Consider the following 144,179-nt stretch of genomic DNA (forward strand, 5'->3'; position numbering starts at 1 on the left):
CAGTTATAAGGTAGATAGATAGCACATCTTTATAATGGGCTTAAGAAGAAGAAATTGGCCCAGGTCAGTTTTTCAATGAAAACTGAAGTTAAATTGGTTTAACCAATTCATCTACATTACACCCTTTTTTCCCCTGATTAATTTCACTTCCACCCCTCAAGCATCATTAATTTTTGTCTACAGAGCATTTGAAGATTTTGTGGTAGTAGCAAAGTTATCGACATTCACGCAAAAAGACTCAAATCAATTACCCAGGAAATTGGCTGGCACGAGGGAAGATTGAAGTGACAGGTTGCCCTTCTACCTGGAGAGGGAGGCAAGGCACTGCAGTCCCTCCCTCCCACACTGGACTGTCTGCAGTCAGTGCCTGCCCAGACATGTTAAACTACAAGCAGAAAGTAGTGGGCACTTCAGCCACAGACTCTTTAAGTTTTCCAACACATGTTTCAGACACAAAAAAAACCCCAACAAAACAAACCCACATAAAAACCAATCCTGATTTACATGTAAAGAGCTGATGTATAATCAAAATACGCAGATTACTCAAAAAAAAATGTTTATTGGACAAACCTCACTTCGGTTTTGGAGAATTTTAAAAGTCCAAGAAATAGAGCTGAAAAAAGTCTCTTGTGTACCAGAAAAAAACCCAAACCATAGAAAACCAGTCAGCCATGGACTGCAGCTATTGAGAAAACTTGAATATTAGGCTAGTTCCCTATCTTCTTGCTCCATACTTGGAGAATTGTTCAAGGATGATCATAATGGGAGGTAAAAATAACTGATTATTTTCTGCAAAGCAAAATGGGCTATTTGTTTTAATTGCTTAGTAATTGTATCATCTCGATATGAGATATGAATGTACTCATAAGCTTAAAACAACTTCTATGGATAATATACATACTTTAAGTACTTTGACTTAAAACTTGAACGCAAGTCTTTTTAAAATTAAAGGTAGAAGTGTACATATAAAAATTATTTAAAACTAAAAGTATATTCTTAAGCAGTATGTATAAATATAACAGATTTCTTTTCTATTATCTAGTAACAAATGTGAAAGTGTTGCAGTAATTTATAAACTGAATGCTGACACAGAATACGTGCCTTTCATTAGATTCTATATTGTATATACATATTTTGCTAAGAAAACAGACATTCTAAATAAATCACATAATTAGCAAAGGTGCCTGAAAGGAATCGGTTCTAAAGTCTTTATTGAACATGTGTGTTTATATACAAATAATGAACCTGAACTGCACAAATGCAGAAACAAAATTAAGGAACAAAATACCATGATTGAATTAAAGTGCAGGAAAAATTCAAGTTTAAAAATTCAGGTAAGATCAGTGCCATTAATTAAGCAAAAAAAAAAAAAAAAAAGAAAAAAGAAACAGAACCAACCAAACAAACCAAAACACCACCAAAACAAACCAAATTAAAAAAAAAACCAAAAAGAAAACATAGAAAGGAAAATAAAAGGAAAACCAAAAGGAAAAAAAAAGAAAATGAACTTGCTTCCAAAAATCCTCCTTTGGATGTAGCTTTCCAATCACCTGCCATGCAAGTACCACCTCAGGCACAAAAACTTTGCATAAAGACAGACAAAGAACACAGCTATATATTACTCTACTTTATAACTGACTGCTGAAGAACAAATCACTGGAGATGCCTGTGGTGTAACATTTTCAGACTGATTTGGAATACACACATATTTACACATACCAGGATTCAAAAGTTACGATTTGGCAGGACTAAGGTGAAGAAAAGCTTCTTCAGTTTACAGTTCCTAATAAGACACACTACATATAAACAGATAGGTAGCAGCAGGTAGTTTCTTACTTTCATTAAAAAAAAAGTAAAATCTCAATTGTATTTTATGGTTTTCCGAACACTCTAAAAAAATATCGCACAACTAAAATGCTAGTGAAAAAACCAGGGGTGCTTCCCTGCAAGGAATTCAATACACTTTGCTGTACAAAAGGTGCACCACCAATAGCACAATAAGATGCAATGATGTGTGTGTGATCACCTTCCTTCGACCGGGAAGGAAAAAGTAACATTTTAGACTAAAATTGTACATAGCCCCTTTTATTGACCAAGAACCATTTCTGTATTTATCTCATGAGCAACCATGTCATTATTCTTCCTATCTAGAAGCATGCCCTGAACATAAGCACCAGAAGAGATACAACTACAATAGATTCTGTAACACCAAATAAGCCACTACTCCTCTGGTACTGCCAGATGGTCTCTCATTGCGTCTTATTATTTTGCTTGCTGGTGGTTGTCAAGTGCATCTTGATGAGAAAGTTAAGTATGCTTTCCTTTCAAGCCAAGGTCATCTTCCATTGAATGATACCATAATTTGTTGAAGAATACTTTTGCAATCCTCTCCCCCAGAGCCTGACCAGGATTCTGTTGCCCTGAAATGTACTTTATCTCCAGCAGGTCACATAATAATGAGTCAACTCAATTTATAAATGTGAGACAAGGTAGGGGACAAGTGTCAGCTAGGGTGGGTTTTTTTGGATGTGGGATGGGAAGTGGTTTATCTCATTTTCTTCTAACTGGATGTCTCACAAAATGGTGCTAAATAGGCATTAATTAGACACTAAAAAAATAAATTAACATGCAAGGCAAATATTGCATGGCAAACTGAGTTAAGTAACTTAAGTAAACATTGCCTCAGTAGCTATGGGACAGAGCTATCAAGAAATCATAATACTGCTTGTTTGAATTGTCACATTCTCATTTTTTAAGTTCTTTGAGCAGAGGGCATAGTAGGGCATGCCCTTTTACTGGCAACACAATTCAATTGTCTTTTAAAAATGTTCCTTTACCTAAAGTGAGAAAAATTATCAGTTTGTGCTTCAAAGCCTGAACATATTTTCCTCTCATTTGAAAAGTGATTTAAGGAACCATAAATGACTTCAATATTTTGCATCCTTGAGGTGTTTTGTAAGGTTGCCTTATCTGTGTACCTGCAACATCACTTCACAATACAAATATAACCAAAGTTTTGCTTTGGGAACATTCAGGAAGTTTGTGAAAAAAGTACACAAAATGCTATGCTTGGAGAAGCAAACCTAAGTGATTAATTTCAGACCTATCAGCTTCTAAGTACTCCCTTTTATAAAACAAAACCAGTGAACAACTATTCCTGATTTGAGGAAAAAGGTCTAAATGAATTTTGAAATGCAAGCATTTATTTTAAGGAATCCTCTCTTTTAAAAAGAGCCCTGGTTATTCACACTGATACAGCTTTAGTGCAGTAGCCACTAACCAGTTAGCTCAGCTGTATTATTTACCTCACCCAAATGGAACATTATTTCAGCAATTCCTAAAGTTTTTATGCACACTTTATCACTGCTTACAATGCAAACACTGCTTTAGAGATTAAATCCAAACTTTAGGACAAGTGTCTTTGGTGCTGCATGGGGTTGAGACAGGTATATGTAAAATAGCACTACTGGCAGAACTTAGAGATTGGCTAAACAACATACTGACAATTATCAAGTATTAGATGCTTGCTTGCCGTTATTCATGGTGGTGGTGTGTAAAAGTCTGAAAACCTGAGTCCAAGGTTATCTAATTTCATAGTAAAGGACTAAAGGGGCATCTAGAACTTAAGTCTTGGCAAAACTATCTCAGCTATTTCAATTAATGGCTGTAAAGATACATTCTGTCGAACATTTATAAAAACTCACATCATGAATGGAACCCACAGCCAATTCTAAATGTTACACAACCTGAACCAATAACTATTTTTTGGCAAAAATAATATTTAACTGAACAGAAGTTGAAGAATTCTTACCACAAGGAAGATGTTACCACATTTCACATTGCACGGCCATAACACAAACGAAAACTCCCAGCATGACACATTCCAGTCATATTATTCACTTGACTTTTTAATGCAAAAAAATACGTATTCTTTTGTTTTGCACGTCACAGAATATGATGTGAATACAAGAGTACTAGATCAGGGGTCCAAGAAAAGACTACGCACAGGTCAACTATGTATACAATTTTCAATAAGAAATCTTCCAAGCTTCCAGCTTTTTAAATGTAAGAAGTGACAGGAAACTTCAACTCTTCTTCAACAATAATGGTCAATATAGCGAGTCCTAGAGAGGGTAATTGTAAGTCAGCTACTGTCCAGCAAGACAAACAGCTCGATTCCAGCTCTTAGACCCCTGATTTATTGCCTCTCCTTACAGGAGGGTATAACACTGGCAGCAATTACAAGAGCACAAAAACTTTTGGCATATGAAATATTAACACAGGATTGACCCTGCATTGCCCCTGCCCATCTCACCACGATTTCCCTTTACTCTCTTTTCCACATGTTCCAGCTACCTTCTCTGTTCCAACTTTATGCTAACCAACAGCTAAGAAACACTCAAGTTTCTTTTTTTTTTGTGTGTGTGTGTTTCTTAGATATAAAGCTCCTCAGTTAAAGCCAGGACTGAGGTAAAACAGTGTGTCATTTGTGCTAGGAAACAACAGTATCCGATGGTGAATACTCCTTTAAATTTCAGTGGTCCTGCCAAAATTAATGAAAAAACAAGATTTTTTCACCAGGACAAAATTAAACAGATGTGATTGATGAGAGTCATCAGAACTGGTACCACTTCTTGTCTTTGTACTTCAACATCATCTAAAAACAAAAAAAAAAAATCTAATTACTGTTTCTGTAATGTACCAAAATGTACAATGACACAAACAAATAATATGCTTTACAAAGCAGCATGAGAAAGAAGGCTTTTAGCCAGGCTTCTCAAAGTTGCAAACACATCTCTGAACACTGAGAGTTTAGCATGATGAATTTTCTAATGCTAACATCATTGCTGGTGAGCTAGCCTCAGAAAGAGACATTTTTGGGAGAATGGGGAGGTTGCACAGGAGTTTAGGGTGTGGAAAGAAATTGGCATGAAAATGAATGAGAACAGCCATTCTGTGGAAGTCACTGAGGAAAAAAACGAAGTTGCACTCAGAGGGTTTGCATACAACAGGATCTTTCTTAAGGACAGCAGGGATCTGACATAAAACAATTACTCTTCTTATTAATTCAGTGACAATAAGTGATTTTTTCAGTAATGGGGATTGAGTTGCGCATTTAGAAGCTTACATGCCACTCCAGCAGACTGCATGCTCTAGAGCAAAGTGCCAGGAGACAGGGCTGTTTACAATGAGTACTTAATTGTTAGAAGTGACAAGTGATGGATGAAAGGGAAGCATCCTTTATCAATGATACTGCATGCCCTTCAGATACCGCTAATGTGCCTTTGGCAGAACTCAGTCACTTGCAGAATTTGCATTTATTTGACAATCAGTTTAAGGTTCAGTTTAACAGACTCACCTCATGAGCATGTTTTGAGAAAGAATCAGCACTGTAAAGCATAGCTGCAGTTTTTTCTTCCAGTTCTCCCAGTTTCTGTCCTCTTTCATCCAGTGCCAACCGTGCTCGTGCCAGTTCACCAACTACACCAGATGCTGCTCCTTTGACACCTTCGATACCCCCAGGTCCTGGAATATGCTGGGCAAGACTCCTTGATGCCTTCCCAGATGCTGATTCTCCAACTGGAAGCATTTGCAAAAGAAGAAAATACAGAAGAGTAAGTTTTTCTATCATTGTGACATAAATATCACTGAAACTAGTTTATGTAGAGGTGTAATTTCTTTGCATGGAGACCAAACAGCTTATTGTAGGTATGACTATGAGCAACACTCACTGCTCTATGTTAGTAGATGTTTCTACATTAGAACTGAGGCATTCAAACATATTTCCAAGTTTCCCGGTAGGTTATAAAACTGTAAGCTCCTCACAGCTCAAGAGTGAAATTAAAATTCTGATGTTCATCAATAGAATTGTTAAAGAAACACATCACCAGCACAATATAGCTTATTCATGAGGAATGTGTTTTGAGTTCAACAGACAAAGCAGGGTATTGAAATATTGAAAAGTTGTGGTCAGTTCTGGAAGTGCTTTGCTGGTATGTAAGCCAGCCAGTGTGATTCCATCAGCAAAAGTTTTTTTTGATGGAAGCACGCAGACACCTGAAGATTAGGTGTCAGTGCTACCATTACTGTAAAAATATTGCAAAAATTAAAAAAAAAGAAAAAGAAAAGGAATGTAAAGGGACAGCACAGCTGTAAGAACAAATCAGCACAAAAGGTCAGCTGAACAGCTCCAGACTCCAGTGACAGCACTGACTACATTGACTTTGCTCTTAATGGCACATCAGTCACCCAGTTCAATCTAGACACTTGATGTGCCAATCTCAAGCAGAATTATAAAGACCACAGAAATATGAGTATTTGTTTTAAACAGTGAAATACTGTTTGAATATTTTCTTTTTTTTTACCTCTAGGAAAAATAATTTTAACTGGTTAAATACATTTTGATGCATTATTTCAAGACTCTCTGATTTGATTTTTTGCTACTATTAAGAATAATTTACATTTAAATTAGTACCATAAACATCTTTCTGTGAATTCCCAAAATAAGAGAAATAATTTCACTTATTACAGATTCTGCTGTGACCCTCATAGTAAATATGGCTACTTTAAAGATATTCTCAAATGTCTTTTGAATTGTTATTGAAGTCTCTGTCAGGCTTTTTTTCATTCATTAGGATTTTTTTCTTCCATTCAATACTATTTTCCTTCTAAAGATCCAAGCCAAAACTTAATAGTGGAAACTTGACATGGTATAAAGAGATAGCTTCTAAAGTTACATGGTATTTTTCCTCTTTCTCATTCTTATTAAATTATAATTTGTGCACATAAATTTCTCTACTGGAATACTTCACCAACCTTCCATAGTATTACATATACATATATGTATATAGAAACACACAAAAAAGAAACCTTTGACACAAAAAGAGACCTCTAAATATCTGATAGTTGTTCAAAATGTACAGGCACAAGTAATGAAGTCTCATTTTTATTCTGCAGAGATTAAAAAACCACCATAAAAGAAAGGATTTGTAGGGCACCTTGTCCATTTTGACAGATACATTTCACATGAGTAAGAAGAAGGTTCTTAAAAAGAAGCTTGCATAATATGGTGTGGCATCTAGCAAATATCTACATAAATAAATGGAAGATATTTTCCATAAATATATTAAAGTGCTTAATGCCACCACAGTAAAAAAAATAGTAAAAAAAAAAAGGGAGAAAATTATAAAGAAATGAAAGTTTTGCTAAATCTGAATTTTACTATTCTATAAACAAAGGACTGAATTGAATATATCATACAGTTCTGCCCTTGCTGTCATTTCATAAGGCATCTCTGCATAAGTAAAACAAGGAAAATCTGGCAAATAACTGACGTAGAGTGAAATTTTAATTTTCTCACTGTCTAGAATAGAATTCTCCAAAAGCAGTGCCTTTCAGTTTGCCAGCATAGATAGAATCATGGTCAGTACTACATGCTTCATAAAGATGAATAAAAGTAAGGTTATAAAACAAGAAATTATTATAAAACAAAACCCAAAATGTTATAAAATAAAACTCATCTACTGTGAATAAATGAGCTAAAAGAACCTGTGAAAAAAATAATTCAAGCTTTTCTGATCTTCTTGGTAGGTTGTACAACACAAAATCTATGAAAAAAATATTTGTCACTCCCTATTTTACTCTCCTCTCCACAAAAGTAATGTTCTATGAACACAGATAATACATTTACCAAGGATCACTAGTTCCCTGGGAAGCAATACCAGAAAAATAACAATTAATAATAACTTACAGAGTTCTTCTCTGTCAAGTGACTGTGCCCCACCACCGAACAGGCCTTTGAAGAACCCCCTGTTTGGTGCTTCTGGTGTTTCTACGAGAGTGAAGAGCTCACCCAACATTTCCTTTGCAATGAAAAAGAGACATAACAAGGCATAAATTATTAAGAATAATGGAATATTCTTTCACTTTCAGAATCTGAATTTCAAAAGAAATATGCTTTAATGAGCATCTGTCTTTGCAAGGTGATGTAGGAAATAGAAAAATAAAAAACATATTAAGAAATTTGTCCAAACTATCTGCTTCCAATGGTTACAAGCTTAGAGCTCAAAGAATTCAGAAGCAAAGAAATGCATTCAAGTAAAGCTTATTTGCCCCTCTACAACTTGGGCAAGACTCCTGACTTTGTTCTATTGAAACTGCATCTACAAATACTTACACCCACATAGCAGTATGAAGGTAGAGCCTGCAACTCTGCTTTTTCAATATTCTATACAACTACCGAAGCATGACTGAGAATTTTTCAAGCTGTTAATACCCCTGAAACATAATAGCTTCCTTCAAATATCCTGAGTTGGCATTCCCCACTTGTATCAGCACACACCTCCCCCAGCATCAACTGATCAAGGGAATTTTAACTGCATGTTAAAGGAAGAAATTTCCTGTTGATCAAAATTAAATTAGGCAAGAAACTGATTCAGCTACAATAGGATGATGAAACAAAAATTTAAGCTAGAAGTGATTCATTCAGAATCACTCTCTACAGTGAAGGAAAACAAAAGGGAAAAACAAAAATCAAAGCACAAAAGCCTAAAGGCTCAGCTCAGAATGTATCTAAGAAAATAGTGATTTTTTTAAACAGAGTTCCTTACCTGAAGATTTTCACATGTTTCTTGGCTGTAGGTGAGCCTCTGTATTTCAGTTGGTGAGACAAGATAGAGTGCTTGTCCATTATCAGTGAAGCAGAACGTTCTGGCTATCCGCATGTTGGTGAGTGGCAGGTAATACACATCCAACAATGGCCTTAAACTTGGCAAACTTAAAGAAAAGAATTAAACCCCCATAATTATAGAAGAAGTGTCTCTTATTGATTAAATGGCTGATTTTTAAACTGTAATACATAATCTTTTCTCTTCACCATCTGCAGGATTCCACATAAACAGTCATTATTCAATGACGTTACAGAATCTCAAAACATCAGATTTTTCAAGGAAGCACCTCAAAAGTGAAATAAAACATCTGCACCACAGATGCATTTAAAAGCATTTTTAAAATGATAGTCTGAGCATGTAAATCACAAATTCAGTATTTAACAAATTAGGCATTACTTAATAATTACCAAGGTATTTTGATAAGTATCTACCAAGAGTTTACAATTAAACATCCCGTCTCTTCTCTCAGGTTAATAATTTCTCCTTGACCAAAAATACAAGTCTAAAAGATCTCTCCTCAAGAAAATTTAGAAATATAACATGAGTATGCTGTCAAAGGAAAGCAGAATGCAGTAGCTTCAAGCAATCTTAATAATTAAGTCCCCCTTTTTTCTCTGACTAGATGTTGAAGAGTAAGTCCTCTTAGAGCAAAGTTTGCTTACCTTGTATTTTCCGATTCTATACATGGAACTGCAGAACTTACTGTACTAATCTACTGAAGAAGAGACAGCACACTTGGGCTAGAGCAATATTCCCCTACCAAACATTCCTCTCCCTTAAAGTGATAATAAGTGCAAGGGACAAAACACCTAATTTCTTGACAAGTGGAACCCAAAATAAAACACTGTCTCAAACATAACCTGTGAAGTTCTTCTAAAAAAAATTACAAAAGTTGTTGGCTGCCAATGTGCCAATAATACAGTAAACAGCTGCTGCTGCTGCAGACACCATCCACATAAGGTTATTAATTCTAGACACTAAAAAAGCAGCCAATTAGGAAAACTGAAGTTAAAACCAAAAAAAAAAAAAAAAATGTAGTAACCACAACAGTGTCAGGCTGCCTTGTTCTGTTTTTTTGATTTTTCTTTTTTTAGCATGATGCTGAGATTGCCTTTGGAGGCAAGTTTCAAAAGTGAGAAATAAAAAGCAATATTGTCTTGTAAGCATATCACTCAGATATGACACCTCTGCCATGCATGTCTAAAATAAGAATATTCCTAAGAGTAACAGGGAAGTGTTTTGCTTCAGATCAATGGGAGCATAAAACATTCTTACAGCTTCAAAACACAAAAACATTAGATCAGATAGGACAAGCATGATATCCATGAAAGCATTTTCATCATTTCTGTTAGGTTTGTTTGTTATTAGTCCTATCTGAATTTACATCAGTAGTTTAGTACTGGGCATCTTGGTTATGATACAGTGCTCTGACAACTTTACAAGAACTGCACATAAGGTCCATCCCCAGCAGCAATTAATGCTTATGAAATGGAGCTCAGCATTGGAGTCCAACCTCCCCACACAAGGAAACAATTCAGCATTTATAATTTACCACATATGTAAAGTTCATTAGAAAAGAACGTGAATCCTGAAGAAGACAGGATTTGTTTCAATATATGGTATCTGAACATAAGTTTAGTTTTAGGTAGGAAAAACAATACTGGGTTGCCCTGCAAGGTGAGCAGCTTTTTTTAGAGATGTTTAGATAAAACATGGGATATACACCAATGGAGTTACAGACTTACATACTACAATTAAAAAACAAGTTTTGATTGTATCAGTTTTAGTTTTACTCCTAACAACTTCCTAAAGAAGTATTTTTTTACAGAGTTTTCCAAGCTGAAAGCTTCTTTTGGCAACCTTAAAATAATGTTTTAGGAACTTTACTGGCATAATTTTATAGGGCCATGTTCTACATTCATCTTATCATCAGGCCACAACTAAACTGCAGGTGCAAAGGTTTAAGTATATAAACACTGCTGGTTCAGAATAAAATAGCACTTAGATACATTTAAGATAAAGGACATGAAAATTACATCGGTGACCTGTAAGTATATTTAAACACTTCTACTACTACAACACATGTTTAAACTCATAACTTAAACCCCTTACTTTAGATGACTTATTACTATACAACTGACAGTTAATCTTGCCTTCATAGCCTGGGTTTAAGCCTTTAAGGCATAAACAAGCTACACAAGAAAATATTGAGGCATGAGTGTGATGCAAACCGCAGCACAAAACCAGGCAGAGTTCTGGTCAGGTGCAAGCTGAAGGTCTGACTCAAGGCACTTTTCTCCATCAGGAAGTAAATTCAAGTTTTAGACCAACTTAAAGTCATGGACCTATATCACCTGTTTGGAACTATGTGTTGAATCAGTGTAGCTTGAGCTAAAGTGGTAAACTTTTTCATGTGTTAAAGACAAAACTAAAAGGAATGTACAATGAAAATCATTCAGGTTCAAGTATTAGAGAATCATCAGCACTGAGTAAATGTAATTTTTAAAAAACTCATCATCCTGTGGAAAAGGAACCTTTCTGTGTAGCAGAGGACTATTTCTGTTTGCATTTAAGTTACTATCAAACCGGTCTTACCTAAAAGTCATAATATGTCCATTGGCACAAAAACATGCAAGGCAGATACTGTTACTCAACGACACTATGTCTCCACGAAGAACAAAAGAAGTCTCTGTTATATTTTGCTTATAAATACAGTTCTGGGATGGCAGTGAGATAACTTTTGCTTGCTTTTCTGAACATATCACTGCATATTGGTTTTCACTGATTTCCTGAGAGGAAGAAGGGGATACAGAGACAGGTCGTCGCTTTTTTGCTTTTTCTTTTTCATCTTTATCTTCATGGTGTTCTCTCCAGGTCTCATGTGCTGGTGGGACCAAAGATCCTGTGGTGTCCAAAAAAGCCATTCTCAGGATTGCCCCTTTTAGCCTCAGGATGGTTCCTAGGAAAGAGTAGTTGAACACATTTCTAAAACAGTTCTCCTAAATTGCTTTCCATGTTAAAAAATATTCCTTTAAGAAGATAGGAGAATGAAAAGAAAAAAAGAACATCAGTTTGCCCCCCTAGCAAAACAGATGTACACAAACCTTGGGCATTTATCTAAAAACTAATGAAGCACAAATGTAATCAGGAAAATGTTAAACCAGTTTTAAAGGGTAAAGTGGGTGCATACTCTTTCATTAACTTCAAGGGAAATGTATTTGTATTTAAGTTCAGTGTCATAAATGCAACTCATTTAATTCTCTCCTGATGAGTACACAGTATATTTAATATTAACAATAAATGTTATTAGTCAAAGGTGAGCACCACCTTTTCCTTCAGTTGGTTCAGAGACAAGCATGTGCAGGTTTTTTATTTCTCCCCTGCAGTTCACTTTTGAATCCACTTCTCTAGCTTGAAATGAAAAAGTTTTCCCTCCTTACAGTTCAAACCACTGTCTCTGTAGGCCAGACCTTTAGCAAATCAATTTTATTTTACTTTAATTCATTTACATGTAAGTAACAACATGAACATTTGCTAAGTCCAAAATATAAAGCAATGTCTTTTAAGGATTATGCTGCAGATCCAAAGGGGAAACACACTGCCTAGCCTGCAGCATTGCTTTTATGACCAAAAGTTAGAAAATCTGACCACTGCTGTCAACCCCTCACTCAATGGACACAAATCCCGTATATGGTCTAGATGTCCACTCCTCATCATTCTTTAAATCAAATGGCATTGCAATTTGTAGGCTTGATACCATCTGCGTAGAAAAATGGACTAGAGCAGCATGTTCTGCATGAGACAGTGGTAGCAGGAAAGCTAAATCTATGACTAACAGTCTATCCAATAAACCATTAATACATAATTACAACCAAATCAGTGCATCAGAAAAACAAGATCCAAGACGTTTCACAGCAATCCAAAGGAATATAATTATCACTAATAATTCAAGCTAGCTGTTCAATTTACAGCCTTAGTTTGCACTCCCTTTTTTTTTGCTGCAGGAAAACTGATTGACTCTTACCTCATGACTAAAAAAACAGTAATAAATTGAGCATTTGATACTATTCATCTCTTCTGCTATCTCTGTTTAACAACTACAAATGGTTTCTCAGCAACTAAACACTGAAGTGATACTTTTTTATTTTATGAAACTGTACTTTCCACTTTTCTAATTTGAGAAGCTTTGGTAACAAAGTAATCACTCTAGCTTGATAAACTTACCAGCAAAAGCAGTGTAATACATGTTTAAAATTAATCATTTATTGAAAAGAAAACTCCAAACTGTTTCTTAAAAAATAGGAAGAACGACAACAATACTTTATCAAAGTGTACTTTAGCCTGTCTGCTTTGTACATACCACTAGGAGAAACAATTACTGGCTGAAGAAGTCTTTGCTCTCCTCCTGGGGGTAAGTTCAGTACAATGACAAGCACTGTACCCAGCGTGGTCCCAACCCACAGGCATGGGGAAGGTGATGTATCAGCCTTTCTTGTGAAAGTCTCACAAAAATGAAGAGCTGAAATTGCCTCCCGTGACTCTTTATCAATGCTAGTTACACTAGAACTCCGGGATCGACTGAAAGAGTTGTCTTTGACATCTGAAAATAAACCAGTATTAATTAAAAAGAATGGCAAATTGGAGGAAATAAGATAATTAAATTTTTTTTTGTTCTTTAGCATCACCTGTATACTAGCTATAATGCCATTGATTTTTGTACCCCTATCCTTCATCAGTCCTATCTCCTTGTTCCCCAATTTCCAGCTGTTTCTTGAGCAAAGCACTCAATATTTGTTGCAGAGGTTGCCATTAGGTAATTACAATGAACAATTTGAAGGCATATTTTTGTCTTCTAAAGCCAGAGAATAATAGTTATCAAGTGGTACTCCTTAAAAAAGCTGAATGACAAACCTCTCTGTCAATTAGTTCACTGAGCAGATGAAAAAAATATTGTTTTTTTTCAACACAGTTAACTAATCTTAAGAAGATACAACTATTTTACTTTAGGAAATGCAGTGACATCTGCACAGCATGATAGCATGGAACCTGTAATGATTCACAATATTGTTCCACTTTAGGAAACTCTGTGCAGGAGATCTAAAAAGCTACTTAAACACCCCCAAACTTAGTAAGAGGAAAACAAATGCTACCAAATGCCACCTGGAACTGCTATGCAAAGCTGAAGATTTCCACTGGGAATGCTGTAGCATAGTGCCAGTAATAGCACTAAAGCCCTTCCAGATGCCTTGCTCACTGTTTAGCAACAAGTCAATTCTAATGTTAACAAAAGTAAATTGCTGCTCCCCTCTTGCTGTATGCTATCTGTAGGTGTGGCAATATCTGATACATCAGCAGACACTGAATTTGTCTATGCATCCACAAATTAATGATGTACCTTCTTTTTTCGTAATTGTAAAGTTTTAGCACAAGACAGCTCTCACCAACAAATGTTGGATGCAATTTATGTTATGCTTTAAAAAAAAATAAATCAAAAAATCTTTTGAGTAGGGTATAGATGCAATTGTCATTTTAAAGCAGGATTAAGGGCTAAAGAACAACATTCAAGCATGTACTTTTTGGAACTACTACTATGTTAGTTTCATTAAATTATTGAAAAACTTTCTACAAAGAATATCTAACATGCATTTGGAAAGCATACATACAGATTTCAACTGACTAAACACACACATCTACTTAACACAAACAGTGAATCTTCTGAGGAATTGCCTCATTCCAACAAGGATTGAAAAAAACCATTGTCTTGTTGAATTTTAGCTGTCAAATATAAAACATGGATTATAGGAACTAACTCAATCAGATGCTGACATACTAAGTTTTCACATTAAAAACAATAAATTCAGTGTAAAACAATGAAAACAATAATTTGTTTTTAGAAGTCTTCTAATGACCACCACCTCTTATGATGCTTGTTTTTTTCAGGCTTGAGTATTTACTAATTTAATGGGGTTTTTTTCAATTTTAACATGGATTAATCAGTCTGCAATAAGCATAGCTTTACATGTCCATTTGTGTGTTCTAGCTATTCGATTTGAACAACATTTGTAAAAATTCCAGAAGCACTGGAATGGACAGGAGAAAACCAAGGAAAACTAACTTGTCAGAGATATGGGCAATTTTGAGAGTGGATAATCCATTCAGAAGAGAGAACAGAGGGCTAAAAGTTTAACTGCTTTAGTGCATTCTACTGATCCTGAAGTCAAGGAAGAAGTTTTTAAATGGATTAGATTTAGATGAAGAGGAAGGAACAGCAGTGTGATGAATTGCTATGCACCACCAGAAGGATGGAAAGATGAGGCTTGTGTGAGGAAGTAAAGCAAGGAATAGCACCTAGTGGCAGTAGCATCTTAATCACTGGATTAGAACATTGAAAAGCAATGGTATAATGCAGACAAGGGTATGATCAAGATAACTTGTTTTAGAAAGCAGAGAATAAGTACAGAAACACATAGTTTAGATTTTATCTGTTCAGAGAGGAAGAGGAGCCAGTTAAAGATCTCCAGACAGAAAATTAATTTGCAAGAACAAGATCATGAAAGAGTAGGTTTCAAGAAGCCATGGAAAGATACAAGAGACAATGATAAGGATAATGAATTTAGGAGCAAGACATTTCAGTTGTCTCCTACAGCCCATAGATATGGCCACATAAGTGACAAAAATACAAGCAAGCCAACACTGAAGAACACTATACAAAAACAGCATCACTACAAGAAAAGATAGAAGCAAAACTAAATGTAACAGCTTAAGAAAGTGATTTACAGACCTGAAAACCTAGCATAATTTTACACAGAGCAAAATGAGGTTTCTAAGCACAGATATTCACATACATGCAAAGTCAAAACCAGTCAAAGGCTATTGCAATTCAGAAGGTACAAACCATTTTATGAGTTTATCAGAAACGATGTGACGAAAAACCCCTTCCATTATTTCAGTAGAAGGAAGAGCAAATATTAAGTGATGTAGAAGACACTGTAACTCTTTCAAGATTGGAAAGTGCTGAAAAAAATTCAGCATTCACTTTTCATCAGTCTTCATTAGGAAAAAGTAACACTTCCAAGTAATTATTGCCATCAAAGAAACGTGAGTAAAACAGCAGAATTACAATTGGTTGATACTTAAGTATAAATGTGTTCCAGTTTGCCAAGTATGAAATTCACCCTGTACCCAAAATTATCCCTAAACCATTAGTTAACATAGCATGGAACAACAGAAACATATTGAAAAGAGTCATCAAATTCTTCAGCTCTTCTGTGCCAACATGGCCACAGTCAAATTGCTCTAGTTCCAGACACTGAGCTTAGAAAGATGAGGAAAAATTCCAATTCCAGAGGAGATTAACAGAAGCCACCCCAGGTTTAGATAACATAACCTAAAGAAGAAGGAACTGAATTCTGTAAAGAAAAAAAATTCTGTAAAAATGAAATTAGAGATATGACGACAGATTTCAACAGCATAAAAAAATTACTAACGAAGATAGGGAGTAAATGTTATCCCTGTTTATTGTGCAAAGGACAAAAAAAAGTTAATATGGAAGCAAGGAAGGTGGATTAAATAACAGAAAATCTATCTAATTAGACTACACAACATTGAAACTTTGTCTGATATATTTCTAAAAAACTTTTTTATTGGAGGTTCATGAATAGATCAGATGTTAAATTGTCAAAATATCTGTTTCCCTGCCAAATGATCCTTGCCAGTCCTTGGATAAAGAATCTGTAAGAATTGCTTCCAACTTAACATTTCTCTGAGAGGGGCAAGCTGTGACTGTAAATCAGGGTGGTCCAGCTCAGTTTGAGAATATCCCAGTGCCACAGACTTTTCCCCTTGTTGACAGCAGCAGCACCTGGCAAACACACAGTGCTACAGCTCCCATCTGATCCCGGCTGTCTTCTGCTGGGCTGGTGGTAGCAATTCTGCTGCAGATGGAGGAGCAAGCTGTGGCAGGCAGAAGGCAGCTGCATTTATTACTGTAGGTCTACAGTTGTCCCCCATCATCTTTAGAGAACAAGTCAGAGGAGCTGGATCTGATCTAACAGCTGGCAGTCAAAGTATTTAAAAAACCCCCAGCCGACTCATTTGTACATCCTTTTAGGCAATGCAATGACCTTTAGTACCACAGACCTCATAACTGAGCTGATCCTCACTTAAAAAGTTACGATGCAATTTCAAGAAAAATAAATTCTCAGACTGGTCATCCATCCAAACAGCTGAATATTGCTTTACTTTAGAGAGAGTGGTCACAAGACAAGTAACATCTATAAAACTATGCCCAACTATTTGTTGAGAGCACCTCAACATATCCAGTTAAGATATTTCATTTTTCAATTTAAAGTGTATCAGGTGGTCCTAAGCAGGCAGCAGCAGTTTTCCTAATGCTGTCTGCTTATTCATGTTTTGCTATCACAGCACTACTGATAAAGTGAGTGACAGATACCTAAAAATTATGATGAAAGTATGATAAGCCATATACAGGAATTGCAGGCTTACCTTATGATGATAGCAATGACATTTTGTGCCTGAGAGTCCCCAAAAAGAGTGGAATTAAAATTTTATTTTTACACTTCAGATAAATGCAGCATAAAGTCATGATAGCTTACATAATTTAGGCCTCTTACTTTAACATACTCACATTCAGATTTAGTAAAAAAAAAATCAACTATACAAACTTACCTAAATCAGGCTTTAACTCAGTTGGCAAACTTAGCTTCCTGGACATCTTTGCTGAAAAGTGAAGTATATCTTTTTTTTAAAAAGAATAAACATAATTTTGCTGGTCCTTATTTGCTTCTTTTGCAATATTTAATACATAATTATTTATTACATTCATTGAGGTACTTTAAAGGATTTCCACTAAAGCAGAGCCTCACTTCCTCAAGTGAGTGGTACAAACTAAATCTTGGAAGACAGCAAAATCCCTAAATACAGCATCTTATGACTTTTGCTGAGCTTGATTTCTCTTCAGGCAGGACTTAATGGATTGGATGAACTTGGCTTTGCTTCAACCTCAAGTTTTAAATCCTCAGGTGAGAGGTCTGAATTGCAAGGATATGCACTGATTCTTATAAAAAGTTAAGATCCCATCCCCCTTTCTTATGTCAACTTTCTGATCAAACCTGAGACATTTAAAATAGAAAAAAAAAAAAAAAGAACTTGAAATTACACTAAAATTAATGCACATGTGTAAAAGCTAATCACCTGAGAGAAACCTGAGAACAATGAAGACATTACAGAGAATAATCATAAAATCAGCAGTGCACAAACACTTGCAACACATTCAAAAAACCAGAAAGATTTTGATAATACTGCTCAAGTGAAAAACAGCACTTCAACTCATTCCTGACTTAGAAATAATTTTTATAGTATTGGAAATCTTGCAGTCTATTTAAACTGCAGTACAATACAAACAAATGCTGCTACAAAAACCATCACAAATAAACTAGTAGGCATATATACCACTTCCATCTTACTTTCAGTAATTACTGGAGAAAGAATTATTTTGATATAGTCTATCTGCTAGACCAGGACTAGACTCTAAATTTATTTCTCAGTCACATGCTTCTGCTTTGATGTATCATTTTTATGATCTTGCATGGGTAATACTTTTTTTCCTAAAGTAGATATTGAGCTTAGCCTCATAATTCTAGGAGTACATTGTAATGGATACCTCTCAAAGCAGCCTGAATCCTCCTGCTTATTTCTGTTAAAATTGGGAGTTACCTCATTCTAATTATCGCTTTAACAGAAATCATTCCAATTTCTACATACCCTGAAGAACAGCATGTGACTTAAAGTTAGTTCCACTCCTCCAAAAGTGAAATACTTCACTGTATCATCAATTATGCTCATCAATATTGCAAATTCTAGTTATCTGAATAGTTGAACAGTTTTATTCCTGTCATACATCATAAAAATTTGAGAACAAGACTCCAGAAATAATCTTCTAATTTCCTTTATGTGTCAATGTTAAAAGTATGCCTGAATTAAATTGAAATTACTTACTCTCAGGCAGAAGTGCTAATCACCTATTTTAGTGCAGGCTGAAACTGAAAAGGGCAGCCTGGGTGTTTTCTACTCTCATCCTTGCTTTAGCACTAGCAAATACCTAACCTAATGGTGAGGACAAAACTCATCTAAATGAGATTTCTGCCAAGGGTTGCTTCCAAACAAGATCAACTCCTATTTCACATCAGAGCTCAGAGATAGGAACAGAAAACCAGGGTACACAACAGCAGTAGTGACAAGGAGCCATCTTTGTGCTGTCAGCTTGAACTTAAATCAGCTTCTGGAGACATCATGAAATCTTATCTGGAATAGTGAATTTCAGGATGGGCAGTCCTCATAACACTTTCTTCTTCTGTTGGACATTTAAATAACAAGAGCTGAGGTACTGAACAAAACCTGGAGTATGTACACAGAAAATAACTGGAGCTATTTTTGGCTTTTAACAGCTTTCACCACGTGTAAATAACCTATTTAACTAATTGAAGACCACTACAGCCACTCTTGGCTTTTCAAATAGAAACATTTGGCAAGATCTTAACAACTGGGAGAAAATTGACAAAAAAAAAAAAAGAAATTGCGAAGTTACAGATAATATGACATGTAATAGCAAGTATAGGCAAATGTGTTGGATTCTGAGAGCCAATCCAGTTTTAGCTTTTTGTTCCTTAGTGAAAGGCCAGCTGTGTGAACTAGGCTGATAAGATACAACAAATTTGTCAGACAATTTTCAACACATGCTGAACTATGCCTCATTAATAGGACAAGAGGATACAAGATTTGTTAAAAAGGATATCATTACTGGAAATTGTGAATTACTGTGCTATGCAAAAACCCCCCAACATTTCAAAACATATGTTAATGTGTCAGAAACCTCAATAATTCAAATGTAAATGAGAAATAAGAACCTATTCCAACAGCAATGGTGCCATCTTGTGTTTAAACAAAAAACTGCCTAATCATGCAGTAAGAAAATAGGAGTATTTCACCAGCTAAGTCCTTTTTCACTAACATTACTCAGTATAAAAAAAAAACCCCTTGCATTAATAATTTTTAATTTTTACAATTTTTGATAAATTCAGGTTTTTTATGCCTCAGATGAAAACCAGCAACATGCTAGATCCCTTGAACAAAGCAAAAGATATAAATCAGAAAAATGGAAGATACAGGATGGAGATCTACAGAGAGAGCATTCAGTGCCAGGCTTTTCACTCCAGCTGTACAACAGGGCAGAGGTGATGCTGACTGCTCCTGCTGCACGTGGCTGACTTCAAGAAGTAGCTGTCATATCAGATTTCAGTATCTCCCTTGTTGCAGCAGCATTTACAGCCCAGAGAGAGCTCTGGGAGCAGCTGTGCTCCTCCTGGCATATTGCTGCTCAAGGCAACAGTGACTGTTTTGCCTGGGTTTAGTCCTACATTTAATATTTCTCTATATTAAAAAACTTAGAGTAATTCACAGGTGCACACCCATGTTCTGTCAATATATATAATTAGGCATCATATTACAGAACTGTTCAAACCCAGGGATTCTTGGAGATTTCTCACAGGTCAGGCCTGGGAAGGTTGGTGTTAAAATATGAAAGACTGCCTATCCATAAGATGTTGTGTGTCAGTCTAGCAGGAACAATCTTCAATTCAATGAAGAAAACCTGAAGTGTGGGAAAGCTTCTCCCTAGGAAGCTGTGCCTTAGAAGCAGCAGTTACATTTCATTTGCAGTGGGTTATCCTGAGCTGATGCTTTAAATGTATAGCACATCAGTTTGAAAGCTATACAGTGACTTCTCCTCCATTACTTTTATTTTAAAATAAAATTCTAAAGATTATAAAAGAGAGGTGTCTCAGAGCTTTGACAACCAAGAGCACAACTTATGAAGCCTATTTCATATACCACCATATGAGAAATAACTAAGCAGCTTAGAATTTATTAGAGACACCAAAGCTCCCTAATTATTCTATATTTGACAACTACGCAAAGTGAAATATTTACATTACCAATTAACTAATGTTGAAATTTCTAAAATTTACATGAGAACAATAAAACCATTTTGCAAAAAACTGTAAGAAAACATGTGCTTGAATGCATCAAAAATTAGATCAAAGTATTAAAACCACATTGAAAGAATTGGTTTTTGACATTAGGGCAGATAAGAACTTATTATGAACATCCTAAAATTTGGTTCTATGAAAACAGCTGTAATGGTCAATTATTATTGCAAAGTTTGAAAAACTTAGGTATATGCTTCAAATGTAAGAAATGTGAGAAACCTCTGTCAGTACTTACAGCAGGGATTACAAAAGTTTGGAACTAAATCTACTCTGCTTAAGTTCATCTACTAATACTCTTTCCAATTTTTTTTTTAAATTTGTAAAGTGAAGGAAATAAATAAGACCAATTTTCCTAAGAATTGTTTGACACAGGCTACTAGAACAGTTAAAAGTTTTAAAATCTACCATATTTTGCAGGCACCTTTACTAGGTATTTCCAGAAATGGTTGTTATATCTTAACTTTCAACACAATTTGTAGCTATAATATTTAATCATCTGTATCTCTTCATGGCAAATACTTAATTAACCAAATTATGAGTTAAAAAGCTGAAGGTTTTGCTTCCACTGAAGCTGGATCCCAAAGTCTTTCTATAAAAATGTAATAGTCTTAGAAAATAAGTACTTCCTACCAATTCTTCTTCTTGCAAATTAATTTATATTTAGTTTATTCCTTCATATTACTTCATAGGATATTGTTTATACCTTAAAATAAGTGACATTTGTAAGAGATGTGTTGGATTCAGTAATGGCCACAGTACTTTCTAAAATTTCTAGAAATGCTTAGTTAAAATAAGTATCTCAATATCTCCAAGAAAACAATTAACTATGATTTTTCCAAGGTTCATCTTTGATGCAAATTAAAGGGAAGCATGACCCAAAGGCAACACATTCACAACAGGTCTTTAACTTGACTTACTATCCATTCTTTAGCACAGAGCATTCACAGTTGTGTATTTAGAAGAAGATAACAAACAGACCAACTGATCAAAATATTGGTGCATGAAGCATTTGCATATTGTTTTACAGAAATCTGTAGAAATGACAATGCTTTACATGAGCTGCAATAAAGTGATAAATTGACAATGGCTTCCGTGTTTACAGCTGTGAGTATGACGTTACCACCTTGCAGCCCTACCACTGAAATGAAATTACTTCACACTTTGCTAGCAGCATTCCCTTGCTTCTTGCTCCCATGGGGCATACACAGGCGGGATATTAACAGCAACTGAAGTTACCAATGGAAATGATTTTAATTCTGTTTTGCACCACATTTAGCAGGTTGTATTTTACACATTGACAAGGAATTGAAAGAACTTGAGCTGACTGCTTTGTGTGCCAGTGCAGAGAGCTGTGAGCATGCCATATACATCAAATACATCTAATTCATCCCTGAGAATACAGTTGATGGCAAACAATTTGTTTCATACAACATGGTGATGTTGATGACAGTGACATATTTTACAAAACTCATTGTCCATGCACATTTTGTTCAACAGTTGTCAATTCAGTTTAAAACAATGAAAAGCAAAACCATGCAACTATTAACACAGGAAAGGTGTTTTATTTACATGAAAGAGCTTAGAAGTAAGTTCAGAAAGAGCTAGAATAAGCATGCCAGATAAGCTATAGAAAACATGGTAGCGAAACAACCACATTCAGTGCACAGCAAACCACTCAAAACCGTGAAAATGCAAAATAAATAATTATCTTTAAGCTTCCAATAAACTGTGTGAATTACACAAATCACAGTATAACTTACACCCTGAAGAATGCATTGCTTATAAATAAATGTTTTGCTTTTTTTAGCTGTGAAAAACATTTCAAATACTTTCAGTTGAAAGGCTTCCAGCTGAAACAGATGTGAATGGCTCTATAAAATCCTCATTAGCATACTTTATTAATGCTGTAACATAACTCTTTGAAAAGAAGTGAAAAAAATAAAAAAAGTGGTCACAGTCAGTCAAATTTTCCATGTGTTTTGCACAAGACAGTGTGTCTTATTTTCAAAAGAGACAAAAGGGAAACATTACCTCAAAGGACATTGATATAATAAGCACAAGATTAGGTGTTGTTTTTTTAATGTTTTTCTCAACCTGAACATTAGGTTCTAGTTACCCTGAAATTCCTTTAGGGGAACATACTAATGCTCATGTAAAAGACACTAATTTCTTTTTTAATTAAAGATGAATTCACTTAATGTATTATTGACAGCCATTTGCTTTCTTGACTTATATTCAGACTTTTGCTGCCCCAAAATTAATTTTCCCTGTCATTTCTCATGTCATTGCAAGAAGGTCCAACATAGAGCAAAAAATATGCCCTTTGTACAGTACTTTCTCATTCTGTACCTCAGATTTCAAGGATTACCTTGCCATACTCCTGTTTGTCTCCCTGAATTCTGAATTATTCTTTGCAGCAAATACTGAATTATGATGAAAGGGATTAATATTTTACCATAAAATTTAAATTGCCAAACAGAAAAACAAAGGGGAGACTTCAGGAAAAGAAATATCTTCCTCCTTGGTCTCAAGCTATGCTTCCACACAACCCATGATATAGTAGCTTAGCAACTAGTTTTACTCTATAATTTCAACCTAAACTGACTGAGGAGAAAAAATGAAATTATCCTACAATGATATACTGATTTGCTAAATGAAAACAAAATTAACATTAGCAAAGTGATTTGGCAATCAAAGTAGCCATATCCCAGTTAAGGAAGAAGGTCCCTTTCCCAAAGCTAAATCATACAGCCTCTTGCTTTCATTTATTTAATGAGCCAGTTGTCAGAAGCAGAGTTATTTCCATCCCAGCCATGAAAGGGTTCAATCTACCTGCATACAACACGTCCCAAGGCAATTTTGTTGCCAAATTAAGACACAAGTCTAGAGCTCCTAGGGTATTGTGTCACTGTTGGATGCAGAAAAGTAGAGAGTTCTGGAACAGCAGTAGGGAATACTTATATATATATACAAGCCAGTCCTCTTCCAAATGAATAAATGAAACCATGATAGTACCTCTTTCCTGACCACATCCATATAAAAATCTGACCATATGGCTATGAATACAACACATAAAAATATAAAAATATATGTTCCCAAAACCGGCACATCTTCACAAAAGTGGAATCACGTTGTGACTTGTGTAGACTGAACTCTTACTGTGTATTAGAATTTCACCCATCCAGAAAAAGAGAAGTGCAACTGCAAAATCAGAGAATTTAAATCACCAATATCTTTGATTTTTTTAGATTATTGTGCCCAGTGTATTTAGTACAGAAGCAGCCCATAGAATTACCAAGTAGCGTAAAGAATGAAAAAATTAATACCAGAATGCATTGAAATTTGAATGTTATTTTGTCTTTTTTTTTTGCTGCTGGGTTAGTGCTGCATAGAGTAAGGCACTGAATTAGAAAGGGTAGATTTTTTTCTAGTTCCTACCTATGTCATTGGTTACCATCTTGGAAAACTTTCTGCTTTTGGTCTTCACTGTAAATAATATTATAATAAAAAAAAAATCAATCTAAGTGAATAAAAAGGTGAACTAAAGAAAAATTAAGACTAAAGAACAGAAAAATACTGTACCCTTTTCTATAAAATTATTCATTTTTTGTTCATCATCAGAATTGTTTGGTGAACCAGAACCTACAAGTGGAGACAGAATGAAATGGATATACATTTGACATGAATGAAGGGGATTTAGTTTTGACACAAAAATCAATGTATATTAATACACTTAAGATATACATATATTATACAATATATGTATACATTTAATATACAAAATTATATTCAAGATCTGAGTTTGACAAAGATACAAGAAAATATCAAATACTGATATTGGTATTCTCTGTAGCTGTATTAGATATTATAAAATACAAATTACTTTGGCATGACACAATTCTGGCATATTGGAATTAGCCACAGAAATTACAATGCAAGGTACAATGCTGCACATTGAGTTTATTTCTAGAAATAATGCCCTCATTGAACAAATGTTTACACTGAATAACTAATGGCTCTACTAATCATTGCTCCAGACACAGAGATTAGCCTAAGTTATGATTCACAAAACACAGCTGTAACAACAAAAACAAGTTCTATAAATCTGTTTGAGTTTATTTTTTTCCAGTGAAGTAAATTACTGTTGAACCACAGTTCTTCAACTGCTCTGCAGACAACTCTAGGCCAATAGTGCCACCTGTATTTTTCTTTATCCCAACCCTGAAAAACTGATCTTAGCAACAGACCACAACTTCAGGCTTACTAGTGTCATGAAAATAAAAGACTGCCAGGAAATTAGTACAATTTGTCTAAAAATTTTAAAATTTAATTGGATTTTATATTGTGGAAGTGTGAAACGAGACTGGAACAAGAATTTTGGCACTTCTGAAGACAAAAACTTGACAGTTTAAGTGCTGTACAATCTTTTAGAACAGATAAATGCTCCCAGAGTCTAAGCCTACTGCTGCTTGACATCTATAGAAAAAGCAGGAGGTAAGATTATTCCTCCTGCATTTCCACAGTATTTCTACAGTTCTGTGTTACTGAAACTGTAGGATACTCTCCTAATTTGCACAGGCAGGCAAGTCCCTTTTGCAGTCCTCTCATCTATATAATCACCCACTGGAGGAATCCTAATGGAAGTTACCTTCCACTTCACTTGGACATGGAAAGGTGGATTTGAGATTTCAATCCAGACAGTGACTGGTCTCTTTTACAGATCACATTGTAAGAGTGAATGCCAATAAGGCATTCAATTGCCAATCTCATGCTCAAATCTTAGAGCTAGTAGCACACAAACATTTGTGTTTGTGTATTTTCCTCTTAACTAGAAAGCCTCTACACTGCAAAAAGTTTCCTTAAATTTAGCCTCCATCCTTCTTCTCAAGCATGCCAATACTCTGCAGCAAATTTCTCAAAAAGGTCCTCTATGGCTTGAAATGCCACTTTCAAGCTTGTTTTCAGTCTTGAGCTTTTGCCCAGAAGAGATATAAAACTCAAACCAAACCTAAGGAATTACAGTTCTTTTCTCTTCAAAAACATCAACAAATTATTTCCATACAAGGGTGGTGCATCCAAGATTTTTTTCAAAGGAAAAGTTGAGAAATCTACCATAAGTTTATTCTCATTCACGGAGAGCAGACAACAGAATCAAGGGAGGTAAGGCACAGTCCAACCTTGCTACTAGAAGTTGCTATTTTATAGGAGAATGCAAGAGCTACATTCCCCCTCCATCTTTTGTCCATTCACTATTTTTGGTACTTTAGACGTTATTTTTTAACTCATTATTTCTTCAGCTCATACTCAACTCAAACATGCAGGAGGAAGGTAGGGGAAACCAATTTTAAATTTAGGAGTTTTCAATAACCTTAATTTTCATCTTTGGAGTTGCCTTCATTGCACTGTTGCAGAAGTGCTGAATTTAGTTTTATTCTACTTCAACACCCAGTTATGAAAGAACCCTCTTATTGAAACTACATAGTGTTTTAAGTGGTATAAGTTAAGAGCTGGTTGGGCTAACATTTGGGAGATTCTGGAGCAGGGGGAAAAAAGGATACACATTAAAGGTTATAATCCATTAGCTGCTCATTGCAGACATTTTATAGCAGTGTTCCAGAACCTAGATTTAGCCGAGACTTTTAAAGTGGGTCAAATTCAAATACCATAGTGAGCTGATAACTATGCTCAACCTTGACAGACAAAGGATTTCCTGCAACTGCAGCAATGTATAGCAAATTTTTTACAGGCATTGCTCTCAATATGTAAAAATGAAATAGGAAACATGCTCTTTATTCTCAACACCACAAAAAAAGGTTTCATTGTAAACTATTCTGAAGTTGATGACTTCAGCATGCCAATACTTAGCAACACAGATTTGTCATGAAATGATATCTTCAGGCAAGACTTTTAACTAAAACTCACAGCTAGGTTTTACTTTAATTATAAACAAATCAAATTTACTCTAAGAAAGCTAGCAAAAATGAAAATTATATTGATTGATCTAGAGGAGGGTCGTTCAATTTATAATGAACATCAAAAAACAATTGTCTAATCAGAAAATAAAATTTATGTTAAAATTTCTACTAGTGCTAAAAACACAATATTTTGATTTGTTATGTTTTCAATTTGGCTTTGAAAGATACAGGCCACAATAGAAAAAGAACCTATCTTTAGATTCCCATCTCAATTAGCATTTTACACTACATACTACTTTATGTGCTTCATTTAAATCTGCAGTTGAGTCCTTTAACCTTGAGTAGTTTTGAATGAAACAAAATGACATCTTCAAGAGTTTTCAGAGCAATAAGTAAAGAGAAGGGACAATTTTTAGCTACTACAAAAACTATTCAATCTATACATTGACATGCATTATTAATTATTTACATGGTTATAGCCTCAACTAGACAATATGAAAAAAATAAATCTTGAAGGTTTCATTTAAAATATTCACATACAGCAGTGGCAACTGGAAAAACTGAAAAAAAAAAGGGTGCAGGAGGAGGAGTATCAAATAGGAAACTCCTACTACTTTCTTAGGGTGCTAGTTTCTGAAGACCTCTGATTCTACAGAAAAATAGTAATCTGCCACTTATGAGGAAGCAGAAGTAAACTTGTTCAGAAATAATTTCTACCACTTTTGAGGAATACAAAACACAACCATATGAATTATTACAGGAATTTGTGCATCTCTTGTCAATGTTTCAAAATTCCATTGTGAAGCATGTTCCCTGAGGCATAAATATTTCAGCTTATTCTCTCTTCAATCATCTTTATAACATACTCCTATTGCATCTCTTAAGTCAGCCTTGTTTTAAAAATGCAGTTGTGCAAGATGGCAAAATTTATGACAGTTCCAAAAGTTTATGACAGGACAACAGGTTTTACATAATTACTGAACTAGTAAGTGTTAATGTATGCCATCTTCTGGGAAAATAAGAAGCTGAAGATGAGGGAAAGTTATGATTACCTGACGTGGGTGACTTGCAGCGATCTTCTGGCACCACCATACCTTCATTTATATCACAAAGACCTGCTGAAACACAGAACCAGTGTATTATAAACACAGCTCCCATTTTATTTTAACTTCCACCGCAGTCAGGAACTTCATTTCTTATTAGAGACAAACAAGCCAGTTGTGATAGAATTTCTGTTACATACTACTCTGTTTGACATTACCCACAGTAACTGTAGAGTCACTTCTTCCTACTAAAGTTTTCTTTGCAAAATACGCTCTTTCAATAAATTTCAGTGAAAACCATTATATTTTTATCTAGACATACTTATCAGAACAGTTAATTATTTACATAAACATAATTTGCTTTGAAAAAAATCAGTCATATTAAAAATGTAATTGCAAAAGAAAATCATATAAAAGAGGGTCCTGAAGACTGCAAACATGATGTGTGAAATTACAGTGCCTTTTTTCAAACTACTTTTCCACTTTTACCGTGATATGCCTTCTATTTGCCAATTTGTATTGCCAAGTTAATTTTCCAGAAAAACTCCTTACTGGTGTCACTTAGAGAACTCAGGTGTTAGGGTGTTGATAGGTTTTCTCCCTTGCATGGAATAATTTCACTTAATTTCTTAGATTATCAAATCTGATAAATTTGAATAACTGCAGTATGTTAACATCTGAAAACTAATTCCTTTCATTTCAGTGAAGGAAATAAAAACCCAGTCATACACAATCAGATGCAAAAGATGGAAGCTGCCTCAAAATGGTCCTAAATATTATTTCATTGCATAAATAAAAAGTATAGAAGAAATTTTCTATTTTCCTTTTTGACAAGAAATTGCTGTCAAGACTGCCCAAAATTAGGAGAAGTGCATTTTGTTGATATTTTAAAGTTAGTAATGCATCTTCAGGTTTATAACATGAAGCCTTCCTATAGAAATTTCATTATGTGATACTAAGGCAAACAAGCATGTAATATTGAACAGTAATAGCTAAGAAATATTTGCTAAAATTACAGAGTTTTGTATGCACACAAATATTTCCAATACTCAAAAAGTTTGATTGTTAATGGTAATGGCTAAGGCAAGAAAGGTATCACATGGAAAGGCTGTCTAAACAACTGCACACTACATATTCACAAGTGCATCTGTACATATCTGTTAACAAACAAAAACACAATGGCTCTACTCCAAGTGTTTTAAAATTCCCAAACACTTAACCAGAATTTAATAGTTTAAAGGGAAAAAGATTCTCCTGAAATACATTAACAGTTCCATTTATCCAAAATAATCTTTTTTAAGATTACTAAGAGCATGTATAGCTTAAACCCCAAAACTCAATGACTAGACCTGTCAAATGACCTTATGGCTTTGTTAATCCTACATTTAACAGTCCTGGAACCAACTGAAATTCTAAAATGTCAAATGAAATTCCAGGTGGAAGCTATATATTTCCAATACATAGGAGAAAGAAAAGAGCAATTTATTTAGTCATCTGTCAGTAAATTGATGAACACTATGGGATAATCAGAGGTTTACACCAGAGTTTTAAACAGGCTAAATGTTTTGAACTAGACAGGATTGTGTAAAAAGATTTTTGAAAAATCCTAAAGTTGCTTTCACAACAAGCAATACAAGTTTTAGATGATAGCTGTGCTGGGAGAATAAACCCATACTGTCCTCTTAGAAGTAGTTGCACCCTCAGGAGCCAAACCAAACAAATTCATACATGCAGTTCAGGAACACAGTTTCCTCCTTTCCAATAAAGATTACTTCTTTACCTTCAAAGGAAGAGCTTAACTTCTTGTACAAGTTCTCCTATGAAAATTCATTAATTGATAGAAATAGTCTTTAGCCAAGAATGAAGACACCTGCACACTTGAATTCTTTGTAGGAACTCTCAAGGCTATAATTTGATTAATATACATCTTAATTATGAATAAGTGTGCATTATGGTAATCATTATGGCATAGAAATCTTGGATATCTCTTCATAGCCATTATTGCTATCACTTAGGAGAGAAAAGGAACAGGAATAGATGAAAAGTGATTTTAACTGTGATTGTATTTGTAACTAAACTAAACAGAATATAACAAGAGTGATCTAAGTTTGTGAACTAGGAGGGTCTGCCCATGACCAAGCTGAAGAAACTTGCAAGATAATATCTTCCTATTCATCTTAAAACCCCAGGTATCCTGATAGAAGCACTGGGAGCAAGACAGCGCTCCTGGAAAAATTCTCTGGTTTCAGGTTTATAGTATCCATGCAAATTGCTATGAATTACAAAAGAAAATTGATCCAAGAGTTTCTGTTTCAGAAACACAATCTATATCCTTCTATAACACCAGTGTATGTGTAAGTGACCTTCTAATAAGCTTTTAGTTTATCTCTGTAAACTCCAGAAGCAAGAAAATTAGAAACTCTCCAAATTATCAAAAATTAAATAATGTCATTGAAGACATTACCATACTGCATTAAAAACTTCACAGAATTACAGCTGAAATTAACTGATATTTAAAGCTTCATGAGACTTAGTTTTTTTCACAAGCTTTAAGCAGACATATCTCAGAAGAACCTACAACTTGACTGAAAACAGTGCAATTAAAAATTACAACTAAAACTAACTTGATATGATGTAAAAGTTAGAATTAAAAACAGCCTGAAAAACAGGGTCCAAAAAAAACCCCCAAGCCCAACAATAAAACTTTTTGATACAGTTTTGGCCTTGGCTGATGTCAGCCACAGCTGATGTTGGTCTGATGACATTGAAGTTAAAAATTCAAATAGGTCAAGTGGGGGGGTGGGATAGGAAAAAGTAGATGACCAAGCAATTCCAGAAGAATTCCAGGTATGTATTTTCTTCCAGTTTGTCTCCTCCCCACTTTTTGAATCACTCATAGATTACTGTCTAAAAGCTTTTTGATTTAAAATAAAAATTTTAAAAAGTCACATGCATGTAAGAACTGTTTCATTTTTGTCAAAAACCTAAACTGCCTCAGGTAGAACTAAGAAATCATAACTTTTAAAAAGTTGCATTAATTAAAGAGTCACATCAAATCTTGTAACTCTCACCAACAGTAATTTGCAAAAAAAGAGTTATGATTCCTGTTCTCTGTGAACTTATGGAACTAAGCAGGAAAAAAGAACAGCTATATAAGTTTTGGTGTTTCATCATGAAATTATGACCTGTCTCATTTTTTTATCAGTAGTGATTTAATGACTCCTGTCTTAGCAAAGAGTACATCAAGCAATGGTAGCCTAACAACGTAAGCCTCCATCGTGTATAGTTTTCATCACACTATAAACTTTTACTTACACATTTCATGTCTTTGGGCACATGGCCAAAGCTGATTTTCTACACCCTCCCCCCTCACTATTAGACTCTGAAGGCAAAATTTGATTCTGTTTTTAACCCTGACAAGCAACTGATGACACTGTCTGGCAGGCCTAAGCAAAACACATGTACTGCATGCTTCACAAACTATAAATTGCCACCCAAAACATGTGAGTAGTATACCTGGTACGAATCACTGATAAATTCCAAAACACGATCCCAACTGGGAGCTTGTATCTGTAGAGCTAGCCTGAAATGACATTTTACAGTCTAGCTAGTGTAGAGAGCCTTGTCTCTAAATAGATGCTGCTTTAAGACGGGAATCTGAATTTCTTTTCTGAGTAGAAAAAATAAGATGACAGAGAAATACATCATATTCTTGCAACACAAGGGAAGGAAAAAAAGCTCGCATTTCCATTCATATTTTAGAAGATACTTAACTCTTACTCCGTGTAATTTTTTAAAAGATGCCTTTGTAAATTTTAATTGATTAAGGACATACCATTTACTAGATCTTAAGTGTGCTGGCAGGTACCGATAATCTATTGAATTGACATTTTATGCTGAAACATACAGAATATCTGGTTTTTATTAGGAAGGACCAACTCTTCCTGCCTTTTCTGGACATGGTTGAATGCACAAAAGCAATATGCTGTTCTGTTGCAGGCTGTCTGAATGCATATGTAAGCTAGTATGATTTTTTTTTCCTTAAATACACTCTTGTTGTATGATTTTTTTTCCTTAAATACACTCAAAAAATAGGAATTTCTAAACCAACCACATTAGCTAGAAAAGCACTTTTTCTAGGAAGATTTAAATATTAAGTACTAGTACTCGCTGAAGATTATTAGTTCTATAGCCACTGAAAATATCTTATTCATAGATAAAAATAATTTTGAAGTATTGAAATAGAAATCTTTTCAAGATAGAGATTCAATGAAGGCACATCTTTCAAAGCAAAAACAAGAAAGCACAAGCTCCTTGTATTTTTGAAAACACTAAATGCAGATAGTGAATGTCCAAGAAAGGGAGAACGCAAAATCCAAAAGCATTCTGACTATCTCATATAGTTCCAATCCCATAAATAAATCAAAGGGTAGTACTTAAATGTAACACACTCATTATTTGTGGAAAAATATTGAAGCAATTATTGAAGTCTGGGCAACATATACGCTGAAAGAACTACAAATAATGGAAAATGTTAAATGATAACTAAATAAATTATTTTCAGTTTTTAAACCAATGTAGCTCCTGTTAACCCAGATACTGTCAGGATGGTAAACAGAAAGAGAACTACATGGTTATGAAGTTAACTCTTGGGTACAAAACTTGTTTAAACTTATTCCTAAATGAAATAGTCTAAGTAAATTCAGCTTTGGGATTTCTACCCATTTTTTCTTTTTTTTTTTTTTCAAAACAATTATCAATCAGTGCCAGATCCTGGTTTTCAGTTCTGTATCATCTTAAGGTGGAGGTATTTCTTTTATGCCTAGCCCCCTTTCTGCCATGGCAGTAGAGAAGGAAACACTATAGAGAAAGCAGTATTTGGCATTTGAGACTATCCTCTGAGATGTATTTCTTTTTTTCTTGTTGGGGGAAAAGAAATGGCAGAACTAAGACAATTTCAAGTTTTTTTTTGCAGTTTTGCTTGTTTGTTGTCTTTCTTTTTAAACTCCATTTTTACAGTAGCTTAATCTCTACTTCATTTAAAAAAAAGGCTGAGATTACCTACCTCTGCCTGAGGGCTGGAGAAAATTGGCATCTTAAGAAAAGGAACAATGCTATGCTTTTAAAAAAATAAGCTTTACATTCTCCAGATCCTTGGATGCTGTGAATGATGTCGTAAGTCAGACTCTTGGGTAATTCATGGTTCTGATGGCTTACCTTCCTCACACAGATACCTGAACTTCAAAACTGCTTGGAAACTGAACAGGGCCGTTCACAAACACCTCTTAATCCCTATAAACAGCATTTTTGTAGAAGCAACTTTTCACTTTTAGAAGAAGAATCTCTCTGTAATCACAATGTTTATTCTTATCATTGCTACTAATACTCTAACTCTGGACTTCTGAAGCTTTTTTTGCCAAAAAGGGAACCAAGCAAGGAAAATTTCTAGTAAAATAACACTAAATTTTTGAGTAAGCTCTTAGCTCTATAAACATTAGTAAATTCTGAGATAAGATCTCCTTTTGATTTTGAGATTTATTTATTCAAAACCACAAAACACCGAGACTATTTATGGTTGCTTTATTCCTTTATATTTATTTTAAAGATATCATGAACAAGAAATACAATGGATGCAGGGTGGATTGAAATCAGTTTCTATAAATAAAACAATTAATTTAAAAAGAACTAAAGAAAGTAATTATGGTGAGTGAAAAAAACAAAAAAAAATCCAGTTCAGATGTTCAAAAAATATTTGAATGCCATGAAATGACTTACTTATATAAGAGGTGCGAAGCTTTTTCACAGACTCTGAATATAAGTTAGAAAGGCCGCACATGCAAGAAGCCACAGTCAGCATACCTTCATGAAGCAATGAGAAAAGGAAAGACGGAGACACTAACAGTACATTTGAGACAGAAAAGCCAGCCAAGTAACTTGTACAACCAGGTTATTAAAATGCCATTGCCATGCAGATTGTTAGTATCAGAAGTTAGGATGAAAAAAATATGACTTCATATAAAAGCTACATTAATGAGCAAAAAGGGCTTCCATCACGAACATCTTAGAGACACAGTTGAAACACAGAGTTATGTGAATCCAATTTATTGGATTAAAATAAAAACAGTTAAGAAAACAAAGGCAAGTGATGTTTAAAGCTCCAAAAGGCAGTTTATAATCTATATGCATGAGGCAGAATTTAAGCCCTTTACGCCCAGGACAAATTAACACAGTCAAACAGTAAAGCTATTTCTTTCTCTCACAGTTTATATAGCACAAGAAAATATTTTATCTGTCAGGATATCAGCGGTGTATGCTTTTCTCTATATGAATGATTTTTAGATCCAGTTCCTCAGCTGAAATAAGCTGACTGGTGTTAACTGGATCTTTTTCAAACCATCGATTTACTAAAACACCTCCTAGAACATTCATTTCAATTTGAATAAAATATTACCTGAAGAACTTACAAGGAATTAACTCTGGATCTCTTAAAAAAATTAACACTCAATCATGAGGAAGGGTTTTGTTGAACAGTTTATTATTATGTCTTGCACCGTTTTCTGAAAAATCTTGCGAGTATCCATGACACATCGGGAAGAAGAAAATTTTAAAATACTAAATTTTCTTTTTGGTTACAATAAGCTTTGCATTTTGATTGAAAAGTCACTTTCCATTTTAGCTGAAAGGGAATACTCTTCAGCATATTTTAAAATCAAAGTCCCTTTTTTTCTATTTCAAAGAGATTTATTTTACTAGTTTGTGTGTAGAAGTTTATTTTGTTCATTTCAATCAAAGGTTTCCTCTCAAGTATAACATAACAGTATTAACAACATAACATGATTTAGCTCATCAGGGACATTTCTGTTCAAATTTTAAAATAGGAGCCAAAAGATCTCAGCAAACACTCAGGCTATCTGCAAACATTAATGGATTTATACAAACATGTAATATGGGTACTAGCTGCATCAGAAATATCAGGATACTTCCTCATGCTGGGTAAATCCTTGTAAACTGCATAAATCCATGGTAAATTTTTATTTTTTCTTAAAATACACATTACACTGAAGTAATGGTATGATGCATCTGTACATTCCACTAAGCAACAGTTTTTATGGAAAGATGAATTAACAAAGCTGCAATAGTGACAATAGCAACATATTAAGAAGAAGGAAAACCACAGTGAAGAAAGACTAGATGACCAATTGGGCCTTTCTTCTGAGCTTAAAATATGTTTTGGTTTACTCACCTCCGGATGGTTGCCGAGTTTTGCGGGGAGATCGTGGCTCCCTGCGGTAGGGATCATTGGAGCCATACAGTTCAATAGTTCCTAGATTCAAGAGCACTGTCTTCTGGAGGTAATCAACCATGGCAATACCATTACAGTTTCCAAAAACTACTCTGGAAAAAGAGAAGTTAAAGGAAAGACAATGCTAATTAAATGTTGGTAATGTTTCACACAAATATTTTCTGCAGTTCAGCATTTAACACTTCCTAATTTTTAGGAATTTTCTTAGATTGCACTTATTTATAAATTTTTAATTTAGAGTGCAGTATTGATTAATTGTTCTCTTGTAAAAACATGGTGCCAAGTAGAACAGATCACTGTCAATACCCTTGCCAACCTATTTGACACAGGGCCTTAAGTGACACTTACTCTTGGCTGTACAGTGCCAGGTGAGGAAGAATGATGATTGCCTCTGCTGTTAGCATTGTCAGTATCTGCCATGACCCAAGAGGAATTCTCTCAGAAGCACAAGAAACTGATTACCTCTATGTTGCTGTGCAGCTCATGTGAACACACACAGACTTAATTTTAATGGATAGTTTTAAACCACTGTGACGGAATAAATGAAGGAACTGTGTAGAATATACTTACAGGCCATATGCTGAGTTGATGGCTAAGCTGGTTATCTGTTGGGGAGGTTCTCCACTCACCCACACCAGCTGGATGACAAGCTCGATTTGGTAGCCTGGAGACTGCTTGAGAGGAGAGTTTTTCACTCTGCAAAGTAAACAAAACATGGCATTCCCAGTATCTCTATTTTTTCCTTATGAGATCAGAGTTCATTAAATTCTACACCATGCTGGACTTTAAAATGTTGGAAAATGGTAAAAACTATTATCAAAAGCAAACAAAAGCAATCAGAAGAAAAAGCCACAGTGAAACTAGGAATTCACTTATTTTGATTCACTACCTAATTGAAATTAAACTTAATTGAATAATGATCACATATTTTTCCTTTTTTGCAACCTCAGAACAAGGCATAACAGTGCTATTATGCTGTATTTCCTTTAAAAGATACAGGTGCTCAGTTAGTGCCTAAAAAAGGCGTTACACATTTTTTCAGAGTTTCCAAAAGAACTCTGATTTTGAGAACAGAAGGGGGTAAGAGGTGTACATGGAATAAGCACAAAGAAAAGGGAAACAGAAGCACAATGTAATGAGATAAATGCAAATAAAAAGCTGACGATACGGCAAAACCAAAATGAAAACAAGTAAATTATTGTAATGGACCAATTGTATGCAATGAAGGTGGGACTGGGGAAATTGAAACTCCTGTAAATATTTTGTTTGCATGCTGACAAGCTTACACAGAAAAGATTAGGTCTTGCATTTTTTACACGAAAAAAGTTTTGTAGAACAAGCTCTTGCCTCCTCAATTCCCATTTATTTTACCCATTTATTCTCACTAATCCATATTTGAAATTGATACTTGAAAAATTATTTGAAAATATTTTACATAAGTTTAGAATTTTTCAATTTTTCTACTTAGATAAGTTTCCTTCAGAAATACACCTCTCCAACTCAGTACAATCAAATACAGTTTGAAAACTCTTACCCAAATAAAGCAACCCTAACAGTACTGTTTTCTGGATGGATACAATCAAAGAATTAAAATCCAAGTTGGGATCTTAAACTTCAGAAACCAAGTATATACTTATCTTTATATCTCTAGATATGTATTACATATTTCTCACATTTTTGTTAGAAAAAGTCATGGCTCATAAGTCACATAACGCACTCTTGTGGGAGAGTAAAAAAAGACTTTTTCAACTCTAATTTCTCTATTTGGGTAAAAGCTCACAGGAAGCTTGCAGAAAAAGCTCACAATTTAAAAAGATCAAAAAACTTGTCAAAGACCTACAATGAGAGCACTATTAAGCATCATGCAAAGTGAAGATGCATGAAAAAGCGACTTTTAATTAATTCTGTTTCCAAAACGCGAAGTTGCTCCCTTGCAAAACTTTCAAAAAAGAAATACATTTATAAGCCTAAAGAGTTAGCACTCAGCTAGCTATCTGTAAGAATTTTCACTTCTGATTTGCTTCTAAAACTTAAGGCTCTGCAAAACTAAGAGATGAACATTTTCAGACATACTTGGTCTAAAGTTAAGGAGAGCCACAAAACATCAACTTTCCTACTCATTTCAAGGACAATAAGATTTCAAAGTGACTTAACTGCTGCTAATAAAAACTGTTTGCTCTAAGGCATGATCATCTATAGCTATACTAACATCTATGTCAAATTTTCCTAAAGTCAGGTAGACCAAAAGGCAAGGATTTTTTTTTAAAGTCAGCTTAAGAAGTTTAAAAAATTAACATCTCAATATTTATTTCTTAAAGCAGAGCTCAAATTTCAGATAAAATTGAAAAACTTTGCTTTACAAAATAAAACATTTTCACCAGCAATGACCTATCTATAACGATATCAAAGTACACACACTCTCATATATTCTTGCAATGTTTCAGACTCACTGAAAGTTAACAGAATAAACTTACTTTAAACATGGGACATTATCACGAAGTCCATCAGATGAACTGCTACTAGTAGATGGATGAGACTGGGGAACAATGGATTGGGGATTGGAACCTGTGCCTGGAGTTGGTACAGGTGGGACCTGCTCACCGTCTGGAGTTTCAACGTCATTTATTTCATATAGGAGACGTACTTCCAGCATCTGTTAATTAAAGGAAAGAAAAATATCTGTAAAGTTCTGCCTTTCAAAACACTGAATATGAAATAAATGAAGTGCAATTGAAGGTAGCTGTGATAAAAGTGACACCCAGAACTTTTCCATCTTTTGAAAGGTAAGTGTTAAATAAACAGTGTAACAAAGATACATGCAGTATTCAGAAATAGAATCCTACTACTACAGACTGAATATCTAAAGATTGCTAGAACTTGAATGTCTGATGTATTTCCCAGTTTTTAAAAGTTTCCCTCTTAATAGAGAAAGAAATTAAATACTGGACCCATTTAATTATCATTCTGCTGACATACATATTTAGTTATGAAGATGACTTGGTTAATGTACTTCAGGAATGGTAAAACAGAGCTAAAGTCACACAGACTGCTAAATTTTTACTGATGTAATACTGTACACATGGTGACTTAGTTCAGTGTTTGATGTTGTGTTGAACTGGATCATACATTTTAAAGAACTGAAAATTTATAATGACTTTGGATTCCTTCTCCAGGATCTGTAACAACATCAGAATTAACTGCAAGGCAGCATAAAGAAAGTTTTCAACTGTTTTATTATCACCTGCAAAACAGAACTTAACTCATAGACTTTAGAACTATATAGTATTTTTTAAAATGTCGAAGACTACTGAAGATTAACTCGATTTGGGCTGATGCATAAAAACTTAGGAAAAAACTATTTCCTAAGATGGGAATATACTTGTACATAAAAAACACACACAAAAAAGCCCCCACCTCAGGTCCTTAAACTACGACTTACAAGCGAGCAGAATAGGGAGGGGAGAGTGTGTGTGTTGAAGGAGGTGAGAGAAAAAACCCAACTACATGGCAATTAACACTTAGAACAGGCAACACTTTATCATTAAATGTTAAGTTTTAGTTCATACATTCAAGTACATAAATTTGCATGTGTGTGTTTCTGCTTTAACAAGAAACTTCTCAACTCCTGTAATAGAATCATTGTATCGTATACAGAATAAAACAGTTTGGCACATTTTTATTCTTCTAGCTCTGCAGAAGTAGTTTTGACAGGACAGATGGTAATTATGAAGACTCAAGAGATCAACTCTCTAAAAGATTTGAATTCTTCTACTCCATAGCTCATTCACTTCTGTTATTATTATACCTTTGATACAGCCAAGTTTTGATCCACTATTTGTTTTCATAGACAGACCAAAGAATGACTATTGGCTACAAAGCCTCAAAATGTCACTGGAAACCAGTATCTCTGTGTGCAATATTTACTTCTGTTGAATTTCATAATTAATTATTTTGTCTCCAAAACCCAACATCTCTGTTTTGAGTCAATTACTTTTGTCCATTTCACTAATATAATTAAAGATTAAAAAAAAATAAAAAAAAAATTGCTAGAACAGTCTCCTTATAGCGAAATCCTACAAAGGTAAAAAATGGTCATAACTCTTTACCGGAATGACTTCTGTTGTCACTTCCTGCTTGCTGAACCTGTAAATAATGACATGTGCAGAAACTCCAGCTATGCACAGCATTCTACTTTCTGGACACCATGAGATGATCTGAATAGCATATGGATCTTCATCTACTATATCTGTGTTCGGCCTGTCATCTTTATTCCGTGATTTTTCAAATACTTTGGCTGTCTTTAGCTTATAGAGTACTTGCAGCGTTACTAGAACAAAGCAAAAGAGAAAAACCAGTGTTGATCAAAACATATACCTAATATATTGATATAGCTAATTCTTGAATTGTATCCTTCTCAACTGGAATTTTAATTCTGTGTTAGATTTTTTTGCAACTGTCTACATGCTGATTTCAAACTTCACAGGCATATTGTCTAATCATCAGCCCAAATTACTATAAATTGCTATAAATACTACACACAACATAGGAAAACCTAAATTATAGCATCCTTTCTCCTCTTCCATATTTCACTGGTTTTACCTGAATCTCATTTCCCTTTTTCATCTGTAATACTGTCTTATTAGAAAGACTCAAAAGTTTTTAAATCAATAAAAAGAATACTTGCAATTTTTCCCTTAATAGGTTTATTTATCTGTTTCAGAAAGAAACTAAGTATGTTTAACAGAATCTCCTTTTGACAGATCTATGCTGAATAGAATTTTTAAGCACACAATCAAGTAGGTTTGGCTTACCCCCTCCTCTCTCCCAGGTTCCACTCCCACTCCAAACCGAAATTAAAGATCTATAACACTCCAAACAGTCCTCCTCCCAGCCTTTAAACATATACATTGCATCTGCTCCCTCCCACAACCACACACGCCTTAGCCTTTTGGAATCTCACCAGGTTTCCACTAGTTTTCAAAGACAACTGATGATGATTCCAAAATTGCTTTAAACAGCTTTTAAGAACCAAGAGTAAGGTTAGCTCCAACTAGAGCAATTCAAACATCAGACCTTGTGCCATTTCTACTTTGAATTCTTGCTGCATTTTTCACTGTGAGCTGTGTGGAGTATCAGAAGTTATACACCCTTTAATAGAAGAGGAAAAATCTAAAGCTGCACAGGAAAAATCTCTACTGAAAACACTTACTTGCTGATGCATCCCAAAACTTGATTGATCCATCAGCATGCCTATGAAATAAAAGAAAATAAGAGATGATGAAATGATTAGTTGGAGTGCTCGACCTCTATGGGAAAGTATACAGTCAACATTCTATTTTTATTAGTCTTTTTAGTGACAATTTATTTTCACAGTTTATTAAAGCAGATATTTTACCAACATGTGCTCCAATTACTTTGGACAGAAGAGACTAAACAAACATTTGGAAAGTAACTTCTTGATGATCCTACTGTAACATATTCATTTACCATTTTAAATATTGAGGCATACCTTACCATGCACTGTTTTTTGAAAGATACCCTATATGAGGAGCAACACTTGTAAAGAAGATGCCTAAATATACAGTATCCCACTGTTAATGAGTCACCTAACTTGTTTATTTAGCCTTGAGTTTGAGAATCAGATGACTATATTTTTTCATGACTGTCTCAGTCTCTGCAATGTGTAGTACAAGGTGACAGCAATCCTGATTAGGGCTAATGGGCTGTTCCAAAACCACTTTAGTAGTCCTCTCACTTCCAGTGATACACTGCACAGTTATAAATTAAATTTCATTTATGTTCCTTACAGTAGTATTAGAAAGATCAGTCTCAAAGTAATCAGATTTAAGTATTTGCTTGTCCTTTTTGAGATAAAAAATTGGCTGCTCTTTGAGAACTGAGCTCAATAACTACTTAATGGACCTACCATGCTTTAAAACAATACTCAGCTATTTTGCAAAAATCAAAGAATGAAAGGTAATTTTGATCCAACATACTTTGATAGTAAGCCCATGTGAAAAAAAAAAAATAAAAAAAAAATAGAAAAATAGTCGTAGAGCTGCCGTGAAACACCTGCTATGATTTTGTTACTACCTTCCCTTCCACATTCTGCTTTACTTTCTCAGTAACACATCAAGGAGATTATGCCAAGGACATGTCTGGTGATCATAATTTCATGAATCACTCAAACCACTCATACAAAACAATGTTTTACAAGAGCAACAAAAAATTCCCACTTCTACTTAATGAGCTAAGAAAGTTATTAGTAGACTTTCTTAGCTCATGGTATCACTTACCCTGTAATAATGATCTCTGAATAGCTCTGTGTGATCACACCCCAGTTGCCTCCACTGATAGGCCATTCCTGGAAGATTAACAAATACACTGAGGAAGAAAATATCATACAGTGCAAAGTTAAGGTAAATTACTGTAGATCCTCCCCAGACATTAGCCACATATATCCTCCCCTGCTATTAGTCACTGTCAAAGCCAGGCTGAGTCAGGCGTAGCTTTGGTCTTATCATGGCCACTCCTGTTATTTAGAGCTTCTGGTTCTCAGTATTTTAAAATACAAACGTGTAGTAGATGTTGTACCTTCTTACTGTAACCTTGACGTTTCTGTCGAGCACCAACTGAATAGAGTGCAGGTATGAGATCCACAGGACAATCAGCAAAATATTCACAACAGGTAACTGGAGACTCATGTATAGTCAAAGGATAGGGATTCTCAAATATAGGATACCTTTAAAGGAAGAAAGAAGCTAACTGTTAATCTAGGAAAAACTTTTTTTTTTAAGTGTAGAACACAACTAAAATACTAAGGACTAAGCTGGCATTCTTTTCGTACAGAGAAATAAAAATATCAAATTAGACTATGAAAAAGTCTAATTTACTGCTCATCCAGTACTCTATAAAGATAGTGTAGTATTCTAGATGGAATCTAAAGTTTGTACAGTTTTTAGAGTTTTTCTAGAACATTACTATTCCCTGTCATTTTATATTTTCAAAAGCTTACTAATTTAGCAGCCTGTGGAAAAAATTAAGCGGCTGAGTCTCAGTGGTAGTAACACAGAGCTATGAATTTGTCTCTAACTCTTCAGTCTATTCTTCGAGGGATAAAGACAGGAAAACTCCCATCTCACTTTGTATTAGCACACTGTACTAAAACAGGAAATTGTCCAGCATTTTGCATGGACAAATTTTGTTTAATCCACTTGCAACTCCAAGATCACTTTCTGAAAATTACAAATAGCAACACTCAAATACCAATTAGAAGAACATACACACCATTACGTCCATCTGAAAAGAGACAGAGGCTTAATGAGAAAAAAGGTCAAAAATACTAACAGAGATAAATGTATCTGTGTTCAAAGAATATTTATCTCCAGAGAAATGCATGCTATACATTGTTTTCCCTTTTTTATCTCCCCTGTTTTGGTGGAGGTGAAAAGACACAGCTTCTCAACCCATCTAAAGGAAAAATTAACAACAGATGAAAACATTCTGCGCATCAGGAACTTTATACAGGGCTATATGGAAAGCTACAAATATATTTTAAAAATTATTTGCAGAAGAGGCTTAACTTTAACAAAATAGGTCAAATCCCTGAGAGAACACAAGATAAAAGAAAACCTGTGGATATTTTTGGATTTAATTTTATTTCTTTTTCAGGCGTCAAAAACCTAATAGTTTGAAAGCCAATCATAACAAAGGCCATTGTAAAAACAAACTGTGGAAGATCTTTTAGTATGAAATAGAATAACCTTTAACATAATTTCAAATTTCAGGCACTTCAAACTAAATATGAATGTTGATACTTCATGCTATTGGTACATCAGAAACAAGTTTTGGATACAGCATACAGCCATGTAACATTTGGAAAACCTAAATGAAATTGCTCGATTGCTGCAGAGATATGAGGACAAAACTTCATCTTCTTTCAAATTCCATAGAATCTTCATTATCTAAGCTGTCACCATTGACTTTGAGGACAAATATTTACAGGTTTTTGTTTTGCCTTAGAAGGATGCTCTTCACAAGGATCTTTCTCCATTGACCACTGGAGATTTTTAATCAGGAACAGTACCAAGGTCTTACCTCGCTCCTCTGCTCCTGATCCCTTAACAGTTAGTTGTTATTGTCTACACAAATTTCAATACCCTTCAGAAAAACATTTTGTAGTGTCTAGAATTTTTAATCATCACTAATAATAGTGTTTGGACTACTTCATGGACAAAGCAACAAGAGACTCAATGTTTTAGGCAGGTATTATTTGTGAATACTGCAATAGAATACTCCTTTTAAGCAATTTCTTACCACAGATGCGAACCAGAGAGCAGATTCAAATTTTATATATATGATATTATTGAATCAGTATAGAGTTACTTTAAGCAATGCAGGTAATAATTTATTTGGCAATAAGATCAGCAAATATTTAAGTGATGACAACAGCCAAAATTACTTGGGTTATCTGACCAGTTCTTCTCCCTCCTGCCTTCCTCAAAACTGCAAGCTCCCCAAAACTTCAAACTTCTGAGGTATTAGGTTAGACTAAAAAGCTATAAAATAGAACAGTAGGCTGATCACTGGAGCCAATGATTAAAAAGACTTAAAAGATTAAGAAGATTCTTACCCATTTTGTGCAAGATCAATCAGTACTAAGTCTTTTTCTAGGAGAACAACTACAGCATATGGTTCCTGAAAGTCTGAAAACAACAACAAAACATTACCTATTGGTAAATGGAGCCCAGGCAAGGAATCAGTGTTTGCTCTCTGGCAGCTGAGATTACAAAGCCACTAAAATTACTCTAGTTTTTGAAGATATTTTATACACGCAGACTCCTGAATCATCCAAGTTAAGTTTGGAAACATCATGTTCTTTTATTCAATATTCTCAACAGCTCAAATAACAGAAAAAGGAGCACGCAGAGTAAATTCTATAAGCAGGTTATATGAGTGAAAGAGCCAATTTCTGAGTAACATCCTCCCACCCCTAAACTGCTTTTCCTCATATTCAGTGGGGTTTAAGTTTTACTTGCTTACAAAATGGCTCAAAAGACAGCTGACTGGACAGTAAAATAAGAAACTTGAAAAAAAGTTTTCGAAGTTTAAATTGCCCTCTCAGCCAGATCTCAAATTCCAAGCTAAGCAGTTTAATATACTCTGATGGAAGCTGACAGCTAAAACCATTGGAACCATCAGCAATATAATACAATTCACCTGAAATATCTACCTAAACTACGATAAGAAATCCCCTGCTGCAGAAGAGAGATTACAGGTTAGTTATGAAATCCATCTAAACATTGGAACGAATAAAGCCACTAAAAGTTTAAAATAATACAAAAATGCTCCTTGTGGTTTAGCACTGACTGGAAAGGCCTTTTGTGCCCAAATATCCAGAGATGCACACATCTGCTCCAGTGACTACAGCTTAAAGTTGTAATGCTTTTGGTCAGCACAAGCTTTTGGGATTAAAAAGAAAATGCTATGAGTAACTGCTTTTTTCTAGACACAAAATTGGCTTTATAATGAACTATTCTATTCATGTTTTGGCAAGCAAACCACACTTCAGACAATAGGAATAACAGATGTTGCTGCTGCAGTCTGATCCCCAGAGATAAAACAGAAAGACAATCATAAAGAATATTCTGATGGGATAAAACTCCAGCGATAAGAAGTCAAGGTACAGAGAAAAATCTTTACAGAGCCTACCATTAGGATATGGTGTTTCACACAGTGTTAGAAAATCAACAATAGAATAATCCATTTCTAGCACAGCAGTACTTTTCCCATGCATGACTGTTAAACAGGGTCTTCTTCCTACAGTGTCATATGACAAGCCTCCTGAGAGAATGATGAAAGGCTCCCTGGAATAAAGCAGAAGCATTTAGGATCAAGTAAGGATAACATGCTAAAAGGGGCAGGTTTTGCAACCTTATGATAAAATTCAATGAAATATCATTAAGCAGAGGTGGAGTAAAAATAATGTAAATCATCTCTCATGAAATATACAGCTTGGGTATGTATTTCATATCTTACTCTAACTCTTGTTTAAGTCAGACATCTCCTCCAAATATTTTGTTGACTTGACCAATTTTTATAACTTCTTGGCAAGATGAGACTTTTTTTTAATTGTACTAATTTAAAGTTGTTTTTTTTCTACTGAACTGCAGATTCAGATTTGCCAACAGTCCCATTTTTCCATAACATAAAACACCCCAGCAAAATCAGGAAGAAACACTCCCATTTACTTGCTATACTGGAGATGACTGTGTTGGAGATGCAACCAACTGCTGGATAAGCTTTAAAGTCATAACATCTTTTAAGTAACATCCCACATTAAGAGTAAATGTTTTATCCATTTTTCCCTCTATCACCATGCAGAAAATTCAAGAAACTACTTTGTCATACATTATTCCTACTTCAAATTCAAATAGCCAAGAAGAGCAAAGCAGAGATATTTCTTTTAGTCTTGAGAAGAGTTTAGAAACTTCCCTTGAAACTTTTTTGAAAAGCCTTTGCAGAAACATACTTTTAAATACATCCATATATTTCTAATATGCACATAATTTACAGTTTACTATTTCATGTATTGAAAAACAAGATGAAGTAAATATGTTCATTTCATCAGGTATTTTTTTATTTCCTGATTGTCAAGAATCAATCATTTTAATACCACTTATGTTTGAAATAGGATATAATCCTTTTTAGAGAGTAGACTGACTATAAGTATGCAGCTCAAAAAATAAATGTTACTCATTACTGACTATTGCCTGAAATTTCCCATTATATTTCTGAAGGAAAAATAGGCACTTTGCATATCTATAAGTTGCCTCTGATCTACTTTTATGCTCACTTTCAACAGAAGTTCTACCCTTCATTTGCATCTTCCTTGGAAATAGCTAGTATATCAGTATAAGGAGAAAATTTCTACAGAAAAAAAAACAACCTATCCTGATATATTGTAAAAAGAGAGGAAACCTTTTTTTTTAAAATCCTTTCCAATAATACCATCTTTTCCATACTGTCTAAATGGCTTTCTATAGTTGGCATTTGAACCACAAAGTGAGACTAGATATGTCAGAATTCTTGAAAACTGTATATTAAGGGTTAGGATTACGCCCATGCTGCAGTTCATGAGTTTAAGACTTGGCTGAGATGTACTTCGTGTGTGTAGCACTGAAGGCAAAGCAGACTGAGATAAGCCTCCAGCTTCTGCAAGTATTTCACAATCTGCTTGATCTTCCAGAAAGACCTATGACCCAAGATTTGATAGGATCAAGGAGCACTGCTGGCCTAGGAAGAGACCTCAAAGGAGCGGCCATAAATCAGACCATGGGTCCATCAAATTCAATATCCTGCCTCCAACAGTAGCTCAGAGTGTAAGTCTAGAAGAGGATTAAGTTTTCTCTGAGTCTTCGTTTAATCTCAGCTCTTCATTTTGAAACTTCATACAATCTTTTCTGGTCAGGTCCATGAAAAAATGTCACGAAAGTTAGTTGAACTTAGTCTAATATTTTTCAGGATGTCAGTGAAGAGAAAAATACTGATGAGGACTCATTGTGCTGGAATGATTTACTGCAGTATTTTTTTTGTCCATAGAAATCATCAGGTTTTTTAAACAATAATGCTGCCAGGACAATTTGTAGTAATTATCATATTTGCAGATTCATTGGTATCAACTAACTTTAATAAAGTAACAAATTTCAATTTTTAATTTTCATACATCACAGTGAAAATTGTATGCCAGCTTCTCCATGTTTTATTTCTCAAGGTAATCAAACTGCTTTAGGCAGGCTTGCCAGTTTAGATGCAAGAAATGGAAGAGGTAAGAATAGAGCACTCTGATCTGTCACACAGATTTTTCACCAATGAATCAAAGATTAAACCTGACTTAAGTCTGCCAGAAAGACCGCTAAAAGTTTGTGTATGAATTTTTCATATTTTCACGAAACCATGGATTTACCACGACACAAACGGTGCATTTTCTAATTAAAGGGTTGCCCTTCAGCTGTGATACATATGATAATGTTAGTACACATCAATTAGAAATACACAGTTTAAAATAAAAATTTAGAAGATTTGTACTTTATATAATAGATGAGACTGATTCAGCTTTGGGAATTACATTTTCCCTACCTGAAACAATGGAAAACATTTTAAAAAAGCCAGGATTCAGATCTTAGAGAATTGCTTTATAGCATTTTTAATAGCAATTTATAGCAGCTGCTCATACAGAGATTCTTTGAAATAGTTCAGTTTCAGCAGGTATACAAGTAATGATCTAACATGAATTTCCTCATCAGTGAAATTTGTATAATCACTTGGAGAATACTATAAGAAATTGACTATAAAAGGGGGCAACAGGTCATTGACAAAAAAATTCAGAAAACATGGCATTAGGTCTTGCAATGTATGAAAACATAATACAATTGAGAGTTGAGTGGCTCACAACCCAGGAGGATGTTTCTGTTCAATTTTAGAAGTAGACTATCAAATGTGAGCCAGCTTCTGACAATCCAGATGTGTGAGAGAATGGTACATAGAGAAATCAGATCATTGGTACCATCTGGCTTACTTTTCAAACCCTGAGTAAATCTGTGGAGAAGTTAATCCTAGCATGAAGATGGAAAATACTTCAAAAGTTAGTTTACCTTAATACTTGAAATCCTGAAGTACTAGTGAAGACAAAACTATGAATTTATTTTGGGAAGTGTGGTTTTAAACCAATAAGCTGGCACAAAAAGATAGCACTATTCAAATTAAATGAACAGATCAACAACTTTTACTTGGTAGGAGGCATCATCACTAATGTAACCTCGGGATCCCAGTTACACACAACCATCTCGCTAAGATCACTCAGTCAGTCAATGACAGCTGCATCAGCTACCAAGACAAAACCCTTCTGCATTATGTTTTACATAGAGACTTTGGAGCTCTAATTTCTATTCGACACAGGCAATTTCACCATATTACCAATATCAACCAGAGTAAATACTGTAGGGCACTGAGCCTGAACATGTTGAAAGTGGCATCAGGAGGGACTGAATCTGGAGGGGGAGGCAGTGGCACAGGGAAGCTTGACAGTGCCTCTCTAGATTCACTTCAGACAGAAAAAGTACACATAAAAGCAATATGGGAACCAGCTCAGAAAGCACAAAAGGTAAGCTACCTTTGAAATTCAGTACTTCTGAAAAGGATGAAGTATTTTAGATGAAGATTGGCTGCAGTGCAGTGACATTATGCTCTGAGATTGCACAAGGAATATACAAAGAATGTACCTTTTTCACCCCTTATTCATCAATAGTAACCTTTCTCCCAGAAATAAAGCTATAGACATACTCTTGTTGTAGGTTAAGTTACTTTGGCTCTACTTCACTTTTTGCACTATTTGCAAAAACTTAAAAGCCTAACTGACCAAACAAAAAGCAGCAGAAAACCCCACAAAGTTAGCAAATAAAAAGGCAGTCCATAAAACCCAGGACAAGCCTCATATCCTTCTTTTGTCCTGACCCCAGTTTTACAATATGGAAAACAAAATGCAGGGGGAAAAAAGTGAGAAGGAATTGAAAAGAGCTCCAACAGTAAAAAGAATAGTGTCTGTAGCCCTTAATATAAGTTGCCATAGGTTATGGTCCTTCCTTTTGCATGGTTCTGAACCACTTTTCCAAAACCAGCTTACTAGAATTAAAAGCAGTAAAAATAAACCAAAAAACAGTTCAGATCATATCAATGAAATGTTTTCGGCTGGAGGAGATACTGAAACAGACATAGATCTTTGAGCACTCTAGATAGATAAGGGAGAAACAAAAAAAGGCTAATAGAAAGGTTTTCAAAATAGAGCATGGAAATAGGGAATATTTTTTCCTAATAAAGATTTGAAATATAACTTAAATAAGCATTATATAGTACCTCTTGAATGTAAGCTTTTTTGCTTTGTTTTGTTTTCTTCTGTTTTTTTATAATTTTTTTTAAAAACAGCTTTAGTGTACTGCCATAGAAAAATGTTATTTGATATGTTTCTTACATTGTTTCAGCAGCCTTAAAACTTTTGTCCTGTCCAGAAACGATTCTCCTCTGTGCTACAGAAACTAAACCATGAATAAGAAATGACACCACTTTAGATAAAAGTTAAAATCTTGCTCATAATAAATAATTCCAAACGATAAATAGAAAATCTATTGAAAATTTAGGTATTGAAAGGTAGTTCTGTCTTGCCTTAAAATTCTTGTAAGATTACAAGTGAAACTGAAAATTGAGTACAAACTGAAGTACACATAGCAGAAAATGAAAGGAGATTTCCAGTGCACTGCTTCTCTACCACAGTGCAGACTGATGTGCAGGTTGTTGCAAGTTTTTTTTTTCTCCTCTCTTATTAAAGTTCAGGAAGGGTTATCAATAATTATACATTTAATAGTACACTGAAGATAGAAAACATTAGAAAGAAGAGTAAATTGAAATGTATCAAAACATTTTTATTCAGTTTGGATAAACACCAGAAAGTGAGAGGTGCAACAGAAAAAAAAACCAAACCAGGAAAAAGTAGCTTCACTAAACCACCAAGAATTATTAGAAATTATACTAGAATAAACTCCTTAAACCATGTGAAAAGTCAAGTAGTTTTTACATTGTAATACTACAAGAACAAGCTCCAAAATAATTGTCTCTTTCAGAGAGACTATTCATAACAAAAGAAGGCTTTTGATTGCAGAAATTGTAACTTGCTGAAGCTGAGATTTTTTTTTATTCTCTCTTTAAATCAGCTTTTGATATTTCAGGGGGTTTTTGATATTTCAGAGAAAGGATTACTCAGATAGATATAGACTTTTGCAAGTAAAATATGGCTTTCCAGATGATGAGAGATTTTTATAAAACTGGGAGCCAGCCACAGTTTTAAGTTTCTATTTACCTCATTTTTAGAGAAAATAATAACACCTAAAGCCAGTGATATTATGAGTATATAAACACAATACTGTATTTTATCATTTAATTAACCATCTTCTACAGATTTGAATGCCTGAAAAGTAAATAAAAATGGTACAAAAACTCCCCAAATATAAAAGAAAACAAACAAAAACAAAAAAAAAAAATCAGCTTTTGCAAATAGCAGAACAGATTTTGATGAATATTTTATCTTACATTTCACTTTTTACTCAACACTTTATAACCACAAATAAAAGAAATTCCACACAGTTCAGGAAATCCATCCACCTTAGCTGCAGTCTGGGTAACAAAACATGCTACTCTATAGATCCTGTAATTGCATCTGCGCCCCTTGTTGCAATTACTGCTTTGTTACATTCTCAATGTGCATAATTAGGCACATTTCACTGCATAAATTACTGCACTCTCCAAGAAAAACTTCTGTTAATAACATTTTAGGGGGGAGGAACATGTATTCAAAATTAAGAATATTCAGTTTGGGATAATATTTGTCAAAGTTCAATTTATCATATCTGTGTTTTGGTGTCTTCTTTGCTTTATCAGCCTTTTTTTTCATTCAGAACTCAAAAAATTGAGCAAAAATGCATGCAAGTTTTAGTAGCATGAAAGAAGAGTGCAGATAATGAATTAGCAGCATAGTTGGTTTGTATACAGTAATTCATTCACACAAATTTTTGTATTTTATTCATCAATATCTGATTTATTAAAGCTAAAACAAAGCTGTACCATCAGAATGTGCACCCCAACAACTGGGAAACAAAGTCCATTCCCAGAGTGCTGCACTGTTACATATGCTCATTTTGCATACACAACAGGTCTTACCCAGCTCTAGTTGTTTTGTATTCCACCTTAAGGATAGGTTTGCAGGGCTCTGGCTTCTTTCCATCCTTCAGCTGCTTTCCTAAAGTAAATTATTTTCCTGCATTAATCTTGCAGTTCCGTAACATTATGGCAAGTAATGAAATTCACTGTGCAGCTTGAGAAGTATAAAATTCACACAACATTTATTCAACAACTTTGACAGTTATAGAGTATGCCTTGGAATAATGGAATTAAAAATTTCTTAAAGCTCCCAACACACCAACTTTGAAGGTTTAGGAAAAAGAGCAACTCTAAACCTGACTGCTGTAGAAAATTTGTTTTCAAACATACAATCCTCCCCTAAAGTGCTGTTTTAAGTAGCACTAGGAGATTTAAAATTTATGTTGTGTCTACCCTTTTGCAATTAAATTGGTCACCTTACAAGTAAAGTGAGGTTTATTCTGAGTATTATGCTTAAGGGCTAAGACTTCAATTGAACATGAAAAGCCTGCTCTCTCTCAACTCTGAAATTATCCTCACTGATACATCCACACATAAAAATCTTAAGTAAATAAATTGCTAAGACATGAAATAGAGACACGCACACCATGTAACCCTGGCATCTGTGTACAACTTACTTGAAGAGCAGCAGAATATTTCACAGAAGAACAACATATTAATTTCCTAGATTAACATTAGTGAAAGACCTCTCAGAAGTGGGAACATCTCGCCAGATGCTATCCTTGTTCTGTTACAAACCCTTCTGAAAATTTATGTGGTAATCTACTTATTTATACATAAAACAGGTGCTTGCTTTTAAGTATTTTAAACAATCTATGGGATTGTAATATAAGCAAAAAGCAAGTCCTGCAAAATATGTATTAGTTAACTCCGAGATCAGTGCCATTGTGTGAAAGACAAGCTTAAAGTTTAGAGATTTAGAGAAAGCTGCACTCATTTGGATTCTTATTTCATAAATATTTTTTTCAAGTGAAATCTATGAGAAATTGGCATGACTGAGAAAGATTTTTACTGCATTGCAAGTGCACTTTTAATACTTGTTTTTTTGCAAAACACACTTCTATTAAAAACAAGTTCTCCGTGTTTTAAGAGCTGCCAAGTGCAGTGGGTATCCATTTTCATCTTACCATGTGGAGTGATTGTCTGGAATGGTTTGGTAGGAGATTTTACATTCCATATGGTCAAGGTACCATCTGAGTGACTACAAATGAATTGTTTTCCTTCATGATGCCAAGCCACAGAGTGGATAGCCTATGCAAGAAAAAAGCAGAACAACATAGGTTGTGTATCTATTATCATTTTATTCTTAGACCTTCCTCAAGGCCATTAAACAGAAAACACCAATTAGAAAAATTACTAATTAAATAATACCTATCCTATTATGTCCTAATTTACCCATGTCAAGTTTTCCTTACATAAGTAGTACTTTCAGACACACTTTACCCATCAGAAATACTGTCTTCACTGTAGTGACCTGTTTAGAGAGAGCAAGAACCCACCCCCATCAGTGTAGTATTGAAGTATTCTTCCATGAAGTGTAGCATGAAGAGAATTACTGCGAGCATTTATTTAAGCTTTGAAAATCACAATTTTTCAGTATTGGGAAAAAAATATTGCCCAGACAAAAAACATGGGATGAGACTATAAAGTTCAAGTATAAAATATCTTTTTGAAATGTTTATGTGGACGTGTACAAGAGGCAAGCATTGGGTAAAAACTTCCATGAAAGAAGTATTGAAGTAACAAGACTTTTTTGAAATGATGGTGATGAAAGCAAAGTATTAGCCTGGATGCTCTAATATTGCAATGGTAGCTTCGAGGTGCAGGAAAGCACAGGAATCTACAAGTAAATCTTCCCATAAATACAAAATCATCTCTAGATTCCTAAAATCTGGAATGATTACACCAAGCCACATAAAAGCTACATAAAACAGCTAAATAAATAAAATCTAGTTGCTGCCTTCAGGCAAGAGAAAAGTAAACAATGATGCAAAGAATACAAATAAGGCAAAAATATTAACTAGCAAGAAAGGATTGGTGCCATTTCATTTCTGCTTCCAGCAACTCTGTTGGTTATAGCATGAAAATATCAGTAAATAATGAAACCTTAAAGTATTTCTATGACCCAGAAGGTGCAAAAGGAACTGTTAACTGCTAGAAATACAGAACTTTGGTATTACTGAAAAGCTAGGTTTTATCACGAAGACATTACTCTAGGTAAACTAGAAAAGCAGGTGCTGAATAAGTGAAAACGGATGGACTTTACAATATCCTCAGTGGACACCTTCAGTAGTGGTTCTGTCTGTAAGAAGGGCTTACACTCACTCCAGCTCTGCAGGGACCTTGGGATTTCCTCTGTGAGGAACCCTGGGTGTGTGAGCAGAAGTGAACTGTAACCAGCAATGACAGCTTAAGCAGCAATTACTGGGTGAAGAGCACATCTGAGGACAGATCCAAGCGAGCTTTGCTCAAACTGATCATACACAAATCAGGTCTTCATATTTCATGAAGTTATACAGAAAGACAAGACAGTTTCCAGCAAACTGAATGGGAGAATCCAGAGCTTAAATGACCGAGAAAAATGGCTATACTACAGGAGTGTAGAGTCTCCAGTACAAATTTCCCCAATATAAATTAATATAACATCTGGATACATGTAAACTACAGATTAAGTTTAGCATTTCTTTGTGAAATTTAATATTGTTCCCTATGTATTGTGGAATTACTATAGATTTTTTTAAGACAGATTTTGTGTACCAGTATCACATCTACACATGTAGCTCAGAAACAAACCTACATGCCTCACAGGATGTCTCATACTATCAAAGCGAAATACTCTTGCTCATTCTGCCTGTCAAATAGATTTTTATATAGCAAAAGTGGTATTATAAAAGAAATCTTGCATAAATATTGAAATTTTATTTACCAACTTTATAGCGAATAAAGCAAGGAATCAACAATTTTTAGAGTGCAGACTCAGTAAAGAGAAGTTTGCATTTTAAAAAGCTCATCACTGACAAAATAATGTCTGCAGCAGGCTTAGCAATACAATATAATCAGTACATTTTACATAATCTCCCACATGAAGTCTAACCTTGACCACAGTAGGCAGCCCATAGTGTAAATGAAACAGTTTGATTCACATTTATGTAGAAACAGGTGTTAAGAACTATGTCTACAGTAAGAAAGCAAGTTTCACAAAAGGAAGCAAGAATAAATCTGGGAAATGACCACTTCTTTCCTTTCTTGAATAAGATGTCAAGAGAAGGGAAATGCAACAACTTGTTACTCTTGAAACAGCAATAATGCTTAAGAAGATAAAAAGATCTGAGCACAAAGGAGAAGGATGACTGCCCTTACTTTCTGCAAGGAACATGGAAATAAAACACACCTCTGAAAGAGAACAATGAGCCTTTTGGGTTTATGGCCATTTACTGTCTAGTTTTAGTCTTTTTAGTTTTAGAGTCACTTGTTATATTTAGTAATGCAGCTAAATATTTGAAATATATGCTTTATGTTTCTAAAAATAATCAAATTAATAACTCTGTAGGCTGGGTATGATAAACTTTTGCATAAAGCAATATCCTTTGCTATCACACAATTCACAAATTCTTGTAAGCCTGAAAAATAAAAAACAACTTCATACGTAGCTCCAGCACTATCTCAAGGTACACAACAAGCTGGCCTAGTGACAATAAAGTTATAATGAAAAGAGTGCAATAACCTTAAGTAGTACTAGTTAGCTGATAGCACTAGCTGTTGACTAGCAAGAGTCTCAATCACCAAAACAAAACTGATATCTGAAAAATCATCTCTATACATAGGAGCAAAGAAGTTTTAACATTTTTCAGAATTAATATTAGTGCTGGAATCTGGAGAAATGCATAAAATAGAAAAATGAAGCAGAATACACTGAGTCTGCAAAACAAATATTCTAAGACACTAAAGAGCCACTAGGAGAAGTACATTTTTATTCTAATACTTTACGCAAAACTTACTGATGCAGAATAAAACACTCTGCTTTAATCTTAATTCTCATCATGATTAAAACTTCCTGTTTTCTTTTTGGTCCCATAATGCAGCAGTATGCTTATATCAGCTGGTGCAGATTTAACTGTGTCTCAAATCTTTTCTGGTCATATGGGACCAGAAAAAAGCCCCTTATAACAAGATCATACCCAAGTATCACAAAGGACTGTTGTTATATTTAAAGCATTTGTATCCATAATTGGAGTTGTCTGCACAGGTAAACTGAGTCTTGACCTTACTTCCATTCTGAGTGCTTCCACTAAGGAACACGAAACAAATACAGGGAATCGTTACAGGAACCCAAACAGAAAGAACTCTAAGAAAAAAGTAACCAACTTTGTCTAGCTAAAACTTTATATTTAATTAATTACCACGGAAGTTTTCCTATTAGAAGTATTCCTACTATCTTCTTCACTTTAATTCAAATTTAAGTTACCTGTTCTGGACTCTAGGGAAGTTTGTCTCAAACTTCTGAGACAGTTACTTAGTTTCTGGGGAAGTGGGGAATTGAATCCTACTTTTTTTGACTAACAACACAATTGACTTTGCTGTCCTACATACGCCTAAACTTTATTAGAAACTGTAGAAACTATCCCTGAGTTTTATGTAGAGACAGGCTGTACTCGAACAAAAAATCAATTCACCATCTGTTCCAGAAAGATGATCCCATGTGGAAAAATTACTGATATGCTGCCTGCAAAGAAGGTGAGTATACCTGATTTTAAGATTGAAAAATTTTTGCAGCAACTGCAGCAGTTAGCTGAGGGAGACTTTGAAATCACAAATAAACCAAAAAAAGTCTGAGGAAGAAAATTAAAAACATTTATATGCAAGACTCCTACAGAAATATCTTAAGTAGATCACTTGCTTTTCAAGAGATTATTGCATACTTAAAAACATTTTGTGAAATTTATTTTCCTCTGCAATAGCTTGTAAATATCCCTGGAAATAACTATTAGTTTTTGGTACTTTTAAGAAGTACAAAAATGAATAATTTAAATGCAACCTTGCAATTTAAGAGACAAGTTCATCAATAAAGACTGAAGCTTTTATGGTATTTTTCCACCAGGGGGATTTAGCTGTTTCAATTCATTAAATACTGATACAAATAATCCCATTCTTTTAAATTCGTACATATTTTAGCCACACACATATGATTTTGGAACATTTTGAGACCACTCTTCTCATCTGTCATGGTTTAACCCCAGGCAGCAACCAGGCACCACAATGCTGCTCACTCACCAGTGGGATGCAGGGTAGAATAAAAAAAAGGGTATGGCTCATGGGTTGAGGTAAGAACAGTACAATAATTTCAATAAAAAGAAGTACTCAGCACAACTAAAACATCAGTGTGTTATCAAAGTTATTCATAGTGAATCTAAACACACAGCTCTTTGGTAGGTACTAGAAAGAAAATTAAATCTATTCCAGCCAAAACCAGAACAGTGCATGGAGGATTTCAATGATTATTAATTTAGGCAGTTTACCCTGTTTTCAAGAGAAATTTTTTAATCCACTTTTCTGACACCAAATTTAGACTACTGCAAATATGGAACACACTAGAGACATTGATAAGTCCTTTCATAATTCCTTGGATTTCTCAATGATCCTTTACTCTCTTGTGACATTAATTGAGCTTGAAATACCCTGTGCGTGACTGGCAAAGTCCGTGATTAGTTATTCTGCAAACCAGACTGGTTATTTACCATATCTTATCCAGATTTCAGAGCCTTATTATGACAGTCTTTTAATTTCCATGGATATGGGCAGCATTTTTGCTTAAACAGATGATGATACTGATTCCTTTTCTACAAAGTATATAAAGAAAGTATTTTAAATTTTGGGAATACCTATGCTAACTCTCTTGTTAACAGCCTAAGGAAGGGAAAAAATTGCTGTGAAAGGAAGAAAACAAACAAATGTAGCTAATGAGACTTAAATGACAATACAACATGAAGATTGTTTTGATGACATGAAATACATTGACACACTTTGGTTTCTGGCAAGTCACATACTGGGGTTGTTTCTCTTTCTCCTGTCCTCTTAATTCCACAAGCTCCTTTGACATGTTTTTAATGCTCCAAAATAATCTCTTACACTCAACCATGTACCAGAACACTGAGCCTAAAAATAGTAATCTATAATGCATTATAGTTAATGCTGTCAAAGCTTACTTGACGTCAGAACAAACAAAATATTACTTGAAGAACGGACTTGATTATAAAACAAGCTTTAGTTTTCAGAAGTTACAGTTGAGGGATTTGTCTTTGTTATTTTTCTTTTAGGAAAAAGCAACACTTGAGAAATTTGTTTCATTTCTTTCATGAACATACAGGTTGGGAAATAACTGCAATATAAACTGTATTTCATGTTACAAATTCACAGCTTACTTAAATCCCCAATGTCTGCATATAAAAGGCTTAAGAGTGGTGCAAAAGGAATTTAGTCTTACTGTTTCATTGAGCCTGCCCAAGGCAAAAAGGGATGTTTTGAGTAAAGAGTTTCAAAGAAATTTTCTAAACAAAAGTTCATTCACAGCTGCAGTTCCACTATGTACAAATAATTTCCTCCAAATTCTCCGAAAATGAATTTTACATTTGTGCTTACTTTAACTAATTCTTAATATTCAAAATATTACTGTTATAATAAACATATGCACTATTTTAAGTTCGGGATTTAATTAATAATATAGAAAGATCAAGCACAAATTATAGCTAAATTCTCTGAATTTTCCTGTAAGCAGAATGTTCTGGAGGGAAGAATATGCCAGCAATCAGCACTAACCCTAATCATGACCTATAGCTGCGTCCCCCAGCCATGGTTAATGTTACCCACCTGCTCCTGTCCTTGGGGTGAGTGTCCTAGTGTCCTTGTGCTGCAGCTATTGGCCCAGAGTGCTGGGAAGGCACACGTGTTCAGAGTGTTCAGACAGGAAGAAAGTGTGCACAGTGTTCCATTAACTTGGCTTTCAGGCAACAAATGAGACTGCCCTACCACAACATGGGAATTTGCTTCAAGAAAGCTTCCTAAAGGTCAGGCCATTTGAAATTAAACCAAGCAGGAAGCTACAAACCCATATAATTGGATTCAATATCTTCCCTCGGGAAATAACAGGTATCTCTCCACAGACCTCTGGACACACAGAAATTTTGACCCTCATTATGATCTTCTTCTGCTAAGGAAGAAAGGATGACATTTGGATCCCTGCACACATCTGAAGTTTTGAGTTAAGAATGATGGCGAAAGACTGCATCAAATGATGGCGAAAGACTGCACAGATCTTCAAGTTACATGCTTTGAGAATAACATCATCTACAAAGTCATGAGTGAGGAGGAAACCAATTCAATGGCAAAGCTTCTAGCAAATGTTCTTTATGGTATCAATGTCCTGGCCACCCTGCTCATGATGCCTGAGGAAGCTCAGCCACCCACTAAGATGGCAAGTGTGACAAGACTGGACTAAGTAGCTCTCTTCTTACTGGTTGTCAACTTGTCACTCAGAAGAGCCCTCATCAAGAACAAGCGGAGAACCAAGTGCATAAATCCTGAGGCTTAAAATCCTGCTCCTGCTACGGGGCAGAATGTCACATGCATTACCCTCAGTGAGAGAAGAGGTGAAGCATGTTGTGACATTAGATGCTCCCTGTCCCTTGAGGGTAGGCTGGCGCAAATATTCATGATGGAACACAGCCCTTACAGTCAATGCAAGGGCTGTGTTCCAAGAAGTTCTGTGTTACAAGAAGTTCTCCAACAACACCATGAAACCAGGAAAACAAGAAGAAACTAGCCAGAAAGACTCTCTGCACAGAAATGTCCAAATTTGCACAGTTTGTTAGCAGGAAACAAAATGGCAAAGAACTTTGCTCTGTGTCACAGTAACCACAGACAGAGGAGATCTCTTGAGACAGGGCACTGCTCCACTCTGAGTCTTCTGAGTGCACTCTCTTGAGCAAGGAAACCACTACATTACCAGACTGGCACTTTTTTCTCTTCCCTTCCTAATCATTCCCAAGTTATGATAAACACATTTCTTTACTGGGTCTGACCTGAGATATCTCATTACTTCTTCTGCAATCAAAAAAACTCAGACTGAAAATCTAGATGCATTCATTTCTAAATCCTAAAGAAATTCAAAAATGTAACACCTGACCTGTTCACTGATCTCTGCAGCCTCTCAGAACAGAATTGGTTCCAAAAAGCAGTGAGACAGATATTAAGTTAATTTTTAAATAAATGGACCACAAAAAAAAACCCCAAAACCCAAAAACAACAAAAAGCAGAATAAGCAGCATGATGACTACCTTAGGCAAGTTTCTAGAAACTGCATCAAAATTTTAATAAAGAACAGTTAATTGACAAATGGATGAGTATAATACACCAGACAGAAGAAGTCAGCATGCTTTTTGTGAGAGGTAATTATAGTCAAACAAACCTCCAAGAACGGTAAGAGGCATGAGGTTCATGGAAACACCACTTAAGCTGTCTAAAAAATTTTCAAAGTCCTTGAACAACATATTTCAAAGGAAGCTAAAACTAAACAGATCAGATAGCTTTGGACAAATAAATAACTGGTTAAGGAAGTAAAGCAATCTGGAATAAAGACAGGCTGGCACTAATTGATTAGTTCATGGATGAAGCTAAATGGTAGAGACCCTCAGGGATCTCATCAGCTCAGTTTATTCAAAAACAATTTGGAAAATTAGAACAACAACATTAAGATGGCAAAGTCTGCTGACACTACCAAACTACACTCAAAGTAGAAATCAGGATTTCACTCAAAAACTGCAGAAAGACTTCAATTTTTACTGTCTAACTATGTCAATGGAAAACAATGCCTAAATGTCAGGACTTAGACCTGACAAGTAACACCAGAAGAATGAGTCTCTGGTTTTATAGCTGATTGTTTCAAGGAAGCATCTGCTTTATGCCTGCAGCATCAAAAGGCTGATCCAATATCAAGATCAAGAGAAAAAGAAAGCAAGGCCAAAGACAATTATTTCACGCGATAAATTCAGTGTGCCCACATCTTCATGTATACTATGCTGCTGTGTTTCTGTTTTACAAAACAAAGACAGATTAGAATGGTTAAAAAGTTACAGAAGAACACAGCAAGTAAGAGGTCTAGGAAGAAAAATATGGTAAATACAAGAGTAAATTTATGAAAAAAAAAAAAGATAAAGGAAATTAATTAGGTTCATGCAATGAAAATGGAAGAAGTGAAATTGTTTTTTGCCTAACACACTCTGGGGCTTATATGGACATTTCTGATGATATAAGGCTTAGACTAATTCAGAGCCTCCTCCTCCAATCAAATTCTTCATTGGTAGAATACGTACCAGTACAAGTAAAGTACTTAACTGCCACCAAAAAAAACCTAACAACCCCATCCCCATCCCCCCACAAAAACTCTAAAGCTGGTACTGAACAACGACAAATCCATTTTACAGTCAACAAAATGCAATCAAGACACATTTTATATTATTTTAAATGACATACATCAACTTGTATATTATGCTGACTCATTTTTCTTAATCTCAATTGTTAAAAAAGTCTGTTCTCTCAAGAATCAAATTTTAAAGAAAAGAATGGCACCTAATGCCAACATTTTTTTAAACCTCCCCCAGTCTTATTTGAAAGAGAACTGATCATGATCTTATTCGACAGAGAAAAGGTGGTTAGCGAAATGTTGTAGTGATACTATTTATTTAGTGGCTTCTTCTCCTCTCCTTTTCTCTCTCAGTTCCCAGAATATGTGAGAGATTCCAAATTACAGAAATTGCTAAACCATCCTGTTTAAGATCTAAAAGCTCAGTGAAGAAATCCAATCCATGCCACCATTCATTACTTTACAGACTTAAACTCAGTGAAGTTATTTGGTCTGAAGTTTATTATCCAAGCACCACTGCTCTTTTACAGAAAATTTCCAGTACTTGCAATTTCAAGGAGACCTACTTATTGATCCACTGGTGACAGAAGCAGGAGATTAAATAATAAAAGTCACCATTTGAGTAGTGAATTATATCCTCAGAGTAAGTAATGCAGATGAAAAATATTACCTCATCATGTGTATATCTGTAATCTGCCTTCTTTGACTTCAGGTCCCATAATACCACCGTGCCAGATTCAAAGCCAATCAGAAGCTGCAATAAGAAGATACATTAATTCTTTGTAAGGAAAATCAAAATTATATAACTAACAATGCCTGAGGTTCTTGTCCAAAAAGATATGAAGTGTAATAGTATATATAGTAACAGCAAGTAGTTATAAAAACAAAAATTAAAGAGCAAAGGCCTCAACATTAAAGGTTTACTTGGTACTTATTGGCCTCAAGTTCCAGAAGACATAATGGACATCCATGCAAAATTAGAAAAAAGTTAAAGCATTCTTCTGAAGTTTCCTTGGAAATCACTGAGTTGCAGAAAGATCTATACTAACCCTTGCTGTGTGTATTCCACCCTGAGTGAAAATAAGGGGTGTTGAAAAGGAGAACTTTATTGTGTGTTTTCCTCATTGGAATTCATTCTTCTTAAGTTTGCTGGAAGAATAAAACATTCCCCCTGAAGTTCTCAGTAAGAATTCATTGTCTATAAAGAAACTATGTATTATGAAGTTTCTCCGGAAGTTAATCACAATTGAGATAACTGGCTGAGGTAACCTCAAAAACATTATTTGTTCATAGGAAAAAAGCTAGATAAACTAAAATAGATAATTTCCCAAATAATCTTTTTGCAAGAAGCAAGTTTAAATCTTTACTTCAGGGAGTGAAGACTCAAATTGCCCATAACAGTTTGTCTAACACATCCTTGACTATTTTAGTGTTTCAGTCTCCTAACTTAACTGCTACTTCTCTTAATGGAAAAAAAGGAAATAAACCATGTCCAACATAAGGTAATAGTAACAATCTAGTGCCACACCTAAAGGTCTTGCCTGGACAGCCTTTTCAGCATGTTAAGATTTTTAAGGTGCACAGCTGTCTACAGTACAAAAATAACAGATGTCCTACAAGCTTACAAATAATAGATTTCATCTCTCTCGGTGCTATACAGCACTAAAATATCATAAATATTAGACACGTTTGATCTAGTAGAAGTGAATATTCAGTTTTTCCCATTAACATTAAGAATATGTAGGCAAGATTATTTTTAAATGATCATATGCCATATATTATAATTTTTCTTTTTTAACTTAAAACATTAGAAAATCCACTGTGATTAGAAAGCTAAAAGCATAAACACATTTGAAAATTATGCACATGTGGGATTTTTGCAACTGCACGGGGCTTTTTTAGTAATGTTTTTCTTAGGAGAAATAAGAAAAGCATAAGGTCAAGATCTCAAAACACTGATTTACAGCCTGATGAATAAAACCAGTAATTTTTAAACTTTAATTGACAATAATTAGATGTGGGGTGGAATGCATCAAAATAAATTGATTACTTGTATTTCCTGAAATTACAACAGCTTCAATGCATTCATATGCTAGGGTCCATAAGCCTGGAATGTTAGTCAAACCTAACTCTATAAAGAAATCCATTAGTTATGCACTTACTGCAGTGAATATCATACTAATAAAATATTACTGATGTGAAAAACACAAAGTAGACAAAAAATATTTCTCCAGCATATGTAGAACACTAGTAAGCAAAATGGTATGTCACAGGACAAGGACTCCTGTCTTGCAAGGGCTTCAAGAACAAGCACTGTAAAGCTTCTTTTTAAGATGAACAGATGATTATGTTAATACTATCTCATAAGAATGACAATACAAGTCTAATACATAGATCTTTCTCATATATACATATTTTTCTTTACATTTCTGAAATATCTTGCTTTTCTCTAGGCCAGTTTGATCAGCAAACAGTATCTAGGGATTATAATAAATGGCCAAATATGGGAGCATGAGTTAGATGTCAAATTCCACAAAACCTTGTCTCAGATTGGTTAATCTAAAGACAAAGTACATGGTATTTTATAAAAATATGCTATATAAATAAGCATTTTAAAGTTGTGAAATAACACACAAGAGCATGATGAAGTGGAATTAATTTCCATCACACTTTTAGCATTCTGGTTATGATTGATTGGTTTTTTGGTAACATCCTAATTTTTATTTCCACAAGGAAAATCTTTGCTTTTATTTCCAAAAGTTCTGCAGCTAATCATTTTCATCTCAGTTTTCAAATTACAAGATGATTCATTCCAGTAATGTGTCCTACACTCATGTCTGTACTTGGTTTTATGTTACTTTCAACGAAGTAACTTTATGTTACAACGAAGGCCTAAAACCTTTGCTGTCTTCATATACTTCATACTTCCTTAAATAGCAGTGGTATCTATACTTCAAAAAAGTTTTGCTGTGAAAATAACATATTGAAGAGTCTTTAAAATATCCTACCTTTCCTTCATCCATTGGATTGTCACTAATGTGGACAACAGGTCCTGGGTGAGATTTGGATGACCTAACAAAGAAATATTTCCATTAAAAAGAATTGTCCCCTGCTGTAAATGGTATCTCAAAATTATTTGAAGTAATACAGATTCTGCAGATACAGACTCCATGTAAAAAAGTTTTGACATTTAAAAATGGAGTTACTTTTACCTTCAAGCCCATAGATACTTTGTCTGTTTGTAGACACTTAGTTTCTGTTTTAAGGAAAGACTAATTTATTGCCGAACAACAAAAAACCCACAAACCATGAACTTTAAACATTTTATCTTAGCATCTGTGGTTACAGACACTGTAGCATAAAATGATTACTTTTACACAGGAATACAGGTTTTGCAACTCTTCATTAACTGCCCAAGATGGACATTGTTACAATAAGAGAATTAACGCTTTGTGTGAACTTCCTGCTGTTGAAGAAGACGGACTAATAAACAGCTTTGTTTGCTTCAACACCCTTTGGCAAGTGATGGACTTCATGTATTTTGGAAAGAAGATGTACTGGGAACAAAACACCAGCACAAGAAAGAGCAGCACACAACTACATCTTTCCCCCACAAACCACTATATTTGTAAACACAATTTTAACACTGAAAAAGGAGATGCAGTGATGATAGCGATAAAATGTATTTTGTTCTTGGAATAGACTTTAAATTTGCATTTCAGAAAGTCACTTCCAATTCAGGATATATCAGCCCTCTTAAAAAATGCATTATCTTTACACTTTGGTCTTTAATCCCCAACTCTAGAAACTACATGTCTGTCCAAGTACCAGCCACACTATATTTTATTGTATATTATTTTTTCTTCTGTTTTATCCCAACACATAGTGATTTTTACATCTATTTCTATACTGTCTATTTCCAGGTCTATCCCAGGAGCTAAGATAAAATACTGCTAAATGGCAGAAACATATATTAACATTAGCACTTCACATTCTTGAAAATAAAAATACCTACATGAATATGTATTTTGATAGGGTGTGTAGTCCAGTAAGATGAATATGGAGGCCTCTCTAGATAACAATGATATTCCTGCAACTGATGTTTTCAACAGCTGGGATATTACTGTTCCCTCCCCTCCAGAGACAAAAATTGGTTAAACTCACAGTTCAATGGCTTTGTTCCACATGATGACATAGCCTGAGAGAGTAAATGATTCCACATTGACAATGTGAATATTTCCTCTTTCAGTGCCCACATACAGCCATTTGCTTTGGAAAGGCAGGTGACAAAATGTTATCCTGAAAGACAAAGCCACCAAAAAGGAATTAAAGAAATGTCTTTTTGATATCCTACATTGCAAGGTCTATGCTACCAAAAGGCAACAGGCAAACAGGAACATATAAGACAAGTTTGAGGTAAAGTAGAAAATCCAGTACATGACCAAAGTAAGAGATGAACAGACAAAGTAGAACCTTAGGCTGAACAAAAAAATAGAAAGCAAGGTATTCTAAAACTCATAAAGCATTCAAAAAGCCCCAGAAATTACAGCCACTTTTAAAAATTTTTGAAGGTATTTGATTGCTGTCACGCCAAACTTAAAATACAATACTCCTAGAGTCTCTAAATCTCCCTTTGGAATCTATCTATTTCAAGTTTAAAAGAACAAAGGATTTTAGAAGTTTTCACACACAGATAAGGCTGATTTCAAGTAAGGAGACAGACAAAAGATACAACTCAAGAAAAGTAAGTTCACATAAGGCGAAATGCCTAAAGAGCAAACCTTTGAATAATCCCGAACAATTATAAAAGTCACTTTAAAAGTAGTTTAAATTTCAGGCTGTAGCTTTACTTCAATCATGTTTTAAATTTCTGCCTTGTAGTTTTTTCTTCTGCTAGAAAGGTGTACCTGCACAAGACTCAACAGCTAACAACTGTATGTAACAGCAGAGGACTCCTCTTTGACTGAAGCTCCAGCCCAAATACTAGCATTTGAAAACCTGATTATTTCTGCACCCTTGGGTCCTGATTACTGTTGAATATTTCTTCAAGATAAGGAAATTACCTCTGTACAAACTGACAGAATGCTAACTCGAAATTGGAGTCTAGAAACTTTCTGGAAACTCTAAAACATTTTAATCTGACAGGGTCTGACATTGAAAGAAATTGCCAAATTACCTAGCTTTCAAACTTGGGCATTCAGAAATGCTTTAGTGATAAGGTAAAACAATTATTCAACAAGAATTTGTTCTGTCAGCTCTAATCCTTAGCTTCACAGTTTTTTATGTGCTTGTTTTCTCCCAGCTGGGTTGCTTATTGCCAAATCCATGCATCACTTCACAAGCCTGTTAAGTATTTATGCAAAGAACAGCTTTAGATCCTTTGCATTAGATGCTGCATACACACACTAACTTGAGCTGAAAGGAAAATCTAACAGCAGCAAAGAGAGAAATTGCTGTGGCCAAAGAGATGTTAATGTGCACTGCAGGTTTCAAAAGTTAAGACTTCTGTAGTGATACTACCTGGATTCAGATCCAGATACCCCTGGATCTTGGGGTTTTTCCAATTATTTCTCCCTTATTAGGAAATGGACTTTGCTCAAGCAAATACTAATCTATTTGCTTTCCAACTAAATTTCTTGTCTTTGAACGTTTATGCCAAAATAAAAGGCTGCATTAACTTTTTCCCTGATGTTTGACAAAAAAAATACTACATACATGATTTAAAATGCCCTTCCAACTCAACTTGCAGAGTTTGTAACACATTTAACAAAGCACAAGAATCTGCAACTACCACAGGTTGTGGTAGGTTCCCCAACATCATTTTAAAAAAAGGATTTTGATGGAAGCTAAATTACATACATTGGTACACATTCGTCCTAGGCAGACAGAACGATAAGATAAACCTTCAGCACCCTGCAACACCACAGTGGTTTTTTGTGCCAGCACTCCACATGCCAGAAGCAGCTTGCAACCACATCAGTTGAATACAAAACCATGGCCTAGCAGCCAGAAAAAATAATCAGTAGCAGGGTTGTAGGCTTGTCTTGATTAGCAAGGTAATCTTGTTAACTACAACTTTCCAATCCTTTCATTATGAAAACCAATCTAATTCTCATCATTCAAAGTGGGCAAAAACAAAAGTTTGGCCTTCAGTTTTGACTGTTATGGCCCAAGAGTAACATTTAGAGAAGCTCCTCAATATTCTTGGTACACTTCTTGAATATGCAGGGATATTCAATTTACTGTCTCCTTTGTGCGACTGAGATTAATTTTGTCAAGAGTTAGCAAACAATGAACTGCTTCAATGCTAATAGCAAATGAAGAGAACAAATAGCTTCACAATATATTTACAAACTCTCAAAGGTAGGACATTGAAAAGACTTCAAAATTGAAAGAATAGGCACATAACAGACTTCTTAACCTTATTCTTCTACAATCAGACTTGTGTGATTTTTCTATAAACGAAGAAATATTCCTAGATTTTTTATTTCACAGAAAAACTAGTTAAATCCAAAAGGAATGGCATGCTGATCGTGCTATAAGAACCAACATTTCTCCCTGAATCCAATAAATATTACTCCATTTGCAATTAAAAAAAAATACTATTTTATTTTCTTAATAGAAAAACTGTATGTCTTCCAACTTTCAGAAACTCCACTATATTTTAGCTTAACAACTCATTTCAGATAACTGCATTTATTTTAAAAATTTACAGAATAATATTTCCAACATCAAAGTTCATGCACTGAGCTTCCCTCTTCACTAATTAAGGCTTCACCTTAAACCATGTATACTTTAAAAAACTTCAGAAGTGTTACAGCCCTCTTAAAAACTAAAAATCAGTGAAGCTAGGACCACCTGAATGGCTTGAGCAGCCTTGTTAGTTCTGCTGAGAATTGGACTGATGAATGAAGGGATTCAAACTCCTTTTGGAGGATGGAAACAAAAGGTTAGAGTCTTCTTGGTAGTGATGCAGTACTTGCTTACTTGACATTTGGCCACAGACAGCATTTTTTGTTTTGAAAAATGAAGATTTTTTTTTTTATTCTATCTTTTTGCCACCAGATTAGAATATACTTCATCCATAATGTATTTTAAGATCAAGAAAAGCAGAATTGGCCATATAATCCTCTAGCCATTTCTACAACTCGAGCATTCTTCCCCCTCTCTCTCTACCATTTGTGAATGGATATATACATTAAAGTGGAAAATGTAATCAATTGTTGAGAACACATCAAAAAGACCACAGATGAAAAAAATTTGTACTCGTCTTTCTTGCACACAAACCCCAACTGCCCGAAAACAATGCAGCAGTCAAAAGCAGACTGCCATACTTTTCTCCTGTAGCAAGCCATTCTGCCCAAAAATACTAAAATAGAAGCATCCATGATTTAAAATCGTCCAGTTCTGTAGATCTAAAGCGACAGCCTGGGATGGCTGGAGCCAGCAGTCACAGAAAGCAGGCTTTTGCAGGCAGCTCTTTCATGGCACAACAGATTTCTCATGTTGTCTCCAAGGCAATTTCAGCTCCCTCAGTAAGCGTAGTACATTTTGTGAAACAGACCCAAGTTTTAGCACAAACCAGTACAAGGCACAGCATGTCATTTCAAATATTTCACTTTCCCATATCTTCACAAAGAGAAAAAAACCCTTTATAGAAAAAAAATGCTTTAAGGACATTTATATTTTCAACGTGAAATCTACAGCAAGGTTTTAGTATAAACTAACATCACCACTAAAATGAGGCACTGTTACACAACCCCAAAGCAATCAGGGTAGTTTTAAATTCTCCTGTAGCTGTAATTTACTGTAAGCTAAATATCTTCATCCTCACCACACACATATTTGCAAACTTGCTCCTTCCCCACCCCTCAAAAAAAAAAAAAAAAAAAAAAAAACAAAAAAAAAAAAAAAAAAAAAAAAAAAAAAAAAAAAAAAAAACAAACCCAAGATTTTTCTTTCTTGCAAAATAAATTCGTAAAAGTTGAACCAATAGTTCCAGAAAACAAAATTTTATACAGAAAAGCAAGTGGCACATCCACAGGGAAAAACAATGATAAAATATTTTCTGTTCTTACACTCATTAAAATTAATTTAGGATATTACTTATGGGAGAGTCTTAGAAATGACAGGAAATTCTTCAATAAGTTTTTTGTTAACCTGCTGAAAGGATTCCCTTTCTTAACTGCAGACCATGTAACTTTTCTGATAATCTGTCAAAGATATTAAAAAAAATCTTAATTGCTGCTGTTTCACAACATATATCAAAACAATTAATTCAGCAAGTGATAATACTACCTACAGAAATTTAATTACAGAAATATTAAAGAACACAACTTATTAAATTAATAAACTATTCAAAGAATTTGTTTAAGAGGAAATACTAAGGAAAAATGGCAGGTTGTTAACGCGACTGTATTATTATGACAGCAGAAATCTTTCTAAATTAATCCTTACCTTTTACTAGTCTACTGCATTATGAAGAACTATACATACTTCAGAACTTTTCACTGCTTTAACAAAGCACAGTGACAAATACTTTGAAGTATGACAAACACTGATAACAGGTTTTATTGTTAAGTCACTAAAATATTTCTAGTGCCTCAGGCTATCATTATAGGTCTGCAGTAACTGTAAGCACACAGCTGCTCAGATCATTACTGTATAGGCAAAATAAAAGCAAAAGATTAAGCTATCAAAGCTGTATTCTGCACACCTTTATCTTCAACCTTTCATGTATGAGATAGCACCTCATAAAGTTCAGAAGCTGAGAGGTTTAATTCTGATGTTAGTGTAGAGTCCAAATCCATGGACTCTTGTCAAAGTACACCATGGGCTTTGAAAGTCAAAAGCCAGTGTCAAAATGACATTCTGATGGAAGTAAGCAGTAGCTTTGATACTGCCTGACTGCTGCAAAAGGGTCTTTTTCTACATCTGATAACTTCAATAAGCTTAGAACATCTACTGGTACAAAAAAGGCCTCAAAGACCAGAAGGCATAATCAGAGGAAGATGCATACCAAAGAAGATGCTCTTCAATGCATCCCAAAATGTCCCACCAAAAGAACATTAGGCAAATGTGGTAGGAACTGAACCAGGTATTTAATTTCCATTTATATCCCCCAACAGCACACCAAATGTTGCTTCCCCAAATCCACTGACTTGAATTGCTGCCTCTTCAGGCAGCAGAGAAGCACCTGTGTTCAGTATCTGAGTTGTGGTGAACATCAGGGGTGTCAAGATGGAGTAAGCATGTGTCAGAGCAAGATACTCAACTGTCTTGGGATGACACAAAAATTAACAGACCATTGGCATGTCAGACACACCAAGAGGGGTTCACAAATATATAGGGCAGGGTATTTCGTCAGTGGTAAAAAGTTTCAGATTTTTTGAGTGTTTTATGTAAATTCTGCCCATACTGAAAAATTCTCTTAATTTTCAAATCATTTGCCTCAAAAGACATGTAGGGAGTCATAAACTCAAACTGCAGAAAAAAAATGGCCATGTCAGAGATGTAGCCCTTCCACACAAGGCAGAAAAATTACTCCTATCGCTGATGGAGAAGCCTGTCATTTAGGCAGAACTTAAAGACTAGAACGTGGCAGTTGGCCATTATATGCCTCACACCACTGTGAAAGTCGGTGTGAAAGGTATAGCTAAGAGGGCAACTGAGGCAATTTAAAAACTGTTTCTCTGAAATTTGAAATTTCTGAGTGACAGGCAGGACTTGGCATTTTGGTTCTGCCTCAGCGCTAAAGGCAGAAGAAGGCAGCTGATGCAACTGCAGCTCCATCAACCACACTGACATGTGGAACTCTGCATGCATGCGTGGCCTCAAGGAAACATTTTTCAAAGCAATTTGATCCTTGTGAAAGAAACATTCACATGTATAACAAATCCAGACAGACAGCCAATATGTTTTCTTCCGCTAGTTTCTTGAAACAAGATCAAATTCCTTCTAATTACATGCCCTAGTGAATCACGACTGAGTTAAAATTTTGAACTCACTAGGCTAAAGGCTTTCCATGACACCATCAAGGCAAGGAGACCAGGTGATTGCTGCCTCTCACTCTGAAGAGAGTCACTTTAAAAAGTGTGAAAAAAAGAAAAAAAACCCATCCCAAATATTTAGCTATGTGTGAAAAATGAACCAAAACCCCATAAACAATGTCTATCACCACCTGCTCTCATAGGCAAGACAACCTGTATGTCCTTCTGTTATCCACAAAGTGGCAGAATTGGTCAGTTTATAAATTCAATGTGAAGGAAAACTGCTAAGGCACAGGCTGAGTACAGTATCTAAAAGAGTTACAGTATCTAAAAAGGTAACACACGTGCCAACAGAAGTTTTTAATCTTATTGTTAATAAGTAAATACAAGTGGGATTTTCCACTCTCCATAGACAGTGTTCCAAACACAATGCTAAAGCTGCTGTTTACAGCAGGATACAAAGCCAAAGATATTTTTAGCATAATTTTGTAACTCTAAATTATGCAGTTTCATGTTGAGGAAAACTATTTAAATCCCACAGCACGGAAGTTGACATATTAAAAATTAAACTGCTATCAAGGCATTCAGAGATCGATATGCAGAGCACTGGCACCAAACCCTCTGTTCTATTTTTATGCCATTCTTGCTTTGTGACTTACCATAAAGACAAACTTTCTTTTGTCAACTCAGGAAGGATGTAAGTCTCGGAAAATGAAACAAATTTTTCATACTTGCATACAAAGCTGGTTTGGTTTGGCAAAGAGGCCTCAAATATTTCATCCCATGCTACTTTTTCTTTTTTCAATCAAGTCAGTCTGTCACTCCACCCTCTCAAACAGGATCTGTCAAAGTCCCTGGCTAGTTAGTGATGTATGTTTGACTTTTCACACCTCAGATCAGCATCAAGTTTAACAGCTTCTTGCACGGCAGGCATGAAGCCAGATCAGTTATGTATGAATGTATGTATGTGTCTCACAACATGCTTTCAATATTTACTCTAATAAGATGTTTTAAGTGCACTTATTTCAGAGCTAGCCTAGTGAAACTTTTATATTTACTACTGAGTTTGACATGAATCTTGCATTACTTGTTAGCACACAAGAATCTCATGTTTAAGATACTTATACATAGATGTGCAGATGGCAAAGGAAATAGATAGTGATCAACTGAAGTCATCTTAGAGATGTACAAAACCTGAGATATTGAGTTCACACACTGAATTATGCATTCTGAAAAGAGGGAGTATTTAGACACTTTTGCATGACAAGTCACACAAAAAACTGTTCCACATCATTATGCATTTTTGTCCTGGCCCCTACACACTGCTTCCCACAGTCAAGGAACAGTGGCCAAGCATGACATTGGTCTACTATCTCCCAACCCTTATTTGGTATCTAGAACATAAAGTAGCTGCAAAACCTCCACAAATGCAGCAAACAAAAGGTTAAAAAACTTGAACTAGAATGTTTTGCACTGAGCTTTTGACATCTGTCAGTAACTTCAGCTAACTGATTTGTTAGACATGTAAAACCTCACCAATTCCTGCTTCGGAAGACTTGCTTCAAATGACTAACCATCAGTGTTACAAAAGGCAGCGAGGAGCTATGAATCCATTAATGGTCAGTTTGTTATCTACAGATTCTTTACTAATTTAATGATTCAAGAGAAAGCAGCATCTTTCAGGCCTCTTGGCCACTGCTTTCAAAAAAATGTTTTGCTCAAATCTAAGATTGATGTAAGGCACCCAAAGACATTTTCCATGTATCAGAACAGAGCCTGTAATGGCATAGAATTATATTTAAAAGAATCACCTCTTTCACCACTCCCTATTCTTAAAATTCATGAGTAGAAAAGCTAAATTTCACATCACTTTCCTGTCATATACTAGAGACCGCATTCTGAAATAATTTACAGATTTAAAACTCAAATTTTCAGCTAAGTTTACAAAATATTTAAACACGCAACAGAAGCATTTATAAACAAGCTAGTTCTGTTTAAACATCTTAAGATGTTTAAAACACCTGAAAGTGAGGCAACAAAATTCAATTACCAACAGGATAAACAAATGTGAAATCTAGAAATTGTGTTGTTAGACATTGGGCAGTAGTTGTTCCACATGACTAAAAGAAAGGAATTAGGCAGAGCTGTTAGAAGGCTGTGCCAGAAGACTAAAGAATTAGTTAATGAAGTCATAGCCTTATCACTTGATTTTTTAATTCTTCTTTTCTAAACAGAATTAAAGAATAGTTTTCAAGACTAAGAAAATCCTTTCATCTGAGTAGCTAATTGCTACAGTTAGCTACTTTCATCTGAGTAGCTAATTGCTACAGTTAGCTTTCTATGCTAAAGACAACTTTTTAGATCAACTGTAACCCTTATATATAAAATAGTTATTTAGAAACAAAATCTGAATAAAAATTTGCCTGTGACAGTTTAAAGTTCAACTCCTGTTACACAGGACACAAATACTGCTTTTCTGCAATTTCAACACACTTCCAGATAAACCAAATCAATTAATTAATTTTAAACCTTCGCCTCAGCTGGGTCCTAGAGCAAAGACTGATGCCACTACAATCATTGCTTCCATCCTATAATGAGTTGCAAGATATCTAATTTCCCTTCACAAACTGACAAAGTATCATTAGAGAAGAGAGTTACATGCCCGTGTTGTAGTGCACAAAATATTTCAAGTAAGTCCTGTTTGAGAAGTTAGTTATCCCTATGAACAGATCTTAATTCCCACAACATAACGTACTTTAAAATTTTTAATTATTAGGTCTATAACAGCTTCATGACTTGAGAATGTGGAGGCTGAGAGGAGCTGACTTTAGTTGTGGTATGGGTTGTGGGGCTGCATGCCTCTGCCACCCAGGACACCAAATTCTCTGATCTGAGAAATGCTCATTAAGCCCTGGCCTTGATGAGCTGCACTTGGACTAAACTCCCCTTGAGCTTATCAGAAACACTGTTGGTTTCCAGGAACCAACAGGTGTCTAATGAACATCTGCTTTTAACAAACAGCCTTGGATTTTTTTTTTTAATAACAACACAAGTGGAATAATATTTTTGTTGTTGAACAGTCAAAGAAAGTTACCAACTCAAATTGGCCAGAATGGAAAATTACTACAACTAAAGCCCCCTCTCTTGCTACCCTATAAGCAGTGGTCCAAAGTGAGCTGGTTTTGAGCTCCTGATTATAAGGGGCTAATGCATATTGAAGCCCATTGTCTAACAACCCTATGAACAGCAGTCCACAGTGAGATCCCTTTGAGCTCTGGATTCCCAGAAGCTAAGGGACTAACGTCTCAAACACAGATAACTGGATGGTGTGGAGCCAGCCAAGGACTGTTATTACTAGCAGACAGGAATTCCTGGTAAATCCAAGGACTATTGGCATTAACACACCATGAGAAAGAACAAAGTTTTTCTGGAGAAGGGGGGGTCAAGGGGAGATAGAGAGGCACTTTTCCTTTCACTGTACAATGCGGGAATGAGTGGCAGGAAGTGGACATGGACTAGAGGGTGGGATTAAAACCACCAAAGACCTCCAAAGCCCCCTGACACATTTCCAGAAAGGGCTGACAGAATGGACTGTGCATAACTAATTTACATCATGAACACTCTTCTCAATAAACTTAGTTGCTAATGTATAACATAAAACTGACCAAAGAAAAGCCCATTTACTTCAGATTCATACAGCATACTGAAACTATTAGGTATAATGAATTACAAAGAACTGAGTGCTATAAAGGCTCCTATTCAGAATTATTCAACAGTGAGTTTTTTGCAGTTCAAGTTCAAATCAAAATATTTATCCGATAATGAAATTACATGTTATTTTATAAAGTTGTATTTTATAAACTAGTCAAAAGAACACAGAATATTTGAAAACAGTTAACAGTCATCCAGCATGACCTAAGTGGCTATGACAAGGTACAGATCTGGGAATTTTAAGTGTTCTGGCTAACTTCATATGTTACTATAACAGATGTTTTAAAATTAAAATTGCTAGAAGAATAAGCCCTTGTCTCAAGCTATGCTCACACCACTCATGGTAACTCTGGTGCTTTCATTACCTACCTTGGCAAGACAGGATTTGTAACTAAGTCAGCCACTAAAGCAACATCAGTGACCAAGACTCCTTTCTACCCCCACTCAACTCCCTGTGATAGATTTTGCTACTGACATCATTACATTTACAGAAAAAAAGGATAGCTTAAAACTTTCACTTTGCCTAATCAAAGATACCACACATCTAAAACTCTAAGCCAGCCTACAACATATTTATTCAGAATCAGATACCTGTTTTAGTGCATTGGTTAGAAGCCCATGCTTAAGTGTGGTTTCAGGATACAAATCCCACTTTTGCACTGCCACTTAAGTAGACTCTACAACTAAGAGAAAAGTCACTAAAAAAAGGAAGGGAGAAGTAGAAAATTCAGTTTGGACACATTACTGTATCTCTTACATTTGGACAATCCTCATTAAATGGTTATAAATTGCATTTCCCTCCATTTGACTTCTATGCTGCATAAAGGAACACTGCCACTCCTTTGGGGGAGAGAATTTGCCTCAGTCAAGAAAGCTTCCTGTTTTCTGTACAACAGCTCAGAGTCACAGAATTGTCTAGCCCTGAAGGGGTCATTAAAGCCCACCTAGTCCAACTCGCCTCCTGTGGCCAGGGACATCTTTCAGTAGATAGTTGAGCAAAGCCCCATCCAACTTCTAGAACACTTCCAGGGATGAGGCACCCACTACTTTTCTGGGCAAGCACTTATGGTGTCTCACCACACTCACAATGAAGAATTTCTTTCAATATCCAACCTAAATCTACCCTCTTTTGCTTTAAAGTCATTACCCCTTGTCCTATTCCTACAGGCCCTGGTCAGATTTTATGCACAGGGATCACAAAAATAATTTCAAAAGGGAATTAGAATCACTTAATCCTCTATACAAAGAATCCCCAGTAATCGGCATTTATGTTGTTCCTGATTAATTTGTTCATAACCTACTCTTTAAAACTACAAGGATACCATTTCACCCACCCAACAGTTTGTTTAGCACTTGGCATGATACTACATTAGATGGTATTACATAAGTATTTAACTATTTCTATTGCTATCTGTTACTTAAAATGTATTACCTCCTGCCCTATTCAAAAGAAATACAAGTGACAGATTATTCTGCGCTCTTGCTAGTATCCTCTCAGCTCCCCAAGCAGTCCATCTCTAATGCATATTGTTGAAAAGCAAGCACAGCTTTCCAGCTGAGACTTTATATACACTGGGAAAGAAGTAATACCTCCTAAAAGGGAAGGAATACTTGCTTTTAAAACAAAGGACATATTTTTCAGAAATTTACTCAAATGACTTTTAGAAATTTCATCTTAAATGTCTCTGTAGCTTGCTTACAATTCTATTACTTGAGTATAAAAATTTTTAGTCAAATTACAGTGGTTTTCAGCTACTCTGATACAAACAAGAGCTCTAACACTGCAGAATTCTGCTTTGCCATCAAGGGAGAGAAAATTCCAGGTAAAAAATTGACCAGTTTTCCTGGTTGTCTTTTTGGTACACACACTTTCTGTTGATCCAAAATTCCTCTGAAGACATACATTCAAATTATTCTGCCCCTACACCTTTTAAAGATATGAAAATTGATGTTCAGCAATGCAACACATAAATTGATGGAAAAGGCATCTCACTTTAGGTCACTAGTGTGTCTTATTCACAACTACTTTGGGGCCCAACAGATTGAAATTGAAACCCAGTGGAAGCCCAGTTTCAATTATGTACCAGGTTTTGACTTGGACTGCATCAAAAAGATCCGATCTTACAATAGCACATAGTGTGGTGCTAAGGGCACTGCAACAATAACCAGTCCCTACCGTTCCCGGTTAAATTTGAGGGAATGAAGTATAGCCGGCCTCTTCTGGCGCAAGTTCCACAGGTGTAAGGTGTCATCAGCCAAGGCACTCACAAGAGCTCCCTAGGAGAACAAAAACATTTTAGTCAGCTTGTTTTCATAGCCCTAGGAACACTGTAGCATCACAGTGGAAAAACATTACATATTTATTACCTGGATGAAAAATATATATTTATAAGCATGTGCATCAGCACCACAGCACAGTTAAAATCTAAGCAGTAGGGTGAGATAAGTGATGTGATCACATGTTCAGCTCACTCATATTTGGTTCAGTGCTACACTGAGAGGGGATGGGGAAGTAGCTTTTTCCAGTGTGTGCTCATCAGTTTCCTCATGCCCATCTCTGCAGAGAAATCAGGCAATGAACTGCTAATATCTGTGTGCTGACAAAGCTAGCGAGATCCCTCTAAAAACCCGTTCCTAGCTCAAAAACAGCACTGCTGTCAAATCTCAGCTGCTACATCCCGAGAAACACGCGTCTGAAACTGAGGAAACATTATTCAGTTCAAGTCTAAGTCAGTAACTCAATCAAAATAAAGTTAACTACCTACTGAAACTGGTAGAAGTGTTGAAAAAGTACTTCACCACTTCCAGAGATAACTTGCAGTGTTCAAGGACATGAAAAGATATCCTAGTTCTTGCCTATACCAAAAGAGTACTCTGGTGACAAAGATATTTTCAGGATTTAGTCAAGCATTTTCCAAAACTAAAAGACTTTATTTATTTGTAATTGTTATTACAGTTTGTTATTTGTGCTATACCACTTTTATCAGCTAATTTAAATGCTTGCCTAATGAAAAATTAAAGAAAATGTGCTCCATATCTTCTCTGAATTACACATAAATCATTTTACTAACCTCATTAATCAGGAACTGAAGTTGGATTACTGCAGCTCCACTGTCATGTTGACAGTAGCATTCAACTCCTGGCCGACCAAAGCTGGAATTAGTACCATTAAGGAATAATTGTTGCATATAACAAACAAAACACACAGCATAACCAACAGTTTCACTTTCACTAATTGCACATTCACACAGGCTAACATCCTGCTTCTAGCTAGTGCACTCAACATATATAACCACACAGAGCTGAATAGTTACCAAAACAGTAATTTAAAAATGCCACAAAGAAATCAAAAGACCTACCTTGAAATATAAAAAATTATGTATAACTGCTTAACTTACAGAGATTAAAGGGATTCTTCATCACGAAGAATTTGAAGAACGATGAAGCAGTTATTTTAACAATATCAGAACTAGAATTAAAGGAAGTTAATCTAAATGAGCATCATAAACAAATCATTACATTTTTCAAATGCCAAAGTATCTTTCTCTCCATTTAAACATTACTTAAGGATGAAAAGACCTGTAAAATGCAAGGCACATTAAAAAAAAATCTGCTGTGACAGAGATGAGAAGATCAGTAGTCAAAAAATGGAGGAGTCAATGGAAAATTATGTATAATGTAAATTTTCAGGATCTTTGTATCAAGACTTCCTGGATTCAGACCAGCTATGAGATAGCAAAAGCTTGCTCAATTTCACCCTCACACATAAATCAGTCCTCTCCTTCCAAAATGAATATTGCTGGAAGCTGCAGCAAAACAGATTCTTTCACTTCTCCATACTTAACTCATTTTTTAGTTGTAAACATTCTGTATTTTAAATGTGGTCATGCACCTGCTTCTGATACAAAATTAAGTTCTCCAGTGTCTAGGAGATTGAGCAGTAAAAAGAGAAGAATTAAGCAAACTAGTCAGTATTTCACCATCATTGTATGCCCAGGGTTTCTGGATTATAATTTGTCAGTGCTGAACACTTCTTGTTTTAAACAAGCAACTTAGCATTCAGAAGAAAAGAAATTATTCCAAAATTTTATGCAAAACAGGGAATATATGTACAATTTTTTTTTCCCAATATATGCTAAAAATTAATAAAACAGGACAATTCTCACCCATTCTGCAAGCTTTCCATTTACTGAGAAATTGCTGAATTTCTCATAATATCCAAGTGGATATTATGTGCATTCTTAAAAAATATGTGCATTCACTCTACAGACAGTTGAAAGGCTGAAAAGACTATTAGGCTGCATGCAAATCAAAACTCAAACACATCTCCTGCTCAGCCTCTAAGCTGGTAAAGTAAAAAAGTACCATAGCAGGGAGAAGTCTGCTTCAACACACTGCTCTATTTTAACTTTTAAACTTGAATCACATTCTTTTAGCCTAATGAATCTGCATAACATGCAGCTAAGTGGTGAGATACACAATAGACAGATGTTGAATAATCCACCTAAGTTAATACCAGCTTTCTTTCCCAAACAGAATTAGTAATTTAATTTAGTTCTGCCATGGAAGGACTTAGAGAGTCAGCGAGCCTCACCTGGTTTATTTGCTTTTATTTTACATTCTTACCAATAAGTTTTTTTTACAAAGAAGTTGTCTGTATTCCAGTCACAGTTTATGGCTTAAAAAAGAAAAAAAAGACTGGAGAGGGTATTTTCTCTATAAACAATACCTTCCTACACAAACTCAGAATACTTTTAATGCAAGGTCATTGCTTTTACATTAACTATGGATTGACTACACAAATTGCCAGACTTAAAAAAATCCAAAAGAAATAACATAAGTTTCAGAGCTGATTGCCTTCGGCCCTCTCATGCATCTGCATTCGCTTGAATTAATAATTATTTGCACAAGTAGACAAAAACAATTTTCTAATGTGAAATTCAAATGCTTACAGGAATTGAATTTAAAAACTTGTTTATCTTCACTGACACAGGTAGTTTTCTAATAAGATATTTTCCCAGCCTCTCCCTGGAACAACATTTTCCAACATAATTAAATGCAAACCTTGTTTGTAAACCCAGAGTTTATTTGGAATTAAGACTCTACAGCTACCTTGCCTCAAAGTATGAGGAATATGACCCAGAAAAACATAAGTCCATAGACTGCTCCAGTTACTTCCTTCAGATTCTATTCCTCAGATGCTTTCTGCAAGCACTTCTGATGCTAATATTTCTGGAAGCACTGTTATAACTAGTCAGTCAAAAATTCATTATTAAGAATATTTCAATGTTTCTTTAAATAAAAAATTCTTCCACATTTTCCAGGAATCAGTAAATATGCAGCACTGGGAGTAGGATTACACAAATTTTAAATATTCAGAGCAAATCTCTCTTCGACAAATTAGTGGAAACCTCACATCCAGATGTGAAAATAGTTTGGCCTCTTCTATAGTGCTCGCTGTCATTAAAAAGAAAAAAACAACAAAAAACAAAAAACAGTCCTTGCAGCTAGTCTTATTTAGTTCCTTTACTCAAGGATTATGTCATCTTCACTTTTTCACCTAGTAGCTAGAATTATTCTTCTCATCTCAAATTAATATCATCCTCCTAACCAGCATTAATCTTCTTTTCTAAAGCAATGCAAAGCCTCCCAGTTTTGCAGGGCATGCTGAATTGAAAAAGCACGTCACAAAGGCTGACTGCAGAAGGATAATACATGCCCGCTTCAGTACACGTGAAGCATTTCTCAAACACACAAAACAGGCAGCAGCCCAGAGAATGCAGTTTGCTCAAATCCGCTGCACTTGTGCATGTGTGCTTTAGGCAAGAGAGCTCACTGTACTAAGCAGTGATCATCTACTACATCGTCGTTCCCAAAACAGGCAAAAATTATAATGAATAATGACAAGAGGAGCCAAGCATTTTAATTTTGTAGACAGGAAAAGCTCTCTGCCAAAGACCTTGGGTAGCTCTAGAGGAAATACTCTGCTCTGAGCAGTTTTCTAATCAAAGACCCATCCCTACTCCTTCAATTCCAAGCAGCTCATTCTACTATTAATGCTTCATCCCGATTCAAAATATTAAGGAATTGGATAAATTAATAGCTTCTAAACTGTACCTTTGAATATTGCTTCCATGTCCCCCACTGCCATTTGGGAATTAACCCTAGAAAACACTAGCATTTCAGTGTCTTCACTGCATAACTTTTGAGAAAACAAGAGACAACAGCCGTGCCTGAGAGAAGAAAAAGAGAACATGCTCACGTCCTAGCATTAGTACTCATTTTCATAACTGCTAGAAGTGCAGGAAATACACAAGGAAATCACAGTATGACTTTAATTTATTATCACATAAGACTAAATTCACTTTAGTTTATGAGAAAAAGCAACATTTCCAAAAGTTATTTTTTTAAACCAGCTTCAGACCTAAGCTTACACTTTAAGGATTTCTTTTAGCAATACGTAAGTTGTCTCCTAAAAATACTTTTTATAAAGTTATTACTATTTTTTATAGCGTAGCTACATAGTTGCAACTCAGTGCACATCTGCCCTTAGAAAACACATTTGAAAGTAAAAATTAATTCCAGAATGTTTATGAAAGTCAGAGAAGATCAGTTTTTTTTTTTTTTTTTTTTAATTCTTTAGTTACTTTAAGTAGACCTAGGGACTGCTAGGGACAACTTCTTCACCTGTGCTTAACCCATCGGACATACAAGACAGTCCAAAATCTGCAGCTATCAATTCAACCCTTAGCATAAGGCAGTCATCAAAAAAATCACAGAATTTAGATTTAAAGTTAATCAAGTCCAACCTTTGACCAATCACCACCTTATCAACTAGAGTATAGAACCAAGTGCCATGTCCAGTCTTTTCCTGAACCTTCCTCCAGGCATGGTAACTCCATCACCTCCCTGCGAAGCCCATTCCACTGTTTAACAACCTTTTTCATGATAGAATTTTTCCTGGTACCAAAACTAAACCTCCCCTGGCACAGCTTGAGGCTATGTTCTCTTGTCCTGTCATCAGCTCCCTGGGAGAAGAGGCTGACCCCACCTGGCTACAGCCTCCTTCCAGGCAGTTGTAGACAACGGCAGGGTCTCCTAGATCCCTGAGCCTCCTTTTTTTCCAGGCTAAACACTCCCAGCTCCCTCAGCTGCTCCCTGTAGCACTTGAGGACAAGTCCTTCTCTGGACACACTCCAGCACCTCAGTGCTCTTCTTGTAGTGAGGGGCCCAGCACTCGAGGTATGACCCCATCAGTGCTGGGTACAGGGGGACAATCACTGCCCTGGCCCTGCTGGCCACCTGGGCACATGATGGCTGATGTTCGGTCGGCTGCTAAAAAGCATCCCCAGGTCCTTTTCCATTGGACAGCTTTCCAGCCACTTCTCCTCAAGCCTTCAGCGTTGCACGGGGTAGTTGTGACTGAAGGGTGAGCCCTGGCACTAGGTCTTTCTTGAACCTCATAGCACTGGCCTCAGTACATTGATCCAGCCTGTCCAGATCCCTCTGCAGAGCCTTCCCACCCTCCACCAGATCAGCATTCCCATCCAACTTAGTGTCATCTGTGAACTTACTGAGGGTGCATTTGATCCCCTCATCCAGACCATGAATAAAGGTATTAAACAGAACTGGCCCCCACACTGAGCCCTGAGCACTTGTGACTGAACTCCAACCAGATATGACACCACTCACCACCACCCTCTAGTCTGGCCATCCAGGTAGTTTTTAACCCAACAAAGAGTACACCTGTCCAACTCATGGGCAGACAGTTTCTCCAGAAGAATGCTGTGGGAAACAGTCACAGGCTTTACTCAAGTCCAGGTAGACACCATCCACAGCCTTGCCCCTCATGCATGTCACCTAAAGTTTCCTAAAGCAGGCTGGCTGGGCCTGACCCCTTGGCTCTCCTGTAAGGGCCATGTGATCACACTCAGGATAACCTGTTCCAGAACCTTCCTGGACAGCAAGGTCAGGCTAACAGGTCTGTAGATCCCCAGATCCTTCTTCTGGCCCTTCTTGTGGATGGATGCCACATTGGCCAACCTCCAGTCGACCTTCCTGGGTAGCCAGGACTGACGATAAATGATGGAGAGCAGCTGTGTGAGCTTTTCCACCAGCTTCCTCAGCATACTTGGATGAATCCCATCCAGTCCCACAGATTTCTGAGTGCCTAAATGGCTCAGCAGGTCACTACTTCATCCTGGATTACAGGGGGTCTGTTCTGCTTCCTGTCCCTGTCTTTCAGCTCAGGGGACTGGTTACCCTGAGATATACACACACATTTATAATTTAAATTATTTTCCAAATTATCTCCACACAGATATTGGCATCTTTATTTATTACACTGTGATAAAAAGTCTTGATAATACAGAAAGGTATCACATTTGTTACTGTTACAATAGCTCACGAGTGTTAAGATAAATCCGAAACCGTAGCAGCTCTTAATATTCACTCCTAGATACTTCTCAAAACTATTGCTGTAATGCCTAACAGTACTTAAACATTTAAAAATTTTGACACAAAAGATCATTGGCTAGAGAAAGACACAAACCACTGATTTGAATTGTATACAAAACACTAAAACCAGCAGATTACTCAATGTATTCTTATGTATAGCACTCCAGGACTGCATGATATACCTGCATATTTTACTACAGTAATGTATGTGTAGCAGTTTTCCACTTAATCAGATCCTGAATAATTCAAAAAAATAAAAACTTCTCACTGTCTCTCATTAAATATAATGATTACTGTTACTTTCACATACATAATCTACAACAACCATCTCAAAGAACAATCTGTCAAGACACAGTTATTTAGCAAGAGAGAGTTATTAAAAAAGTTAGAAAGTACTACAGTCAAACACTGTCTAGAAAATACACTTTGACCTTTTAGATCCATGTACTACCAAACAAAATAACATATAATTTGTCCTATTGTGAGGGCAATAACAGGTACAACATTTCAAAAATTGATGTTAGATCCTCTTACAAATATCACAGTAGTTTAACAGGGTATAGCAAACTACTACTGCTGTTTGCTATAGCATGTTTAGAACTTCCAGTGAAGTGGTGACTAAACAACTGGCTGGAAGTTGAATTTCTCAACTTCCAAATCAGCTACCAATAATGTACATAAGCACAGATCAGCTTCCTTAAGTATTCACTTTGTTTATAGAACAATGTTCACCTCCTTTAAAGACTAGAAGCCGAATGATTCCATGTTAGCTTGCAAAGAAAACCGTCTCAGACTGATACAGTAAAAAGGAGCTCTGTGTTGAAAAATACCAAAGTCTATAGATCTCAGCAAAAGTTTGTTAAGTGGTTTTCGTGTAGTAGTTGTAGCAATTTTAAAGCACAAACCCACCCTTTTTTTGTCTCAAATTGCATGAGTTTTTTTTATTTTAAAATTAAACAATGCCTGAACTAGTTTTCATGTAAACTGATGGGGACTAGGTAGGGAGCAGTAACTACAATCTGCTTTCTAACAACAACACACAGGGGTCAAAGCACTTCTTAAACGTCAAAGTTGTTTACATAAATGTGCACAAATACATTTCCCAAGCAGCTATAAAAAGTGACAGCAAATTTTCTGTAAAGGCTGTATTTGGTAGAGTTTTCTCAGAGCTGCCAGCGAGAGGAGATCGTTCATTGGAACGAGATGTAATCAAGCAGTACAAATGCAAACAGGATAAAAAAAAAAAAAAACAAAAAACCATGATTTAAAATTAAACAAGAAACAAGATTGGTTTTAATGATAAGTTTCTATGTGCACAATTCACAGATAGCAAAGCATGCTATTAAATGAAAAGGTAAAAACATCAATTTAGACCAAAAAAGAAAAAAACTAAAAAGGCTACAGGCTTTCCTTGATTTTACTCACTTTGCTTTCTGACATAGGTTGTACTCCTTTAGTGTAAGACCTCTATTTCAGCACTAACAACACAAAGATGACTAATCCAGCACTTTTTCTGGGTGGGAAGGAAGAGAAGGAGAACAGCAGAACACAAGGGTAGGAAACTCTTACAAATACTGGTTTCTACGACTGCACAAGATGCAGTGAAATGGGTGGTAACTGGTAATTCAGTAAAGTTTTTCCAAAGGTTGCAGTTGCATATGTAAGTGTAAATGCAGGAAACAATGATGTATTTTTGAGGAACTTCGTCAAAATTCAGAGATAAAACCTTTGTTTTCTGTCGCATGCTTCCAAGACCTGCTCACCTGTTACACATTTAATCCAGTTTAGTTTCAAGTCGAATTTCAACATGTTATTACATGCTATATCTGAGTACTAATAATTAACCAGGCTTTTTCTCTTTACAAGCATAGCTTCTTGGCCAAGAACAAAGGCAGGGGCATTCTGTGCCCCTAGAACTAAGGGAGACTTGGAATAAGAATGATGTCTCTTCTCAGAGTCCTGATATTTTGTACGAACATTGCCAAGAGCAGCATTAACAAGTGTAATGTTCTAAAACTAGATGCTAAGTGAATTAAATCCTTATTTAATTTAGCTTATGAAAACATAAATAACCTTGGATGTTATCTAATAAAAGGACAATTTACAATTTCAAAGAGAATAGCCAATCCTTGCCCAATAAACTATTGTCTGTCAGCACTTGTTTCTGACTGTAAAGCATTTTGGTAGGTCCAGAAAAACTCTCTTCATTCACACAGCATGATCTAAAATAGTTCCTTTAACTCTTGTCTGACAAGTAAAATAAAATCTCTTCAGTTATTTCCAAATCACCAACCACTGGATAGAAGTGACAGAAGACCAACTGTAATCACCAGTCATTCCATCTCAACTTTCCTCATACACAAGCCCATTCTCTAATCCCCTCCCCACAAACTTCACAGCAGTGAGTGTAGTCTCCTGAGCCAATTTTACCTGTACCTCATTTACCCTTTACACCATTAGGGGTCCTTTAAAATCAGACCACAGGTACTGTTACCACTCTTCATGCAGCCACTTTTACTCACTTGCTTTGATAAAGACAGCAGAAAAAGCAGGGCACCTAGGCATAGGAAGAGGTCTTAAAGAATATCTAAAATTAAAATTTGGTCACATCTCTCAATTTTTCCCCCAGACTTTGCTGTAGTTTCCCTCTCAGTACTGGTATCAGCTTCTTCTTTTAGACACAGTCCTTTAACACTCAACTTGAGGATGAGGTTTAACCTACCCTTCTACTTCCTACACCACTTTGCATTGTACTAAAGATGGAAAAAACTTCCTCTTCCAAACATGCTTCTGAAGAAAGTTTAATCACTGGAAGTTTCATCACCACAGTGACACAGGTATACCATGTTTCTGGTTACACAGCTTTTTGAAAAAGTTACCAGCAAACTCACTTGTTGAAGCACTAAGCAGGTCAAAGATTAGAAGTCCCAACACTTTCATGGCATAGCCAAGATGGCGAAACCTAGATCCCAAACTCAGATGGCAGGTACAAGTTTACCTCTTCTGTCTGTACCAAATTGATACGACAATCTGTCCCCAGACTCATAGCAGTCTTTCAGCTATGAGTCTGGGGATGGACAAGCTGAAAGACCTTCCAAATACCCCATGTGATGATCACAGGCACAGCATTACAAAAAGCTGCTATTGCTTTTTAAGTAATTCAGCTAGAATTCCCTAAACCCTAGTAATTCAAACATATTGAAATAAATGGGTCTTGGGACAAAATTTTCCTCATCTGCTCAAAGCAGAAGTAGAGGCTTCTTAAATAGTCTTGTTCAAAATGACAGTAAAAAAATTGTTAAAATTAGCCTCAAGTGTGAGCAATCACAGCTATCCTTTAATTGCTACTTTAAGTATTTTATAACTGTAAGACAGTGTTTTTCACTTTATCTTACCTCAACCCTCCTCAGGTTCCCCTTCAGCAAGATTTCTATTTTTGTATATCACCAAAGGACTGAGAAGCTTTCTATTTCACTGCTATCAAAATAGTAGTGACCATTTTATAGGTTTGCTCAAAATTAGCACCACAAATTAAATCCAAGGTACAATTCCAAAAATTCAGTAGATGGCACTATTCCACAAAAATCAAGAGACGGAACTATGTCCTTGCATAAACAAGGGGTACCATGGAGCTCAAACTCTTATTTTAAATATGCAAAACACAATGCTCCCTCATTAGAGTGCCTTTCATTTTTTCATGTGTTTCATAGAACATGGAAAAATACATGCCAAATCATTCAAATAAATCATTGTTTTGTGAAAATAGTTGTAATTTTACTTAGCTATTTTGATGAGGCATTTCTGCTATTATACAGAGCTCTGCTTCACAACACAAAAATAGCTGCATACCAGTGTTGCAAAAAGTAATATTTTTATGGTTTGTATTTACCAGAAATCCAATTTGACACATAATATTAAAAGGTTGACATTGTCCCTAGAAGTTGCTTATGCAACCTTAACTCACAACTCCTCAAATCCATGATTGTATTTGATTTTTAAAATTTAATGCACTAGCTCAAGATCAATTGTAAATGTTTTGCATTTATTCAGCCTAATTTTTTTAAGTGTCAAAAAGATAACTGGTCACTAACAAAACCTAAATTGCCAGATTTAAAAAATTGGCATTACAACATGTGTCTTCAACATGATTAAGTTGTAAAGTGTAGCCCTAAAATAACCCTACCCGTTCCATCTTAACTCTTCTCTTGAAATTTGTTGCAGGTGCCAAATTAGCAGCAAACTACAGGATCTTTCTCAGTGTGCTCAAGGACTTCAGATGGGTCCTTTCCTTAGCCCCAAGAAATGCACTACTGGGCAGTGCTCAGGACTTCCCACGGGAGTACAAATACAGAGCTACTGTTTTGCACAAGCTGTGAGTTTCAGAAACCCAAGGGTTTTTCTTAGCACTGGGAAGGGGATACTTCCAACAGTGTTATGGGATTTCCAAGAAACCAAGGCCCAGTTAAAGACCACAATAAGATGGAAAACAGAAAAACAGATTATCAGCAGATGAAGCACAGTCCAAGGTACTTCTCCTGTACATCTTTCCTGCAGTTGTTCCTAGTAGGTGCTTTAACTACGAGATGGAGGAAGGTATTACCTTACAACTATAGCCTCAGTGATTTTTTTTTTTCCTGAGACTTTAGAGAATGTCCCCATCTCTTATTCACTTTACTCTAGGGCTTGTCAGATTCCAAATGATGCCTGATATTTTAGGCAGTGCTTATCTGCCCTGCTATTACAAGAATGATTGGTTTACTAGCAGAACAAACAAATAATCTGAGTCTGAAGAGTTATTTCAATCAACTTTGACTGAAGGAAAAGAAATCTTCAGATAATACTTTGCCATAAATTTCATGAAAATATTAAGCAGCAAAGAGTGGAGAAAAGAAGATGGAAAGAGGGGGGGAAAGCCAGATTAGGCCCATATCCTATCCAAAGCATTACCTCAATGTCCTAAAATACAGGCTCTGTGTAGTCACAGGAAGCACTTCAAGAGTTACAACACACATGTAATAGTACCACAAGATTGAGTCATGCTGCAGCAAGTTCCACAGAGAAAATGTCTTTCCTCTAGATAAAAGTATCCAAAATTAGAGATGTCCATATATTACAATTCACTTCACATAGCTGAAACCATGCCAGTTCCAAAGGAACTTAAAGAAGTGCCATATAGAGCAAATTGTTGCTTCAAGCCCCTCAAAGACACAGAGGGGCTACTGATGCTGCTCAGAACTTTTAAGTTTCTTCCACAATCCTGCCCCTTAACAGAAATATCTACCAATATTTCTGCATCATAAGACAGTCTTCATAAAATATACAAGCACTGAAGGTTTATAGTTAGATCTCTGATAGAAAAGGACCAAGGAAAGGTTCAGGGCTTTGGGTTTGTAAAGAAACTTGAGCATTTAAGTACACTTCCTGCATAGTAAAGGAAAAGCTGCAGAAACAGCAGAGCTTTTCCTTTCCACAAAGCACTTTCATCTCCTTCACTACCACCCTGTTCCCAAATGCCAAGAGAACACATTCACATTTCCAATGTTCCTCTCACTTTTTTAACCATGATAGAGAGAAGGCAATGCAAAGAGCAAGTCTGCACAAAGATACGCTAGAAGAAAAATACAGCCAGATTCCTCAAAATGACTGTTGTTAAAGTACAAAACTAAGTTTCAGCTCTTTTTTTCAAGTAATTTGGGTCTCACTAGAATCTTCAGCAATATATTTACACAAGAACCACTTACAAGAAAGTGAAATGGCTGCTGTTCAGTTAAAATATAAAATCTACCAATTATGGATATTCCAAAAAAGTAACCTTGATCATCACCACTAGTCACAGTACTACCCCACACAGAAAATTTTTAAAGAAAAAGAAAATCACTTGCTGTTTGAGGCAGACAATCACCACAGTCCAGAGCTTTACTGAGGTTTTAATGTAAAGCCTGTAGTTATAGATGTCAAATAGACAGGGTTTCCTACCTTTTCTATGGAAGTTTCCAGCTGTGAAAAAGGACACTTCAGAAATGCCAAAACATGAAAATATCTAAGGGCTCAGACAAAAGAAAAGCATTGCTTGGAACAGGACTTATCATCCAGCTTCAAGAGAGTTTCTAAGCAGCAAATCCAGATCATTAAAATTAATGTGGCATTGTAGCCCCATCAATTCAGACCCACTTTGAGTCAGAACCTCCATTTATGCAGTGTAGTTCAGTGTTCAATGTTTTGAGTGTCAGATAGCTTTTTCTACTCAGCAATAGAGAAAATTAAATTAATTCATTTTGGGAGGTCACTTCTATATCAACTTCCATCAAAAATCTGAGAGGAAAACATGTAATTGTCAGCCAGCTACAATTCCCTAGAAGCTGTAAACTGTGGAAGTTTTATGTATGCTCTGCATGGTGAGGAATAAAAAACACATGAGGCTCAAATATAAGCTGGAACATCTGAGCTGGTACGTGTCAGACAAGTCAGATGGGTGCTCCTCAAACATTCACTAGGGAAAAAAAAAACAACAACCAAAAAAACCTCAAAACCCCACAACAAAAAACCCCCAAACAAACAACAACAACAACAAAAAAATGGGAGAAAACTAATATTTCCAAGATTTCACTAGAAAAGTTTGAAGAGAATAAATCCTACCTTTACAAGGTATTGTTTAAAGTTTACTTCTTCTTTCAAATGTCAGCCTAGCAGATTGGCAATGAAATAGGAACAAATAATCCCATTGTATATTTACAGTGTCTAATAGCTCTGTGTGAATTTAAAAAAAAAAAAATTTAAAAAAAGTCAAGAAGAGCATTAGATTTCCTGATAGTAAAGAACTCCACCAGAACAAAATTCACGTCACGTATGTATTAAGAGAAAAATCTAAGGAACCTTTTCTGGCTAACTTCATGCTGATTTATTTTAGTTCTTTGAAGCCTTACGAATCTGAAAGTGTTTCACCTGCAAAGCGTCCCTACTTCTTTGGCAACAAAGGACTATACAAGTTCCCAATTGATACATTAAGCTCTGCAACCTGAAGTCTAAAAACTACTCCTTTTTCCCCTCACACACTCAGTCTGCTCAACTCTAAACTTGGTGAGTCTGCAGACAACTAGTAGTCTTCAAATTCACTGTCAGGTACAAGACTTCAGAGTCAGGATAAAAACATTTCAACACAATCAAGCCTCACCCCTCCTCACAAACCACATCCATGCACAAACTCAATCCTCTTGAAGCAGAGAAGAGGAAAGAGTTAAATAATTCACCCCAGATCACCAGAGATGTAGGATAGTTACATTCCTAGGAACTATTCATGGGCAAGGGCTGCAATTAATTCTACCAGAAAAAGTGCTATACTATAAAGCACTTGAAAAATTAAGGTAAGTATTTTTTTAAGAATTATTTTCTGAGAGAAAGAAACCAGTCACACAGAGATACCGAAAAATTTAAAGATGAAGTTTTAAAGGAAAAGTAGAAATTATTTCTATTACCCAACAATTTCTAATAGGAAAAAACAGCAACTCTAAAAGAAACAATATAATCTCCTTGAAAAAAAATGAAGAAATGTTAATTAGTGGCTTGTTGCAAAAATCCAGGATGAAACCTATTTTACTAAAAACCACTGTGACAGAGTGATACATGTATTCCAGTCAAACATCAAGAAAATTAATACACTGAATGGCATTTATTAGTAGTCATTAAAAAAGAAATAGACAGCCAGAGATCTAATATATCAAATAATAGCTGTGAGCAGCACAGAGCTACTAAGAGACTTCAGGCTATTAAATATGTTAAAAAGTTCTTTTTGGGAGCTGAAAATTATATATTTATAGCAGTTCAGTATCACTCATACAGAATTCACTTACACTGATCATCTCACATATTGGCCATTAAAACACTAGGACAATGCCAAAGTATGCACAACTGAGTTTAATTTCATCATATGTGAATTTCCCCCAAATTAACTGCAGTTGTACAATTTACAGTTATTGTCTGTACTACAGCAAATAAAGACAGGTAGAGAATCCTCTGATAGTCTGAAACTTTTAGGGTGGTATTTTTGTAGAATGAACTGTGAGGAAAAAGCTTTCAAACTATGCTTTTAAATATTTTACCTGTATTGCAATCAAAGCCTGCATAATTCAAGTTTGACAGGAATATGAGTTCAGAAATATTTTGCAAGAATAGTCTCTTTGTATGAGTCTTTCTACAGCAAGTGAGATTACACTCCTAGAAATGCCAGTCCATTACTCGGTGTATGAAAATAGCAAGCATTAGCAGTATCTTCTTTGTCAAATTGGTTACAAACACTCTGGTAGCACAGTGTGACCACTGAGAAATGGCACGGAGTAGCATTTCTGCTTTAAAACTTACTCAAGGGCTTTGTTTTCTGAACTTGCCCAGCGCTGAGTTCGCATTGCAACAGTAACTTCCGCTGCAGACAAAAAACTGAAGGCAGAGAACATCCTCAGATGGCAGCGTGATCATCACGCTCCCGTCTGCACAACAGCTTCTTGATAAACTCACCACCACACCACTTCAACAGTCTTGGCATTTTACTTTTTACCATGGCACTGATACTTTTCCATCAACTGATCAGACATCTCAGTTTTCAGCTTTAGTAGCAAAGGTTTTTCCTTACTAACAAACCAGAAAAGCTAAGAAAATAAGTTGTGTCCAAAAAATGATAACAATATGAAGTATTGAGTTAAAATGAAGATGTGATTCTGATCATATGCTATGATATAAAATTGCAGTTTCTAAATATTTTGAAACCAAACTTCACTGTCAGCATTATTTGATGTGCTCCTTCTCTCACTGGGAATTGCCAACATAAAGAACAGATCATCAAAAGTGAAAAAAAGTTGGCAATAAGTCAATAAGTAACAAAAATGCCACTTCCTCCTTACCTGTTTGTTTTTTGGTTTTTTTTTTTCTTAAATCCAGAACACCATTTATTTGATCTGGAAATTATTGGCAGAGCATTCATATAGGAAGAAAAAAAATCTTTTAAACTGCCAGAGTTCAAATGTCAATTTTGTCCTTTGCAACTCAGATAAGGAACAGAACTGTGCAAGTTAACTCCTGCTGCCTCCTCTACAATATATATAAATCAAATTTTCCCCACCTTTTTTTTTTTTGTTTTTGTTTTTTTACTAACCCTTTGACAATTAACATAACTGAGGCTATATTCACAATACTTCCAGGGACCAAGTCTGTAAGAAAACAGGTATAACAGTCACATCCTGGGCAGCCATATATACTAAGGGTAATTGAAAAAAAATATGAACCTCTGTTTAGGGTTTTTTTTAAACTAAAGATAGAAAAGCACAAACGTTTAAGAAAATGGTAGTATTCTTTGTCAGCTTGAACTCTATTTCCTTTGACAAACAGCCCTTATGAAAACATAAAAACATTACTAACAAGCAATTATTAACATTGCTTTTGACATGTAGGCTACCTGATCTCTCTCCATCCCTGTTAGTAACTCACCAGGATTTTCAAAAAGGCTATATTTTCCATCTTATTATTTTAAAGAATGAGGGGATATACACCATGCCAGCTTTTTTTTTTTTTTTAACTTTCCTTTTTATCTGACATTTAGGAGTGGCTATGCAGGTAATCTTATTACACCAGTTTACTCCACAGATTTGGAACACATAGAAGGGAACACCAGGCAAGTGATTGTTTTGCAGCCCATTCTCCATACTAATAAGCATCACTAAAGCTTAGTAACTGTACCTCTAACATCAACATTACAAAGTCCAGTTAAGAGTGTTTTTCAGCTGTGAAGAACATCTGTTCTGTTTAACAAGGTAGTATGACTGGATAAAGCATATGCTAAAAAACTAAGGCATGCTAAAACTATTAATTGAACATTAAGTGATCACAAAAAAAACCAATTAGTATTGCATCTTTTTCCCTAATGAGCAAGTTGGAAAATGCAAATAGGTCCATCTGCTGCTACTGACTAGGAATCATTGTTACGAGCTGGGAAAGAGGGAGGGCCTATACCAGAAACTGTTGTCAGAAACATTGGACACAGCTGGATTACCTCTTCAGCTGGCTCCTCTTGAAGAGCTACATTTATCATTATTATGTGAACCAAAGATCTAATAAGGTTACTTGTACACATACAAAGTACAAGCCAGACAGCAGCTTCAACAGGCTAAAAAATACAAACCCCTGCTTAAATAATATGAATCACACAAAATAAAATAATAGCTCACTAAGCAGAAGTACAAACATATTGCTTCATTTGGATTCGCACCCTCTCTTTAATTCCCTGGCTTACAGAGTTCCAAAGTTAAACTCCTGTGGAGTTTACATTAGAATATAAAGCAGGAAATGACAATTAATTCTCAGAGAATCCATGAGAGACAGCTCAGAAAAGGGTGAGTTTGGTCTGTAGCCTTCTTGGCGGAGAACCTAGCCTCCACTCTCCACCAGCATTGCCAGAAGGAGCACTGAGTGCTTAGAGGGGGACAGGTTAAAGACTTACTGTGAACTATTATTATGTCAATCCTAGAAGAAAATTAAGCTTCAGGTTTCCTAAAGATAAATCAAGTTTTGTTACTACCTTTTTAAGGTGTTTATAAAACAAAATCCTAGACATTTTGCAAAACTGGCAAATAAAGTAGCCTTGAATTATTTCTATCAATCTGTAAATTTTTCTCTGTACAACTGAAATCAAATAATTGATTTGGAAAACTGCAACACTTTGGATTGCCCTTTTTCAAGTATTACAAAATCTGCCTCATTATTATTACAAAAACTTCTTTGTAATAATAAGTTTATGTTTTATTTTTTATAAAAAAATTTATGGTTTATGTTTTAAAGAAGCCATCTGGACACAATCCTGACTCATGTAACCTAGCAGGATCTGTTTGAGCAGGAGGGATGCACTAACTAACTGAAAATAAAAAAAAAATTAAAAAAAATAAAATCTCAAGTAAAAAACTGTAAGATTAGAATCACTTAATCTTAGCATTAAGAATACTAAGACTATGTATGGAAGACAATGCATGGCCTGCTCCTGATATTCAAAAAATTTTTTTACTAATACAGTATTAAAATCAATCTTAATTCAGCAATTGACAGAGTTGCCTCAATACAAGCACCATCAATAACTAGATTTTCTGTTTAAGCAAAGCTTAGGGATTCAAAATACACTGAATCATTGCACAAAGTGAATAAGTTAAAATAAGTAGTACACAGACCAAGGACGTCATCCAGTAGTGCAGATCTTGACAAAAATCCAGTTTTAGAATTTTGTAAAAGGAGAGATTTTTAAGTGGAAGACAAAATGGTTCTCAATTGCGTCAGTCTTAAACTGAACATCATTGTTCCAGAACTAAAGAACAAAAAAAGGAATTTCGTAAATGCATTGTAAAAATCACAAGGAATCAGGATTTGGTGTGAGTCCCCAGAGGCTGAGGGAACTGCTTCATATTTCAGAAATTTACTAAATAAGGCATTATACCACTCTACCAGTCCTCTCTTCTGAAATATTTCTGTTTCAGCTGTTTCCAAGACCTTCATTATTTTAATGTGCCCAAATTCAGTGATACAAAAACCACTGACAGAGATTTAAATTATGTCTTTAGACCTTCACCTGTATTTGTACTGAAAGTCAACAGTGGTGGTAACAGAGTACTTCCTTTGATAAACACATAAGCTGCACAATTACCAGGGCCTATGATAGAAGCATTGACATGAATGGGGTCACTAAGTTATCAGGAATTCTACAAGGCTACACTTGACTGGCATTCAAGTACCAATTACAATATCACAACTGAAACTCACAGGTCAGCAAAACACGGGAACTCCAAAAGCTGCTGGCAGACAGCACACAGGCAGTGGGTAAGCAATGTGGTTTTGCCTCAAAAGTAACACAAACCTATTCCTCAGGCTGGCAAACAAATTACAAATTACTCCATGTCAAAGAACTGCATCTCTGGGAAAGCAGAGTCTACTTAACGGGATGAGCTTTGCAGGATCAAGTGTAACAATTAAAAAAAAAAAAAATTTAGTTTGATGATGCATTTTAAGATAGGCACATTGAGAACAGGAAGAGGGAAGACCCAACAGATTAAAGATCTTCCACAGTATTAATTCTCTCAAAACTATTAGGTACTCCAATATTTTTCAAAATGTAAAACCATTACCAGATAGCTAAGATCAAGGGCAAAGTGAACCGTTCCCAAAATCCTGCAGTTCTGTTTAACATTATATTGAATGTAATAATTTGCAGATTTTCTTCTATTTCTAACTGAGGTTCTACATAGATAAGCCAACTTGGTCGCCCTAAATTTATTGTGTAAACACACTTACCTTTTCCTTTTGAAACCCCTGTATAACAAAGAGACCTGGACAATTTAAAGTCTAATGCAGCTACAAAATTTCTGTCAAAGTTTTGTTAGGAAGGGTTTGCAACCTTGATTTGTGCCTTCATGCTTTCTTTATCACATCTCAAATCTTAAGCTGCTTCTACTCTTCCTGATGTGACTTGACTTAAACTGCTCATGTCATCTCCTGCAGCAATAATGCTACTTCAGTTCTAAAAGCCATTCCACAGTGATCAAGAAAGAACAAATCTAGTAAAATGCCAAATTAAGATCTAAGTGAATTGAGCGATGTACCACAAGTCTGAAAGCCTAAGCCTGGCTCCAGCCGTCCAATTTCCTCTCACAGTTCAGCCTAACCTCATCAGGTCACACAATCCACATACCACCTCAGTGTTTCACAAATAGCAAAGTGATACAAGGAAACAAACTATGCTCCTGCTACAGTAACCTGCAGCCTTACAAACTTTGCTTGCTTTCCAGATATTTCTTTCCTCCTGTTCACCATGACCCAGCAAGTTTGAAGCTGCAAGGCTATATCCATTAAGTTTCTGCTCTGTCAGTAAAATACCTAGAGGGAAGTTTTCATCATAAATTTTTGTGGATTATAGCATGAGTTTTAATATGGTTATACTTCAAGCATTCTTGAGCAAAAGGAGTCACTACTAGAAGTTGCATTAGTAGAATCAAAGTATATGTAATAACACTACTGATGAAAGACCTGCTGCTTCTCCACAGACACAGTTGCTACTGCATGGCCTTACCCACAGTCCCTTCAGAGATAAACCAGCTCTAACATGGCTTTACCCATGGCTGCAGTCCTTCCAGGGGAATACCTGCTCTCATGTGGCATTATCCATGGCCACACGCTTTCAGGTGCTCCAGCACGGACTTATCCACAGGCACTGATGTGTCAGTATCCACCTGCCGCAGCACAGACTTATCCCTGTGCCTCCATCCCTTCAGGGGTTCCTGCTGCTGCACTGACACAGCCACAGCCACCTCCAGATTGTCCTGACTGACACAGACCCAGCTGCTCCCACGTGGAGCCACCGTGGGTCAGGTCCCTTGGAGCAAAGTTCCAGCTCAGTCCCAGCCAGCCCAGGCCAGCAGCACAGACACACAGCGAGTCCCTGGGCACTGCCAGCCCAGCACATCCCTGCTGCTGCTGCTGCCACAGCCTCCCAGGCACGGCACAGCCAGGTGATAAAGCAGCACAGCAGCAGTGAGAGCAAAAACCAGCCACTAATGAGCACTGGACTCTCATGTACAGTCAGGCAAGCAAGGCTCCAGACAAGCACCTGCCAATTAATAGCTAATCAGCAATCACAGCTATACATTCAATCATTCCAGTCAAATCCTGTCATTATCTCAAATCCTTTGAGCTGCACATTGAGTGTCACAAATGATTGTTGCAGTTTAACCCATCTAGCAACTAGGCTCCACACAGACAGTTGTGCACTGCCTCTGGTGAGATGGGGAAGAAAAACTGGAAAAGAGAGAAAACTCACAGTTTGAGATAGAGAATGTTTAATGGACAAAGCAAAACCCACCCTGCATGCAAGCAAGGCAAAACAAGGAATTCCTTCACTGTTTCCCGTGGGTGGGCTGGAGCTGCCTCCAGGAAAGCAAAGCTCCCTTGTGTGTAACACTGACTTGGGAAGACTAATGCCACCACTTCAAACACCATTTCCAGCTTTATATCCTGAGAATGACACCATATGGCATAGAATATCCCTTGGGTCAGCTGTCCTGGGCTGTGTCCCCTCCCAGCTACTTGTGCACACCCAGGCTGCTCATTGGTAGGGTGGGGTGAGAGGCAGAAAAGGCCTTGGCTCTGTATAAGCCCTGCTCAGCAATAAGGAAAACATCCCCACATTATCACAACTGTTTCCAGCACAAATACAAAACACAGCCTGATACCAGCTACTGTGAAGAAAACTAACTTTGCTCCAGCCAAAACCAGCACACTAAGTTTCCCAACAAGCAAAACCACAGATTTAAAAACACCATCCTATTTATTATAAAGAATTCAGTCAAAGCTTTGTCTGTGTAGGACTCAGCTGTTTTAATTCCATACACTTAGGAGATACATGCCTCACCATGCCATTTTGGCCCTATTTCATTTCAGAATACCCAAAAGTAGCTGTTTTTCTTCATTTAGAGGATGGGAATTTTTCACTAAGATAACAATAGCCATGTGAACAAAGTGCTGGATGATATGATAAGAAATGTAGTAGTTTTAAAAGAAATGGAAATGTGACAAAATTAACAAAGTAGTTAAGCAAAGTAGTTTTCTTGCTTGAACTACTCTGTGTGAACTGAGTGGCAAGGTAGATAAGAAACATTTTTGTAATAATAAATAATCAGTGTGTCCCTGACATGATGCTACTGCAATATTTTTAACAGCTTTACAAAGTACTCTTCCCAAAACAGGCATATTTATTCAAAGTCCAGAACACCAGTGACAAGGGCTGAGACCATTCTCTTCAGTGTACAAATGCCAAAAGACCCTGACCATCCATGAAAGAGTAGTTCAGCTCAAATTTGGTGTGTTCACAGAAGTAACAAAATTACAGAGTAATTTAGGTCAGAAAGGATCACCCAGCTTCATCTGGTTCACTTGAAGATATGCCAACATCAGTTGGATGCTCTGTTTAAAAAACTGAAATCTTTGCATACTCTAAACAAGTGCAGCCACTGTCCTACTGCCAGTGTAGAGCTACTACAGAGAAGAGCAAGTATTGAACTACTTCAACAAAACAATACCCAAAAAGCAAAAGCCCCAACACATAAATATCTCAAGCTGATATTTCCATCAAGGAACAAAATCAGTCAGACTGCCTTGCAAAGTCTGAATGATCCAAAGGAGAAATTATTTTAATGGCTATAATGACATCAAAACTTGGAAATGCTATTTTGTTAGAGCTTCAGAAACTTTACCAAACTGCTTGAATTTTGTATTATACCTATTTTACCTCTACAGCAAAGCTACCCAGATTCTGCAACAAGCACTTCATCAGAAACTGACTGCATGGAACCACATACCCAGGGTTTTGAGCTATTTTGATTTTAAAAAAAAGTGAGTTCTCAAAAAGACTGGAGAATGGAAATCACAGAAAAACACAGAAAACAAGCTTTATACACCCCAAACACATAAAAACTTCAGCCATTTGCTTGCATAAGCCAACTTTCAGTGCTGAAAGGACGGTGGGAAAATTAACAGATACAGACATTGACATTCAGGACGATTGGAATCTTGAGGTTTTTAATGATGGAATGATGAACAATCTAATTTTTGTCCTTCCTGTGAACTTGGTTTGCAAGAGGGGAAAAAAAGCCAAACTTTAATTAAATAACCTATTCTGCTTGGGAATAAAGAGTCGGAGGCACAATTTGGTCTGTGTGGGAGGTACAACTTACTCTTACAGGTATTCCCTTCATTTTCAATTATTTCTAGTGAAAATGGCCTTCCTTTCTAGAACTCCCTCTATCAAGAGAGAGGCTGAACTTCATGCTGCAAATGCATATTTTTAAGTCACAAAGCACCAGCAGATATTGTATTTATATTGGGAGAGTACCACCAAACATCTAATTTGATATACTGTCCTAGCTTTGCTATAGAAAAATTAAAGTGCAGAAAAATGAAGAAACTTGTTTAAGATGGAGCAGTTAAACAGCGGGGACCAGGAGAACTCCTTCAATATTTCTGATTTAGCTTTGAAGATTATTCTACCTTATAAAAGCAAATAAAATAGCTCAGCTGACTATTATTATTTATTGTACAGGGCCCTGGACTTCAAACTTCTGAGGAAGCACCATAGTAAAGGCAAGAAAAATCCCAAAAAAGCTCATTGCATCTTTCTCTAGCCTCTTCAGAGTTTACACCCCCCCCCTGTTCAGATCACATTAGGCTTCCAGATGGCCTTCTAAATAGAAGAGCAAAAGCAATGAAGAGCACAGAAGCAGGGCTATCACTTATGACACTGAGCACTGTCAGGACGTCACAGGGTAAAGTCTAACTGATTACACCAAGTTAAACCTTGAGTAGATAAACTGAACTCGAACTCATTAGAAGGTTTTGATATCTGCTGGGAAAACAAAGCACAGCCAATTATGGACAAAACTTTCTTAAGACCAAGGACTGCATGTCCTACTGTGATGGTTCAGGTATGCACAGAAAAGAAGCAAAGCACAGATGAATTTTTAACTACTTGCTATCTCACATGTTGCGACAGTAGATCAAGAGATGAAAGCCACCCTGGTAACAGCAGCTAAATCCCTCCAGTTATGGAGACAACCAAAGGTATTGACCTGACAAAAGAGGCCACCAGGAGCTTATACTGGCCATAGCAGTTTGAAATCAATAGTGAGCACAAGTGTTCCCTGTGGAAATCACATCCACAAAAACCCAGCACAGAGGAGAGGGAGCCTGAGGCAGAATTGCCACACAAGAAGCAGGCCACCAGCCAAAACTCACACACCTCAAATAGCTGGAAGAACCACACCACAAAATCAGAGGAACAACTGGACCAGCATGTCCAGGTGAGTGCCACTACTTGTGAGAAATCATTTGAGATTTTCTGTCACTCGGCACAGTGCTTCTGCCCACGTGTCTACCTCATCCCTCAATTTCCCTTGCAGCAGAGAAAACAGAATCCAACAGCTTAACTGTTTTTTACAGTTCCTAGTGTCAGGAAGAGGGTCACATCAGGCTGCTTTTTCTACTCTACTAAGCTACTCACTTTGTAACTTTTCCTTATATACAGAAAAGTAACCAAGCTGATGTTCATTGGTGAAAACAGAACAGAACTTTTGTTACTAATAGCTAAAACTGTTCTTTTTGGGGTGGGGAAATACTTCTCTAATTAAGGATCTGTCTGCCTCCAAAAATGTTGGTTTTAAATCTCCTAGCTAAGTAAGAGTTAGAAATGTTTCTTAATAACTAATCAAGTTTTTTAAAATTAATACAAGGGATATACTGCTCAAGTTAAACCAGTGAATAATCACAAACTAACTTTCATGACTCATAAGGTTAAAGTTTTACACTTTAAAAGAAGTCTCTTCCTAGTATTTTTATGGACTTCTCTCCCACTTAAAACTGCAGAATCTATAACCAAATACTGCTTATGGGCATAGTATGGCAAAGTTGCCCCTCTAGAATACTATGTTACCAACTACATCCATCAAGCCTAGAGGCAAAAAATATTAACAGAGTAGTAATTCCACTTCTAATCCCATTAGCGCAACATGACACCTATAATTTAGGCACTTCCATTTTTACAATTACTTTGTGGATTTAGAGAATCCAACACAGTGTTGATGTTCAGTATATTTATCAATTAAGATAAAGAAAGACAACGTCATTTAACTGGCAGTATATTTGTAACAACAGATTTTGGTTCTTCAGAAAAAACTTCAGCTCTCTTTTTACAAATAATTTTAACAGTACTGCAAACATTTAGTACTTGTATATAAGAAGTCACTCTGTTCTTCCAGTAGTGGTTACAGAGGCATCATAAAGAAGAATAAGGTAAGAGTGTGATTTAGAAAACTCACATTAACCTGTTCTGGTTCAGAATTTAAAATACCCAATTTGAAGACTGATCAAATACAGAAAACCTCTGTAAAGAGTCTGATAAATAGTCCAAAGCCAAATCAGGAGTGTAACATTATTTTCCTCACATATTAATAAAATCTCAAACAGGTTCTCACTCATTGATTTAAGAATATTTTACCTTTAATACCCTTTCCAAAAAAACCCCAAACTTGTTTCCCCATTCCTCAGATTACTTGCAAAAGAAAGCGTAAAAAGATACTTGAAGACAAAAGGAAAACAATAATACCCACCTCCCATGGGTAGGAGGGAAGGAATGAAGGAAACATTATCATTCCTTCACTTCTATACTCTCCCAACACGAACACAGAAGAAAATTAGGACTGACTTCCATTGCACTTTTATGATTTTTCAATGAATAACATTTTACTGACACTTACTCTTTCTAGTCCACACCTCATTCCAATTAAAAACACTTTTGCAGCTTTAAAGAGTAAGTGGATCCCACTTTAATGAACGCTTGCATGTAATTTATTATTCATAAAAACCTTAGCGGGCAAAGCATCCTGAGGGTTGGCTCTATCTTTGAGCAATAGAATGAAATAAGCACTTCTTGCAAGCCTCACTCTTACCCATTCTTCTCAAACCAGCAGAAAGCAAGAGGCTGCTTTTACATTGGGAATATGTCTGAGTCTATTCCTTCTGCCTGCATTCCTCCATCACAATGAGGAGGTAATCACAGGAGATGCAAATCCTGCAGTGGTGTCTGGTTACAGGGCTACTCTATCAGCTGAGGGCTTTTAACCAGTTCTTCCAAGAATCAAGAGCTGTATCAAAGTACTAAGAAGCATATTCATCTTCATCAAGTAAGAGGAGCACTAACATTTCAGCTTCTGCATGAAACTTCCTCCATTCCTTTAGAAAACACATTTTCTGTCATTTTCTCCCAGTAATGCTTTCTTCCCAAACAATCTTGCAATACAGCTCTCAATTATTTAGAAAGCAATTCCTACTCCAAGAATTCACAGGTGTGTGTAGCCATGGATGAGTGCCCAGAAACAGGTTTTGTTGAGTCATCATTACCCAAACTGCAGCATCATGTTGCCCAAAATTACAGGTGAGTTAAGCTCTAAACAGGTACATTTGATCTCTTCTTTGCCTCCAAACCAAGTTCTAACTTCTATGTCTCTTTTTGCTTTCTCATTTATTCTACCAATATGAGAGTAATTAACACCACCCACACACAATTCACTCTTCATTTAAGTCAATTCTATACCCTCTTAAAAAAGAAAATTTATTAAATTAAGTGTAGTTTCAAATATGGCATTAAGAACATTGCATTATTACCCCTATTCCTCATGCTCTGAGTTAAGAAATCTGGAGAGTTCTAATAGAAATCTAGTTTTCAGTTCTAGGTTTTCAACTTTTAAAAGTCAACCCTCTTATGGCAATTAACTTTACAGAGAGGGTAGTGATATACCAGAAAGAAACAAAAAAGGTCTACTTGAAGACTAATATAAACACCAAAGGAAATTGTTAGATTTACCTACAATTTAAAGAGGATTAAGTCAATTTCTCTAGCAAGATGGCCTAAGCCTTCCCCATGATGTTTTGAATTCAGTCAATTTCAGGACAACAAAGAATTCAATTAATTCTTTTATGATGACAAGTAAAGGTTCCAACAACAGTAGTGTGGATTAGAGACTCTACAGGACACCTTCTTTTAAAAATAAAAGTTTAAACACATATGTTGTTACATGGCTTGGATAGTAGCATATGGCTGTGGTACCATATGGCTATAAACATATGGGTAGTTCACTTTTTAGTGAACAAAAAGAAGCAGGGTTACTAATGCTTTGCTTCACAAATTCATTCCGCTTCTCTCTGTCACTTGGAAGCTTTTAGCAAGATACAATCCCTGTACCTTTTACTGCCCCCACTTGAAACCCTCATTTGGCAACACAGAAGTAGTAGCAGGTCACTAGAGCATTACAAAGTTTATCTTAAGAACAAGCCCACCACCCAAAAAAAGCCCAACCAAAAACCCTACAAAATAAACCAACCAAACACCATCTCATCAAGCAGCACAGAATGTCTCAAGCCCAGAGGATAGAGCAGAACAACAAAACAGAGCTCAGCCCACGTCTCTCTTTAGATTTGCAGTCAGCTGCTGTAAATTATCAGCACACTAGTAACCCTCTACAAAATTTATCTATTACCTTGAGATAATGGCAACTGAGCAGCCGTACTGCACATGATTTACACAACTTAAACTGACACAAAGAACAACCAAGCCACCCACCAACAGCAAAGAGAGCTTGCTGTTTTACTCCCCTCCTGCATACCTGGTTCCCACCAGACTTCTGAATGGTTCAGCAGCTGAATCAAGACATCACCTGTGTGAGGTGCACTAAATCCACTTCAGAGTACAAAAGGATACAGCCTTAGTGCTCCAGTCTGAGTCCCAATGGCCAGTATTTTCTGAACCGGATCAAACGCCAAGGCTGAAGGTTGATAGGGGAAACCGTGGCGTACAGTCTAACAAGCCAGAGCAGCGCAGTAACAATGGGTCAGGCAGGATACCAAAAACAAACAAAATCAAGACTGTATGTTAGAGAAGAGGATTCAATGTTAATCACAATTTAAAAAGGAACTACAAAGCAATTTAATCACAGACTGAGAAAATCACCTGCCTTACATGAACCAGTTACAAAAGATTTTTAGTCATAATTACTCATTCATCTTGAAGCATCAAGAGACAGTCAGACTTTCTGAAACTTAATTTGAATCTTCCATTTCTTCTGTATAAAGGCTGTATCAACTCAGCATTTCATTTTTTTCATCGACCTCATTCCCTGAGTAATCTTATTTTCAGCTCTAACAAAGACATTAAACTATTAAAATCTGAGATGTTCCTAGCAAGTTTGGCAACAAAGCCACTTATCATCAGAACTATTATAAACTACTAGATTTGCTTTTCTGAGAATCACTTCAATTTCAATCCAACAGACCCAACATGACAGTGTAACCTCTCTCAGCTCAGTAAAGAAAAAAAAAAAGCAACTTGAGCTTGACAGAATCAATCTCTCATCCTCTACTTCCCTCAAAGAGAACAGGCAGCCCCAGACTAGACCAAACAAAAAAATACTTCATTGAACAAAGGCAAACCCCCTCAGCCATGGGATTCTTTGTTAATATGGAGCTATTGGCACATTTAGCTTTTTTGGTTAGCCAAGACTAATTTGGTAATTGACCAAGCAATAACTCCATTAAACTTCTCAGGCTGCAATTAATCAGAACTGAAAACATAACACATGTGTCACCTACTCTTACTTCCACTCTAAATGCACACATCTTAAGCCATACAAATGCCAGCTTTTCCATTCCTAAGGGTTTAGTTTAAAGCAGAGGTATTTCATGACCTCATAAATGCACAGCAAGCTTCTGATATACTCCTTGTACTTCACTGAAGTTGCAGGCATACCCCACAACTTTCTGTATTTCACAACTGAATAAAGTCTAACTGGCAACAGCTCTGCTCTTCTCCACATTCTTCATGACCAACTCCTGAAAGCAGCAGGAATGCCTGCAATACACAAAAAAACCGAGGAGAGTTCACCATCAAGCTCATCCATGTCAGGTCAGACCATGAGTGCCTCACAAAGATAAAAATGAGTATTGATATTCTAATCAGCTTTTATTCCTCTTGATACAGCTGCTGGTTAATTCGCTGCATCATTTTCTGAAGCGTGCAGACACAAACTGCAGTTATAGTATCACAAACAGGCAAATAAATAAACGGGAACTTCGTTTCTGGATAGAATTTGCAATAGCAGCATCACCAACTTGGCAACACACTGCAGTGAAACCACCACAAACATCGAAAGCCTTTTTCAAAATAATGCAGAGGGACAGATGCCCGGTCCTTAGGGCCCATTAGCAGAGGCTTCTACTCAAACGCCGCGATAATCAGATCTGCACTACAGCTAAGTATCACTCCTTCCCCCATCCATCTAACTCTTTCTACGAAGCCCTAGTGAACACTGTCAGGATTACTCGCATGAAAGAGCCTAGACGACGACAAACCCCGAAACTCTCCAAGAAAGATGACTAAAGAAATCCAGCAAGACCTGTACAGCTACACCCACCGCTTTCTTCCCGTCTTCGCCCCCGAAACAATCAATCCAAACAAGTAAACAGGAGCGGCGGGCAGGCTCGGCGAGGTCGGTATGGAGAAGCAAAGCCCGCAGCGCCCATCGCGGCGGCGCGCCCCCTTCCCCGGCCGCCCGCCGGCTCGGGGCTGCAGCATTCATTCACCTTGCAGAGCTGGAAGTGCTCGGACTGGAGTGTCTCCTGGATTTCGGTCTCCCGGTTCCCCGCCTGCTGCTGCTGCGCGGCGGACGACGCCGAGGCGACGGCAGAGACCGCCGTCAGGCCGTCCAGCACCTTCCTGATGTTAAATTTCCTCATGGTCCTCGGCGGCGGCGCTCCCGCTCCCTCGGCCTCGCCGCCGCCGCGCTGTCACCGCCGCGCCGCCCGCCCCGCAGGCGGCAGACGAGCCCCCGCCGGGGAGGGCGGTGCAGGGGCGGCCCGCGGTCGGGGGCGCCGCGCTCCTCCTCGTCCGCGGGGAGGGCGGCGAGGCGTCAGTCCGGCAGCGCAGGGGCGCTTCTCATCGGGGCCCGTGGGCTCGGAGACGGGGACTGGAGCCAAGCAAACAGGAGTCGGTCAGCCCACCGAGCGCCGCCACCGCCGGTCCCACGCTCGCCGCCCGCGGCCGCCCAGCGCCCTGCCCGCCGGGGAACGCGGCTCACGCCGGGCCCAGCCGGCCCCGCCCCGGCCGCCCCTCCCGCCGCCGGGGCTGTGCGGGCTGCCTCGCCTCCCCTCTCCGCCCCGCGGAGCCTCCGAGCCCCCCGCACAGCCCCCTCACATCGCGGCGGCCGCCGCTGTCACCCGTCCGCGTGCGTGCGCGCGTGTGTGCGCGCGTGTGCCGGTCCCCTCCCGCCGCCGCAGCCTCTCCCCCCTGCGGCGGCAGCAGCCGCCAGCCCCGCGGTTCGGCTCAGCTCGGCTCGGCTCAGCACCCTCCGCCTCCTCCTCAGAGCTGCGTGTGCCGCCAGCCAGTCACCAGCCGGGCTTCTCCCGGCTGCTGCCAGCGCCTGCCGCCGCCCGCCCCCACAACCATCCTCCTCCTCCTCCTCCTCCTCCTCCTGCCGCGGAGGGAGCCTCCCCCGCCTCTCGGTCTCTCCCCCTTGCCTGACAACGCGGAGCGCAGCGCCCCGGGGAGGAGGAGCGGCGGCGGCGATACCGCGGCGCCCGGCCCGGTAGCGGCGGGGCGGCCGCTCATGCGCGCTGAGAGCGGCGGCTCCCGGATGTGGCGGAGCCGCTCCCCCCGCGCCGTGCGGGGGCCGGGGCGGCGTGTGCGGCGCGGCGGGGCGGCCGGGCCGGGCGCTGTGCTCCGGCAGGGCGGAGGCGGCGGCAGGTAACAGGTGGTGGCGGCCAGAGGCTGCCGCGGACAGCGCTGTCAGCGCCGTCCCTGCCCCTGGCGCGGCGCTGGAGGCGCTCGACGGCTGCGGCGGAGCTGGGCCCCGCGCGTGGCTTCCCGCGGGAGATTCCCCGCGGTTGCGCCTCGTCCCGGGCGGCGGGGCTGGTGTGGACCGCGGCCGGAGCTGCGCCGGCGGGTCCCGCGACGAGGCCGTGCTGGGCGGCGGCGGGGCTGCGGGCGAGCCCGGAGGAGGGGTGCGATCCCCCCGTAGCACTCACCCCGAGCACCCTGCTGGTTCTGCGGCCCCGGCCTGGGAGCGCTCGCTGTGCGGCTGGACGGAGGGCTGCGGCCGAGCTGCCCAACACCGCCCGGCGGAGTCACGGCCACTCTGCCGTCGCAAGGCGAGGGCCGGGCTTACGAAGGTGCTTCCATTCATTTTTACGGCTGCAAAACCAATTTAAACAGGTGGCACAAAGCCAAGCGTTTCGTTCTGATAGCCCCTGTTGTAGAGAATTCTGTATTTGCTTTTATTTTTCTTTTACTGCGAGCTTGCAGTTTGGGGTAGTCAGTGGTCAGGCAGTAGATATTATTCCGTCTTAGTCATGTTTCTTTATTCATGAAGGTCATAATTTTTTGTGACTCTTTATTGAACTTCTTTTCAGCTTAAATTAACTGATCAATCCCTTTTGGAGGGAAAACTCGTAGAGATGTGAATCAAGACGTTGGCTCACATTTCCTAGCCTCAGCATGAATGCCTTAGCAGTAGAAGGCTCTGCAGACTGGAAAATAGTCCTTTCAGGTGGTGTTTCCAACCTGATGGCCAGGCACGCTGTGTTAGCCCAGTGTCCAGTGCCATAGTGCTCCGAGGGATGAGCGTAACCCAAATGCAGTGGAATTGCTATGATGCAGCCATCTTCATAACCTCAGAAGTAAAAAATCCCATAAACTCTTCTTAGACCTGTAAGTTCTTGTTAATTTACAGCTGTATTGCCAGCAGGAGTATGATGTGCAAGCATTTTAAAGAAACCAAGACATTTCACATATTCTTGCAAAGTGAACTTACAGAGCTGTTCCTTGCATTACTAGGACAGAAATCTTGGACATTTCCTGAAATCAACTTGGTAAAATGTGAAAGAATGCTTCCAAAGATTACAAAAGTCCTAGGAAAAAGAGAGGAGTAAACTTCAATAAGGTTCAGTAAATATCTGATGTGAAAATCAACCTAATTTTAAGAGATGAATATGTGCAGTTTCAGCATGTCTTTAATTATCTGGAACATATTTTAGCTAATTGTGTATAAGTTACAGAAGTAATGTCTATTTTCCCATCTATTCACACATGCTTATTATAACACACTGAACTGGGAAGGAAACTGGTAGAACTTGGCCATGTTTGACTGGTAAATATAAGCTGTTATAGGTAAAGACAGGTACACATATAACTTTAAGGATGTAAGTTATAGTCCCTTTGAGTCCTGTTCAGTGTGTTTTAGGCCAGGCTCTGCAAACACTCCTAGATACAACTTTGATAGTACAACCAACATGATTTTTTATAGGAATATTAATCACAGCAACATCCCCCTCAAAACTGGGTGACAAATTAAAGGACATTAAAAGTTCTCTTTTTGCATACTACAGACTCTTTCTTTTTCTTACTTTCTTAGAGGAAATATTTGATTTGATTTTTAGTTTACATTACTGCCTAAGAGGAGCACTTTTTTCATTATTGCAACCTTGTATCAATACATGCAAACATTGAGGCAAGTGATACAATATACACTTGATTGGACCAACACTAGTTCTTCTCCCTCCTGCTTTCAGGTTACTGCCATTCAAGGAATCAGTGTTCTCTGGGACTTCAGCTCTTCCTGTAAAAATGTTTTGAAAAATTTTCTCCAGCAAATTAGTGAAAAAAGGCCTTTTCCTGTTCCAACTGGGACATCAGTTGGAACAGTAAAAGGCCTTTTAAGTTTATAGTTCAGTAAATATCCTCTTTATCTCTCAGAATTTAGCTGCTGTATTTGAGAGCTTCTTTGGGCCCTTCAGCACTTACACAATAACCACATCCTGTTTTACAAACAAGACCATTCTGCTTAACCTCCTTCATGCTGCCACTCAGACCTTCCGGCCTCCAATGTCAGAAATCACTTGCCAGTTTTATACCCCAGTCCAAAATCCAGTATCTTGCACAGCTGAACAAGAAGTAGTCAGACCCAACTAGTGTGCAATGTTGTTGTACTCAGCTATGACAGAGTCCAGCTGAGACAGAGCCAGTGTTAAATGTTCACAAGTTTCTTAGGCCCCAGCAGTGCTGTGGATATCCCTGCCATCAGATGAATCCACATGGCTTACATTTTCTTTACCTGTCATTTCTTACTGGTCTAGAAAATGAGAGAGAGAATCACTTGCTCAGATCTTGATTGATATTCTACAGATACCACATAAACAGCCACTGTTCCTAATAGGTGTCTGAGACAATGGGGCATGAAGTGTTCTACATATCAGTGCCCACAGACCATTAGTTAGTGTAGGTCCTACTTGTTGGGTCTTTTGCCTCAAGGTATTCACAATAACTTCACAGATGACTGTAGGGTGCAGTTATCACTGTGCTTATGAGCTTTACTGGTAGGTTTTGGGGGGGGTGGTTTTTTGTTTTTGTGGGGTGATATATCACCAGTGTTACCTGGAAGAAGAAAGGAGTGGTTGTAGTCCTGCATGAGCCAGAATGAGTAAAAGCTTACCCAAATATAGGGTATTCTAAAATTTGTTGGAATAATCAAGAGACGTGGGTAGGTAATGAAGTGAAAGGTCCACATATGGTGTTTGTCATTAATTGAGGTACATGAGCCTCAAAAGTGTTACTGGTTTGGGTCCAGAGAAGGCTGCAGGGGATTTGCCCGCTCTGCAAATTTTTTGGTAATTGTTGCAATACTCAGCATATATGAGAAATGGATCATTAGAAGTGACCTCAAGATCCCTGCTTAGCTTCTAACAGCACTAAAGATTTTGAAAGTCAGTCAATCCAGACTTTGAAGTCTAAGAAGCACGCTTAGCTTTCCTGAGAACTTCTTAAGGTGCTTAGTCACTGCAGTTAGGATCCACTGAGCCCTAGCCAAACATTTCCTCACCTTAAATAGAAAGAAACTTGGAAACATTTCTAGACTAATCTTATTCAGGTTGTTCTACTCAAATGTATTGGACAGGGCAGTGTAACCACAGCTCCAAGTAAGTTTTGGAATCTTTCGTGCCTGCTGGGAAACTGCTTAAACTTTCTAGACTTAGAGCTGTTGCCAAACAAACATCTGTGATTTTTTTCCCACAGTAATCTATACTGGTGATGAATCCTAAGGAGGACTTCCAGCTGCAGGTGAATTTTTTGATTTTTCTGCAGCTTGGTTTGAATAAGCCATAATCAAGACAGAAACTAAGAGCATGTGTCAATTAGCTGGTCAGCTCCTGGGAAAAAAAAAAGCTATGCTAGTGTTCGACAGAGCCACAGCTGGAGGTGAACTGTCTAGTGTTTGTAAATGCACCCATTTCAGAAACAGCCTGATGGACCTTCTCTACACTGATACAATGAGTTTTTGCATCTGGAAGCCTATGTGGTCTTTGGCAGGCACACAGATCGTGGGGCATCCATAACAAAAGTCCTATGGAACAGCATGACTAGCACTTATATAAGGATGCCATCAGGCTGTATGAACATACATGACAGAGAGAGACCTGCTGCTGCAGAGTCTGCACCAACATTCCTGCATGTTCAGCTTGGGTCAGCAAATAGAATGACAGGTGCTTACATTGGTTGTTGAAATCTGAATTGGCAAGACTCTGCAGCACTGATCTACACAACCAGCATTAGACATACATAATATACAAGTGCCTGTGTAGCTCTTGTGCAGAGCTGTAGCATGGCAGAAGAAAGGCATGGATGTCTTGGAAGAGTTGAAGGAATTGTTGCCAGCTGTGCGCTGTGGGTGTCTGACTGCTGGTCACTACCAGTGATGAGGTGAACAGCTGTGATGCTCGAGGAAGGGAGAGTACATAAGGCAAAAGAGAGGAATGACAGCAGCACAGCACGATGGGAACATGAGAAGGAGGTTGTGCAGCACTCTCCTCCCTATCTCACATGCTTCTTTGCACCTTTGTCCCACCACTGTTATGTTGGACCAGACTAAGGCAGTGTCAGCTATTAAACTGTGCATTAAAATTTACTGCATCTAATGAAAATATCTGTGTTACTTAATATTTAAGTGCAGTGTTGTACTTAGGCTCGTAAAATTCACATCTGTTATACTTCGGATCTGACCCTTTGTCAATTTATTCCATTCCTTACTAATTATAGTTTTTGTGAATAATTTTTTGTGTAGGAATTGATTTCATAATATTTAACTCAAACTGAAGGGGTTTTAGTCTCTATGTTTTTAGGAAAATTATTACACAGGTACTGTTAGTGGATAGTCAAGATTTACAGGAGGAGCAGGTAATACATATATTCAACATTGAGCTTTGCTTTATGTGTTGTAGGTCTTTAGAAGCCAAAGCAAATTTACAAACAATGATTCTAAGGAATTTCTTATTTTTACATGATTTATGCAATCACTTCAACATGTGATTAACCTGATGTTTCCTTCAATTCAATGCAGGCACCTTCTTAACAGTCTGTATAAAATTAAGCTACATCACGAGAAGACATGGTTTACTCCACTGACAGAGTGACATGTTCATTACCAGTACATAAATTGAATCATTACTGGCCTTCTATCGTATTGCTTCTGTAATTCCATCTATTCTGATGGATATTTGGGACATAGTAATGCAGAGTCATGTAAACACAGAGTAATAGGTGAGAAGGGATCTCTGGTGATCATCTGGTCCACTGGTCTACTCAAATCTACTCAAGTCATAAATTTGATGCAACTTCAAAGTCAGAGCATGTTGCTTACAGTCATGTCTAATTTTCACATGCCTTCCAAGATGGACATTCTTTGACATTTGAGGTTTTCTTTTTTTTTTTTTTTTGGCTCTATTACAAAATGAAATTACAGTTTCACATTTCATGTGCTGCATTTCTATTTTCTAGGTTTTACATTAATAGCAGGCCTAAGTCAGTATTAAAACCTCAGACATACAATGCTGGTCAGAACGGGTTTTTAATAGCTTAAGGCTATTATCCATCTGGAAAAATATGGGCCAATACTTTACTGAATAATGAATATTGTTTCATATGGATTTCTCATACACATTTTATAGTTTTCAGTCAAGTATATTACAAATGCTTCTTATTACAGTGCTATTTTATGTCCTGTGTGAAGTAAATATGAATTACAATCTGTCTCCATTAAAAGAAAGCAAAGTATTAGAAGTGAAATCAACAAAAGCTTTATAAAGTAGCCAAATTAGGATGAAGTATGAGTGTCTGCCAAGTGAGGAAGGTTCGTTTTGTACTAAATGAATTAAAGCTAAAATATGATGGACAAAACAAATTTATCCATTCTGAAAACAGAATTATAGTGGTGCAATGTCTTTTAAATACACTGATCTGTTTATATGCAGTACTTTGTGTGAAGTATAGCATTTCAGACAGGATCTTTCATCAGCAAATCATTTAAAGTGATTGTCAAACACAAGAAAAAAACCCTTTTTTTTTTACTGTCATTCTAATTACAATGCATTAGTTGGAAGGTCTGTTGTACAGTAGTTTAACAAATTAGACAAGTACTCAGACTACAGAAACATTAGGCCTTTGTTAAAAATGGCTTCTATTTCACTGGTGTTTTCTCTTGCTTTAAATTAAAAGTGGTGAATTACATAATCTGCAAGGCTAAGCATGCCAGCAAGTGGACAATCCCTTTAAAGATGCTGAAGCTAGAAGATCCAAAATGCATCAATGCTTCATTTAATTTTAGGCTTTCATTTTTTAAATGCAGTTATTTTTATCCATGTTACCATTTCTCTGTGAATGTAAATCCTTCAGTATAAGAACACCAGATACATATTTAAATTTTATTATTAGCTTCATCCTGTGAAAAATTCAGGTATCATGACAATTAAAACATTCACCATAAAAGTATGAGCATTCTAACATGCATTCTAGCATGCTCTTAACTTCATCTGCCTCTTCCTGCATCTTCCCCTCTCCCTCACCACCTGGTGAGACAGGAGGTGAAATGCAAAGACAGCTGAGATTTTTCAAAGAAAATGCTGGTGCGCTCCAATTTGAGAACAACGTAATAATCTGAAATTAACAAGGTAAATAATTGTTTCAGAGAAAGTAAACAGGTAACAATGCAAATGGGTAGGAGAAGCCTAGAGTATGCAGGATGGATTCCAATTTATTAAAGTCAGTCATCCTGACAATTCTCATTTCTCCCATTCTTTAATTTTTTTTTTAGGATCTGTCCCAGGACACAAACAATCAGCGAGCTCCTTGAGTTGGTTTTAGATCCAACTGGTGACTTAATCTAAGACTTTTTGAAGTCCTAATTGAGGCAACTGAACTTTGACATGAAGTAGGTGGTTGAATTGAAGTCCAGAGGAAATTGTAAACTTTAACTAGATCAGCTCAGCAAGCTCCATAGTGCATGGCATTGTCGTGACTAAAATTCAGACCTATTGCTGAGATTGGGTAGAGCAACTTGATGTATTATCACAGCTTTCAGCTTTACTTCAGGCAAGGTGTGTAAGAAGTCATTAATATCTGCTCCTTCAAATCTCCCTGTGAGTCAGCATCCCTTCTGCTGTAGCACTCCAGTCAGACTGGTTCCAGCGTCAATTAGGAATAGCCAACGTTTATGAATTATACCTTTGTTTTATAGACCATCTCCATATAGATGCTCAGTTTAAGAAGATGTTTCCTGAGTCACAGTGGGAGAAAAACTTGGCACAGAGGCCCCCCCCTCCTTAGGCAAGACTGACAGGTTAATGGGAAAAATAAGATTGCCTTAATTTTAGCAACTGGAAATTGAGATATACACACACAAGGCGAGCGGTGCTGGTTCAGCTGTGTGAGTCTGTGGTACAGCCTGTACTGCTGCGTGCAGCTGTGCCTAAATTACAATCTGCACTAGGAGCCATCTAATTTGCATTAGATTTGCATCTCTCCCCTTACATGGAGAGCAAGTAACTTCCCTGGAACAATGCTGAGGTGTGACTGGAGGAATCACAGAGGTTGCTGGCACAGCCTGAGGTTACCCACAGCTCTGCCTCCCAGCTAGGGAGTAGAGATCCCTTTTCCCTCTCCACAGCCAGCCCCACTCCCTCACTCATTCTCCTCAGGGCACCTTCTCCTGGTGGAGCCTGAATGGCCCTTACTTACATTCTGAACGTTTTAAGGTAAAAATGGCAGCTAAGCTTTTGAAAAACACTCCAGCCTTCCTAATATCCCTCTCTTTTCCCCATCCCTGTAAGTATCCAAGGCCAAGATGGTCAAAGCTTTGAGCAACCTGGTCTAGTGGAAGGTGAACTAAATACTGAACTGACTAACTCTGGGCCATGAAGGTTTCATTGTAAAGATGGTTTAACATGTAGTCAGGGCACTGCATGAGGGCTGGTGGCTCTGTGGGTCATCAGTGGCTGCTTATGGGAGTCCATTGGCACAGCCTGGTGTCTCACATCCTGTCTCACAGGATGTGAGACATCCACCAGCCAGAGGCCCAAGGGCAGCCACAAACCTGGGCACCATGGGGAATCCATCTCCATGGGGACGTGTCAAGACTGGGCTGGGACGTGAGCCCATGGCTGGGCAGGGCCATGGCAAGCTGCAGAATGGCCTTGCTGCAGAATGGCTTTGCTGCAGCGTTTCTGGGGCAGGAGTTGATGACTCCAGGTGCTGACATGAGTCCTGTGTCATGGGAAGCCCTCGGGCTGCCAGGGACAGTCAGGGCTTGGAGTGCCCCCAGGGCTCTGGCATTTTTGTGCCTACATCTAGAATAGCAATTCGTATCTAAAGAGCAGTCTTATGTCCCATGGAAATATTTTTCTAGGTCATTAATATTTTTGTCTAGAAGTCCAGCAAAAACAATTTTTTTGAAGATAAAGGTGTATCCCATAAATAAACATTATATAAAGCGTTGTTGGGTTATTTTCTTATTTTGCTGATATATTCTCCATATATCAGCTGATATATTTGTGTCATCCGTCTTCCTCCTGGATATGCCATTCAGGTTTGGAGACACTCCTGGACACACTGAATTTGAGGAATCCCTTAGAGGTACCACAGAGAAGAGAGGCTGCTCTATCTTTTAGTAAGTGCTTTGAAATACTTTTACCTGTCTTGCTGATCCCACAGTAAACACAGTTTTTTCAAAGAATTATTCCTGTTTAAGCATAAATTTAGTGAAATATATATCTAACAGATGGATTCTTAATGCCTGTGGCTTTGGAGCTTACAGGTGTTGACAGATGTATTGAAAAGGTGTCCTCCCAGAAAAAAAAAGCATATTAAGGTTTTATCATGAAGTAACTTCAGCTGTGCTGAAATGAAACATACAAGCATTAAGAAACATTGCCCTGTATATGAAACTGTTCACATAATGCTGAGGACTAATGCTTTGTTCCTCACACCTTTTGAAAGCATGGTGTCTTTGAGCTAAGCAAATGATTAAGGGGAAGGAGAAGTTTATCTCCCTATTGTGATCTGCGTAGGTTCTTATTACTGCTATCGAGTTCTGCATTCAGCACTGGAACTCTCATATGGCATATGCAGCTTGTTTTCTCTCAGCCTCTACAGAGAATTATGTGAGCAGTATAATTCTTCCCTTTGGTAGTTTTCTTTGAGGTGGAGAGTTGGTTGCACATATCTGCTGCTGTATTTTTGTACAAGAGAAGGTGTGATCAAAGAAATATGCCTTGCACTTCAGCAGAAAATTATAATATTTGTGACAATACATATTTAATGAAAACTGTAAATTTAATTTAGTGAAGAAATAGGACTTTGTGCAAACAATAAAGGAAAATCTTTCATTAAGGTGAAAGCAGAGAGAAATTTTTCTCTGTGAATGTACATAGCGTAAGTAAATACATAAACAGTAGTGTTGTTTAAACAGATTTTCCCCATAGAACTCTTGCTGCCCAAAACTCATAGGAGACTTCAAGTGAAATTTATGTCCAGTAGAAGTAAAACATTCTAAAATTTGATAGGAACAAATGATGCTCATATATTTTCATGCTGAAAAATATCAAAATTAAGCAAATTAAAAGAAGAGCATAAATAGGTGAAAGCAAGATTCTGCTTTGCTTTGCATACATTTTGAAAATGATCTTAATCTACCACGATCTAATATTTAGTTTCCGAAGTAATTATAAGCATTTTGTAGAGTCTGTGTAAACGTACAACTTTAAACAGGGCTTAGATACCCACTCTCTCCAGTCAGAACAAGCTGAATATTTCTCTTGGATAATACAAATTCTGCAAGTGGGTAAAAAATAGTGTGGTCTGGAGGTCAGTGACTTCCAGCTCCAGTGGATTAACAGAGAAACACATCCCAAAACTGAAGATCCTTTAGTGGAGGTCCCTTCTTCCAGCTCTTTCCTGTCTGAATGTGGAATTGTGAGTACTTCAGCTGACCTCAGCTGCACAGTATTCCATGAGTGTGAACTATGCAAAGGACTGTGTAGCCCTCCATGGCCCTGTATTTTAATGCACTTTTCACTTAGTCTTCTTTTATTCAACACTTATACTCCTCAACTCTTCATTTTATTGCTCTAGTTTAGAAGTCCTTGACCTAAGATAGGCTTTTAAATGGAGAAAAAAATGGAGGAGTTGTGTCTTGTATTACATATAATTATCACTTTTCTCATAGTGTATCAATTTCTTTTCCTTCCCAACATGGAGCACATTCTGTAGCAAAAAAAAAAAAAAAAACAAAAAAAACAAAACAAAACATAAAAAAAAACCCCAACAACAACAACAACAAAAAACACAAATCACACACAAAAAATCCCTGTAACAACAATAAAAAACAAAAAAAAACAACCAATACCCAAAAATCTGAAAAGAAATTAAAATAGTGGATCTGAATTGATATTCTTTACACATGAAAAACATAAACATCACAGGAGATTGTTTTTAAAGAAAGGAAGAGCACTCTTTCTTTTTGAAGTATCTTTGTACTCATAAGAACTATTTTACATGTCTGAGGTTACTCTTAAGAATATTTCCTTTCTTGACCTTAAGCTGAAAGTAGCGTCAGGGTGAAGAATTTATCTTTAACTGAGAAAAACCATTCTACAATAAAGTGAATAACCCTCCCCAGATTTGCTGTCTGGAATAATTTAGTGAAATGTAGCTTGTCAAAGATAAAGGAAAACTTGGTGAGTTCTATTTAGTTGCTAGTGTGGTCCATCTGATCAGCAACTATGTAAAAAGAAGTAATTGAGTAGACCGGTGTAAAAGACAAAAAATGAAAGTAAAAAACCCCTCAGATATAAGTAGCAACTTCAAAACAATAATAATGTTAGAAAAATATTTCAACATATGTTTAATATGTGCACTTGCATCTATTTATTAATGATCTTGAAAAGACAGCTTATGGCATCTAGGCAAGAGAACTAGTCAGAAGACTTCACAAAGGTTATAAGAGCCAAATGAATTGTAAAAAAAAGGCTTGTAAATTAATATTTACAGTGAGAAAATTTCAAATAAAAATATTAATATCTTTTTTCATGTTTTAAATTACTATCATCATGCCTGTAGAAAGCTCAGGGAGAAGCTATGCTTGGTAATAGCAAATCAATGGAATCTATTTCTAAATTTCTAGGAAATACAAATGCATGTTAGCCTGAAAGTGAACTTTATCGTTCTAAACACTACTGTGAAATGAAAATAGGTAAGGAGAGTCTGAATTGTTTAGGAGAATTGAAAGGTATTGGAGAGTAAGTCTGCATCACTGAGGAATGAGATGAATCAAGGAGGCATTAGTTATATGCAAAGAATAGTGAAAAAGAGAAGGTTACAAGGGGTTATGAGAAGGGGATGTGTCTATACTTGGTATAAAAATGGAAAAACTAAAAAAAAGGAAAATACTGAATTAAGAGCTAGCAAATTAAAAATTAACAACAGGCTGCATCTGTTATACTATAGCAAATAAAGTGGTGTAATTTAATGGGAGAAAACATTGATCAGCCAAGAGCTGTGAAAGATTTTTAAAGATATTTGGATGAGTAATGAGCACATCCACTGATAATTAGGCGACAACTTTGAAAAATATTGAATTTAGACACTCATGACCAAATTAATCAGAATTTTGCTCAGGTGGGGAAGGAATTGCTTCTACTGAGGGATGAGTAGCATTTTTGCATTTTGGAGGTCTTTTCCTAACTTTCTGTCCTCAATGTTGTCTGCTAACAGACACAAGACTAAGTGGATCACTGATTTAATTCCATTGGTAAACTGCTGTTCTGCTCCCAAGTAAGGCAACATTTATTTATTTTTGTCCTAGCTTTTTTACTTATGACTGAGTTTCTTTTTGTTTACAATACTTACAAGTATCTAGATTTCTTTACTGTTAGCAATTCTCTGATTTATGATATTTCCCTTCATATTTTGGAACAAGAATTTCCCATCCTCTAAACAATATGAATGGGACAATTCATCACTTTCTGAGTAATATAAATTAGAAAAATTCCCTGTATTGTTTATATGTGTTTGAGAAACCATGTTAAAATTACATGTATTGTGCAAACCTTGTATCTGACCTTCAAAAACTTAGGAATATTTGGACAAGAATCCTGGAAGACCCCTGAAATTCAAGCAGCACTTATGCCTGGATATCATTAGGAGAAATTTTCAGCGTGTACAAAGAAATGTCTGTTTCTGTGAAATATTTGCACTGTTTCAGGATTGAAGGGAGTTATGAAGGGTGTGCACTTTTAAATCTAAAAGCTGTTGACAGACCACTGAACATACATATGTTTCTTTAAATACCCTTTACTGAATTATAGGCTTAGCATGATCATTCAGATCCATAATTTTAACAACATATGTGAGTTTTTCCCAGTGTTGGGATTTATGAGTGAGCACTTTAGTGGTTATTTCACTCACAAGTTTTCAAATTATCACAGTGCTTTCTTCACACCAAAATATTGCAAAGGAATTTACTCTTGAACTACTTGTGTCAAAGCATGAAAATACTTTGTTTTATACATACATACATACACATACATACATACATACATATATATATATATGTGCATGTATGTATGTATGTATGTATTTATGTATATAATGTTTTATATATATATTTATTTTGGGTCAATGTTTTTATTGTGGGGATGAGTAATCAAAATAACAAGGAAAAGAGTGAATCATACTCTAATCTGAAAAATCAGGGCATTATGATAGCCCTGGAGATATGAGATTGAGGCCTTGAAGGGCTGCACTTCCCAATGGTAGGATAGCTCACATAAGAAATTCCTGGCACTGGGTATGACTGAATTCAACACAGATATAAAACAGGAGTTACTCCATCATTTTTCAGATACTAGAGTGGCACAAACTGTAAATCCCTAATCAGAGAGAGAAAACTTGTTTTTGATAGATATGTTGACTGAAGTCTCACTACTCTCACTAATCAATTGCCTTGGAGTTTTTCTAGGTTGCCCAGGGCTTCAGTCACACTCAGAATGAACATCTGAAAAGCAACTCAGCCTGCAAGTAAAACTCAGTGTTTAGGTTATAGTGCTTTCAAAGGACAGGGCCAAAAAAAACTATTTACTTCCCCAAATTCTTTTCTACCACTAACTTCTCTTTTGGACTGAACTGCCCCTTGCTCTCAGATCTGGCAAAGGAATGAAAAAGTGAGAATTTGTGTTTAAAGAAAAAGCATTGAAGAGCAGAAACTCACTGTGAAAGTATGAATCCTCTTGAGTTTTTTGTGTAACACATCAAATGAGCAGGGTCAAAAGAGAGTACAGGCAGTTCTCCTGGGGAGAGTTCAAAGAACAAATCAATTCTCCAGCCATCTGGGATCCCCTATCAAAGTGAAACCCCTGAAATACACCTGTATAAGCCAGACATGAATTACAATCAATAGTGTGAAGACCCAAAAAAATCAGGACAATGACTTCTGATGCTAACTGTGAGAAGACCTTCCACCAAGCCTAATATTCTGTTAGTCTGCACAGTCTGATTAAGATAAAATAAAGTGAAGTCTCGACAGGTGTCTATACTTAGCCTTCTAACACCATTTGAGACACCCCTCTGCAGGGAGCGGCTACCGGGCAGGACAATGATTTGTGAACCTGTTGGTACCCAAAGAGAGCTGAGAGGAAGATATAACTATTGCATGCTTGAGCATGGTCTGTGCGAGAGGAAGCATTAACAATTCTCAGCAGTAAGAGCTCTCTGATTATTAGTGTGTCTTTGCTAACTTTAGTCAGCCATGAAGAATGTACTTAATGATGGTGAGATGGTGCATAATGATGTAGGTCTGAAATTTTTAATAGAAACCCTCTGTGTGACAAATGATGTATTAACTTTAACTTGAACTAAGTCTTTAATATCCTGCCCAGTGAAAGAATCTCAGAGGTCTTATGGGTAGTACCAAATTTACAGACAACTTTCTCGATAGTCTTTAGAGGTTCCTCAGTTTGGTCGTGCAGCTGGTAAGGAGATGAGTGAATTTTCAGGGGTGAGCAGCCTCCCAAATCTGTGTTTTACTTTTCTAAATATACCAAGAGACTGATGTGGTTGTTGTTGCAGTTTCTGCACTGGAAATTGTACTTCATTTATCTGCAGTAGAAAATATTATAAAAAAGAAATATTTTTGCCTAAGAAAACTTCCTTTCCTTACATAAAATATTTAGGAGTATGCACTTTTTCAAAAGATAATGTCAACTTTAGAAAAACTGGTGTCTCTTGATATTCATGTAATAAATGACTTAAAAAAAAAATATTGCATTTGCAATTGAACACAGGCTTGTGTTAAACTTTGTTGATTCTGTTCTGAAAATTAGAATTCCAAGTCTATTGACCATCTGTGCTTTTCTTGTTTTAACTAAAATTTGCCAGATTTATAGATAAAAAAGACTTTCCTAATTGGCACCAAAGCAAATACTGCTTTGGAGAGTGAAAACCAAGACTGATGTTTTGCTGTCTCACATGTCATGATAATGGACCACCCCCTTGGCACCCTAAGCATACCAGAAATAGTTGGTTTGCCTCTAATTACACTGTTTTAATCACACAGTACATAAGGAAAATGGAATAAGTGTTTTGATTATTGACATTGTAAAACCTGGCTCATTTTCTCATTGTCTTATTGGAGCTGTGACAAAGCTAAGAAATAAAATGTATATTGTACAAAAGTTGCTGTGATGTAGCTGACTAAAAGCAGAGAACACAGCTGAAGCAGTGCCCCATGATAAATAACAGAATAGAGAAAAGATACCAAAATCTGAACCCAGCAAGTAAGTGTTAATATTGGGCTGTTGAAAAACAAGAAGTTTCAGTGTCTGTTCCACTAAGGAGAAAGAATGCAAACATGCCTATATTTACCTCTAAAGTAGCAAAAGCCAATCTTTGACAATAACTATTTTTAATGCTACTGCATAGCAAATATTTTTTTAACTCATGCAACGTAATAGCCAAGATGATCTCAGTAAATACAGACACAATCTTACCACAGGCCACTGCCAAGCCTAATGAAATTCCCTCAGACATCATTCAGCCTTGTGTGCTTTTGATAGACACATTTTAGACCCCAAACCCATTATCTCTATAAAACTAATAAGTTTTCTTGAGCAAATTTTAAAAGGTCTTCTTTTTTTTTTGTTGCACACATGTCAGTAAGGAAATAGTCAAAGTACTAATGGATAGAGTGTTAGCATTCATCAGGGCTTTAGCCTTAAACAATAGCTGTAATATGGAGCTATGAGCTCCATTTCTCAAAGCTGTGTCTTGTTTGCAAATACCATTATTTCAGGATACTCGCATTTTGTTAGAAGCCTCCTATTCTTATCCTAAGTGGTTGGTTACCAAGGAAGTTACATACTGGTAGCCAACAGATTAATTATTGGCTGCTCAATTTAGTGTTTTTCCTCTCTTAATTTTATTTAGCAGGTGCCTCCCCATTCTTGTGGGAGATGTTGAAGCAGAAAAGTGGGGACAATAGGCACAGGGTACATCTTCAGTGCCCTGGACAGGCTGAGCAATTTTTTTTACTTTTTCCTGCTGTTGCAATGCATTTTTGAGCTCACAAATATTACACTTCTGAGGCAATGATAACTTTTGCTTCCAGCTGCCAGAAAAAGAAGTGCCCTTTGTTTGCAGCCTGTCAATGGAATGACCTTTCCCTCCTGCCAATTCATGCTCAAGAAATACACGTGATTGTTTTCCCTTTGCTGCGTGTTTTAAGATCTTCCAAATTTGTTTGATCAATAGTTCAGAAGCCTTCAAACTGACATGAGAAAATACAGATTTTTGCAGAGTCATTTTCAGTTGGATCTGAAGCAGATGAAGCTAGAGATCAGTGAGAGTAATCTGTACCTAATGAAGGAAACTTGCTGAATTTCTATAAATGCTTGCCTATGACACATATCCAGAGTTATATAAGCAGTCTACCATTTATGCAATACGCTTTGGCAATATTTATATTTGTATTCAAATCTTCCTTGTGAAAATAAATCAAAACCTTCTAATTGCCTATCAGTCAATAACCTGTCTTTTGGAATGCTACCTCAAAGGCAGCAACAGCCTTCAAAAGCTTCTATTAGGTTTCCAGAGTTGGCACAGCCAGCAATACTTTCTTTCTGCTGTGTTCAAAGCAGATGTTGTCTTTGTCTTTAATGAAACCATGCAGACACACAAAATTCCTATATATCTGCAACAAAAATTTATAAAGTAGCTTTACATGCATTCTTGCCTGTTTGGCTACGTGGCAGGTATAGATGTACTCAAATGAGTTTTGCCTGTACTCCAAGTTCTTTGGCAAACACATGGCCATATGAGCATGGCATTGTATCCAAGCTACAAATCTCTGCTAAGAAGCAGCATATGTTATCCTGGGCACATGTCACATGTTAGCATTGTGATGCTGCTTCATCTGAGCACTGTCGTCTCCTACCAATCTCTTTTCTTTCTCTGAAGATCAATGCAAAATTGACATTAGACCCTCTGAAATGCTCCCTACTGACATCACATTTCCCATCAACAGTATCTGTAATCTCCTGGTGCGCTGGGTAATGACCAAGAATATCTATAGTGGAAGCTCAGGCATGTAGAGCTCGTGACTACATGAAACCAGTTGCCAACTGCGGGTATCTTAAGTGCTTTTAAAAAACACACCTTAGAAACTACTGCCTGCACTACCACACGTGTTCTATGAGGGACAGGAAGCAGGGATCAGATTTTTAGGTGATTTTACAGACAATTCCTTATTTGGGTGGCACAACACCTTTCCACTAAGGTGCCTGATTTTTGATTGATTTTAGCAAGTGGCATGGTCCATGCTGTGCACAGGATTGATTACTTGCTTAATTTGCCAAGTCAGGAGCCACTGCTGCATTACGTGTATTACATATTAATTGATCTATTACTTCCCTATTGATCACAAATCTAAAAATCTACATTATGTACATTTCCTGAAAGCTAGGACGCACGCAGAACTCATAAATCTCATTTTCTCACAGAGGGTAGATCATACATCAAAGACACAGAGCAGTGGCAAACAAAGGTGAAGACCCTTAGCCCCAAAGAAAAAAGTTTAAGAGAATTTAAACTAAATGGTGTATGCGTGAAGATCAAATATTGGAACAGTTATAGCAGTGTGAGTTGTGCTGAGGTAAGTTTGGGGAGTGTCTCTGAACACTTAGAAGCCTGTGAAGAGCAGTTGAATTCCTCTTGCCTTCCATGTGGCATCTCACAGAGATGTGCTGTTCTAGCTGTGCCTCTCAGCCATGTTTTGATGGGAGCCATGCTGTCCTTCCACCCTCTGGCAGCTGCACCATGGCCACTTCTCAAAGCATCTTAAAATATAATCAGCTCACTCAGTAATTTAGAGGTCATGGCAGGGTTGTTTGCAGCCAAACATGTATTTAGCAGAGGCTAAGTGAACCTTTGCTTTCAGGCAATTACAGCTTTGATGCAGTAGCATCCTAAACTAACTCTCCATTATTTTCACAGAGTCAATGGTCTGCTGCTGCTTCTTCTGGCCAGAGTGTTCTGGTAGCCTCAGCTGCATAAACTCTTGCCTAAATTTACTTCCTGCGAGCAAGCACTTTATCACATGGCTCCTCAATGTTTGCTCTAGAAGATGGCAGTAAGCATTCCCACAGGCGGGGAAAGACTCTCCTGGAAGTTACAGGGACCACCCTTCAGGTTTTTATTGCAGCCTCTCAAGGGAGAGCACTGCCTGGTGCATTTCAGTGCTAGGTGCCAGAGATTTAGGGCCAGTGTTTGAGGGCACAGCTCACAAACAAACGTAGTCTCTAGCACGAGGACACAATTCAAGAAGATGCTCAACCATTGGTTACTGGTTCTTGGGTAAGAACTGATGAAACACAATGCAAGTATTTCTAGCCATGAAGTTGATTTAAACAGACTGGATTACTTGGGCAGCTACATGGAGAGGTAGAGTAAGAAAAGAGGCAGTAAACATCATAATCCTAAACAACTCCCAGTTGCACTTACCAAGATTGCAAGTCTTCCTTCCCTCTGCCCGCCCTTCAGCATCCATCTACCAAGACATGCATTCTTGGAGCAAGTGTTGGTCCATCTGCTTCTTAATGGAATTTTCCATATTCCTACTCAGAAGTACATGGCCCTGGAGAGCTGCCATGCTTGTGCCTAGTGTAAGGCCTCAGAATGAGATTTTGTGCCAAAATACAAGGGTATGTGACTTATCACAGGTATCAGCTGTGTCCTGAAAAATGCTATGAGATGCTCTCTCTACTAACTTAAAATCCTTTAGCACCTTCAGAGCCGTGCCTTGAACTCAGGCTCTGAGCAGCTGGAATGTTAGGTGGAAGCTGATGCCAGTGGGTGGAAATAAATGATCCAGTGGGTGCAAAAAGGAGCATGGTCTACACTGTGGTTATATCAGCACAGTGTCATCCTAAACTCATTGGGCTTGCTGAGATGTAAAGCTCATTAGTCCATGTACATTGGCTTCCTTTCACAGGCAGGCTGCTTCCTGAGGCTAAACCTGCATGCTGGCACTTGTGCTACACCATATTGTCATACCAGCTCATTTGGCAGAGCTCAGACACTTGTGCACTCCCCTCCTTGTGTGCTGTAGCTCCCCTCCAGGTATCTGGGAGAGTAACTAATGACTGAACAGTGGCTCTTTACACAGAGCATGCATGGTACTGGTAACCATCTACAGTCTTACTGCCTTTAAAAATCTAGTCCTCAATGAATGTATGTTGCCAGAATTTATAGATATCTGATAATAGCCAGGTGACTGCAGGAGTAGGAGAAGACACATTTTTTGTGGACCACTGATAGAGTGATTCCTTTACAAGATGTGAATGATGCTTTCCCACCTTACAGTGATGCTCTCAACAGAAAGGTGTGAGTGCATACATCCAGACAAAATGGTCTTCCATCAACACATCACTTAATGAAAGACCCATTAGTTACTGCTAGTCATGACAGCGCCCACTTTTAGAATAATTTCTGGACCTTCACTTTCCTTTTTTTATAGCCTCATTTATATTTGTTCCTAATTATGCTTGGGCTTCTTCATTATCTTCCATATCCCAACTGCCATGATTATAGCAGCCACCTGCTTGATTACTTTCTTCTTAGGAGCTAGATAGAACACCTTCCTGTTCAGCAATAGAAGATTACATGCCTACCACAGTAAGTAGCCTAGGAGTGTACTGTCCTTCAAAGACCACTAGCCAGGCAAACAAAACATTCAGAGTCCAAAATCCACCTACAGAGCCATTAGATGCTCTCCCATATTTCTCAAATCCTCTCCTTCCAGTCTCTTCTGCTCCCTTAAAGACCTTTTAACCCTGCTAGGTGAATTGCTCTCCTTCTGCCTATTTCCCTCACTCTTCTCAAACCAGCTCTAGTAGCTCCATGCCAAGATGGCATTTTGCCACCCCAGAACTGAGCATTACTATTTCAAAATTTTACTTCTTACTGTTACTGAAAATCTAATTTTGGAGCAGGAATAGGGTCAAGTATGTGTAATCTTTGTGTTTGGATCCTGACAACAACACAGGATTCTGTAAATGCTTTGCATTTATTTTGTCACTTTTTGTTTTCCTCTTTTCTTCTTATTACTTGGTCTCTTTTAGCTTTCCTCCTCACATGTAACATTAAAATAGATATCACTTCAGAACTTTTAAAAAAACTCCCCCCCAGAAAAAAAAAAATACAAAAAACTCTAAAACTTCTTCCATACTGTTAATTTCACATCTGCAAAAGCAGATACAAAAAACTCCTACCACCCACTTTTGGTCAATAAATACCATTACTGCAAACAAGCATGAGTTGTTATAGCTGAAGAAATCAAGATGCGCTTTTGACAGGTTCATTTGGCAGTGTGGGAGGTATTCTACAATTCTAAAAATATGTTCTATTTTCACAGACATTTTGAGATGTCTCTGTAAGTTCTCTTACAGAAGATGGCCTAGGGCCCATATGGTACAAGTCAATCTGACAGATGTTATATAATAATCTTTCTTGATTAAACTAGTACAAGACATTCTCTTCCTACCAACCAAATAACCAAAAGAAAGAACAAACCCATCCATTCTGAAATTAAACACCACCAACTACAGAGACATGATAGGGCTAGAGACCTTGCTGGGAAAATGTTCTGGTCATGTTTGGGAAGTCCTTCTCCCTCTATGTCCCCCCTGTAGGAGAGGTCCATTACCAGAAGAGGTAAAGTAACAAACAGGACTTGTTAGTTCAAGAGCTTACATCCATGCCATAAATTCAAGAGCCAGACTAAGGAATAGTAATATACACAAAAATAATTCATTAAAAAGAAAGCAGTGGGAAGAGAGGGACTCATTATGGAACTGATAATAATTAAATTACTTTGCACAGAGAAACTGAAAGAAACTAATTTAGTTTATATAATATATGTATAGTTTAATTATATATACATATTATATTAACTAATTTAGTTTATATAATATGTATATATAAATACCTATATATAATATTTATACAATATATTTTATATATGAAATAATGATAAAACATCATATAGATTCAGAGAAAATCAATATTATATTTTTTTGGAGTAGGAAAGATCATGAAAGATTTTGTATCAGACATTGCAGAGATAGGAATCAGGTATATTTTGAAATATATATCTCATATATTTTGAATATGTTATCTATACATACAAGGACACATTGGAATATTTTCCCAAGGGAATTTGCTGAACAGGCCTTGGGCATGCAGCATCTTCTAGGAGCTCATTACAAATATGGCAAAATAAAACCTTCATGCTTTGCTTCAAGTTTCTCAAAATTGCATCTGAATCTCTAAAGCTGTTGATGAGAGGGAGAAGGATGTAATGAGACCATGCATATACTGCCAACAAAAAAAGACAATTTAGCCCTGAAACATCTGTGCTGATCATCTAAATTAAACGTTAAAAAACCCCAAAACTGTCACTGTCTTTAATGCCTATGGCAGAAAAAGCTTCAAGCTCTTCCACATAGACATTTCATTTTCTTATACCAAATATGCTCCCGAAGACTGAAGTTTCTGATTTTCACTGAGTTTTGAGTCGGTAAAATTGCTTTGAATATTTAAATGTAATTTATGTGTGCAGAGCCTCACTGCATGGTGTTGTGATTTGGAACTAACTTTGCAAGCCTGCTTTTTTTTGGAATTTTGTTTATATTAGCAGTCATGTGGGGATGACTGTACTTCATTATGTCTTAAATCAATTTTTACGAAACTGGATCTCTAGTCTAGATCCAGTAAGACTGAATCAGAGGACATTTTATACCATAATGTTTTTCTTAATCTAAAAAACTTTCTTATGCTTTAGGACTTCTTTCTTTGCCTCCCTCTCTCTCAGAACAGTTAATCATCCTGTCTTGTTTAGCTGGTAAAAAATGTAGGCTTATGTGAACAGCAACCTCAGATACTGAGGACAGGACAAAAAAATCCTCTGGTCTGGTGATACAGCTCTATATCTGTGTCAGGCTTGTCAGTCACTCTCAATTTCATGCTATTTATTCTGATGTAAAGCCATTTAAACACGTGGGAAGATTCCCATTCATTTTATTGGCATGCTTGTCCAAGTCTCAGCTGAAGCAACAATCTTCTGTTAATCTTGTATGAAATTAGACTTCATCTTATTGTACCAGAACCCCTGGGAACTAATTACAAGTCTATTTTTATTGTAAAACAAGCATATTAAAGGTTTACAAATTGGGTGTATGTTTGCTTTCCTTAGCTCACATACTGTGCTCTGGAGTATTATTCCCACATGTAAACAACATTGCAAATATAAATTGCCTAAGTGGCTTCCCCGTTGTCAAAAACAGCTGTTCAGTGTGCTAGTTACTCCAGCTTTTTTCAAACACAGATACTAACCCCCTGAACTAGCTCTCTTACAAGTGAGTAGCAAAGTGGGATACCGCAGGAATTATTTGCTTCACTAATTTTCTTTGTATTTTATTTTGTATTTTATTTTTCTTTGCCCATTCACAAAATGAACGCACTAATGTTGATTGATCAAATCAAAAATCATGGGCCTAAATTGAAGCACTCAAGTGTGTGTGTCACTTGTGCCTACTGCTAAACCATGTGCTTTAGTGTTGTGAAAAACAGAGTTCTAACACATGTAGCTTTCCCTACATCCTTGTAAATGGATGAGGATAAAGTTGATTTCTTGCATTCAAAGTCCATGTTTTGAGCCTTGAAGAATGCTTTTGACATTCTTAGAGAAGTGGTTGGTTGGTTGGTTGGGTTTTTGGTTTTGTCTTTTTTTTTTTTTCAAATGCAAGGACCAGGTATACCTTTGTTTGTTAAAATAAGAAAAGTTGCCCATATTATTTGGTAACAACAGGTGACTAAATTTAGAGAAACACCAGGCACCATGAGAATGATGATAAAACAGTAGATTTCCAGAAGGGGGAAAGAAAGTCACTGCTAGATTGCAGATAAGGGAATAAAGCACTTGTGTGGATGCTCTTTTCTGTGTGCAAACAGGGTGAGCACAACACACCAGATACACAAATACAGATACACACCAGATACACAGATGCTAAAAGGTACAACTTCCCTGAAATCTTTGTAGCTCTCTGGCACTCTCCAAATAATAACTATTTTCACCTTCTTTAACATTTGAGACTATAAATATCACAGACAGTGAGCAAGAACAATCAGTGAACACCATCAGCAGAATTTTAAGAATTAAGCACTCTAACACTGCATTAGCCCTATCAAAAATCAACTATGGCTTTCTACAAACCTATTTTGTGCTTATAATGATTGTCTGTCCTTTTTTGGTGCACTTATTTTAACAGAAGTCTCAGCAGCTACAGAAGGAGTTTTTATCCAGGTGGGAATTTCAGAGATGAGACAAATGACAATTAAATGTGACACAAAGAGAAGTTTAAATTGATATTAATGAGTGCCTATATGATGATGGCATAGTCCAGTGAATTTTACAGATACTGTGACACCAATACATTATTCTGAGCAAAACAGAAAGTCTAAGCACTTTGGAACAAAGAGCATTATTATTGAAATATTAGAAGGATTAACCCCGATGGAGCTGGGCTTTACCCTTGATATGGAGGGTGTGGTATACTTGTTTAAACAGGCACTCCTTATAATTGTGCCAGTTGTACCTGTGGTGAACAAACAGGCTTGACTCAACATATTTGTCAAACCTTAAAAAAATATGTCAATAGCAGCATGGATGGTGCCTAGGACTTTGGCAGAAGAAGAAAAATTTAATACCAGACAATGCTAATTTTCTTAGCTATTGCTTCCATAGACTTATAAAGATCACATTAAGTCTGGTAAGAAAACTCAATTTTGAGTAGCATTTGCATGGCTCCAATCACTGAAGGAAAAACTCTAATTTTATCAGGAATTCAAAGCTTTCCTACAACTAAGGATTACTGAAGTTACATGGAACTGCTATAGACACCTTCTGGATGATGCTTTCACAACAATTCTGGCTTACCTGACTTGGTAGGGATAGGCCAAGAATACCTGAACTCTAACAAATACCAGCTTGATGTTGAAATTAGATACATAATATGGAAACTACTCCCCAAACTAGCAACTGTTAGTGGTAAAGCAAACAAACAACTAAAAATTAAAAACAAAAAATTAAAAATTCCTTTAAAAGACAGTCCTGACAAGGACTTCAGCTTTGACCCTTCCAACTTATTAACTAAGAATGTCACCACAATTCAGATAAAAAGAAGCAACCAGAATTTCAAAGCTATTGAAGTGAGGGCGGTTTGCAAAAGTGTCTCTTTGAGTGATTTTTTAAATCTGTAGCTATCCCTGGTGACTCTCTGTATGCAGAAGATCCTAAATAACTGTGCTAATATGAGTCTAAAGAACCAGTTTGCCTACAAAATGACAGAAATATTCAGGCTAAAATTTCATTACTGCTTACTTTATTTCTCATTTTCATTCAAAATTCATGTGAGCTACCTACTCAGGAAGAATATATGTGACCAGGTGATTTTATAAAATATTGCTTTACATTCAGGTGTCAGCTAGCACCAATGAGTAGTAATACTACAGAATAGTGTATGAAAGACAAGAATTGGCCTCCTTATCAAATGACACTAAATGATTTTTCCTCATTAGGCAGCAGATAACGTCAAAAGTAACTCAACAGAAACCAAGTAGAGTCTTTATCCTTTTTTAAAATCTCTGGTGGTGTTTATCCATCACGTCTCAATTCCTATTCTTAGCCTAATAATTCCTCAGTTACTACTTATGCTCATTTAAACTTTGGGCCAACTGTTCTGCTATATCACCTGTTGCATGAATGCAGAACATTTACTCCAAGCTGGTAGTCTGAAATATAGAATTAGAAATAGATCCTGCATGTTCTTCTATTTAAAAAAAAAAAAAAAACTAAAAAAAATTGTTGTCAGTTGGACAGCTCTGAACTACAAATTTGAAACATAAATAAAATTTGAACACCCCCATCTCCTCTTTATTTCAAAATCACACACATTCACATCATTTTGACCTTAATAACTTTATGAAATACTCAGTATTGAGCCAGGCTTACAGTGTGGGGGTTCTATAGTGTGAAATTAATGAGCTGGATGGGATCCCTTATATTTGGGAGGCAGAAGGAAGTTTTGTGGGGAGGTGTGAAGTCTGCTCATGTCAGTAGAAATGTGTTGTGTGGGCACTGAGGTGCCTTTAAGAGGAGTTCCATAACCTGACATTTTCTTGCTTTCAAGAGTCTTCTCTGCATGGATGTTATACTTACTCAGCCTTAACTGATTCAAACAAAGTTCTTCTACACGTGAATCTGCACAGTCAGTGGGGAAGTACTCAAAGTAAGGCTGGTGAAGCCAGTCATAGGTTCTGTCGCCACAAAATGCTAAATTCAGAAAAATTACAATGTACCAGCCCTAACCTAGTCTGAATTTGTAGCAGAAATACTCCATTAGTCATCATTTAGGCATGATACAGTCTCTGCTACCTGGCAGTATAGTATGAGTGGGACTAGAAAATCAGAATCCTTTCCCATCATCTGAAATCAGGAAAGCCTAATCTGCTAAGACTGGGGGAGAATTGTGTCTGGGATATTTAGTGTGGTTTTCTTTTTGTGTCTAACATTGGAGTCTGTTTCCTTAAACTCTTGAGCACCAGCTTTACTTTGCCATAAAGCTCATAATGCTTCAGTGTGAGTGTGGGTCTGCTAAGGGCATCCATGTATGTGTGTACAACCTACATGATGAGAAGTGCATTTGTGGATCTGGATGGATGGAAGTTCATGCTTTCTGGATGGAAGTTCATGTAAATTCTTCTAATTTGAATTCTCTTTAAAATTGTTAGTCTTTGATGTAGACTTTTTTTCAGGTGATTTGTGAATTTGCCAAAGGATAGTTCAGCACAAATGTAACTAATTAGCACCACTAGAGTCAGTACATTTTCCAGCTATCACCTCTCAACTTTCACCTCCTCTTTAACCCCCAAAAGGGAATTTCAAACACAAATATGAGTTTGGAAATAAAATACTTCTGGGTACTTATCAAGTTAATTTTGCCTTGATAAACTTTTTACAAGAACTAAAGGAGAATTGTTGTGCTTTTATGAATTTAGCAGTGTTTGCAGATAAGTGTTGAATAGACAGGTAGTGCAACTTCTGAAATGTTTTGTGCAGATGTCTGCAGGATGGGTAACACTCCCTGACAAGAGATTTAGCAACTTTTAACACTGTGTTACTATTATACTTTCATAATTTAATTACTTACATTTAATTCTACTTCTTTTTTTAGTGAGCTCATACCTTGGCTAACTCACTTTATCATGCTAGCCTGTTATTTGATCGAACTGGTGCAGCCAACTAAATCTTTGACTGAGGCAACAGAATGATTTTCCTTGTTATTCAATTATTCTCCAACTCAGTAAAACAAAAAAAATCAGCTTTTGATTGGAGTATTACTTGCTTGGTTTCCACCCAAAAAGAATGTTTAACATGTTTGATCAGAAATTTGCTTCAGAACGTAAGCATGGGAAAATGGACATTTTTCCAAATGAGATATTTCTCATTAAAAAAAGAAAAGGCACTGGTGTTATTTTGAACATCTGTAATGGAGAGATGTTAGAAGTGGAAATTGAGTGAAAAATGGCTTCAATTTGCTTGAGTTACAGATTGTTAGGTCCAGAACCCTGAACTTGTTCAAAGCAAATTTTTCTTCACTAACATGGCATGCTGTGATACTTCATGGTTAATATGCCTAAGAGCCAGGGGCTGGGGAAGCATTTCTGTGCATTTTCAGATACAGCTGATCAAAAAAAAAACCAAAAACCCACAAAAAAAAAAAAAGCACCAAAAGGAAAACAAAACAAAAACCACTTTGCAAAATGGTAAATAACTCTCAACAAAAAATTATTTGCCATTTGCTGAAAATGTTCATTGAAATAAACCAAATCCAAGTGTGCAATAATTATGAACCTTAAAAAAAAAAGCAAGTGATTTGATTTTTGTTTTAGGTTTTTTTACAGAATCGAGGAAGTAATATTGTTACCTACAATCAATTCCTTCTGTTTGCCAAAGGTGTACAGAGTGGAATTGCTCAGTAATGCTGGATACTGTTCAGAAACCCAGTGATACAGGAGCAGCTCCAAGGTGTGTTACACACAGGCTTCACTCTGACAACCAAGGCATAAAAGCCACCACAGTAGGCAATTATGCATCATCACAGTACAACTACTCCAGACTCAGGTAACTACAAGTAATGACCAAAGATGTGCTTCTAAAATCAGATGAAAATAAGATGTAGATTGTATTATACTTATTTCTACAATATCTTTTGATGTTTGCCTTGCAACAAAGTGCACACAGAAAAACCTGGTATAACACGTAGCTCCACATAAGTAAAACAATTTTATTCAAAAGAAGGTGGAGTTGGTCAGGAAAAAAAAGAAAAAGCTATGAAAAACAGAAAAGCTGGGTAACAGAATTGTTTTGCTACCTGAAATTTTAATGAGTTACCTCCAAAGTAGTGTTGATGTGAAAACAATGTTTCAAGCATGTTCAGTTGATGTAACTTGAAGTCACTAGTTTGTATAATCAAGGTTTAGACATTGCTAGCAGTATTCAAAATGGCTTAGATGTATATAGGACATAAATATGGGAAGCAGATGGAAGAACACAAAATATAGCATATTTAAGAGAAATAATAACTTTCGGAGGAATTAACTTTTTGCAGCATGATGTGTATTGAAGTTAGGCTGCACTCAGATAAAATAAATGAACAAGGTTTTGCATGGAGAAGAATATAACAAAATGCCAACAGATTGCGGTGGAGATTTTGGCAGGAGATAAGTGATGCTTTTCGCAATAAAAGAACATTAAACTTAGTAATAGCTTTCTGAAGTAAACCTTAAAACCTGGAACTATTTGAAAAATACCCAGAGACTGATTAACAGGAAAAAACCAGGATTCCCATGAATTTCAGTGTAACATAGGGTTCAATCATGGAAAAGTCTGGGTTGGAAGGAACCTTTACAGGGCTTCTAGTACAATGACCAGGGACATATTCAGCTAGATAAGGCTGCTCAGAGGCCTTATCTTAAAAGCCTTAAAATTTTGGTTCATTATGTTCATTACACATGACATTACTTTTCCCCCTAGCTTCTGGCCTCTGTAAAACTATGGAAGGTAACTCCTTTTCCTGCATTTTGTGGGAAAAACAACAAAAAAATGCTGCAGCTGGAATGGGTCTAATTACAGGATGCTGTTAGTACATGTTTTGTGTAGTTTTCCATTTAATTTTGAGTACGTTTTGCCATTTATTTTGGTTTAAATTCATGACAATTTCCATTGATTAATAATGCTTTGCTGGAAATATACTGGAGCAAAAGAAGTCTTATGATTGAACTTAGGAAAATTTCTGCTTTTTAACGGATATATTCTTACTTTCATGATATTTCTTTCCATAATAATGCATTCACTTGCAACATAATTGCCTTCTTTGCAGACACAACTCTGTTATGCACTGTCGCTGCTATTTATATCTTATTTACTTTTAAATAGAAATGACTGTCTAATAATAATGGAGTTATTTTGCCTCTCTGAATCATGGTACCTCTTACTTCAGTAATGAATATTTTTTGTGACAGATGTGAGATCATTTTCTTCATTTTAACTAAAATAGACCATTAATAATTTGTCTGAAAGACCTTTACTTCTTCAACAATATTTTTAGATACTTAATGTTCAGTACTGTAGCTCTCACACAAGAACACCTTCCAACTCTCATGTACAAGTGCAAGAGGAAACACAAAAGAGGAGAAATTCAAGGTCATAATTTTTACTCTAAATGTTTCATGTGAGAGGATAAACATAATGGCTCTGCTTGTATGTTGGGTCATCTCAGGACAATCTGTAAAGTATTGCATTCTCATTTCAATATTTTGGGCTGCTTACTCCAGTTTCCTAATGTTCATAATTATACCAGCTTTGAAAATTACCCTTTCATGTCTATTGTAATCAACTTGGCCTTAAGAGGTACATACCATTGTCATCATGCATTCTTAAGAAAATCAAAAGGTTATAGATTCAGCAACTTCACAGCATGCAGATACAATAAAGAGCTATGATTTTTCAAGCTTGGTGTTTCAGATGGCAGTTCTGTATATCCATAAAAAGCCCTTATATTAGAGGATTGTGAGAATTGTTCTTTTAAATACCCCATATTGCATATAAACTCCTTGAGGATTAATATTCCCAATCACATACAGAATGTGGCCATCACCTAAAGAACTATGGCTGGATGGTCACTAATATCATTAGATTTACAGTTATGAAATGGAATTAGGGCCCAAATCACAACTGGATGCAAGCATTCATTGAAATTCCAAAATCCCACCCTCTACTTAAGAAACACACAGCTGCTTTACGAATTTTTAATTTGCTCCTTTTCATTTCAGGCTTTATTACTCTCTGACATTAGCCAAAATACTATACAAACAGGAAGATTACTGCAATATATTCAGCTTGTCTTTAATTGGTTCATTCTGGAAATGGGAGAGTCTCCAGGTAAACTTGTGTCATTGCAACATGGTGCAGTTCATGTTTACTGCAGTGACATACAGGAGAGGAAACTACAAACTTCCCTAAACAATTCAAACAAACAACAAAACCAACAAGCTCCAAACCCTTACAGATATTGAACCACTACTAGGTCTAAGCCTCTCTTTCAAAATATGTCCTTCTGTATGCCCAATTCTCATGGGAACATTTATTCTTTATGTCTACATCTTTGTGGGATTCTCACTGTGAATAAAGGCTGGGTGCATTATTGCTGGGTACTACAAGCATGGGGGTAACAGAGGGACCTGTATGCCAAGGTGACCTGCAAGTCACTGGGCAAGATCAGGAGGGAGGGCTTTGTCAGTTACCAAATGCAGAGCCAAAAATAATGGAGATCAGAGAGTTCCACAAGCCTCTCTGGGGTTTACCAGGAATGTCTCATCTTACGAAGAAACAACAGAAATTGACCTTACCCTTGAAAAAAAACATAAAATCATTGTTATCCTGAATCCATACATCAGCCGGCACAAGTGGCATTCCCTCATTTCAATATGCTATGCCTAAAACTGAGATCAGGCATGGCAACCCAGCCATTTGTCCATCCCTCTTATTCATCCATCTCCACATACAGTCACTTGAATCTATAATTAAAACGAGGTTTAATGTAAACCTGCTAGTCCCATCAACATTTGGGGTCAGAAAATTGGCAGATTACCAGTGAAATGATTACTCCTGCTTGTGTGATCTGGTGATACCTAACCACAAAGTCTAGAATATGGATTTAGAAACTATGTGTAACAGGACACTACTTACACTCTCCAAGATTTCGCCAAGGCATTAGCAGCTTCATATAAAAACCTTTCTGATGAGAGAACATCTAAATCCAAGTAGTTTTTCTTGCTACATTAGTATGGCTGGCTTGTGCCACGGCTTGTTTTTGTAAAATGGATCTGACACTGCTGAAGAGAGGCTTTGGAATGAATTTACACATTATGATTAATTGATTGTGCTTTTCAGTCAAATGTGGCAAGCATTCAAGTTTGCATGTATATAAGACACACCCCACACAGATGAACAGGTGTGTCAGTGAGCAGAGTTCTAGATCTCTTGGCAGGGATCCTCATCATTGGTATGCATTGTTTTCATTATGCTATTACACATTTACTGTCTCTCAACTAGTTTCTTCCTTTTTTTGTTTTAGAGAAGAGATGTACTCCAATTTAAAGTTTGGCATTTTTTAAACAAGTTAAAACAATAATCTGTAAGGACTGGCTTGTTTTTGATTAGGGGATTTTGTGTTTCTTTGAGGTTGGATTTTTTTGGTTGCCTGGAAAAGAAGCACTTAAAAAATTTAATGAGGGAAAATAATTTTTCCTTCTCTGAGCTCACTCTAGAAAGACCAAGTGGAATTTTATCAAATTTTATAAAACATTCACTTTTCAGCAGAGCAAAGTCAGAGAAAAAAATGTCCCCTAAAATGATGGGACCTAATGACAGAGATTTTAATGAATATAACTCATCAACCATAATATCTTTTTATTGCTTTATGAACTCAGAAGCCACAAAATACAGAAAGAGCATTGCACTTAGGAAGGGTCACTAATGATTTTACAATCCTGCAAAACCCAGGTGAAGTTATAACTTTGGTAGAGATGACCTTTGACACTTGTAAAAAGGGTTCTCAAAAAGCAGTTTGGATAATTTGCCTCTGGGAAGAGTGATAAAGATGCTGATGAAACAAAGATTTGGTCTCTTAAAGCAGCCTACGGAGAACTTTACAAAGCTTCCTTTCTCTAGGAGCACACTTATTCTCTTCACATGTTCCAGGTGGTCACAGCAGAAATGTGACCAATCAGAAATAAATTGTTTTCCCCATAAAGTATGAGATGGGAATGGCAAAGTTATGATGAAAGGGAATAAAATTGGACTTGCAAGTACTCAGCTTATATTTTATTAAATATACACCAATAATCACAACCAATAGATCAAACCAATTGATTAATTAGTTGTGTCCAGGAATAATAGTTATTCTTTGGCAGAATAAAAACCTCATCTCCATTTGTACATACATAATGTGTTAACACCAAGAAAAGAAAGAAGAAGGTATAGCTCTCTAGGAGTATATGTTTATAGATCAATGAAAGGTGAAAGGAACCATAAGGAGATCCTTTTAGAAACAGAAAATCTAGGTATAGTAAAGAGAAGAACAAAAATAATGTGAAAAATGAGGCTGAGGAGAACACTCATACCTTATAATAAGACTTATGTTCTTGAAAGTGATTCATTGTCTGCAGATGAATGGTGAAGATATTTGTACTTCCTGAATGGCATTATTTCCAGAACAGATTTCCTCGCTCCTCCATAAAACAAAACCTGCTCCATTGATTTTATGCATGCTTTATTTAATGTGCCATGAAACATTACAGTAATTTAATGTTGACCAACCTAGCCCAACAATTGGCAACTCCTTTTGTTGCAGGTTTTCCAGCAATCCTCTAAGCTGGGGATTGAAACATGGTAATTAAATACTTATTCAAAATACATTCAAATTAAATGTATGGCTCAGAAGATTCAAATTTTGAAAACAGTTGGCTGGCTAGGATACATTCTGAAAACTTGTTTGTCGTAGCCATTTGCAAAAGCCAAAGATCTGGCCTTTAGAAAGAAATAAACTTGTCCCATTTGTTGTGGATTGATTTATGTTATTTTAGAAGTGATTTGGTGAGGTTTTAAATTTTTTTTTAATATAATTGTGTGTTCTATGAGAACAACATGGATTCTCCAGAGTAGGATTTTTAAAATTTAATTCCAAAGATTTACATAAATTCTCTGAGGATGACTGTAATTTGAAGGAAGATCTCTACCCAGTTGTGCTTCAGGTTTTAAGTAAATAATTTTTTTTCTGTGTTGGGAAAAAACCCAGCTCCCAAACAAGTTAGAGAATTAATACCACAGAACAAATACCATTTCTGAGTACCCTGATAAAGCCCTTGTACTTAATACTTAAGAGTGAAATCTTAAGAGTTGTAATTTAGGCATGTTTGATGAAAAGCAGGAGAGACTTGCATGCTGAGTGAGAAAAATGTTGAATCTGGAGAACTTGAGAATCATATGCAGAGGCAGATGTAATACACCTCATGGTATTAAAATGTTCATCAAACACTGCTGTAGAAAAATAAGGTCAGGAAGAGCTAAACCCTATCAAGATCTCACTTCCAAATACGACCCTCTGATGGTTTCATAGTTTATGATTAACACAGGTCATGACTCAGCAAACCCCAAAATATGTTCTTATCTATTCAAGCACCCCTTTAAAGTGGACAGTCCTTTAGTAAAGTCAAGATTAAACTTTGCTGTATCACTGCTGTTAGCAAGATTTCCTATTTTGCTTGTCAACTTGTGGGAGAGTGGCAAGGAAAAAGAAAAGAAAGAAATTCTCCCATTTACTCTTCTTTCAGAAGAGAACTCTATTCTTCTCCCATATTCTCCTAGAATTTGCATTCTTCTCTATACCCACAATATTAGAAACCACTCACCTGAACCACCAGCCTGTGTTTCTCAGCTTTCCTTAGAGTTAATGGAGGGAAAAGCTCCTTCATGGGGGAATTTGCAGCAGGAGCTGTGTCCATGTGGGATGCCTCCTAGAACAAGGCTTTCTGCCCTCTTGCTTATCCAAGTGTGTGGGATAGCCAGCTAATAAAAATGGATACACTCAAGTGGTTTAACTGTGCTCTCAATACAGCTTGAAAACTCAAGAAAAATTGAAACTACAAAAAAATAAAATCAAAAAAAGCAACACTCAGCAATAGGGAATTTAACCCTTGTCTTTTTCTCAAGTTACATAACCTTAGGACGTCTTATGTAGTGCAAATCTTATGTGAACATAATGAGACCTTTCCACTGAGTGAGTTTGTGTAGCCACTTTTATTTTTAAATCTGGTGAGTTTTTCTAGATTATTTTTGCTTTTTAAGTGTATTTTTTTATTTTGTATGTGTGTGCCTGCACTGCCAGGTTGATTCATGTGGGGGTTTTGTACATTTGTGTAATATCTGCAGGGATCCACAAAGCATTCTTGCAGTTTGCAGTGCCTGACACTGTGGATATGCCATATTCCTAAAAAGGGGGACAGACTGTGATTTTTGGATAAGTTGTGCTTTGGCTATTTACAGTAATTTTCTGTCTTTGCAATGCCAAGGGAGAGTTTCAATGCTGCCTTTTCCCCCGCTGAGATGTTCAGCCAGGATGTGTTGCTGCATTCTGCAGCCCTCTCGACCCTCCTACTTGCCCTGACACTGACACCAACTTTTACTTTCTCCCTCCTTTTACTTCATCATTATAAAGATACAGTGTAAGATGCCAGTCTTCCCTGACCCTCAGTGACAAACACACTTATGAATCCTTTCTCTTCATTTCTGGCCATGACATGAAAGGGTGACCATGACCCCCCTAGATCCCAGTGGTGCTAAACTAGATGGACAACTCACACCTTAATCTGACAGGACAGAAGTGCATGCTTCTATCTGCCTTAATTGGCAGAAGAACTGCACCAAACATTTGGGAGCTGCTTGAAGATAGAGGAGTTCCCCTTGCTGTCTTGTGCTTCTAACCACAGAAAATTTAAACCTTGCTTCTTAATTGTTTCTTACTTGGTTGGACACTTCATTTAATTTAGCTTTTGCTATAGTATGGCAATCAGGACCTCAGCATTCCCGGCTGTTACACTCTTAAGGGAAACATAGAGTATCTTCTCCTTGGGTTCCAATTTATCCCCACAGCAATTTTTCTGTCCTGAGTGCAGCTGGTTTTACGGCAGAAGTGAACTTCCATGGACTTCCATCAAGCAAAAATCTTGAGAAGAGGATCAAATCAGGGAGGTGTACACTTTAAGGTTAATATAATCACATATAGACACCCCCCCTCCCTTTCCCTTCCCTACTCTAATTCGTTCAATTGACTTGAGGACTCAAAGCATAAGAAAATGTACAGAGAAAAGCTAAATGTTAGTAGGGGTGTGTCACTGATATATGCTCTTTAAGAATCTCACACTTAATTTCTTTCCCTTTATCAACTAAACCTTTCTTTTTGCTGTTTCCAGAGTCGTAGAGATCCCAGCCTGCTTGCTCAGTCTAATAACATGTACGGGGCTGACTGAATAAATCCCCAAATCAATAAAATCAGTATTTTAGAGAAGAATAAAGAAAGAAATTGTTCTGGGAAGGCAAGCAGTATTTGAGCTGGTTGATTTGACTCTTTTTCAGCTGAGCTGAACCTGTTTACTGAACTGAATAATTTTCAAAGTATGTCAGACCATATCTCCTATGTCAAACACATGCATCTATGAATACTTTAATTTGCAGGTTGATGTGCAGTATACAAAGTTGTAGAATTTTTAAGTGACAAATGACTTGGCTCTCCAAAACCTAACTTACCTTAAGTATTTCCCTAAGTTTTCCAATTTTCTGCCAATAATAAAGGGTGTTTTTAGCCACCTATAAATATTAAGCTATCAGACTGGCTTTGCAAATATCATCAAGGCCAAAACAAACCTCAAAGCAATTAGTTAGTGAGTCAGCAACTACGACCCGCCTGAACCTCCTCACCCTCTGTGTGCTAACCATGGCCAAAACGGTCTGAGTGACACAATGCTCACAGCAGATCCTTGGAGCTCGATTTGCTTTCTCCTGCAAAAGAAAAAACAACAAGGGCAAACGCACACACTTGCTGAGTTGGCTTGTATGGCCATTCATTACCTCCACTTCACCATGTAAAGATTATTGGAGAGACTATTGTTTCCAAAATTAAATAGGATGTGTTGCTAAAAGTTAAAGAGTTACTTATTATCTGAAACTCATTGAAACGTTAGAAAATTCATTTCCCTATAAAAAGTTTTCAAATAATGCTGTGAAATATGGATGGACATGACCTTTTCTATTAAAAGCTCACATTTCTTCTGTTAGAATGAGGCATTCATATTTAGAATTGCTTTCATGCAGTCTCTTGCCAGGCCATGGTGCTACTGAGAATCATACCAGAATGCCCAAAAGCCAGGATTTTGTTTTCACCATTCTGAAAGGTTATTTGTGATGAAGTTAGGAAAGTGAAGTGGAATTAAAACTGGCCAGGGATGTGAAAGGCAACCAGAAGTGTTTCTATAAGCAGGTGACAAAAGGAAGACTGGAGAAAATGTGGGCCCATTACAGAATGAGGTGGGGGACCTGATTACACAGGGTGTAGGACAAGGCTGAAATACTGAATGCTTTCCTTGCTTTAGTCATTGCTAGCAAGACTGGCCTTCAGGAATCCCAGCTCCCACAGACCAGGGAGAAAGGCTGGTGGAAGAAAGTCATGCCCTTGGTGGAAAAGAATAGTTTCAGGGAATATTTCAGCAAGTTGTATATGCATAAATCCATGGACCTTGATAGGATGCACTCATGAACAGTGAGTGGGCTGCCAGAGTTTATTGCAAGGCAATAATCTATAATGAGATATGGTGACCAGGAGAAGTTTCTGAAGACTGGAGGAAAGCAAATGTCATCCCTATCTTCAAAAGGGAGAGGAGAAACCAAGGAACTACAGGCCAGTCAACCTCATCTCAGTGTCTTGGCAGACAATGGAGCAGCTAACTTTGGAAAGCATTTCTGGGCATATTAAGGATAGAAGTGCTTGATCAAAGTGAGAAGCTTCTATGAAGAAGTGGCTGGCCTGGTGGATGAGGGAAAAGCAGTGGATATTGTATACCTGGATGTCAATAAGGCATTTAACCCTGTTTCCTAGAAGATCCTCACAGACAAGCTGCTAATGCGTTGGCTGGATGAGCAACAGTGAGCTGAAAACTGACTGAATGCCAGGCTTGGAGGGAAGTGCAAATTCCAACTGGGAGCTAGTAACTATTGATTTATCCCAGGGGTCAATACTAAGTTCAGTCATGTTCAGTATCTTCAACAGTGACCTAGATGGTGGGACAGCTTGCCCTCAGAAAGTTTGTCATTGACACAAAACTGGGCACAGTGGCTGATATGCCAGCAGGTTGTCCCACCATCCAGAAGAACTTTGATGGTCTGGAGAAGTGAGCCAAGAGATTAATTTTAAATGCAAAATCTGCACCTGGGGAGGAACCACCCCATGCTGGAAGACAACCAGCTGGAAAGCAGTTTAGAAGAAAATGGCCCAGGAGTTCTGGTGAGCACCAGGTTGAATGTGAGCAAGCAATGCACCCTTGTAGGACCGAAGTCTAAGACTATTCTTGATTAGAGAAATTATTGCCAGCAAGTGGCAATAATAAACTTCCCATCTACTCAGCACCAGTGAGGCCACACCTGGAGCACTCTTTCCAGTTCTGGGCTCTTCAGTACAAGACAGACAGGGACATACTGGAGAAAGTCAAATGTACAACCTTGTAGCTGATGAAGAGACTCAACAATCTCACATACAAGGAAAAGCTGAAAGCTCTGGGACTGTTTAGCCCAAAGAAGAGAAGGACTGGAAAGTTATTACCAGAGGACAAAAGCACCTGAAGGAAGGATGCAAAGAGGAGCCAGGGGCTTTTCATCAGTGACAGTACTAGGGACAGTGGACATACGGGGAGGTCCCTCAGGAAATACTTTTTCACTGTGAGGGTGCCTAAGAGCTGCCACATCAACAATGAAATAGTGGAGTCTCCCTTGTTAGAGACACCAAAAAGCCATCTGGACACGATCCTGGGCATCTGGCTCTAAGTGACACTGCTTGAGCAGGAGGGGATTGGACCAAGTGAAAAGTTCAGAAGTCCATTTCAGTCTCAATCATTCTGTGATTCTGCAAAATTGAGAGATTTGAGAATTGTATTTGAAGCAAAATATCAGTGTACTTCTCTCAGACATCCTCACAGAAGCAGCCCTGGGCAGTTTTAAACTGGGAACTTACTGCAGGTTCCTGTGTGCTTTGGGTTCCTGCCAGCTTAGAAGGGTGGAAAGCTCTTAGCAGCTTCTGAAAACATGACTAATCCCAGAGGGCACAGATCTGAGTACCACATTTGATCTTTGTTTCTGGAAAAGCTTGCTGTACTTGTATTTTGTTAAGGAGAAGGAAGAGATATTTTTATGTGAAGCTGTTTTAGAAAGAAAACACAGCTTGCCTTGGAAAACATTCTTGGGTTTGAATTATCAAAATAATTATAGAGTTTTCCTCTTCCTTTAGTTGGTGCAGAGAGAAGATTAAAAATTTAGGTAAAAAATTAAAGATATTTTAAAGAGTTTTTGATCTTCTGTTACAAATAAACTTTCCAAATTCAGTGTTTTCTTCTTCATCCAGAGAATGGTAAATTTGCAAATTCAGCATTACCACTAATGTCACTTATGAAACTTTAACTCAATCGCCAAAGTTAAAGTCATCCTAAATTCAAGATGCCTTTGATCCAGTCACCTATAAACTTAGATTTAATGTGCATTTGATCTCCCTTCCTATGCACATGGGTCAGGTCATGCTGTTTATCTTTGTAGTGGCTGGACATGAAAGCAGAGACAGCTGCTTTTAGTTCCTCATATTCCCATGAGTCCTTTATTCCCATGGCTCGGGCACTTCCCTTTGCCTGAGAGTCCCAAGTCAGTTTATTCTCAGTGTGACAGAATGGTGAGGGTGTTTAGCTGGAATACTGATTGTGCATTGAACACACACATTTTGAAAGACATTTAATTTCTATTTAGGCAGAGTTTACCCAAGGGACAGCTTTTTCCTCCTGAGTTCACTCCCTCATCAAAGAACCACAAGTTAGTCTGAGTTGCTTAAGTAAATGCTTGAACATGTACTTCAAAAATGGTAGAACACAATATTTTCCTTTAGTCTCCAGGTCAGAAATAGTTGATCTTTGTTTTTCCCTCACACTAGAAATTCATTCACAATCAGACACCCACACTATAATATTATAGTTTAAAGGAAAAAAAAAGTGACACAACCATAAATGCTTCAAGGCACAGTCTTATTCTGGAAAGCATTGGGCAACCATCACTTGGTAGCCTTATGTAGTCTTATTTGTTGCATATATATATATATATACATATATATATATATATATATATATATAGCTTATCTATATAGCTATATATATATATATACACACACACACATACATACATACATACATTCATTCATATTCATGCCAATAGCTTATTATATAAACACGTGCTTATGTCTAAAACCTGGGAACATTTTAAAAACTAAATCATAACCACAGCAGTATATATTTTAAGCTTAGTGTTCTTCATTCAGTCAAAAACCAGCCAAAATAATCCTGTTAAATTACTTACATGTTTTTCTATCTAGTTTCTGCTAGCTATCATAGTAATAATTTAATTTTTGATGGTTTTTCATGCTGGCCAAAATACTGCTGCGAAACAGCATTTCAGGGCCCTCCAGCTTTGCTACTGCATGAACAGAGTCAGTGATTCACCTGGGCTGCTCACGAGTGTGAGGCTGCAGAAGGGCTGCATGCAAAACTGGATGTGCAGCTTATCTCCCTTCTCCCTACAGCTTCATGCTCCAGTGCCAGGAGGTGGAACCACTGCTGGACAGATTCTCTCATATGTAACACCAGCATCCTCTAGTTCTTCTATAGAACTCCAATTCAAATGTCAGTAAATAATTAATACAAATAAAATAGCAATTGTGTTTTGGTCACAGCATGGGTTTTGTGTGCCAATGAGAGGCAAGAAGTCTGTAGGAAGAGAAGAATGCATCATTGCTTCACAATTGTTGGGCTTGACAGATATCAGCAGAGTTTTATTCCTTTGCTTTTGGCATAGTGGGGGGCCAGGGAGTGGCAGGGGGGGCAG

At 36.8% G+C, this 144,179-nt stretch overlaps 1 protein-coding gene across 12 annotated transcripts; it reads right to left on the bottom strand.

Annotated features, from left to right (window-relative positions):
- Positions 1–2,768: 2,768 nt before the first annotated feature.
- On the bottom strand, positions 2,769–104,820 carry STXBP5 (syntaxin binding protein 5). 12 transcript variants are annotated; one of them, XM_050973011.1, is made up of 29 exons: positions 104,533–104,820; positions 102,656–102,753; positions 76,947–77,028; positions 76,052–76,152; positions 64,340–64,474; positions 63,184–63,247; positions 60,846–60,929; positions 51,888–52,011; positions 50,761–50,839; positions 44,707–44,861; positions 43,628–43,700; positions 41,590–41,737; positions 41,292–41,359; positions 40,205–40,245; positions 39,102–39,322; positions 37,470–37,648; positions 35,566–35,691; positions 34,936–35,087; positions 33,468–33,551; positions 27,702–27,767; positions 24,317–24,376; positions 24,173–24,220; positions 17,358–17,408; positions 13,030–13,269; positions 11,265–11,628; positions 8,610–8,775; positions 7,751–7,862; positions 5,360–5,580; positions 2,769–4,657 (listed from the first exon to the last, which is right to left on the bottom strand). In XM_050973011.1, the coding sequence occupies exons 1-29, from the start codon at positions 104,683–104,685 to the stop codon at positions 4,616–4,618; spliced, it is 3,537 nt and encodes a 1,178-aa protein (XP_050828968.1). In that variant the 5' UTR covers positions 104,686–104,820; the 3' UTR covers positions 2,769–4,615. The 12 variants fall into 12 exon arrangements, with proteins under 12 accessions (XP_050828968.1, XP_009091016.2, XP_030091209.1 ...); XM_009092768.4 differs by lacking the exon at positions 33,468–33,551 and having other exon boundaries at positions 27,702–27,764; XM_030235349.2 differs by lacking the exon at positions 33,468–33,551 and having other exon boundaries at positions 104,533–104,686.
- Between the last annotated feature and the right edge of the window lie 39,359 nt (positions 104,821–144,179).

The sequence above is a fragment of the Serinus canaria genome, chromosome 3, assembly GCF_022539315.1.
Source record: "Serinus canaria isolate serCan28SL12 chromosome 3, serCan2020, whole genome shotgun sequence".
In the NCBI taxonomy this organism is placed as follows: domain Eukaryota; kingdom Metazoa; phylum Chordata; class Aves; order Passeriformes; family Fringillidae; genus Serinus; species Serinus canaria.

Bases quoted from the DNA above. Each gene is read 5' to 3' on its own strand.
- STXBP5 (XM_050973011.1), bottom strand. From the start codon at position 104,685: ATGAGGAAATTTAACATCAGGAAGGTGCTGGACGGCCTGACGGCGGTC. The intron at 41,738-43,627 runs GTAAGAATCTTC...CTTCCTTTAAAG, and splicing joins ATTGATCTTGCACAAAATGG to GTATCCTATATTTGAGAATC. The intron at 40,246-41,291 runs GTAAGTGATACC...TTTATTTCATAG, and splicing joins TCAGAGATCATTATTACAGG to GCATGCTGATGGATCAATCA.